Genomic DNA, 144,179 nt, shown 5'->3' with positions numbered 1-144,179 from the left:
TTGCCTTGGTCAAACCCCAGTTTGGAATCAACCTTGAAATATAATTGAAATTGAAATACATATAAACAAAGTAAATGGAACTATTCACCTTGCTTGTATTGAAATCCTTTTGCAGGATTCAAATCCTTGAATCCACAAGTATGGATGCTCCAAATGAATGTAGGATGTCTCAAATCAATGACATTAGATTTTCAACACCAATTTTGAATGGATCTTTGTATAGGAAAAGGCTTGAATGGATGTGGATGGAGAAATCTTCAACAAAAGGGCTCTATAGAGATTGAATCCTTCAATAGCTAATAATAGACCTCCTTGAATGAATTGGATCTTGAATGCTTGATAATGTCTCCTCTTTAAAAGTAGATAATAACTTCGCTCATAGATAATGGATGCACAAGATAATGGTTCATATAAAATGGATTCTCTCATGAAAAGTAGATAATAAATAGATGTCGAAATGAGGGAAGAAGGCTTCCTTATATAGAGATCTAGGACACAAACTTCTAGAGAAGGCCGGCATAGGAGCATTAAATCCTAATTAACCTTAACCCCTATAAATGAACCTAGATTAAATGCAATTCAAGAGTGTACCATTCCAAAACCTAAAATAGTTGACCCGAAAGTAGGAAAATGAAACTTTTTGAAGCTTGATATCCCAAAACTTTGAGAAATTGAAAATTAGATATGGGGCCAGGGACGAGGTTGACCCTACCTTAGGTCAGTGTCAAGGTCATCCTTGACCTAGATCATGGTCAAGGTTGACCTTGACCCTTAAGGTCATCCTTGACCCAAAAATTCAATGTCCTCAGTTTCATTGAGAAAATTATCAGAGAGAGAGAGAGAGAGAGAGAGAGAGAGAGAGAGAGAGAGAGAGAGAGAGAGAGAGAGAGAGCATAGGGAAAACAACCTGATCCATACAAAGACCTATTCAAGGTGCTTGACATGACTCCAAACCACTTACTCCAAGGGTTAAATGCTCTTAACATGGAAGTGCTTCCATTTTAAGATGATACAATATGTGTAAATATGTTGCTTGACAAGGCAATTTTGTTGCATTGAGTTTGATGTTCAAAATAAGTAGCAATAATTTGAGAATAAAAATCATAAAAGTTGATATAGCAATGCCATCAACCAAATTCTAATTTTTAAAAGTTGAATGGTGGTTGTTCTTGATTGTGTAGATATAAATTATGGATAGTGATTGAGCAATGTTATTTCTCAATTAAATTGTGTAACATTTTAGTTTGAATGATCAATACAAATCCACAAAGCCTGAAGAATACCTGCATGTAAAAACCTATCACAGAAGAAAAAGACGAGAGAGCTTAACAATTTTGCTCTAAAAATATGCAAATTGTATTCTTAGAAGTGAAAAAGATGTAAGATAATTACAAATGACCCATCCTTATAGATTGAAACTCGAAAAGGGTAACCTAAAAGATAAGTGCTATTTAATAATTATTAAATGAGAATGCAAAAGGTGTATCAAGTGAAATCTTAAGAAGGGAGAAAAGGTAATAAAATAAAATAAAATAAATTAACCTTTTTCTCTAACAACACCCCCCCACCCACCCCCTCAAGATGAGCAATAATGCAGATACAAATAATGAAGAAAGAGCAAGAAAACTACAGTGCAATGCTGAAATCAAACTGGGGTCCTGACAACAAAGCCTGATGAGGTACCCAATCATAATTGAATCTCTATGAAATGGAGAAATAGAGAAAACCCAGTGGGAAAAACTCTACTCCAAAAAGAGATAGAAAAAGGATAAACAAATGAAACATCACAAGAGAATCTTTCAAGACTATAAGTATAATGAAAGCCTCCATGATAGAAGCTTGAGACTCCATAGCCCTCCCAGAATGGTAGAACTCTTGTGACAATGAAAATACCAATGTGGCTCCAATCTGAAGGAAACAAAAGCAATGGACAAGGATGATAAAACTCGTGTATGTAAGGTGCAACTGGAAGTCCTAGTTGATGCTCAAAAGAGAAAGCATGAGAATCCTGAAATGGAATCTCCAATGGAGGTGGAATAACTGGTGTGTTGAATCTGTCATTTAAGAGGAGATGTGTGTCCTCTTGTATATCCTCAACAACTACAATAGGTGGCTCAATGATTGGAGCTACAATAGTAGGGAATGCTAAAGAGTATTCCTATGCAAGAGATGGAATTTGAACAGGAGGTGGAGGTGTGGAAGTCACAACACTAGTCTCAGGAACAACACATAAGTCCAAGTGACCTAACTTCACCTCAATAGACTCTTGTGAAAAAAAGAGAGTGAGTCTCCGATAGTGGACCAAAATGTGAGAAAGAATATAGGTGGGAGGCATGAACAACAATCCCTATAGCAATAATATTCTGTCTCACTATCTATGATGTGCACTAAATCCTATGCAAACTCAATTATCTTCCCTGTCCCACTATCTGTAATCTGGTAAATAGAGAGAAAGTTAGAGGGCAAAATATGGCATACAAAGTACATCATGAAATGTACCATCATCAATTTCAATAGAACCTTTCTCGCATACAGTCATAATAGTGTTATTCCCTATAAAATGTGTGAAGTAAGAGAAGCCTCAAAAGAAGAGAACAAATCCTGAGAAGATGCCATATGGTACGAAGCACCTGAATCTAGTAGCCAACCAAAAGAATGAGGGATAGTTGTTGCACATAGTGCATGAACCTTTCCCATATCTTTAGCATCTGACTAAAATGATGATGATGAAGAAGGTTTGTGAGAAGTAGAAGGAATATCAATGTTGCTCTTCTAAAGGAGAGTTGTCAAATTTGAAACCTATTCGGCATAGCCATCTAACTTATTCTCATAGCAATGTGACTCTTCATGATTAGGCTTATTACAATAACCATATTTCAGTCTTTCTGGCTTTGATTTCTATAAGCTTGTGAGAGAATCTAATTGAGAGAGCTTAGCTTTTTCTCAAGTCAACCAATCACAAAAAACCTCAAAGGATGGCATGGTAAATCTATCACCCAAAGCATCCTCGGTGGAATAGAAGATAGAAGAAAAAAACTGAAAGTTTCCACAAAGCTTAGAAAGAATCAACTTGATGCACTCAGTGTCAGTCTTTGTTTTCCCACGACTCTACGATAAAGATCTCAATTGCTTGAATTTCATCAAGAAGTCCTCAATAAAGGGAAAAGAATCTAGTATAAGTGAGGTAAGCTCTACCTCAATTTGAAGTGCCCCAAAATCATTCACTGTACCAAACAAGCCTTCAAGCTTGGTCCACATAGCTAGAAGGGTATTGCACCCATCAAAATGAAATTGTAGACTGTCAGAGACCTATAAAGTAATCAATCCCATTGCCTCATCCATCTTGTTCCTATGTTGTATGACCTCAAAAGGCCTCTATAAAACTAGTTGCACTGCATCTAAACAAGACCACAACCCTTTTGATAGGAGATGTCATGTCATTGAGGTTTCCATGTGTGATAATTATGAGGGGTCAAAAGTTATAGACAAGAAGAGGTCTTGGCCATTATTTTAGAAGGTGTTGAATTATTTTTTAATGTAGTTCTGGTTTACATAAGTAACTAATAGAAATAATATGACAAAACATCCCCCACAATGCAAAACATTGAACCCCAGCTGCTAGAAGGAATGCGTAAATGAGAGAAGAGAAAAAAAGTTTCAGATATGAATCACAAATACCTATTTTTTGTAGGCCAAAAATGATCAAATGCTGAAAGTACTATTTTATGCGTGAATATGTGGCCTATGCTAACACACACACTTCAACATGGTCCTTATTTGCGGATTCATCCTGGAATGAACAATGTATTGTTCATCCGAAAATCAGCCAGCAAGGCGACTTGTTGCCTTCTATCTAAAGGGATTTTGCTTGTTAGATATCCTTAGATTTGAGGTGTTAAGAAACCAGACCCTCTACGAACGAAGGATTTAAAAGAAAATGTGACTAATCTATATGAGAATGCAGATTAATCTAGAATGGAGTATGCACGTTTAATCTAAGAACATGTAAAAGAAAACTATGCTAAAATGTATGCATATTATGCTAAATGAGATTAAACTAGAAAATGAATATCTTATGAAAATAATGAGCTCTAATGAATGCACAATCCAATAGCAATTCGATGCAAATTCTCATTCAACCTCCCAAAATGAAGAGATGAAGGTCTCTTAAATAGACTTTCCTGGAATCCATCAACAGTTGAGATCGATTTCAATCAACGGTCAAGATTGAAGATGAAGTTAAGTCTTAAGGGAAGATTCCCAAATTAAAGGGAGTTAACTAACTCATATCTGAGTGTAAGAGTCAGTCAACTCAGATAGACTTTAGTGTAAAAGCAAGTGATCTGGGTCACTTGTAATTTGATCAGCAGTGAACTGGGAATTTCCTTTTTTGAACTGAAGAGAGATTTTGGTGAGATATTTAATTTAATAAAATGAGATATGCTCTCATAATTACCTTTTCTATTTAATTAAATAATTCTATTTAATTAATTAGAGACACTTTTCTTATTTAATTAAATAACTTCATTTAATTAATTAGGAATGGTTTCTCATTTAATTAAATAACTTTGTTTAATTAATTAGAAGTAAGTTCTCCATTTAATTAAATAATTTCATTTAATTAATTAAAATAGGCACATTTATTAAATTAAATAAATTTAATTCTGTAGTACATTAGCCTTAGGATATAATTTAATTTAATTAAAGTATAAATACTTAGTAATTAAATAAAATATTAATCAATAGGTTTAATGTGACTAATATGAGTAAATACTATAGGAATTAAATAATAAACATGATGAATACAAATTAGGGTTTTATGCATCTGACAATTAAGTCAAATAGTGAGTAGCTGAATAAGAATTTTCCTAGTGACATAAGACTTAAGATTGATCAAAAATAGACCAGAATTGGTATCATGACAATGAGCCAACTTTGGGGTATTACATTTTGCCCCTCTTTAAATGAATGTGAGAGCAGCACGTTCAATTCAAAGAAAATCAGAAAGCATGATGCGAAGATGAGATTGGTTCCGAAGTTGATGACATAGAGACCAATTGATAAGCTTTTAAGGACCATCTTAGAACAGAGCTTAATCCCAAGGAATCCAAGTAGAGCACCTAGATACCTAAGATTGGTAGCATTTAAGAGACTATCTCCAGAACGGAGCGTAATCTTTAAGGATCTAGACATAACATCTAGATACCTGAAATTGATAGCATTTAGAAGATTATCTCCAAAACGGAGTTTAATCTTCAGGGATCCAAATAGAAAACCTAGATACCTAAGATTGAAAGCATTTAGAAGACTATCTCCAGAACGGAGCTTAACCTTCAAGGATCTAGATAGAACACCTAGATACTTGAGATTGAAAGCATTTAGAAGATTATCTCCAGAATGAAGCTTAACCTTCAAGGATCCAGATAGAACACTTAGATACCTAAGATTGATAAAAGATAACAAGGTCTAATCATGAGTCGTAAATCATCCCCAGGACGAGGCTTGATCCTTAGGAGTTAGGGTTTAGACTATCCCAATGCCTGTTCATCGAACTCTGAGAAGAGTTGTTATAAGGTTGATCAATTGATGAAAAGATAAGATAGATGGCAAAGATGCCAAATAGAAGGGAACAAGATGCCCCGAGTGATGAGATGCCCCAAGTGATGAGAACATGAGATGGGAACGAGATGCCCCGAGCAATAAGTATTCAATGATGTAATCATCCTACCCCTCGGGAGTGAAATTGAAAGATGACACACCAGAAATAGATGTGAAGCAATATAGCAATAGATACAGAAGAAATATGAGATGTAGCAGAATGTAGAAGAGATTAGAATGATCTAAAGAAAAGGGAAGAGATCAGAATGATCTAAAGAAAATTCAGAGATGTTACGTAATGATTGCAAGGTTGCAAAGATCGAGTTTGACCAAAATTTGATCCGATTTAGCCACGGTTGACTTGAGTTGACTATTTCGAAAATGATTTTTGAAAATATGAAGAATGTAGAGTTGAAAGGATGCCAAGAATCACAAAGTATCAGAAAGATTTGGGCTACACAAGCGTTCAATCGCGTCGTTCAATCGCGTCGGTCCCCAAAATTTTAAAATGTATTTTTGAGGCTCTTAGGTGTGTCAGATTTCGAATTTGATCCTGAAAATGAATTTAGAAAGGTCAAATTAGCCAGGGGTGTGATTTTCACGCAAATTTGAGCACTTTGAAAAATTTGGGTCACCAACTATATAAGGCCCCAAGGGGTCATTTTCAATTCATTTGTGCTTTTTGTCTTCTATTGATTTGAGCTCTAAGAGAGACATGGCAGTTAGCGTGAAACATCATCAATTTGAGCACTCCAAACGTCACAGCAGCCCAACAGACTACGGACCACCGGTGAGTCATCGATTCCCTTCTTTCGTACTTTCACTTTCATGCATTTCAATGTCATTTATTGCACATTTTAACATATTTTTAGGGGGGTCCAATCTCTCTTCACGCGAGACCTATCAAATTTCGCGCGAAGATCTTCTTTCTTCACGCGAAGAAGTAGGGTGCGATGTTTCTTCGCACGCGGCGGGGAAGATCTTCATGCGGGAGACATTATGTTTCATGCGAAGAATTAGATTCTTCACGTGAGGTGATTTGTTTCTCGTGCGAACAGCTCTTTTGTCGCGCAGACAACTCTTTTTTCATGCGATGGCGTGATTCTTTGCATGAAGAAAGAATGTTTTTGCACGAAACTGATAGAATTTCGTGCGAAATTTCGTGACAGTCATGTTTAAAAAATTGATTTTCGCACTCAAAAATTGCATTTTAATTTATTTTGATGCATCGTTTTGACTTGATTACGGATTGGTTCTTTTGTTGTTTCTTGTTGTGCGTGCAGGAGGTCTTTGGTGACGTCGCATTCAAATCACATTACCCACCATATGGGGAGCTATTGCAGAGTCTCAATGATGTTGATCGGGCACACATTGCCTGATTGGGTTTGTCTTCTTTGTGCCGAATTCTAGCTATAATGGTGAATCACGGCCTTCTCACTGCATTGGTTAAGCATTTCCATTCGGAGACAAACACCTTCCACTTGCCAATGGGTGAGATGAGCATCACACCAGAGGATATATGGAGGATTTTATAGATTCCTTTCCACGGCGCCCGAGTTGTCTATGATACAGTGCCCCAAGCAGGGATAGAGGCACTATCTATTATTTTTGGGAGGGAGCTACCGAGAGGCAAGGCCATCAGCTGGGATGAGCTTATGCACACTTATGGACCGACACACAGGTTGGCATCTGTGCTAGCTATATTTCTGAGCTATTTCTTATGTCCTGATAGAGGACATCATGGTTTGGAGTGCAGGTGGGGAGTCATGCTTCGCAGGATGCTAGAGGCACCAGAGATCTTTGGGTAGGGTCAGTGCATGTTGGCTCACCTTTTCCATGAGATGCACAAGGTCATCTTTCATGAGAAGAAGACCATGGTAGCTGGGGTATATGTGTTGCAGATCTAGGCCTGGGAGCATCTTCCCGTATATAGGCCGATTTTTGAGGATGCTAGAGAGCCCATGGAGCCCCATATATGTAGATATCGAGGGCACATTACCCAGGTCCACCTGGGTAAGATAGAGCAGTGGAGGATACGTCTTGATGACCTGGTGTCTGTTGTATGGCAATCCTAGAGAGAGACGGAGGACTGGGATGATGTCCCCAGAGAGCTACCATGGATGTTCAGTTCTCGACTTGTGGTAGGCAGGACTACATCAGTTATTGAGAGATTTGTGATATCACGGGTGTGGCGGCAATATGGCCGACCACAAGACATTTCTCCTGAGTTTTGCGCCTATGCCAGGGTGCAGAAGGACGTGGATCGAGGATGGCCAACATGGATGGATCCAGGAAGGTTCATGATAGATATTTGTAGCCTAGCTGCAGTTCAGTGGGACTACCTACCAACGGTAGTAGATGCCAGGATGATGCCTGCATATCAAGCATTTTTTATCAGCCATCCGTTCTTATATTTTACAGATCCAGTGGGGATGGCAGGGCAAGCAAAGAGATAGGTGCCCTAGCAGTAGCAGGCACTACCACAGCCGCTAGTTCAGCCACAACAGCAGCCATAGGTCCGGCAGCAGGTACAACATATGTCGATTCTCCCACGTTAGATGGGATCAGACCCAGGTGTCGGGGGTAGTGGGACTAGACAAAGTCGATGTCGCAGGCAGAGGACAGAGGAGGAGGCCTCACAGCAGGAGGCTCCATAGCAGCAGGTGCCACCACAACCACAGGTGCCACCATAACAGCAGGCACCACTACAGCGGCAGGCACCTGAGATGCTTGATGAGGACATGCCGAATCAGCCTACAGCTGGGATGCAGGACGTGGTACAGCAGTACCGAGAGTGGATCCGTCAAGCCTCCTGACAGTTGGGGGACCTGCAGATTGCAGTGGCAGTCTGGGATGCATAGCTGGTGGAGCGACAGTGGGATACATATCTTTGGAGAGAGTGTGCCAAGACTGCAGAGCAGAGATTGGAGCTGGCACAGGATGAGATCTGGTTTCAGTCGGCTCGGGCAGCGTATTACTATGCTGCATATACTAGCGTGGTGCCAGATGAGACACTCTAGGTGTAGCACTTTTCTCAGTATGCCTAAGAGTCTGGAGGCACACGACCTCCTGCCAGACCAAATATGCCACCACCGCCTCCACCACCTGCTGCTTCTGTTCCTCCTAGAGGTGAGGGTGTGGGACAGAGTTAGATGCTCTATGCCTGATCTCTAATTTTGATCCCTGGCTATGTACTGACTGGTGTGTCAGCACCACATGTATCATTTTTTATTGATTGCGCTCGAGTAGCACCCATTTTTGTACTAATCCATTCATTTGATATATATATATATATATATATATATATATATATATATATATATATATATATATATATATATATATATATATATATATATATATATATATATATATATATATATATATATATATATGAGATCTTGAACCAAGTATTGCTATGTACATGTCATTGTCTATTTTGCTTTACTTTGATGTACATGAGATGTATGTTGTACTTGGATAGAATGCATATGTATGGACTGACATCTCATGTAGTGTTGTGTGTTTTTGCTTGACAGTGACGGGGATTCCATTGAGAAGCGTGAATCAACGAACCAAACGCTTGTGCAACCGTGGAGGAATCTGATACATGTGGAGATGCCCTCCAATCCTTCATTACAAAGGGTAGGAACAGAATGACTATCGAATTGCGTGCTTATGCAAATGAAGTATGTAATGCAAGACTATGTTAAATGCAACCCTAGGTCTGGTTACCAAGCCTCGATATTTAATCATCACCGGATATAGAACAAAGCTCGTAAGTCATACAATTCCCACTGACATTGCAATCATGGAAATATGAATATAACATATGTTATTGGTTTGTCGGGATTAAATGTAAGCATTCAAGGCACAAGAAGCCAGAATGACCAGAACATTTGTCCTTTTAATATAACAAGTTAACATAAGCATCAGAGCATAAACGCTAGGATGACCTAAATGTTGCTTGCATGATAGGCACACCAAACACATGAGAGTTCCCTCTTATGCTAAGTATTCAGTATTCATTCTGTCCACAATGACTCTTGCATTCGTAACCTGAGACAAAAGTGTGCTAGATATACTCGCAGTGACCCGTATGTTTACTTAATAGGACGAGTGTTAGTATTTACTGTAGCACGAAGAGTTCACTCCAACAAACAAGGAGAAGAAGCAACATTATTGATGTATTCATATAAAAGGAGTCGAGGTACACACGACCATCCAATACGAGATGGAGGCTCTTATAGTGGACACCCCTCTTATAGGAATATGTCAACTAATTGGAACTAAACCGCAAACAGAAAGCAAAGAAAAGATCATGCCCCCCAGTCATTACTTCTCTAGTTGAAGATGACACCATTGAGTTGCTCGAGGAGATATGATAAAGCAAAACAAAGAAAACAAAGAAAATGCTCAGCATATCCAAACAATTATATCATTGTTGAGTTCAATATTTTGGGATTGATGTCAAGTGTCAGTGTCCATAACATGTTTGAAAGAAATCTCTTCGGTAGGGTGATGACAGTAGGCAGACATAGCCAGAACGACTGGTGACTGAGGTCAAAGAGGAATCTTCACTATGAAGAATCTAAGAAGGATTGAACGATAGTAAACAGACACAGCTAGGACGACTGGTGACTGACGCAAGAGATATCTTCCATAAAGGAATTTGGAGACATGACCTAAGCAACAGTAGGCAGACATAGCTGAAACAATTGGTGATTTTTGCGAAAGAGATTCTATGAGGAGAATCTTGAAAAGAGTGTCACTGGCGACAATAGGCAGATGCAGTGAGGACTACTGGTGACTGTCACAAAGGAGATTCTATAAGGAGAATCTTGAAAAGAGTGACGCTAGCGACAATAGGTAGACGTAGTGAGGACCACTGGTGACTGTCGCAAAGGAGATTCTATGAGGAGAATCTCGAAAAGAGTGGCACTAGCGACAGTAGGCAGATGTAGTGAGGACCACTGGTGACTGTCGCGAAGGAGATTCTATGAGGAGAATCTCAAAAAGAGTGACACTAAAGGGGGAATGCCCCCGAGCTGTGAGAAGACTCAATCCATGGATACATGAGCAGGAAAAAGCAAGAAAGTGAAAGCATGGAAACGATTGTACAGAATAGCCAGAAGATGTGTTGCAAGATGGAGCATTGGGAACAAGAGGCGCCTATTTACCAAGTTTTCACCTTCTTGGCAGGATTCTCTTTTTTTGCTACCATGATGCCTATTTCTAGGTTTTCACCAATGGCACTTTTCTGTTTTTTCAATTTTTTTGTATTTTTCTCTTTTTGATTTTTCTATTTTGAATTTTTGAGATTTTTCACTTTTTTTGGTGTTATGAAGGTGCCTATTGCTAGGTTTTCACTAGGGTAACAATTTTTTTCAGGACTTTTTCTGATTTTAATGATTTTTTTCAGGACATATAGATATGTACAGAGAGCTTACTGAGATTAAATCAACTATAAAATTGCTTTAGGTGGAGAGTGTTGACAAGCTCTTTAAGCACTTCTCCTTCGATTGTGGAAATCCGATAGGCGCCAGATCCATATGCTGTAGTAATGATTTAAGGACCTAGCCAGTTTGGTTCAAACTTTCCCTTTTGCACTCGTTGTTGTTGATTCTTAAGGTTCTCTCTCAGGACGAGGTCACCTAGTTGGAAGTCACATGGCCTGGCCCTCCGATTGTAGCTTCTTGCCATTCGTTGTTGATATGATCACATGCCACTTGTCGTCGTTCATCTAGTAACACAAGCTCTTGAAGCCAAGCTATCTTGTAGTCATCATCAGTGATCAGGCCTTTCATAGAGATTCTCAAGGTAGGAATCTCCACCTTTATTGGAAGCACAACATCCACCCCATACACCAACGCAAAGGGAGTTGTGCCTGTTGGAGTTCTAATGCTTGTCCTGTATGCCCACAGAGCTGGATTGATCTAGAGATGCCAGTCTCTCCCTGATTTGCTGACTGTGTGATGAAGAATTTTGAGGATCGCCTTATTGGATGCCTCAGCTTGGCCATTACCCTAGGGGTAATAAATGGAAGACCAATGTTGTGTGATCTTGAATTTCTTGCACAGTTCCTTGAGGTCTTTATTCTTGAATTGTCCTCCATTGTCAGTAATGATTGAGGACGGTACACCATATCTGCAGATGATGTAGTTTGTGATGAAAAGTGCTACAGTTTTGCCATCAACAACTGTGAGAGGTACTGCCTCTACCCATTTCGTGAAATAATTTGTAGCTGTGATAATGAACTTATGTTCATTAGAGGAGGTTGGGTGAATCTGCCCCACCAAGTCAAAGGCCCATTGTTGAAATGGCATGTTGTAGTAGAGGGAATCAGCTCTCTGGCTGGAGTGTGAATGAGATTCCCGTGTAGCTAACACTGCTTGCAAGACCTAGCGTACTTGATAGCTTCTTGCTCCATTTTGGGCTAGTAGTAACCAGCATGAAGGAGTTTGCGAGCTAGTGTCAGGCCATTGGAATGAGATCCACAAATGCCTTCGTAAACATCGATTAGTGCACATTTGGACTCGTCGGGTTCCAAACACCTAAGGAGTGTTTCGTCGAGACCTCTCCTATACAGATCGTCAGCAATAATGACATAATGTGAAACATTACGGATTAGGTAATGTTTCTCATTCTGAGTCAGACCTTCCAAAATGGTTTGATTACGAAGGTAGGAATAGATGTGATGGCAGGGGGATGATTCTTGTCCTATAATAGAATAGATCATCCTGGAATCGAGTGTGTCATAAGCTGGGTAGTGTAACGCTTCCACCAAGAACTCATGTCGGAGATCATTTTCTAGCATTTGTAGCAGGGAGGCTAGAGTGGCCATGGCATTAGCTGCTTTATTATCTGCTTATGGAACTTGCTGGAAGGTGATGTGTGCAAAATACTTCTTCAAGTCATCAACCATGCACTTGTAAGGAATTAGTTTCTCATCCTTTGTTTGATACACATCGTTTACCTGGTTTACAACAAGCTGAGAGTCACCAAAGATGTCTAACTGATCCACTCTCCATCCAGCTGCAATTTTCATGTCATTGATCAAAGCCTCATATTCAACAATGTTATTTGTATAAGAAAAGAGAATCTTGTATGCTTTGGGCAATGAGTACCTCTGTGGTGTAATAAAGAGTAATCCAACACCTAATTCCTGTTGTGTGAAGGAACCATCGAAGAACATAACCCATGTATGGTGCGTGAGTGTTAGAATTGACTCATCTGGGAAATCAGTGTTCATTGGTAGAAGACTCTGTATGGGTGCCTTGGCCAGTTGGTCTGCAATTGCTTGTCCCTTTATAGCCTTGCGTTCAACATATTGGATGTCAAACTCACTAAGTATCATGACCCATTTAGCCAATCTTCCTGTGAGAGCTGCCTTACTGAGCAAGTACTTTAATGGATCTATTTTAGCCACAAGCCGTGTAGTGTGGGCAAGCATGTAGTGTCTCAACTTCTGGGAAGCAAAGACAACTGCCAAGCAAGCTTTGTCAATAATGTTGTAGTTCTTCTCATAAGAGACCAATGTTCGGCTCAAGTAATAAATAGCTCTTTCTTTGTTGTCATTGTCTTCCTGAGCCAACAGGATTCCCAGAGATGTTTTAGTGGCTGAAATGTATAAAAGTAAAGGCTTCCCATGCATAGGAGGCATCAAGATTGGTGGGTTGACAAGATATTGTTTGATTTGTGTTGAGCTTTACTCACAATCCTGGCTCCAATTGAATTTCACACCCTTATGTAAGGTCTTTGTGAAGGGTTGTGATCTATCCACCAATTGTGAAATAAACCTGCGAATAGATTGAAGCCTTCCATGTAGTCCTCTTATCTAACTGATGTTCTGAGGTGGTGGCATGTCCATTATCGCTTGTACTTTCTCTGGATCTACTTCAATTCCTTTTGCAAAAACAATGTATCTCAGCAACTTCCCTGATGTGACACCAAATGCGCATTTCTTAGGATTGAGCCGAAGACTAAATTTTTCCATATGATGTAGGATGGGTCCCAAATCTTGCAAATGAGTATTGTGTTTAGTGCTTTTAACCAAGGTATCATCAACGTAGTCCTCCATGGTTCTATGCATCATATCATGGAAAATTGTAGTAACAGCCCGCTGATATGTAGCACCAGCATTCTTCAAACCAAATGGCATCACATTCCAACAAAAGGTTCCCCATGCACATGTGAAAGTCATTTTCTCTTGGTCTTCTGGCACAATTTTTATCTGATTGTATCCAGAAAAACCATCCATAAGTGAGTACATCTCATAGCCAGCCGTCATGTCCATGATCATATCAATATTAGGAAGTGAAAAGTCATCTTTAGGACATGCCAAGTTAAGATCACGGAAGTCTGTACAACCCCTGATAGATTTATCGTGCTTGGATGCAGGAACAATATTGGATATCCATTCAGCATAATCAATTGCACGGATGAAACCAGCCTTTAGAAGTTTCTCCAATTCTGCTTTGATGAGCAATGCAACATGAGGGTGCATTTCTTGAAGCTTCTGTTTAACTGGTTTGATGCCTGGTGCTATGGACAAGTGATGCATGATAAGATCAAGATCCAATCCTAGCATGTCGGAGTATGTCCAAGAAAAAATTATTTTCTTTTCTTTGAAAAAGGCAATGAATTGTTCCTTCTCTTCAGGCGACAGTGACTACGCCAGATGTATCATATGAGGATGTTCTCAGATTTGCGTAATTAATGTCCTCATATTTGAGGTGTTAAGCAACCAGACCCTCTATGAATGAAGGATTTAAAAGAAATTACGACTAATCTATATGAGAATGCAGATTAATCTAGAATGGAGTATGCACGTTTAATCTAAGAACATGTAAAAGAAAACTATGCTAAAATGTATGCATATTATGCTAAATGAGATTAAACTAGAAAATGAATATCTTATGAAAATAATAAGCTCAAATGAATGCACAATCCAGTAGCAATTCGATGCAAATTCTCATTTAGCCTCTCAAAATGAAGAGATGAAGGTCTCTTAAATAGACTTTCCTGGAATCCATCAACAGTTGAGATTGATTTCAATCAACGGTTAGGATTAAAGATGAAGTTTAGTAATAAATGAAGATTCCCAAATTAAAGGGAGTTAACTAACTCAGATCTGAGTGTAAGAGTCAGTCAACTCAGATAGACTTTAGTGTAAAAGCAAGTGATCTGGGTCACTTGTAATTTGATCAGCAGTGAACTGGGAATTTCTTTTTTTGAACTGAAGAGAGATTTTGGTGAGATATTTAATTTAATAAAATGAGATATGCTCTCATAATTACCTTTTCTATTTAATTAAATAATTCTATTTAATTAATTAGAGACACTTTTCTTATTTAATTAAATAACTTCATTTAATTAATTATGAATGGTTTCCCATTTAATTAAATAACTTTGTTTAATTAATTAGAAGTAAGTTCTCCATTTAATTAAATAATTTCATTTAATTAATTAAATAGGCACATTTATTAAATTAAATAAATTTAATTCCATAGTACATTAGCCTAAGGATATAATTTAATTTAATTAAAGTATAAATACTTAGTAATTAAATAAAATATTAATCAATAGGTTTAATGTGACTAATATGAGTAAATACTATAGGAATTAAATAATAAGCATGATGAATGAAGATTGGGGTTTTCTGCATCTGACAATTAAGTCAAATAGCGAGTAGCCGAATAAGAATTTGCCTAGTGACATAGGACTTAAGATTGATCAGAAATAGACCAGAATTGGTATCATGGCAATGAGCCAATTTTGGGGTATTACAACTATGTCAACTCAATATTATTCCAAACTGATACTAGATCTAGAAAGTAGACAATAAATCGTGCACTTTTTTAAAAAATAGCACTTGAATATGTGTCCATATGAGCCTGAACGAAGCCTTTGAAGTTGCAAAAATTGAGATTTGCAATTCTTAGAAAAATTTCAAAAATAGAGATCACAAACAACTTGCACCAATGTGTAGATCATGAAATTCTACCCCAAATTGCTTGGAAAAAGGAGTTTGTATGAGTGAGATATCGTTGCTTTAAAATCACCTCTGTAATTATTTTTTCTAAATCGTCGTCGTCACACCTCCAAAAATCAAAGAAAATGCCTGAAAAATGTCAAATTTGTTCTGTCAAACCCTTGTTCTCCTTTTTCTCCAAATATTGAACAAACTACAATAGATCTGATTTTGATACCATGAAGGATTTGATCAATACAATCCACAAAGGCCAAAGAATACTTGCATGTAAAAACCTATCACAGAAGAAAAAGACAAGAGAAGGCAAGGGTTTTGCTCTGAAAATATGCAAATTGTATTCTCATAAATGAAAAAGATGTAAGATAATTACAAATGATCTATCCTTATAGAAGGAGATTGAAACCCGAGAAGAGTAACCTAAAAGGTAAATGCTATTTAATAATTACTAAATGATTATTAAATGAGAATGAAAAAGGTGCATTAACTGAAATCTCAAGAAGGAAGAAAAGGAAATTTAATAAATTAAATTAAATTAACCTTTTTCTCTATCATAGTTTGCATGAATATATCAAATTGCACTCAATAATCCAACATTGTGATAAGAATATTAATGATGTGTTCATGAATTGAAGTGTAACAACACTCTTTATATATCTAAGAAGAAGATTTTTGTAATGAACCCAATGGATATATTAGTGTAGTTGTCTCCATTGAGAGTGCATGAGGAATCACATTCAAGAAATGTGGATTATGTTGTGCAAAAGAAAGAGTCTTATAAGGGTGGATGGATAATTGTGCCCTTTATTGTGCGTAATAAACTAGATTTTAACTTTTCCTAATGTGTTGTTCTTTTGATTGTATTCAGATTGAAAATATGTAAAATGAATTTCAAAACCCAAATTAGATCTATATTTATTTCTCAACACATAACCTGGGCATTTATAATTGAAGAGTGGTCATTATGGTGTTGTTATTTGTTAGGAAATGAGAGTTGTGCAAACCTTGTAATGACCTACAAATTGACCGGCCAAAAAGTATGAAATGTCATAAAATATTAAAATGAAAAAGTGAACTTGGCATTTGGAAACAGTAATTGAAATATAAATGTTGCTTTCTCCATTAAGTGTTTCGTGTCATATAGAACACATAGTGTGAGTCCATTATGAAGGGACCAGTGTTTCCCACTATAAAAAAAAATGAAAATAGGCTTAAGTACACGACATATTGTGGTGGCCTCCTTTGCTAATTTGGTCATGTTTTGAAGACAAATCTTTGACCAGACTTTAGGATCCTCTACAATGAAAAAGTGAACTTGGCATTTGGAAATAGTAACTGAAATATAAATGTTACTTGCTTTCTCCATTAAGTGTTTCGTGTCATATAGAACACATAGTGTGAGTCCATTATGAAGGGACCAGTGTTTCCCACTATAAAAATAAATAAAACATAGGCTCAAGTACATGACATATTGTGGTGGCCTCCTTTGCTAATTTGGTCATGTTTTGAAGATAAATCTTTGACGAGACTTTAGGATCCTCTACTTCCTCTATATAATATTATTCAACATATCACCACACTCAAAATAAATAATGAGTATAGTTCATTAATCAATGTATACTTTAGAATGATCTAATGTCATTCGTTTCCACTATTCAAATTCTTCTTCATGTCTCCCAATTTACAACAAAAGTTATCAAATGCAATCAAACATGATTGTAGATAAATAGAAACAATATAATTCCTTAGAGATGAATAATTTGAGGCGATCCCATAGAAATCCATTCTTTCGAATACTTCATACACTACAACTAAATTTCATAAATAAATGAGTTTGACTATAGCATCCTTCTGCATTGCCTGAAACCAAGAGATTCACACAGTTAGTTGTCATGCAATCATAGGTTAATATTGAGCTTCACTTGGTTTCAAGAATAGTTTAATATTCTCTACTAACCAGGGCCACCCACATGAAGGTGGAAGCTCATTTACTCCCGCCATCGCACCCCCTGCCCTGCCCCGAACATCTACATTCCCCGTTAACATCTAAAATTCATTCATTCTATTAATAAAATGTATCATTCATCAACACATTAGTTTCATTATAAAATTTACATTAACATTGAAACATAAGATTCATTGGAACATTCACATGAACATTCAATAAAACAAAAATAAAACATCTATACATAAACACCAACACCAGTCATTATCAAATAAGTTACATAAGTTCACATGAATCATTTTTTATTTTTTTTTGTCCTTTCTTATATTGTTGTAGAGCCATATCCATGTTATCATCGATATTTCTTCTCACTCATGGACATGCACTCGTTGTCCTTTGCAAAGGTTGGCTCTCTGCAATAACTAATAAAAGGGTTGAATTTTTTTAAAATGAGACTTTTAAGATTTTAAAGAACATGTAATGCTCTTTAACTTGCCCAACCACATCATCTTGCCTATCAGCTTGGACCTCAAAACACTCAAACAACTTGTGCATCCCCTGCAACTGCAATACAAGATGATTTCTTAATCCCATCACATATTATAGTTAAATTTGTATTATTGCACCAAATTCAATTAAAAATGTTTACTTGTATAAATAATTTAGAAATAAAAATTTGAATATAAAATATTTACTTGTATATACATTGATATTATTCTTCATCCATCTCATCATCTCGTCATCATCATCATCATCATTATGATTAGTAGAATCATCTGTTAGAAACAATACTCCACCAAGATAATTGAGAGGGGGGGGCGGGAGTGAATTAGTTATCCAAAATTTAAAACATTTATCTTCTTTAAACAAAGTTAAACATTCAACCAAAGTAAATATCAACCACAATAAGATGCACATAGACAATTACATCAAATATGTTAACTAGGGAAACCCTTGATCAGAGGGAAAACCCCAGTGGGAATGATGCCCACAAGATGATGTACTAATATAAATATTCCTTGTTAGAGGATGGACCCTGTTAGGAGTCTATTACAACATTTAGTACATAGAGTCCCTGTTAGGAGACTTTGAATCCCTGTTAGGAGTTGTGGTACAATGTATGCGAGAAGAGCCCACTGCCCAAACATGCAATTTCAACTACAAGAAGAGCTCACTACTCAAACATGCAATTTACTATTATTTTTCATCTTTCCTTTGTTCTGTCAATCGAACCAATCATAGTTAGACCTTGTAGACTAGGTCATGAACCTCAGATCCAAATATCAAACCTCAGATCACTCGGTAAAATCTCGACAATGAAGTTTCCTTCACTTTTGCTCAACTTCACATTCTGCTCTTGCTGCTACTTAACATCAATCATAAAACCATACCATTACATCCTTCATGATAAAGGAAAATGTCCTTCCTTTATACCAAGTCCTCAAAACAATTCCCTAAGTTAGTTGTTAGACCTTCTCAATTAATTATTATAGGACCACACTAAGAACAAATTACACTTAGCAATAGCATTAATCTTCTACCTTGCAACTTGAATAACTTTCCATATACAAAATATTATGATGAGAAAACTTAGCCACATCATCATCACCAACATGTCTTCTTCATGTCCTCAATCTCAATCTTCGAGATAACAACTCTGCTAAGAGATATAACAAGTTTACTAGAACATGCCTCTATAAACTCTATCTTAGAATGGACATCACAAAAACTTACATAATTTCTTCCAAAATTATCATTTCATCTTTTGACATTAATTGCATATACCAAATACTCAGGCATATCTCCCATAACATTGGATAGTTAGAAACTAGTTGTATATACCAACTTGATCTTACCGCTGTTCTTCTACTAGATACCACAGAAAACTACTATGTTGACGTCAATGAAAAACTTAGTCATGAATGTAACATATCATTATAGTAACATATCTACAATACTCCCCCATAGGAATATCATCACTATTCATGCTTGCAACAATATCCCCCTTTGGCATTGATGGCAACATAGATGAAAAACATCTAGTTCCAAGAATACCAACAAAAGAGTGTTCATCTTTTCAAATCCTCTTCATCAATCATTCTCCCCCATTGATATACCTCAATGTACTTTCTATCAAACTATCATTCCATGATGTACTTCTTTCGAACATACTGTACTCATGTCAAACTTCTCCAATGACATAATGTTTTTCATGCAATATTTCTCCCCCATTGACATTAATGTCAAAGGTTTCAGCAACCAACTTTACTATATCAAACTCTAATAACAATTGATTTTTACTAGCTCAAGTGTCCAAAGACACTTTTCAAAACAATATCCAACAAGAGTCCTAGATGGCTCTATCCATCATAGATACTCCCCCATACAGGAAGCATCAACATTTAGTCTAGATAATAATGGTGCTATGTTACATTAGACTGACACATTCTTGCACTACTTGATGTAGGAAGGGGCATAACCCCAAGCATACCTCACAAATACTCAAAAGTCTCTTTGGGAAGAGGCTTAGTGAATGTATTTGCAATTTTCTCTTTAGCGCTCACATACTCCAATCTAATTTCCTTTTCTGCAACTTTCTCTCTCAACATGTGATACTTAATAGAAATATGCTTAGTCCTTGAATGCAATACTAGATTCTTGGACATATTTACTGTGCTTGTGTTGTCACAATGTATAACAATAGTTTCACTAATTTCTATCCTTATATCCTTCAGCATCTGCTTCATCCAAACAACTTGATTACAATTGTTTGTTGCTGCAACATATTTTGCTTTTGCTGTACTTTGTGATGTACAATCCTGCTTCTTGCTTAACCAAGAATCCAATCATCCTCCAAGAAAGAAAGCTCCACCACTGGTGCTCTTTCTATCATCCATATTGCCTACCCAATCAACATCAGTATAAGCACTTAGAGTAAAATCATTAGATCTATCATACCATAGTTTGAACTCAGATGTTCCTTTCAGATATTTAAATATCCTTTTGACTACTACATAATGTGCTTCTCTGGGATAAGCTTGGAATCTTGCAACAATTCCAACTGCATTTTCTATATCCGACCTTGTGTGAGTCATATATTTCAATCCTCCAATCATAGATCTATACTTTTTCTACTCAACAGTAGGTGTATCATCCTTTGTGGATAACTTGTGTCTAGTTGCCATAGGTGTTCCAATGGGTTTTCATGTTTCCAAACCAAACCTTTTTAGTGAATCCTTCAAGTACTTAGTCTGAGAAATAAAGATTCCTTCTTTATTTTGTGCAATTTGCAATCATAGAAAATATTTCATTTCTCATATCATACTCATCTCAAATTATTTCTTCATCTCTTTTGCAAGCTTCTCACTTTCCTCATCATTTCCTCCAAATATGATATCATCAACAAATATTGCCAAAATCGTCAAACCATCATCAATTTCTTTCTAGTATAGATTACTGTCTGCCATACCTTTGCTATATCCAAGCTTTGTCAAATGCTTGTCCAACCTTGCATACCAAGTTTTGGGTGCTTGCTTCAAGCCATATAATGCTTTCCTCAATCTGCATACTATGTCTTTGTCATCTGTCAAAGGACATCCTTCAGGTTGCTTAATGTACACTTCTTCTTAAAGTTCTCCATTCAGAAATGCTGACTTGACATCCATCTGATATACTTTGAATTTATTTTGTGCTGCATAGGCTAAGAATAATCTTATTGCTTCTATTCTAGCCATTGGAGCGTAGGTCTCATCATAGTCTATCCCTTCTTGTTGTGAGTAACCTTTACATACCAATCTTGCTTTGTTCCTTGCAACTTCACCTTGTTCATTCATCTTGCTCCTGAATACCCATTTAGTTCCTATCACATTATTATTTGCTGGTCTAGGGACCAATTCCCATGTCTCATTCTTTACTATATGATCCAATTCCTCTTTCATAGCTTGTTTCCAATAATCATCTTTGCATGCTTTATCTGCATTCTTAGGTTCAGTTTGAGATATCAAGCATAGTTCTTCATTGACACTGCCTCTTGTCATCACACCTTTGTATTTGCTTTCGATGATTTGCTTGGATGGGTGATTCTTTATCATATTCTTTCCTGAAGTAGGAGTTGCTATCTCAACTCTTGGCTCTATTGAAGGTTCTAAGCTTTGTTCTTGCCTTGGTTCTCCTTCATTCTGCAAATCATTGTTAGTCTTAAGAGATACTTCATCATTCCTTGGCTTAGTAACAACGTCATCATCTAAATTGTAATCAACTATTCTCTCTTGTATCCTAAATTTCTCATTAATTCTCACATTTGCACTTTCCATAGTAGTTACCAAAATTATCTCTTCTGATATTTGCTCTTCATTAACTAATCTAGACTCATTTACACTATCTTTCAACCTGATCTTTCCACATTTTCTCTAAATTCTTCAACTGTCTAGCTTTTTCTCAATCTCTTAGGACATTTGGATGAAAAATGACTAGACTCTTTACATGTCCAACAAACAAAAAATTTCATACCTTTTGGTTCTCTCTTTGTAAGTAGATCAATACCTTCCTTTATCTTTATGTCTTCTTATGATCTAGATCTTTCTTCGCTTGTGCTTCTATTCCCTTGTATGCAAAAGAAGGATTTTGGATATAAAAACTCAATACTCTACTCTTTACAAATATGATAACTCACCAACAATTTCTATCATTTGGGTGTCAAAATTTCTTCTCTCAGATGTAGGACTATCTTTCTTGAACATGCTTGCCATGGATCTCCCAAAGTTGTTAAACTTTATCTTCGACGACCTGATGCTCTGATACTAATTGTTAGAAACAATAGTCTACTAAGGTAACTTTTGGGGGGGGGAGTGGGGGGGGGGGGGGTTGTGGGGTGTGAATCAATTATCTAACATTTAAAACATTTATCTTCTTTAAACAAACTTAACCATTCAACCAAAGTAAACAACAACCACAATAAGATGCACATAGACAATTACACCATATATGTTAACTAGGGAAACCATTGATCAGAGGGAAAACTTTGGTGGGAATGATGTCCACAAGATGATGTACTAATATAAATATTCCTTGTTAGAGGATGGATCCTATTAGGAGTCTAAGACTTTGAATCCCTATTAGGAGATTCTAACTCTATTAGGAGTTGTGCCAACCTTGTTAGGAGTTGTGTTACAATGTATGCAAGAAGAGCCCACTACCCAAACATGCAATTTCAACTACAAGAAGAGCTTACTACTCAAACATGCAGTTTACTATTATTTTTCTTCTTTCTTTTATTTTGTCAACTAAACTAATCACTGTCAAACTTTGTAGACTAAGTCATGAACCATGGATCCAAATATCAAACCTCAGATCAATCAACAAAACCTCGACAATGAAGTTTCCTTCACTTCCACTCTACTCTACTCAACTTCACATTCTTCACTTGTTGCTGCTTAACATCAATCATAAAACCATACCATTACATCCTTCATGATAAAGGAAAATGTCCTTCCTATATGCCGAGTCCTCAAAACAATTCCCTAAGTTGGTTGTTAGACCTTCTCAATTAATTATTATGGGACCACACCAAGAACATGTTGCACTTAACAATAACATTAATCTTCTGCCTTGCAACTTGAATAACTTTTCGTACATGCAATATTATGATGAGTGAACTTAGCCATGTCATCACTAACATGTCTTTTTCATGTCCTCAACCTTGATCCTTAGGCTAATAACTCTGCTAAGAGATATAACAAGTTTACCAGAACATGCCTTTGTAAACTCTATCTAAGAACAAACATCACCAAAACTTACATAACTTCTTCCAGAGTTATCATTTCATCTTCTAATGTTAACTACATATACTAGATACTCAAACATATCTCCCATAACCTCAGATAGCTAGAATACTCAACTAGCCATCCATACCAACTTGATCTTACCGATATTCTTCTGTCAGATACCACAGAAAATTGCTATGTTGACATCAATGACAAACTCAATCATAAATGTAACATATCATCATAGTAACATATCTACAATACTCCCCCATAGGAATATCATCAACATTCATGCTTGCATCAACATCATCATTGTGATTAGTAGCAACATCATTTGCATCAAGAGCATCATCGACTAACTCTCGATCATGATCCACTTCTTCCTCTTCCTTCATATCTTCTTCTTCCATCGCATTATACTTTATCGACCTTCCCCTTAGATCATGTCTAACAAAAAATGACCAACCCAATTTATGTGAAACTTCTGAGTAAAATACCTACTCACATTGGCTTGGAAGAACATAGGGCTCATCCCCAACTGGCTCAAACAACCTTGTATTAATAATTAGAAATCCATTTTCATGCTCAATAACAATACTATCAGGATCATTTTGATTGAGTTGTAGTCGGTACCATTTGATGATGAAGAGAACTAATTTGAAGGAACTAAATTCATTATCAAGTATATCAACCACAATGCCATAGTATCGATTTTGAGATTGTTGAGGATGTAAGTCATTTCTAAATGAAATATTGGTCACCTAGAAGACTGCACTTATCCCAGAATCACAAGTTCTCTCCATGTCATCTAAATCTTTGATGTGAAATTTATAACCATTGCATAACATAGTCTTACGGTGTTTCATCTATAATAATTTCAAACATGTATAAATTATTGCATAATGCGTTCAAAAACATACAATTGATTAACAAACTTATAAGTAGCTATAGATCTCTTAAACCATATGCTAAATCTATTTCCTTTTGTGTAACATTGGGATCTCCATTAAAATGAGCTTGTTTAACCAATGAAGACACATTCCCATTTTAATCCATGACCAGAATATTGACATCATTCAATCCATACCATCATCTAATCTTGATTATTTGCAATAAACAAATGTATTGCATCCCACTCTTTAGAAGCTATACAAAAGTAAATAGATGACTTAGAATAGATTTATTTTGAAGATTAAGAATTGATAAACTACAATAACATCTCATAATTTATTACCTTTTACTTTCCTAAATCTACCTTTTCCTACCAAGTAATCCCCTTTGATTTTTTTTAATGGAGTTGAGATCCCAAATGCAATCTATATGGGTCTTTGTTGCAAGATTAGGAAGATATTGAGTAAGGTACACCATCATCTGGTATGCTATATATTCCTCAATTATAGAACCCTTGGGACATGCTCTTTGTCAAACCAAACCAATAAAAAATTTCAAGTGTTTCTCAACCATCCACATTGACCTAGACTGTACAGGTCCACACAATTCAATCTCCTCAACATGGTGTATGAGGTAGTGTTCTTGTGCATTGAAAAAGTTGAAGCTAAACACTTTTTCATTCACATATTAGTAGACATATTCTTTTCTTCTAATATTTTATATCTTATTTATGGATTTCTTTAGATGAAAACCACATACAAGGGATTCAAGACAGAAAAACATATAAATACGAGACTTTAAAATATATTACTTATTTGATATATTGAACAAATATCACTGGTTACCTCATGTATTTTCCAAGATCACATATCACATGTTTGATATTATTGTCGAAGTTGTTTGGGAGCGCTAGGGATAACACATATTAAAACAATTGTCAACTGATCATTTCATTCTTTTCTAATGTAATACAATGAAAATTGAATGCAAATTCACAAATACATTGTAAATACAAAAGATTGTGACTTACCTTGATGAAGGTATGCCAATCATGCATTTTCAGCCTTGGACCAAATTCACTTTTCTTTGATATGAGATTGCTTATATTTGTAGCAAATCCTATAGAAAATATCATTTTTTGTATGACTTCTTTTATGACATTACTTTGTTACTCTGTTAATAACCAAGGAAGGGCACTTGCATTAATTTAGTCTCCATTTCTATTTGATTCAATGATATTTTTCATTGCACGATTGAAATCATGAATGTTACTACAAATTTTGGCAAATTTATCTTCGTCATGTCTTCCATCCAATATTTTCTATAGTGTCTCTATTACATTCTTTCCAATATGCATGGTATCAAACAAATACACAATTTGTAGTTGCTCGTAGTAGGGAAGCCTACCAAATTCTCTAGGATAACATTTTAGTCCCTTTGGAAGTTGGCCAGTACTGATGCCTTGATGACTTTGAATTCTATTATATTCCAACTACCATAGATCAGGTGTCATTCTTCGTGGCTTTGATGTAGTCCCTTCTTTGTTCTTTGACACTTTGACACTTATGTTTTGTGTGGAGGAAGTGTCTATTCTCATCAAATACCTACTTTCTTAAACTTTTGGAATGACTAGATTTCATCTTTGGACCTTGCATTGGACATGTAAATTTTCTCTTTGCTTGAATACCTACAAGATAATGATACAATTGGATTAAATATGTTCATTTTTGGAATTAGTATTATCACGTACAACTAGATTTCAACATAACATACTACAAAAATGTGTCAACCTTGGGGCATCATGAATTGTCCACACAATCATTGTATGAAATTGAAATTATTTTTGTCCAATTGGTCTAGAGATATCATACACAGTGAAACCATTCCATAATACCAACAACTCATCGATAAGAGGTGCAATATATACATTCACATCTTTCACTTGATACTTACCTAGTTGAATGAACAACATCAAATAATTATTGTGGTCATTTCACTCTAAGACTTGTAATTACATGTAGGTAACAATAAAATAATTAAATACCCAAACAATTATTGCCAACATAATGTGCTCCCTCTTTATTGACATCCATGGAGCAAGGTTATTGTTGAAAAACAAAAATAAGTCAGACAAAGTAAATGAATCTCATCTCTCCATATGGATTAACACCGTCAGTTCCCAGAGAAAGCTTGATATTTCGAGGTTTTTCTTTAAAGTGTGGCCACTTTTCCTCTATGTCCTTAAATGTTGAACCATTCGGACATTTGAATAATGTCATCTCAACTTCTATTATGTGCATGGTAATCCATAAGTTGTGTCAAGCTACTACACCTGAATAATCGTTTAAGACACAAAATAATGGGGATGTAACGAAGAACCTTGCGAGGCACCTTTTTTGTCACTTGATCATCTCGATATCTGTTTGTATGGCATTCGAGCATTCTTTTGCATTTTCATGTTCTTTATGATAAATTATATGATGTTGAGGACATGCATCTATTGATTGATACTCCATTCCAATATGTTTCATAGTGACACATAATTCTCGATATGGGTGAGGGAGAACATTTGATGGTGGTAACAAATAGTCACCTATCAATCTATAACAAAAAAATTAGTTGTTAGTATAAACAATCTTAATGGTACATATTTCACCTTTTATAGACTATAATCATGTATATCATGAACCTTAACATGTATGTGACATTGTTATGTTGGATAAACCATTCATAACCTTCAAATTCATCAACAACAATACATCAGAGAGAAGAGTTGATTGGGATCTTTTGTAAAGGGTCATGTTTTGCTTCTCAAGTAGAGGTATATCATGAATGACCTTAATGTCATCCTCATCGTCATCATCATCATCAGCAGTAGTAACAACAACAACACCAATACCAAATGTGTCATGGATCAATGCATTTGTACCATCACCTTCAAATGTGTACAATCATCATCTTCTATGGGATCATGATCTTCTCCTTCAATACTCACACCTCCATGTTCCTCCATATTCACACCTCCATATTTCTTTGAGATGTGTTGGTCCATATCACATACTATCCTAGGGAGATTGACCTATATAAAAATGATGATAATCAAACCCCCGTTTTGTGGTTCATATGTATATTAATTGTGAAAATAGTATAACAAACAACTTACCATTTGATGATAATCATGTTGGATACAATTGATTAATTGTGTATTGTCTTTGATGTTACACAAATGTCATATCATTATCAGTCAGCGTATGTCAAGCTCACTTGAGCAATGGAGACAATTTTCTGTGTCTACTAAGCATTCCTGTAGTTGCCTAGTTCAGAAGGCAATGTCTATTGAGTTCACTCGGGCGTTTAAGGAAAGTCTATGGAAGATGAGTGTTAACCAAGCTCACTTGATTAATAAAGAAAATTTGATGGAACCAATGCTAACTGAGCTCACACAGTTGCTAAAGGATCTTTGCAAGTTTGCAATGTTAATCGAGCCTCTGTTGGTTAACATAGGAAATCACTTCTGAGTTAGTGTCTACTAAGCTGGGCCAGCTAACAAAGGATTTTTCTTATTTTTGCATATTAAGCTTAATTGATTTATCTATTGGTTCCAACCAACTGAGGTGATGAATATTAATTATTCTAAGTTGTATATTAGCTGACTTGACAATATGAAAGATATAAGTATAAGGTCAAGTTAAGAATTTGAAAGTATGCAAGGGGGTGAAGATGTGATGAATATATTTTGAAGATTTAATTATGAAGAAAGGAAGCAAATTTGAAGGATAGGCAGAATATGCTTATGGAGCAGAAAAGCTATATTCGATCAAGAAGGATCAAGTACAAGCCAGAATAGAGATTTGTAATCAGCAATTCAGTTGTATTCAAATTAGGTCATCTCATTGTTACTCTCTAACCATTGTAGTAGTGATCTAAATTTCTCAACAGAGTTGGCTTAACAACTATTTGCAAATCCTCTAACAAGGTGGTTGTTCTATTGAATTGTCTTAAGATCTCTAACAAGGCCACTCCTAATAGGGTGATTAAATCGTTTAACAGAGCCACACCTAATAGTGTGTTTTGTAACCTTTGATAGGGTTGGCTCCTAACAAGGCTCACTTTAGAAGAGTGAAAATAGTAACTAGTTGCGATTGGTGGTTTTTTCCAAATTGGATTTCCATGTTAAATCCTAGTGTCAAATGTGTTCATGCTATTTTCTTTTATGTGTTTGTAACTAAGTTAAAGTAATGGGTAATCACAGTTAACATCTAAAGTTTGCATGTTAAGCATTTACCAAGCATAATCAGTAATTATTGAGTTACAACATTTTATGTGTTTACCGAGCATTAGTAGTATTCAATTTTCAAATTGTATTTTGTACTGACATCTAAGGGATCTGAGATTTATTTATTAGCAATTGATTCATCCCTCCCTTCTCAATTACTCCTCTTATATTTCCAACAAATCAAACCCCCGTTTAGTGTGACCATTCTCCCTACAATGTCTCTTAACTGTTTTCATTTTGATTCTTCTTGTCTTTAAGTCGTTACAACGCTCGCAAGGACAATAACATTTGTCATCGCATGCTCTTTGAAAGTTAGACAACAATATAGCGATTGTCTCCCTACTTTGATCAAACTCCCTTGTATTATGTGACATGATCCTTCTTCACGGGAATAACTTATTCATGCACCCTTTTTGAGTTGCTTGTACTTAATGTTTATATCTGCACATATGGTTTTGAAAGATATATTTGGTATAATTAATGTGTATATCTATAAAAATATTGAACATGTTGTACTTAATGTTTATATCTACCCATATGGTTTTGAAAGAAACATTTGGTGTAACTAATGTTTATATCTACAAAAATATTGGACATGTTGTACTTTATGTTTATATCTACACATATGGTTTTGAAAGAAACATTTGGTGTAATTAATGTGTATATTTGCAAAAATATTGGACATGTTGTACTTAATGTTTATATCTGCACATATGGTTTTGAAAGAAACATTTTGTGTAATTAATGTGTATATCTGCAAAAATATTGGACATGTGCTTAATGTTCATATCTGCACATATGGTTTTAAAAGAAATATTTGGTGTAATTAATTTGTATATCTGCAAAAATATTGGACATGTTGTACTTAATGTTTATATCTGCACATATGGTTTTGAAAGAAACATTTGGTGTATTTATGCCTCTTTATTTTGATTTTGTTCAAGAAAAGCCCGTCAATGGTAATAGAAAACAAGAATGCATTTTCTAAGAGTTTATAATTGTTCAACAAAATTAATTTTTTACAAGAAGATGCACCTGAAGAATTGTTAGCTCTAAAGAAAGAACATGGTGTTGATATTAGATCTACCTTACTAACTCCTAATGGGTTGGGCTATTATTATTTATCCCCATCACATTCACTTTGATAGCCATGTAAAGGAGGTGATCTCACCTAGTTCATCCTCATGACTTTGAAGTCCTTAATCACGAACTTGGGTGCTCAATTAATGTCCAATACATTTGTGCCTTAGGGCCCTATTTGATCATCATTTGAAAGGGCCTCAATGTCGACCAAAAAATGTCTCTCAATATGTTTAGAGGTAATGTCATTGTGGTAGATTATTCTACAAGGGAATGAGCCTCATGATTATGACATTTACACGGAAGCAAAACTTGCTTATTCAACTCCTTTCACTCAATTCTTCACTAAAGTTATTCTTCGACATCCTTGGCTTCTATTGTTGGGCCAACATATCTTAGAAACTGAAGCCATGTGGTTTCAACCATATATAGTGAATAAGTTGTAAATAGGAAATTAATCATATTACTATCCAAATACTTTATCTTAGAAAATAATATTATATACAGAAAAATCTGCAGATGTAAGGAGAGGTATCCGATGAAAATCAAGAGTTTCTATAGGAACAAGTCTATATTAACCCCAGGTGTCTGATGCCTAATATGGACATCAGTTCTTTATTAACCCCAGGTGTCTATTGCAGGATCATCTTGGGTCTTTGAGCAGTCTTGTATCAACCAAAAATATTTCTTATTTTTTGTACCAGTTTGTTGTTTGTGACGTAGTTGTTGTTGCTATTAGTTTCATGTTGTGTGTGATTACCATGATGATGGGGACCTATCCTTGATCCTACTCCTAGGAGCGCAAGCCTTGATTGTTTGTATTTCTTGAGTTATGAATCGTTCTTTGTGGTCTGTATTCCTACATTTTCCTTCTAACACGTAATGTTATTTCTTTTGGTGCAATTTCTTATGTTAACATGGCATGTTGCAAAGTTAGGATATAACTCCTATGACACGTATGGATCCATCATTGAGTACTCAATTCTTTATGTTTCATTTAGCATTAGTTTTGGTCTACTCTTCCTAGGCTCGACCTATAGTATAATTAAATGCTTGACTAGCCGACTTGTGGTTTGGATGGCTATATAAGAAGCTTGGTTAGAGATAGAAAGAAATAGAGGATGATATAAAATATATGGAGAAGAAGGATAGGATGCAAATTTGGATTCTAACTTCATGAATTCCTTGCATATGATTGAAACCAGGAAGACCTCACAGTCAGGAATGTTGATAAACTTCTTTTAATTATTACATCAGTGTGCCTACCAATTGCCTAGTCTTATATGGATCTTGTTTCCATTGTTTCATGTGATATTTATACTGCTTCTATGTGTAACTCTAAGCAAGGCTTGTTGTATGTTTAAATTTGAGTTTTCAGTTTCAATATACACTGCCCTTGCATTATTTTCTAAATTGCCTAAATACACATTCTAAAAAATTATCGTGCATAAAATTTTTATGATGTATTTTTTTCTCCCACCAAATAGACCATTATAACAAACATTGATGCAATGTCAAAAATAACTCTTTATTTGTCAAGATTAAAAATGAACTCCTTTCCTAGTTTTTGATAAACTACTCTAAGGACCAAAAAATGCGTAGACAACAACATTCCTTGATTATGATTTATACTATACGCCCATCAAATACTATTTCATAAGTAGGACAATGAAGCTTAATGATGATTTCCATAATTGGACCTAATTTAAATTGATCCTATATTATATTGATATATCGATTGTATGTTATACAAATATCTTGTCCAAAATGGAAAAAAATGTGAAACAAAACCCAAAGAATTGAAAAGTTGAAAGTAACCAAGGATTAATTTGTTTAAAGTATATAAGATAGTCCAAACTAACTTTTAAATAAAGTAAAATCATTTCCTAGAAATATGGATGGTTATCTAAGAATCTTAATACACACAATACCTTCATATCTAATGTAGGACATAAAGATAAATAATCTCTATGTGAGAAGTATATTGAAGGACAAGAAGCATTCCCTTTATAGTGTATATTGAAGGTCTTCACACTCACAATAGACCAAAAAAAGGGGAAGGTTTCTAGTCTAGGATGCAAAAATCCCTATGTACTATCCAAATTGATCTATTATGAATATTGATCTTTTTATCATTCGATCAATATGGTCCATGATGAAGAAAGGACAAAACTTAAAGAATAGATTCTATATGATTAAAATAATAATAGAAAACTATCATATAGCTCTAAAAAAATCAAACATCAAAGAGACTAGACTTAAAATCTATACCAGAAGATAAGCTAGAAACATAGAAAAATTGACTCTTAGTGAGAGAGAATACATTGAGATATAATGAGAAATATCCAAGGGCAATCATTTCCGGGGAGATAGTTATGTTTGGGAGTACTAGTCTCAAACATATTACATCAATAAAAATAATTACCCCTAACTATAATGCACAAGATTATGTTGTTTCTTCTAAATGAAGAAAAGATAATGCTTATCTTAGAAACCGAAGCCATGTAGTTTCAACTATATATAGTGAATATGATGTAAATAGAAAATTAATCATATTACTATCCAATTCCTTTATCTTAGAAAATAATATTGTATACAGAAAAATCTGCAGATGTAAGGAGATGTATCCGATGAAAATCAAGAGTTTCTATAGGGACAAGTTGTGAAGATAAGATTCCTAATCTTATATGAAGTTTTCTCTGTCAATAATAGTATTAATCCTTTGAATTGAGAGTTTCAAATGAGAAATAATTATTTTCCAACCTAAATTAGAATAGAACCTACCAAAAATTAGATTATGTGTTAAAAAACTATAATACACATGATCTGAATTATGCCCTTTATTGTTCGTTTTATTGTACCTAATTTGATGATAGTTCTACAATAATTTGTAATCAACCTAGCTAAGCAACAACTAGACCAACTTAACTAGGTTATGGCTTGTTTCTTTCTAAAAATATCTACTATGATATTTTTTGTAAAATTTCTTGCGAACTCTGCCCATTTTTTGTGGTCTGTATTATTTTTGTGCAGGATCTTGAAGTAAGTCACCTAGCATGGCTTGAGTGAGTTTTATTGTTTTATTATTTGGATTCTGGAATATGTATACAAGTGGATCATTTTTGGTAAAGCTGATTGTTTGTTTTATTGTACCTAATCTAATGACAATTCTACATGAATTTGTAATCAACCTAGCTAAGCAACAGCTAGACCAACTTAACTAGGTTATGGCTTGTTTCTTCTAAAAATATCTACTATGATATTTTTTGTAAAATTTCTTGCGAACTCTGCCCATTTTTTGTGGTCTGCATTATTTTTGTGTAGGATCTTGAAGTAAGTCACCTAGCATGACTTGAGTGAGTTTTATTGTTTTATTATTTGGATTCTGGAATATGTATACAAGTGGATCATTTTTGGTAAAGTTGATTGTTTGTTTTATTGTACCTAATCTAATGACAATTCTACATGAATTTGTAATCAACCTAGCTAATCAACTAGATCAATTTAACTGAGTTATGGCTTGTTTCTTCCTAAAAATATATGCTATGATATGTTTTTGTAAAATTTCTTGCAAACTCTACCCATTTTTTGTGGTTTGCATTATTTTTGTGCATGATCTTGAGGTAAGCCACTTAGCATAGGTTGAGTGAGTTTTATTGTTTTATTATTTGGATTTTGGAATATGTATGTAGCTGGATAATTTTTTTTGCAATGAGATAATATGTAATAAGCACCTTAAAAGAGATCTCTCTGACTATACAAAGAGATACATGTTTAGAAGGAAATATAAAGACATGCATGTTTACAAGGAAAATAAAATAATATTTTGATGTAGGAGCATCTTGGGTGCAAGGGCAATCTTGAATCACCCAAAAATATTTTATTTTCAGTATTTTCTATTTTAATAAGGACTAGTAGACTGGGTGGTTACTATTTATGGGAACTTACTATTTCAGCAAGTTTGTCATACAAGCTCAGAATGTCCTCATTTTCTATAGGAAGGTTCATTTTAGAGTTGTAAGCCTATAATAAAAATTTCATTGCTCAAGCACTGGTATCAGAGAAGTTATTGCGGATTTTTAGTGAAAACATTTGCAGAAAAATATTCAAGCTCACCATTGGAGGCCTTGGAGTGCCTGGATAAGGTCCAAAAACTTGATGAAAGGGCGCTGGCACAATTTTAAGCCTGCAGATCAGAAGCTGGTGTTTCCAAAAAGTGGTTATAATAGCCCATTGGAGCAACAATTCATGAGTTATGGCCTTTGGAAGTTGGGCTAACAAAATTTCTAAAATAATTTGTCAAAGATGTATTTGGCCAACTCTATGTGTATTGTTAAGGTTTGTCGGCCTAGGTATTAAGTTTGAGCATCTAGAACCTTCCTGGGCGGCATAAAACTGCCTATTTAAGAAAGGCCCAAACATTGTCTAGGACAGCTCTGGGTGATAGTTCGCAGCTTGTCTTGCAAATTATTATACTGAAGGCACCTATGTGGGTTAACATGATGTACTTATGAATTATGTAATTCCACATTTGTGGTGCAAATAAGAAGTCCATATTTTGTTCTCACATTTTCTGTTGTTTCTATGTTTCTATTATGAGTTTATGGTATCAAGGGGAGCTCCCTACATCATATTTACATAGGAACCTCTTCTCATCCTTGAAAAAAATCATAGAGCAAGGGCACGTAGATCACAAGGGCATGACACAACAATGAAATCGTAGAGCAAGGGAATTATACGATAATGAAATCGCAGAGCAAGGGCACACCATGACAATGAAATTGTAGAGAAAAGGCACAACATGACAATGAAATCGTAGAGCAAGGGCACGGCACAACAATGAAATCACAGAGCAAGGGCACACCATGACAATGAAATCTTAGAGAAAAGGCACAACATGACAATGAAAATGCAGAGCAAGGGCACGCCAACGAAATGTAGAGATCATGAGGGCACAACAACCAAATGCACTGATCACAAGGGCACGACAATGTTCATAGCTCTCCACCCTCATTTGAAGCTCTCCACCTCTTTCATGCATAACTCTTCGCAATCAAAACAAATGAAAAATTATTTATGTCTTGTTTTCTTTTTTCTTTATTTATACTCATGGGGGCGTCACAATTACAACTCAAACGTCGGTATTGTGACAACATCGGGGAGAATTGCAAAAAACAACATGAAAATCACCACAAATAACACCAGCATCACAAATTATCATCGCAATTTGACCTCAAATTTTGTACTGTGTTCTATGTGACCTACATTTTGTACCAAACACTCTTGGGATGAACCTTAGTGTATTTTGTTGTTGATGTGACCAACTTGTAATGTGCTTGTAATTTACTTTTGGTATGGACAACCTTGTTGTAATTCTAATGAACTATCTTATATATCAAGACAATATGTGCTTTGGAAAAAAATAAGAGAGCAATGTGCAAGAAGTAGAGATCTATAACTAAAGTTTTAGAAAAAAAACATAGTTTTATGTTATGAGATGGTTATTTCATGATTGTGGTATAGAAGTAAAGGCAAGGACAATGTGATGCTAAGGTTGATAGAGTTGTGTAGGAAAATTGCATTATCAAGAGATTTTATTTGTAGATATAGTAAGAAGATTTATATGTACCTCGTCCTCGGGATAATGAGTCTTGGATGCACAAGTTTTTTTTGCATTTTGCTACTTTAGCAATGAGTCTTTGTGTGCAAGTCTAGAGCAATGAGATCTTATCTATATTCAATGTTGTATGAGCAGTGAGCCTTTGGTTTCAAGTTCAAAGTAGAGGGCTCCTATTTATATGTATATGCACATGTGTATATCTGTATATGTATATGCTTGCATGTACACGTGCACACATGTGTGTATGTATGTACACAAAAATAAATATATACAAGTATGCATGTGTGTATGCATATGTGTCTGTGTGGTGCACACACACAAGATAAAGGTTAGGACAATACATAAAAATATAGAGATGCATACAAGGAGGTATAAATAAAGCATATATGTGTACAAATGAGTTAGGGAGAGGAGCTCAATAGAGAGATATAAAAAGTTGGATTGATCGGAGAAAGAGGGAGAGATAGAGATATAAAGAGGTAAAATATGGATATAAAGGAGAGATGGAGTAGATATATCTTACAAGATGTATACTTGGGTAAGAGAGAAAAACAAAGGGGCAAGTAGATAGAAAATGTACAAAATGAGAGAGGGGGATGAAGGTATAGAATAATAAAGATATATGAAGTTACATGTATAGAGAGAGGTAAAGAGTGAGAGGGAGAGGGAGAGGGAGAGAGAGCAAGAGAGTTGAAGGATTCAAGTATACGAGAGAGATAAAGATATGGTTAGAGAATTAGGGAGTGCATGTCTATCCAAGGGAGAGATATACAAAGTTTGAGACATAGGCATGCGAATGAGAGGAACATGAAGATTGACACAAAGAAGGACATAATATGTATAAATAGAGAGACAATGAAAGAGTAATCAAATGACATATTGCACCATGCATTCATCCCTAAGGACACATGTTATCCTTTAATTATTGTCATGTAACAAATACTAAAAAGTTAGTCTCTTCATCTCTCTTACTTGTAATTTGGTTTTTTAAGTTGAAATTTATTCTATTAATAAATAATTTTTAATATATTTATAATTTTTTTAAAAGAAGACAACAAATAATAAATTAAGTAAATTCTCATATTTCTTAATTATTATTTATCGTTTCTTAAGAAGACATAAATAATTGAAATAAATTTATATTAATGACCGTTAATGGTTAAGAGAAGAAGAAGAATAAATCTAATAAAAAAAAAAATACAATAAAAAACATCTTAATACAAACTAATAAAATGAGGTAAGATATTTTTATCAAAAAAATAAAATAATAGAAGATAAATTTTAACTCAAAATATTGTAGATACTTCAAATTTTTCTCTAATACTTAAATAAATATTATATATTTTTAATTTTTTAAAAAATTATTTGAATACTACATTATTTATTTATTTAATTTATTCACTTGTTTCTTTCTCTATCATTTAAATAAATATCTTTAAATAATCTATCTTAATTTATGATCTGTGTTTAATAATTCTCACCAATCATTTTTACTTACACTTACTTACACGGATCAACATTCAATTTGTAAGCATGTATTTAAGAAAAGTTAATATCTCCTTCCTACCATTTAATCTTATCCCTCCATTTAAATTGATGGCTTAATCTTATACATCCTTTGAAAAAATTAATCTTAGCCATCCATTCTACCACCTCTTAATCTCTACCATTGATTTTCACTTGGACATCTATAAAACAACATCTTCTCTTCTTATTGAAGACGAGAGCTTTTGCAAACTTATTATTTTTGAAAGGATTTAATATCACCATTATTGTCTCGTTATTATCATCATTATCATCTTCATGTCCTCATAATTTTGCATCAAGCAAGCACATTACAATCTTTTATATGCCTTTTTATGCATGTGCTTCAAGGTCCTGAGAGCAACCCACCTTCATACAAGATCTTGCAGGATGGGAGGACAATGGAAACAAATGACTCTTGAATGTGAGTATTATTTATTTGTTTTCATGATTTGAAGAAGTGTTACATTGGTATGTTGCTGCATTAATATGTAAATTTAAGTTTTTGGTTGAATTCTATTGATTTAACATATTTTTTTTTAATGGATAAAAGACCTAAGTTATATTATTTATTAATTTAAAAACTTATATACAACTCAACTCATTGAAGACACCGGTAAGAAATAATACTTTTTAACTACTGGTTGTATATATATATATATATAGACACACACACTTTTTGTCTTCAACAATCTTTGTAATTTTTTCAGATATATTTTTTAATTTATTGTTGTTACTATCATTGTTCTCTAAATTTATTGTTTTTATCATCCTTTTTCCCTAATTACTGCTTCAAAAAGATTGATTATTACATACCCTTCACAAATATATACAAGAATTGTATACAATTGATATGCAGATTAATGCTTTGTCTGCAACAATCTTTTATTTTTGAAATATTTGCATTTAATTTACTGCTACTATATAGAAATATAATATGCATTATATAAAAGTAATAAAAAATTTGATATTGAAACTTTATAATTGAAATCTCCTTGACCAATGCAGCGCTTCTCCATTTATTTTGGGAAAAAACACAGAAAATCAGCCAAAATATAAGTTGTTTCCTCGTTGGGAAACTGGCATTTCTTCCCACGCTCCCTATTTTCCTTCGTCTGATACGCCCGTCACGGAAATATGACGCCATTAATTTCCCAAATATGCCGTTTATACCGTCATTAACGCAGCGCAAACGTTGACTTTACCGTCAGGTGGGCGTTCTCCGTCGCGGTGCCCCCGTCACGAACATCCCGAACTTTATCTCGCCAACACTTGCGAACCGCTGATCTCCGTATCATTCCGAGAGGCCGTCGAGCGAGAGGCGCTTAACTCTCGGACGCCTGGCTTACGGAACATGACGCCTCGCCAACGGAACATGACATAACAGCGTGTAAGAAACCAGCAATTGATAAACGGTGGCTTATAAATACCCCCGTTAGAAGCTGATCGTACTTTTAGCTTTCGAGGGTTTGCGGATTTTTTTAACCCTAATCAGTTCGTTTTCTTTTACGGTGCTCGAATTCGCGCAGTATTTGTGATGGATTTGGACGGATGTCGGTGAATTCTAGCGAAGATTCAGGCTGAGATTCCATGGGATCTTTTTTCTCCGCTTCGTTTGAGCTCCTGAGTAAGGAATTTGAACCGTTCTGTTAAGCGTTCGGTTTTTTGGTTTCTTGTTTGGGATAAGTTGAGCAATGTTGTGGCGGTAATTGCAGTGTGCGTTTTAGGGGTTTGGGGGATTTGTGTGGCAGGCCTTGGCTTGAATTGTATGCTGTGAAATTTGTTGTATTCTATTTGTGTCGTATTCCACGGAGTTGAGTTGTGTTGCTTAAGCCGAAGTAACCCGAGTTGGCTGTTTTCCAGCGTCAATTTGTGTAGATTGATTGCCTTTGCCGTCCAATTTTCTCCTCTTAAGATGGCTATGCGCTGAGGTGCGTCTCTTGCGGCGCTGTTTTCGTTTTTGATTTAAAGGTTTCGATGCCGTGACCTGCAGCTGTGTTTTTTCTTGTAATATTCATTCTTGAGGCTCTCTCCGTGGGACACCCTAACCTGTAATTTATTTCAAGAAAAGGGATTTGACCTGCGTACTCTGAATTCGTAAACTGCATTTCTGGCATAAAATTCAGTTTTAAATAGGTGCAGCTTGAGTCCATTCTGTTGCGTCCGGTGGGAACAGAGGCATTCACTAAATTTAGCCCATGGGCGATTTCTAGAGGGGTCCTCTGCACGCCACGGTGGAGGATCCCGTACTTTCCATCTTAGTACTCCTCCAAACTTGTGGAGCTTTGGAAGTTCTGTATGATTGCCCATAACGCTGAGAGTTTCCAACAGGACTGGTTTGGCGTGTTGGTTCGTTTCATTTAGCTGATAAGGGTACATAAAAATGATATAGGAACCTGATAGTGTTGGAAGATCTGGTAGCTGGGCTTTGATTTGTTTGCTCGCTCTAGTTTATCGGGAAGGAGAACAATGTTTCCGACAGAAAATGAACTGGCTCAATCATCCGGAAGCATACCGTCAGTCATGGTACCTACACGGTTTGTCTGGCCCCATGGAGGACGTCGTGTGTATCTTGTTGGTTCCTTCACAAGGTTGGTTCTTTTTATTTGATATGCGTTTTGATTAATCATTGAATAAGTTGCACATTATTCTCTCTGCTCTTGCACGACGACAACTTTGTGCTTTACAATTATTACCATGTTTTGAAACATTAGTGGCTTTCAGAACCAGCCGTTGATTTGTGTACAGTTTAAAAAAATGCAGTTTTTGAATGGAGATGATTTGTACAACGCAGGTAACTTTAACATTTGTTGAACAACCTTGTCTTGAGGAGTTGAACATCGATAACAGAAAAAACTACATGTTACTTGAGAAGTAGCTAAGCAAAAGCAACCACGCCAGTTAATCTAGATTTACACATTGGTTTTTAACAATGTTAAAGTAGTTATAGAATGGAGTCAAATATTTTCTCACGTTGTCTGCAAAAACAATAACAAAATAGCAATTCAAATCTCTCTTAGGGCAAATGTTTTCTTCTCTGTTCAGTAGATTCAAAACTGTTGGAATTGGTGCGAGGCTACCCTTGTCTTTTTTCTGTACACAGGGACAACCCCAGTGACTTCCTTTGTAAACATTTCAAATTCAGAGAAACCTCTACATTTTTACTGTTGACTCTATTGGGGATACAAAGGGTCTCTCATCCTCTTTTAAGTTGCACCAACTTACCATGAAATTTCAAACTACCAGTCAAATAGTTTCCAAAATATGGTAAACACAATAATCTAATGTTTAGAACATACATGCAGTTTTACCAACAAAACTTGAATTCATAAAATGAAAGGAGCAAACACCACCAACCTTCTGTTAGCTCTTCATTCACTTATCTTTTCTATAAAAAATTATGCAGTGTACCATGATATCCCCAGAGAATAAATCCTGTTATTTATCTAGATTTAAAATCAAAATTGTGGGGATTTACAGCAAACTCCCCAAGGTTTTCTGAAAAATTTGATTTACGGAAGGTTATTTATTAATGCAACAGTCTCTACAAGCTTTGATGGAGCCATTAGATTTCTGTGAATGAGTTTACTCTAGATAATTTCAACTTTTCACTTTAATCAATCTCCACACCAGTCTACAGAGTGCTAGCTACAACTTAACCAGTTAGGATTAAGCAAAAAACAGTGAATATAATCATAGTGACACATAACAGTACTTATCTCGTGGAAACTGAACTAGGTTAAAAACCATGGCGTGTGAGTCGATCCTCACGAAGCTTGCACTCTCCTGAAGTGTGCCTGATCAAGAGCTTGTCTCTGTTAAAATATTACAAAGACAGTGTTAGGAGCCACCTGGCTAAGCGATTTGAATAAGACCTGTGATGGTCTTGACCTGTTAGGAGCAGCCTAGTTAAAGGACTTCAGAACACAAGTTGATGTGTCACCCTGTTAGGGGATTTAGTACAAAGAACCTGTTAGGCTCCACCCTCGATGGGATTTGCTGTTGTAGAGTTTAGTAAAGAACAGAGGATTGATCTAATGAAATAGCTACTAAACTTAGCTTGAGCATAGATCCCTTTACTGCTCCTTGGACCTGTTTGCAATTGTCCTCTGCCCTATTCTTTGGCTCTGCAACTTTAGACAAGATCACTTACGCACTTGGCACTGCATGCTTTTCCACGCTTTTTGACTTGTGTTGTTTGGGCTCACTGGCTTCTCCTCAACACTAGCTTCTTCACACTATTCACTACTTCTCATTGTCACTCCTTACTTCAAGATTACACTTAGCTTAGTTCTCTTGGCTCTCCTGCTAATCAATCTGTAATCTAACCTTATCTCTCAAAGCATCAATCTCTTTTATAGTTTTTACTCATTCTGCTTTGTAACCCTAATCTGCGAATTCAAAATTTGAAGTCTTAAGCCTATTCCTTGCTTGTCCTCCTGTCACTGTTATGCGCCGCTCTCGTCAGATGTAGCATGTATGAACAGAAGTCACGAACATTCTTTGACCTCAATGTCTTGCATCGCTGGAAGAATTCATATTTGAATTCTTTTGATTGTTCTTCGATGTGACAAAACTTATCACCATCAAAGGCAACGATGAGTGCACTTCTACCTACTTTTTGACATGGCAGTCACGGGTATCCTACTACATGCTTCCTCTTGCTGACTCGGCTGATCCCTCTTTCATGACTACTGGTTGTTGTGTCTTCCTTGCACACTTGTCATCCTTCTTCACATTCTTACTTCACTTAGCATTACTCCATCTAAGTGATGGTCCTTTGTCATTGCCTCTGCTGGTTTGGTCATTCCTTTCTCCGATCACCCTTGTGTACTAGAGTTTCACATACGAGTTATATCTGCTTCACCGGCCATAGTTCCATACCGGTCACCGTTCCTTCTTCGCCCTGACATCAATGACAACATAGTTATAACTGAGTGCACCGGTCACTCCACCGGTCTGTCCTTGGGCTTTTAATCAGTTATGCCAACAAGATGCACAAAAATAATGCATTCGCATAGGGACTGTTAATTTTTATTTCTGGTATCATTGGATACAGATTTTTTTTCTGTGCAGCTGAATAAGTATGCATCTGAAACAGCATTAACAGTTTTTCGTGAGCGATTCGGTAGGGAATCTGTGAACTGTATCTCTACCCATTTTTGGTACAGGAGCATACCAGACGAGCGATGGTGCTATATCTGAACTTTGCTTGCTTGTTTGACCAGCTGAATGAAACCAACAGATCTGGAGCAGCCACTTCAATCATCATCAAATAGTTCAGCTTCCTTGGCACCTTGCCCTTCAATGTCATTTTTCAATCAAATAACTTGATGGATCTTTTGAAGCATTTGAAATTTGAATAGTATCTTTATTAATTTTTAGTTTTGCTCGAGTATTATCAAAAGCAACATGGCAGCTGTTATTATTTTAAATTTTAATTTTGAACATTGAATATATCATGGCATTGACAAATACATACATACATACATTGAATATATTATATATCATGGCATTGACAAATACATACATACATACATTGAATATATCATGGCATTGACAAATATATCATGGCATTGAATATATCACGGCATTGACAAATTAATATTGAAGTATTTCTTATAGTCTTTTTCTTATTATTTTCATGTTATGTGGCTATCTGAACTTTTTTCCCATTTTAAAGCTAAAATACATACATACTTATCCAATCTCCCTATTTTCTTGCTGTATTGGCATACTTGAATCCTCAAACTGAAATATGAACCAGTACCTGAGTAACTCAATTACTTTCCAGGGGGAGTGTCTCATGCATGAGCTGGGCCCTTCTTATATATTAAAATTATGTTGTTATGTATTTTATTGAAATGTGTTATCTATGTTATCATCCTAAGAGCTTCTATGATATGTAGCAGGTGGGTGGACACCTTTCCAATGTCTCCAGTAGAGGGATGCCCATCTGTTTTCCAAATTATATGCAACTTGGCACCAGGCTTACACCAGGTAAGAATGTGTAAGCAAGAATTTTAGGAAATGTGGATTGGTGTTTCTTCCATTTCCACAATTTTCTTATCAAAATCATATTCTTTACTTATGCTACAAAACCAGGTCGATCAAATTCTGCCTAGGAACAGGGGCATCTTATTTTAGGTTACAGATTTATATGTTTGTTGTACAGGGCCTGTTTATATTTCTTTAGTAGATTTTCTTTTTTGATATTAAATTTCAAGTTCGTTTATTTTGATAAACCCCTATTGCCATTGTCTGTATGGTGTCCGTGGGGTGCTGAGTGCCGGAGATTGGCCTTTGTGAAGTAAAAAACAATTATACACAGCAATGACATTGTGCTAGACGGTCAAGCATAAATGCGAATACAGTTATCAGTGAGATTTCCTGTATGCTGGGACAAATTAATGAATAATATATATATGTATGTCATTGAAACATGCTTTCTTCGTGATATTTAGATCTTTAAGTCTTTTATTGTCGGGACTGACAAAATTGTTTATCATTGCTGAAACCAACTGGTTAGGGTTAAGTCCATGGCCGAAGCTTTACTGACAATATTGTTGATCATTGCTGACAACTAGCTGTTAGATTCAAGCTAGTGACAGATGCTTAAATCCAAGGCTGAGCACTTGTAGTACGAGTACTGTTTCTACGAATCTACAGTGAAAGTTGATATAATTTTTAGTTTTGCATGGTTTTTAGTACTGTTTAATTTTTCTTCCATTACTTCAGTCTTGGTCTTGAAAAAACATGTATGTTATTGCTAGCTTTTCTCTTTATTGGTCAAACACAATAGTTTGTGCCAAATGTGTAATACGCCTACATGCATTAGGATTCTATACTAGGATAGAAATAGATAGTTTTAGAAAGAAATTAGTTAGCAGGAAAATAAATCTACTTCAGACAATAGACTTGAGTAGAAGCTAAATTTGAGGAATCTAGTTTGAAATTTAGAAAAAGCAGCAAAGACTGAAACATCTTGTAAGAACTTTGGTAATGCATATTCATTAAGGTCACTGAATAATTAAGATGCAGGCACTCTTTTTATGAAGGGTTGAGAATGATAAGTTAAAGGGTTGAAAAGTTGATATTTAGAAATAAATCTGTAGCAATTTGCCCTGAAGATTGATTGTATGCACCAGTTTAGAGTGTTATGCCTTAGAGCTTTTGTTGTTCTAGTGATCCTACAACAAATTTAATCCTTTCAAAGTTTTCATTTTCAACTTTTGTCAAGTGATAATGTTCCAATGATTGATAATCTTCTTGAGATGCATGTATTGTAAAGGTTTTTGTCTGTTTCAGTTGTATAAAGGATAAATACGATAAGGTTGTAGAGTATGTATGCACTGAATAATATAAGACGTTTAATTTTTGTTCCGATTTCATAAAATTGTGCTTCTATGCATGCCTGGAGAAATTAATTGATCAAGTGCATAAGTAAAATAAAGGACAATGGCAAGGTTTGCTTCAGTTTTCAGGAATGAATTCTTACAGTGACCTTTTCTGATTTTTATGAGAAATATTTGTTCCCTATTGCTAGTATGCACCATTGCAGTGTGTGATGATTAAAACGTCATGATAGTTTAGTTGAAATAAGACTATTTTCTTACATTGTAGGATATTGAAAATTTGACAGATGCTAGGCCAACTAACTTGCAAGTGAACTTTAAGAAGTGTTAAGGCAATGATGTATGCTTCTTTTAACAGATTTCTACCCCAATGGTTGCTTTAGTGAACCTCGTTGACTCTCGAATCCAATTTAGGAAATTTCAAATAAGAAATGGGAAGATAGTTGAAGACCTTTAGGGCCCGTTTGGTTGCTGGAATAGGACTGGAATAGGAAGAGAAAATTAGAATATGTTTTATATTTGCTGTTTGGTACGCTCAATCAGAATTGGGAATAGGAAGACATATTCCAATTTTGCCCCTAAAATGAGCATATGTCTATGCCAAAAAATAGTTGGAACTGGAATAGCCATTCCTATTCCCAATCTGTTTTTTTATTAATTTTAAAAAAAAAAATTCCATTCCCATTCCATTTTTCTATTCTAATTTTCAATTCCAATGCCAGCAACCAAACGGACCCTTATTGAACAAGCTATGCATATTGAAATGTAATTATAATGTAGCACCTGCATGCCTACTAATAAAAGAAAAATGCACACTATATAACTTCAATATGAATCAAACTTAGACTTTTCCCGACAGATGTGTTTGATATAAACTTTTTATCATTCTGAAGCATCATAGAAGTATTCAAGGTCTAATTTTGGAACATAAAAGTAGTTAACTGGTTTTAAGTAAGCTAGACCTACTTTCCACTTATGTTAATGTGTATGGATTCTTGAATTAAGTGATCTATCTGGAATGTTGGAGCTTCATGTTTCTCAGAAGAATAATCTTATTGAAATTTTAATAATTTTCAGGTTTATAAAATCTATCGCACTGCAAAAAATGTCTTGGTTGATCAATGCCCATGTCAGATGGTCAATTGTCTCTTTGTTGCAATTTGTAATTTCGCTAACAGTGTTTGAATCTCAAAACAGCAAACATGAATTGTTTAAAGCTCAAAACAGTAAACAGAAATTTTTTCGATTGAATTTCTCTATTGTAGATGGTCTGTAGTTTCCATTGATACCAGTGGTAATTGGAGAGCTTGGTGTTTCTTCAGATTTTCTAAGTCATTCCATTTGGTTCAGGATAGTTGTTTCATCAAAAAATGCTCAGAAGGGTTCGAAAAATAAAATAATACAAAATGCCTCTGAAATCATAACTTTTTGCAGATGCTGAAATAATTTTTTTGAGGAAGACATCTTTCACATGGCTGAATTGTTTTTTGAGACGAGTAAACTCATTTTTCTGAAATGATATTTTGGAGTCTGCATGGGAGTCACTTCATATAGCGTATTGCCTCATGACTACACTTTCAGTTGCATGTAACAGAGAGCAGAGCAAAGCACATGGGCAAGCCTACTTCATTTGGTTTGTTAGTATTAGAGGAAGCCAAAAGTACTGTTGTTAGATTTGCCTTTTTGTTATAATCATTCTAATCACTTACATCTCTTCTTAAAGAGATTGGGCTCAACAATAACTCTGCCAACCCATTTTTTTTCCATTCAGGGAAAATCTCAGCAATAAGCAATTTGTTTTCCAATTAGGGGTAATCCTAGCCCTAGCAATGATTCAAAAACATTTCTAACTAACAAATGATTTTGTATTCAACTAGATTCAACAAACACTAAATAGAATTAAAAAAAAAGAAAAGAAACAAAATCAGAAATTTACTTGAGAATGTGATTTCTCTTAAAAATTGCTTGAAATCCGCCTGAATCCACTTCAAATCAATTAAAATCAGCCACCAAGGGCTTCAAAGCCCCTTTTCTTCTCTCACCGCCAAATAGAAATCCCCAAAACGCAAAAGTGAATATGGTGAAAGATTTAGCGTAACTTATAAAAAATAAAGTTAAATCTTGTTCTAATGATTCAAAAACATTTCTAACTAAGGAATGATTATTCGACTAGATCCAAGAAAAAATAAATAGAACGTTTTTAAAGAATGCGATTTCTCTTCAAAAAACTGCTTGAAAAATCTGTGTGAGATCTGTTTGAATCCACTTCTAATTGATTGCAATTAGCCACCAAGAGCTTGGAAGTCTCTTTTCTTCCCTCACTGCTAAATAGAAATCCCCAAAACATTAAAATGAATCAAATTGTGATGATTTTTTTGCTTAAAGTGGCCATTGTCTAGCTGCAGTCGAGTTCTTATCATGGACTTGCTGAGTTGTGGAGGAAAACTCGTGAGTCAAGTTAGCAAGTTAAAGTGGCAAGAATTCGCCACTCTAAAACGTGCTGCAAGTTTTAAATACTCTGTAATGACCCTGCTCAAATCTGACCTCAAAATGCTGATTGAAGTTTCAAGGAATTTCATTAGACACTTTGCATACAAGGGTCATATGACTGATATAACATTTTAGTTTGCATTTAATGGCTCTTTCCTTCATTTAACATCAATAAGAATGCTTGCAAGAAGACTCTAAATTGACTAAACAATGTTCTAACATGAATGTGCAACTGACTTTGCATATATGAGTTCTAACCATGAAAAATGATCACCTACTGCCAACTGGTAATTTTAACAAATAGTTGGTATGCAACCTGTATGCTGATAAGAACATCTACAGCCACTGACATTATGTCAAACAGTTGGCATGCATCCCTTTTAAACTTTCAAATAGACAATAACTCAAATAGAGAATTTCCAACTTCAGATATATTCTTGACAATACAACAATTCTACAATGGCAATGAGATGAGACGCCAAGACTCTTGGCTTACATACATATGCATCAAATCTGATATGAGCTTTCATCTACAGCAGTACCTCCTAAAATGCAACTAGATTACATATAATAGCATGAATTGAACAAAGGAACCTGGTTCTTGAAGTTGCCGTGATTCTCCAATGAAGATGCAAGCAATGTCTGAAAGAGTGATGGCCTCAAATGCCCAATGTAAATGTTTGAAGGAGCCAACACAAAATCTGATCTGCAAGTAATAACCTTTAAACCCTTTATTTAGAAAGTACAATAATACATCAACTATTGTACTCAAATATTTTTCTCAATGTAGCACCAATAGAAGACTGAAGTATCTTCCTCTCAGCTGCAATAATTCAAGTGATATTTCACACCCTCAAAATTGCTATCAATAGGAAGTTTTCGTTTCCCATGACAAAGAAGTAATTTGCAGAAACCCTAGGCTCCACAAGATGAAACAACAACAACAACATCAAATCTGCCTGTCGAGAATGAAGCCCAGGATGCCTATTTATTCTTTTTTCTCCACTTTCTCTAGAAACTTCGAGAACGTTATTTTATTTATTAAGTGACTTTATAAAATATTTTATAATTCAAGTCACTTTATTAAATTAATTAAATATAAAGTTACCTTTTAATATTTATTTATTTGATAACTTTATAAATAATTAACTTAATACCGCTTATTTATTTAATTAAAATAATTAATTAGTCATCCTCATAAAATATTCATTATTTTGGACAACTTAATTAATTAAATTAATTAAATCAAATTACCTCCAAAACGGGGACATTACATACTCAGCGACTTTTCGTCGAGTATGCCAACTATGCTCTCAACAACACTCTCAATGCAAGTTAAAGTGGCAAGAATTCGCCACTCTAAAACGTGCTGCAAGTTTTAAATACTCAGCAACTTTTCGTTGAGTATGCCAACTATGCTCTCAACAACACTCTCAATGGAGTGGACATGCTTTGAATTCTACTGATCCATAAGGTAGGGAGTATAGTCCTCTCATGTAGTCTTCTCTTTTCAGAATATGGATAGAGTTCAATTATAAGAGCATAATTAACTGAATTACTTGTAATGGAGATCACAAAAGCCAAGGATATTACCATAAACAATGGAGATCAAAAGAATTAATGTTGGGAAATCGCCGGTGGGCCAAAACTCCACCAAAGTGTGAGATATGCACACTCAGGCTCTCCAAAAAGACTGTAGTAAAATGAGCTCAGTCCTTAGGACTCCTCACAAGCAATTGAAACCTCTCCCTAAAACCAAAATTGAATTCTCCAATGAATTCCCTGCCTCAATATATTCAAACAAGAGTGCCCTAACAATAGCTTCCAACACTTGAGTTGCAATTCTCTACAAGCCTCATTTATTTTCAATTCTGCCTCTAACATGTAATCTATAGATTCCGAAGCATGCAGGAAGCCAAAACAATCGCTAAGAAGAAGGTGGGACTCCCAAATCAAGAATTGATCCAAAAGTTGCTCACATCTGGAAAGAATAAGTTCATAAGTTGCTCACATCTGGATACAATAAGTTCATTGCTTTTGACATTCTGGTGACTGGTGTTTGCTGCTTTTTGAAGTGAATCATGTGTTCACCACTTTGTTAGTCTTCTTTGATTGAATAGTTTTAAAAGCCATAACTTTTTCAATTTGACTCCAAATAAGATTTCTCTTTATAAATTTCTTGCCTTTTAAGAGGAATCCAAATATGCAATCATACTCAACTTTTGATTATATCTAAACACTGTTTTTACCTTTACAAGACAAACATTATCTATATAATGCGCCAATATATACTTAGACCTTGCCACAAGTTCAATTAAAATAAGAGATACATTTCATTAAAATACAAACTTACCAATTAACAATTTTTTTTTGCCAACATAAATTCCAGTTTACTGTTAAATTCTGCAATAATGTTTACCTTCTAAAACTCTTAATCCTTAATAACCTTTCACCCTCTTGCTTACTGATCTCGGTTTGCATGCATAATTATAACAGCATTTGCTGATTAAAGTAAACGAATCTAATAGCTATAACAGTAAACACATAACACACATCCATCAACAAATTTGATACAATGATATGGTCACACAGAAACACTTGGTTGGAGGGAAAACTGCAGTGAGGATGATACCCACAAATCCTTCAGTACTATAGCATAAAGGGTGCCCGATTAGAGCTTACAAAGATATCACTTCTGGTAATATACCTTTGTTAGGAGTAATACATTAAGACCTGCTAAAGTCCACCTTGTCAAAGGATTTTGCAACAATCATTAAGTGTGCATTCTGTTAGGAGTTTTTATAATAAAAGGCTTTAAATGACCTAGAAGATGGCATCTACCTTTATGCATGTTCAGATCCTTGATGCTCTGTATAGATCTATCACTTTGCTATGATTGGTTTCACCCTATTTGCTCTCAATCTCTGCTTCGTACTGCTTTGCTATAACTTAGCAATATCTTCAAATTGTCATACTCTCAACAACTTCAAATCTGTTCTTGATCCATCCTTATATAGAATTCTCGCAACTTCCTCAATTCGCGACCTAATTGGGGTTTCATATCCTTCAGGAATGCTTAGAAAATAGATCAATGATCTTCATTCATTCTCCTTTACCAATAAACAATACTTTATTTCCATTGGCTTACACTTTGCCTAGGGATTCATGAAATCATGTACCAATCCCAATACATCGTATCCAAACATCTTCTCGATCTTTGTACAATGTAAACCATTTCCTAGCTCGATAGGATTCAACCACATAGAATTTTGGGCATTTTCAAACTTTGATATTCATCCCGTGTTGCTCGATAAGCACTAATTGATATGCTCGGTAATATCTTGTCCCCAAGTAATATTCATGCTAGGTAACATACTTCACTTGGTAATTTGATATGCTCGGTAATCTCTATGCTTGGTATTCATACACTGCTTGTTAACTATACCTCACTTGGTATTTGCCTCTTCGTTTGGTAACTATGTATCTATTTGATGTCAAGGTTCACTGATCTACCTCTTCAACATAATTTTGCACTAATGAGAACACTTAAATGAATTTAGGAGTAATAGTCAGTCCATGGACATAGACTTTATGGACTAGAGATGTAAATTTGCTTTGGAAATGTGTTACATTTTCCATTGCTATGCTGTTGTTTAAGATAGTTCATAGATTTTGGCAACTTTTAAAATTAAATTGACAAATAATAATGATTTTTTGACTTATATTTTACTCGTCTGACCCTAATTAATCTTCTAATATTAAAGTCCTATGTCAAGTAAGGGGAAGCTATTGGCAAGGTAAAAGGGAAAGGTTTCCTCCAAGTCACCTTTGTGCAGTACTTGTTACTCTTGTTTGCCTTCTAATGTTTTGGTACATTTCCACACACTCATTAACCTAGTGAATGGTTAAATCACCATGCAACATCAATTATTTCTAAGGTATTGTACCTAAGGTACACCATTATATCTACAAAGGTAGCCATTATATGTAAAAATATTACATCTTGTAAGGTTAAATGGTCAGACATGCGTCATCTTGCATTATAGTAAATGAAGGCTGTATCGCCAAACCATAATTCACACACCTTTTACATATTTTTGGAAATCAAAGGCATGAACATTAATGTTTGAAATAAGTGGTTTCAACCAAAGTTGAAAAACTTGGACTCGACAACATCTCTATAGGTCCAAATTTTTGAAAATTTCGGAATTGCCAAAAACTCAACAAATAATTCAGCAATAAATCTGACACTTTTGTCGAACATTTGAAAATATACAATCTCTTAAAATATTTTAGAAAACACACACTTCATACACCAAATTTGTAGAAGAAATGTTGATTTGAAATATCCATCATATATTAATCAAAGTTTTGAGTTTATTAATAGATAAGTAGCAATTAAAACTTAGTAGATTAACATAGAATCACATAACAGAAAACAAGTACAATATTTGATTAAAAATAATTTTGATACATATAGAAGTCAAACTCCATGAAACTACAACTTTTGAATACATATTAAGTTCAAATTTTTGTGTATCAATGAAAGCTAGAAGTAGAAATCAATTTTTTTTGTCTATGATTAAAACTCAGAAAAGATCGCTGGTGCTTTGGGGTGGTGCTGAAGTATTTGCAGGCATAACATCCTCAATCGGTGCCTTAGGGTCAACATAAGCCTCTAAGGGATGACCAAGCTCATGTTCCATCTTAGATTCACTTAGTTGCTGATTAGTCAATAAAGTATATCTACATTTGCATTGACGTCATCACCATGAAGAGGAGCAATCTAATTTGTTGAATATGGATCAATCTCATACAAGTCAAGTGCTATATATGAAGCTTAACTATTGTGCTTCTTTGTGTGTATGTTCACAAAAGTACTCCAGTTTTTCTCACGACCAGAAGCACTACATGGCTGTAATAATATTTAGATGGCAAGCTTTTGAAGATTAGGCGTTGTGACATCGTAATCTTCCTACCATAGATCTACAAGGATAAAAGAAGCCATTTATAATGTGGTGAAGATTCTAATGAACTTAATGAGCAAAAAAAATGGTCTAATAAAACTAAACGCATGTTCTTTTTTACTTGGCTGTAAGGTGTGTCGCCTACATTTGCCATCAGAAGAAGAAAACAATGGCCCCTCTTTCGTCTTGCAGCTTTTTAACTCATGTATGAGGTTTTGAAGGTCCAAATAAACAATCAATCTAGGAATAAATGTCCTGCAAGGATAAAATAAGCCATTTATAATGTGGTGAAGATTCTAATGAACTTAATGAGCAAAATAAATGGTCTAATAAAACTAAACACATTTTCTTTTTACCTGGCTGTAATGCTCCCATCTTTTTAGCATCTTAGTGGAGTTCTTAGCCTTGACATTCTCTAAAGGCTAAGTGGAGAAATAAGGAGAAATTGATTAAATTAATTTCTTATAAAGTCATTAAATAAATTAAAATAAAAAGGTGATTTTATATTTAATTAATTTAATTAATTGAGAGTGAATTAATTATTGGAAGGAGGAAATTTCTAGTAATTTAATTTTCTAGAAGCACAATTAATTATTGTATTGCAAGAGAGAAGCTTCTAGTGAGTGCATTAATTATTGGAAGGGGGAAATTTCTAGTAATTTAATTTCCTAAAAGCACATTAATTATTGGAAAGGGAGAAATTTCTAGAGAATGCAATTATTAAATATTTTATTTCTTTCTAGAAGGGTGAAGGAAAAGTATAAATAGAGGAGAGAGCTTTGTTGTTTATCATCCGATTATTGTAAATTGCGTTTGATACTAAGTTGGAAGAAGAAACTAAGGTTTTCGATTTCAGTCAGCCATTGGAGATCGTCAACTCTTCAATGTTGCAACCATTTGAGGTGGTGAAATATCCACTGAATTCGGTATTCAAGAGAGCTTCAATTCAGGAGTTCTATTTGTGCTTAAATTGGAGAATAGATTTTGGCTGCTACATTACGCATGCACGATGCTGTGCTACAATATTTATGTTTGATTCATTTCCATTCTTGGGCATCACTATTATCAGATTCCTCTTGCGACTATTAGTAGTTATCATTGTACTTTATAAGCATATGATTTTGTTGTGATAATTCAGAATCAGATTTTGGCATTATTGTAGTCATTAATGTATGTCAATTGGCTGTAGGTATGCATTTTATATCTAGTTTCTATGTACATGCATTGAAAATACCAAAAGAATTGCACTTACATATTAGTTCATTGTAAGAGGTTATTTCATTGTTATCAGAGCTTGCTTGCAAAGTGTTTGACGAAATGTGAACAACTGAAATATAAAAGATTTTGGTTTTTGAAGAAGTTATAACCTGTTGGAGTTATTACATTGGCTGCAAGGTGTATCTCCTACAATGGCCCCTCTTTCCTCTTGCAGCTTTGTGACTCATGTGTGAGGTTTTGAAGGTCCAAATCAACAATCAATCTAGGAATACATGTCCATGCCAATTCGAATTTTTGCATCTTCTCTAAAAGTGGCAAAGAAATAGAATTGGGGTTCAAGTAGTAGGTAGTTGCATGAATATGTTGGTGGTGTTGTCAGTTACACCTATGATCGATTATGTTCCATATGGGTCTATATTTGGACTTATGTGACAAACAAGTGCTGAATGGTCTCTTTGGCCCTATCCATGGCCTTATATAGATGCCCCATGGGTTTTTAATCCCCATCGACCAGTCATCAATGGTTCTGACACCTGGACATAAAAAATTATACAAAAATTAGTGAATTGCAATGTTTGAAAATTAAATAATATATCATCAATCAAGACTTGAAAACTTATGTTGATGATCTCTTCCATTAGCTTGCCAAATGTAACATCAAACACAACTTTCACAATCTTTCTCGCTTCAGTCCTTCTTGCCATAAGGACCTTACAAATGTTTCTCACTCGCAAACGTCGACCTATCCCCATCGACCATTCATCAACAGTTCTGACATCTAGACAAAAAATGATAAAAAAACCGGTGAATTGCAGTATTTGAAAATTGAATAATATATCATCAATCAAGACTTGAAAACTTATGTTGATAATCTCTTCCATTAGCTTGCCAAATCTAACATCAAACACAACTTTCAAAACCTTTTCGCTTCAGTCCTTCTTGGCATAAGGACTTCACAAACGTTTCTCACTCGCAAGCATCCACATAAAGTTGGACAATCTAGCTAATGTGCTTTGCAAGATGAGAAAATTGTAGCAAAGCATGTGACCCCTTGATTATACAAGATCCTTACCATCAGTGTGCTTTCTCACAAGGCTTAGATCCCATGTGTGGTTGTAGGCGTTCCTTGTGATATTCCTTCCATCTTCAACCACCTTATCCACCCAACTCAGTTTCCTAAGGCCCTTAAGGAGCAAATCAAGGCAATGCCTATCAATTAGAAGTCTACTGGCTGCCACATATGCAGCTGCATTATCAGTCATAATTTGGATGACATTACTACCACCCACTCCCATCACCACCTCATCCAACATCTTGCACAAATGCTTTGCATTGTTCACTTGATTAGAGGCATCAACTGATTATAGAAATACTAACTGCCCCCCTAAAGCAATTAGAAAGTTGAGGAGCGTCCTATTCTTGCCATTTGTCCACCCATTAGATATATTAGTGTAGCTTCCCTGTTCCCAAACTCTTCTTTGCACTTCCACAAGATGACGAATGCTTTGCATCTTATCTTGTAACAAGGGTCTAGTGACCTCATAGCGACTTGGGGGCTTACAAAAAAGTCACACTAACCAATTGATCTCAAGATGCATTGCATAAAGAAATGAAAGGAATATTGTTGTAGTCACAAAATTTTGCAATTCCCACCCTTGTCTTTGCATGCATCTCTTTGTTCCATGCAGTGCCTAGTGATTCGGATTGAGCACTAGGAGTGTTACATGGAACCCAAAAGTCTAATATATAACTACCCACATTTCTCGATCCTTTTATTTGTGCCCCAATGGAAGAAGAAGCCTTTGCACCTATTTGTGGCCTTGTAAATTTAAACACCCCACTGAGGCTGCCATGGCCTTTGATGTCCTCTTTTTTGCTGCCTTCTTTTGTGACCGTGCTTCAAGGCTTGCTAAAGCCTCTCTTGTAGCCTCTTTTGGACATTTGTCAGACAATGTAATATCATTACATGAAATTTTTGCAAGATGATATTTCAGTCGACTTATGCCCAAAATCATATGTGCAAGACAATGGATACATTGGACATCTCATTGATTTGGCTTGGATCCCATGTTTCCATAAAGGGTCCCTCTTTTTGCCACCAACCATTTTCTACATTGGAAGTCTGCTGCTAGTCTAAAGGATAAATCATTAGATATCAGATAATTCTGAGATCAAATATTAGCTCCTTTTTATTTATATTTTCAATATTTTTGTAAATATATTTTAAATATGAGCAAACTATGTAAATTTATGTAATATTGGTAAAAAAATTATCTTTTTTGGTAAAATATGCATTAATAGTAAATACTGGTAAATTTTTTTAAAACTCTTCCCGCAATAAAACATTAAGTATATTATAAAGTTATAAACTCTTTGTTTTATTGCATAGTGTGTAATCATTAATGTATATAATTTATTTTTCCATACCAAGGAACAAACAGTTTGGTCGCAGTATACCAAGGAACAAACAAAAATGTCTAGACTTTTATCACAAAGATATCCAGGTGCAGTATGCTTTGGCATCTCCCTCCAAATGAAATGTAATGTTGGGAAGACTAAATTGTGGGCACACCCAATGGCAGACACTAAATCCGGCAGGAGATTGGGGTCAAATCGCACCTGAGCGTTTCCAAGGTAGTGTGTACTGTGGAGGATTTCCCTGAGAACCCATAAATGCTGTTGTCAAGGATTTCTTTTAGAACACACAAAGGCTGTAGTCGAGGATACCTTGAAGAAATGACAGCAAAGGAATTCGAATCCCAAACACGTCCCATGAATGAATGAATTCTAAGCCAAACCCGTGAATGAACAAAGACATAAATGATGGCCCGCTGTAATATTCCCATCCCTAGGAAATAATTTAATAATAAATATTAGAAATAAACAAAAAAAAAAAATAATAATACCGAACACATAATAATTAATACAAAAAATTAAATGATCAAAAGTTAATATTATTACGAGATATAATGATAGTAATAAATGCAAACTACGTTATTATAAATATAAAAATAATAACAAGAAAAATATTGATATTTAAATATCATATTATAAATACATATTTAAATAAATTAAATAATTAAGAAATAACAATATCTAAGACTTACGCAGCAGTTTATAAACATGAACAACTTATCAAAACAATCAAATCATGGAGGAAGTCCAAGAAGAGATCCATGCAAATAGAAGGCGACCAATACATGTCGATATGAATGCAATTAGAACTCACTGTCGGACTACACCACAATTGTAATCTGTATGTGTTGAACCTGAAATATATAATTTCTTGTTCGGGAGGAACAAAGTTTATCAACAAACAATGCATCACTTTTGCAGAGAGAATTATCACTCGAACATGTAACAATCAGAAACGTGCTGACTTATTAGAAAGGGGGAAACATTGTATATATCATTCCCTTGAACAATATTTTTACCGCCGCAATTATTCTTCAGTACCCATGTAATATTGTATATAATCAATGCAAGAAGGTTTGATTGCAGACTACAATATGACCTCATACCTCATGGTAATACTATTGACATAACTCTTGTATTGGCAGAATCTCCTTGGAGGGACCATGGGTACAAAGCACGATGAATGTTAGAGACTTCCTTCACATTATGATCAATTGAAACATAACAGTAGTTATTATCGCTAATAGCACAAAGTACATAATCAGTGTTCTCTATGTGGAGAAGGTGATTATGATCATTAAAGGGATTGTTATCAAAGAAGAAATTAATTAATGAATTAAATCATAAACAGAGAAGCGACTCTTTCAATAGACACGACTCCGACAAGGGTCAAGATCCTTTGTCCTCCCAAGGAACAATAAGTGAGTAAGATGCATTAGGAAGAATATAATATATATAAGGATAATAACCTTAATGGCATAAGGGGGTTGAAGAACTTTTACAGGCGTTCCTAATTGAAGCTACAGAGAGGAAGTATTGAAAAGATTGAAGAGTTTATGAACACAGATTGGAATTTATATTTACCTGATTGCAGATTTAAATCATTATACTAGACAGGCGATTAGAAATCAGTTACAAAATAACAGCCATTATATTAACACAAAATCAATCAGCATATCAATAAAGATTAGATACTGCGAATCTGAATGTTACTCTCATATCGGAAGACATCATTTACACTGAACAACTGTTTCATTGTCAATATTGGATCAAAATAATCCCTTCATACTGCAGATTACAAGGCCCATAGGGATAGGATAATGTACCAACATTTTCACCTGACAACTAATGCAATTATAATATATATCAATATATTTGGGATCTATATTATGTATAAATTTAATTTTGTATAGTTACATCCCATGCGCATATCAGACCCACGAGTCAAGGTTTATAGTCTTTACCATCTAATTGTGAATAATACCAAAATAACTATTAATAATAAGGATCTTAATAGGAAAAAACCTCTTAAAATAGCAGTGGAAAGAACGTTGTCCCGATATTACAAACTTGATCTGACAAGGGACATTACACTTGCGTGGACAAAAAGATGGATACCTGTTGTGACCGCCAGTCACCATCGCCCCAGCCGGGGGCCCCCTTTCTATTTTTAAAAAAAAACTTTTGCCAGCTGTCCCTAAAATTCCGGAGCGCAATTTTCAAGAAATGAAGGAAAGAAACGAAGGATTTTATCCTTCATTCCTTAAAAAGATCGCTCTTTCAAATGAGAATTGGTAAAATTGGCCAGATGTGAAAAGTGTTGTCCATGTGGCTCTGAGAATGGAAATTATTTGCTTGTTTGAGAATTGAATGTCTTGACTTACTATTTTTAGAAAGTCTATTTTTAGTGAGTCTATTTTTAGTAAATTTCACTGCCTCTCAGATTGGCCTTATTTTGACTTTGGGACAACTTACTATTTTTAGAAACTCTATTTTTAGTGAGTCTATTTTTAGTAAATTTCACTGCCTCTCAGATTGGCCTTATTTTGACTTTGGGACAACTTACTACTTTTAGAAAGTCTATTTTTAGTGAGTCTATTTTTAGTAAATTTCACTGCCTCTCAAATTGGCCTTATTTTGACTTTGGGACAACTTACTATTTTTAGAATGTCTATTTTTGGCAGGTCTATTTCTGCAACAAGTGAGCTATGGTTGATAAAGAGCCAAAAGGGTACATGTGTCTATATCCAAAAGAATGAGCAAGCATGGCAGTCAATCAAAAAAAAAAATGCTTAAGTCTGGAATCACCCATGAAATATCCAAAAGTAGAAAGGCATGAAGATAATAGGAAAAATGGTGGTTGTGGAATTCTTCCATCATGGACAAAATCCACGATCTCTCAAAAAATTCAGCCTTGGAGAAAAATGGTGGTTGCGGAATTCTTCCATCATGGACAAAATCCACGATCTCTCAAAAAATCCAGCCTTGGAGAAAAATGGTGGTTGCGGAATTCTTCCATCATGGACAAAATCCATGATCACTCAAAAAGTCTAGCCTTGGAGAAAAATGGTTTTTGCGGAATTCTTCCATCATAGACAAAATCCATGATCTCTCAAAAAATCCAGCCTTGGAGAAAAATGGTTGTTGCGGAATTCTTCCATCATGGACAAAATCCATGACCACTCAAAATTTCCACGAGCAAGAGAATTAGAAATCATGAAAGCAAATATGGCTAAGTGTTGGAGATTTGTCCTTCATAGAAGCAAAAACAACGAAGTGCTAGAAATTCCTCCTTGATGGAAGAAAAAAATGCTAGTGTTGGACGTTTCTCCTTCATGGAAGAAAAATTGGCTAAATGTTAGAAACTTTCTCCTTCATGGAAGAAAAAATGGCTAAGTGTTGGAAACTTTCTCCTTCATGGAAGAAAAACTGGCTAAGTGTTGGCAATTCCTCCTTGACGGAAGAAAAAATGCTAGTGTTGGAAGTTTCTCCTTCATGGAAGAAAAATTGGCTAAGTGTTGGAAACTTTCTCCTTCATGGAAGAAAAAATGGCTAAGTGTTGGAGATTTCTCCTTCATGGAAGAATAAATGGCTAAGTGTTGGAAACTTTCTCCTTCATGGAAAAATGAAAAAGGATTAAGTGCTAGAAATTTCACCTCCAGATCTTGAATTTCACCCTCTTCAAGTGTGTACCCAAGACTGGAAAAATGATTGATGATGATTAAAAAAAAAAGGGGGAATTCTTCAAAATGTAAGAAAAGGCATAATAGTGAATTGAAAGCATTTGAAGAAAAAGGAGGAGAAAGCTCTAGTTCTAGAAATTCAAGAAAGACGCTCAAATCCAAAATTGTAGTACCAAGATCAAAGTACTAAGTGATCCGGTCCCAGACATTCAAGGTTCAAAGATCAAAGTTCAAATCCAAAAATCCAAGAACATGGCTAAGGAAATGTTTGAAAGCTTTACCAGGGAATCCAGTCGATGGAAAAAGATTGTTGATAACATCAAGCAAGGAATATCAAATGCAGTTGCATCCTTGTTATCACAAAGATTAAGGGAAGAGGAAATGTCAACTGATAATCTGAAAGTCAAGTTAGAGGAATTCTTTCAGCTAAACGTATATGGAAGAGATGATTTTGAGAACTTCTCCATCTTCTCAAATACAATGCACACTACTAAGGACTTACTACCAGATTGGGATGAAAGCTTGGGAAAAGCAGAAAGAGCAATTGCAGTTCTAGAATTCAAGCAAGAATCTGCACCAAGCATCAGTATAGAGGAGTTGGAAATAGTATTAGATCGATTTCGATCTTTCAGGCAAAGAAATCAAGGATAGATGCATTAAACGCAGAGTGGGTGTGCATAGGGATCATTTATTACACCCCACTCTTTCTTAAATTAGCATGCATGATGGGCATTTATTACCCACTACAGTAGCGGATTCCTTATGGCATTAATGTAGATTCTTTTCCATTGCCCTAACCCTAATTAGGGCTGATGTGGCATGATCTCGGCCATCGGTTATTGTGATCATCCGGGCCACCCATTGTAATCGAGGACCTATATAAAGGCCTCATTTTCTCATTTGTAAGGGAGATTTTTATGAGATTGTTGCTATGAGTTACTGAGATAATAAAGTTTTCATTGGAGTTTGGTGAATACTTGACGTGTCTTAGTGCTTGCTTGTTCTCCTAAAATTTCTTCAAGTAGATTAAGTTTAGCATAGTCAATGTGTGGTGATTACAATGGAGAATATGATGGTGTATTGATGAATTCCTTTGGTTCATACTTTTGACGTTTTAGTGATTCTAAGTTGTTGTGTAAAGTTGGCCTGAACCTCTTTCATGCATATGCTCAACTTCTATCTTGTGTATACATTGTTCTTTATGATGGTGTATGCGGTGATATGAAAATCTTTGGCATAACCCTTGAAGATTGCACTGGTTCATGCTTAGTTGTAGTATAACTTGGCGAAGCTGAATTCAGTAAATTGAGGAATTTGTCCACTAGAATACTATTTGTTGTTATCACTACCCTTAGGATTAGAATAGAATTCCTGAACCCCATCCTATTTAATTTTTGCATATTCTGTGAAAAATCCAAAAAAGTGCTTCATTGCAAAACCTTAAGATAGCTCCCACATCCAGTATGGCTTGAAATGAATATGAATAAACACGTAAGGCCCCTTGTGATCATCAGCAAATCACATCAACTACCGATCTTATCCACAGTCAAGACTTGGCATTAAAGGAACCTTGAAGTCATTGTATGATCTTCTAGCAATCTTAGCATACACAAGACTTCATTCAAGAGAGGATAAGATATTTCGGTATTTTGTTCTATTGTTTGGTGAGTCATAAAACACACATCAATAAAATGAAAAAGACAATTTTAAAGGTGACGACTTTTTCCAATGGTAACATGTGACATATTCCAAAAATCTCGCCATGGTTTTTTAATTTAAATTGTTGCTAGATTTTTAGCGATATATCCGTTCACCATAATTCTTGGCGATGTACTGTGCGGTTAGCGAATGTGCAACCATGGTTTCAACAGAGTTCATGTTAGTTATCAGGAAGACAGGCGGAGACTGGGTGAACTAATTTTTTATCAGGTTATCCTTCTTCCGGAGAAATATAAATAAATTTATTCAATCAGAAAATATTTTTGCAGAGAACAAATATTCATAAGCACGAGCCAGCAAATGCACATTGAATATTAAAGCTTGAGCCATAATCATGATAAATTTAAAACTGTAACATCTTGGGAAATTTGCATAAGATTGTGTGTTGTTAATGAACAGTAACCAGAATTAACATAAATTATTAAATTCATATTTTGTAAAGTTGCATTCAAGTCAATGCGTAAAATATGTTTGGGGGAACTTCTTCTTATTGCTGATGCAGTGTTTGGAAGTCCATGAGAAGAGTTCATGAGACTGACCTGGAGAGGAAGGATTTTGATTCGATGCTTCCAATTATGAGTTGTGATACTTTTATTTTGCGTAGACTATACAAACATGATCTGAAGCACACCAGTGTTTCTTGTTGTGTTTATTTAAATATTTTTTGTTCTTATACAGCATTTTTAAAATAACTTTTCATAGGTATCTTATTTGAACCATCCTGCTTATAGTATTATGTGTACTCCTATTTTGCAGTACAAGTTTATTGTTGACGGGGACTGCAGGCACGATGATCAACAGCCTGTAATGACTCCCACCTTTGGGACTGTCAATAATTTCCTATACGTTACAGCTCCAGAACTTCCAACAGTGATAGCAACTCCAGAGTCACCAGGAATGGAATCCCAAATGGAAGTAGATCGTGCCTTTCAACATGTAAGTTGGAAAAGATATGTAATGCATTTTCTTTGTTGAGGGCTTGCTGTTGAATTTTGAAATGAAAACCAAATTTGATTGTTTTGAAAGTTATGCCCAGACAATGAAGTTAGAAAATGGCTGTAACATATTGTGGGGTGAAGTTAGATAATGGCTGTAACATATTGTGGGTAGAATACTTGCAAAAGCTTCACGTGCCTGCTATTTTGTTTTTATACCGGTGAATGTGTTGTTGGAAGTGAAATCTATGTACATTTTCAAATGCTCTGCTTATTACACGTGGTATTGTGTCAAAAAAAACACCCTGAATTAATGAGTTTATGTTGCTAGAGCCATAGGAAATCTATTCACCATGACCAGAATTTGAGTTAAACATTAACCCTGATAATTGTTAAAATCTAATCAATCGGTGAGATTGGTAACTGTACGTATGATATTGGTATTCATTTTGTAGTGCATGATTCATTATTGCAATCCCAAACAGGTCACATTATCAGATGATGCTCTGCAGGAGCAAGTCCAGAGGATTTCACAAGCAGAGGTAGAAGTTTCAAGGCGCCGAATCATAGACTTCTTATCATCACACACTGCCTATGAGTTACTTCCTGACTCAGGCAAGGTATATGCATGATTCTGAATAGTGTTTGATTTACATGTGATTTTTTGAGGAGTGCACTGTCATCTTCCCTGCCTTCATGTTGCTTTGACTATACAGTGATTTTATTACTCATAAATTTGCAGGTTTTTGTTTTGGACGTTAGTGTGCCTGTGAAACAAGCGTTTCATATACTTTATGAACAGGTATGCAATTGCCTTATCTTATCTATGCCTTTCCTGTTAAGTATTCCTTTCATTTGCATGTTGCCCATTATTAGAATTGCTCATGCCAATATGCTTAATTCACCAGAGCAGATTTAATGATGGATGGCTGAATTCAGTTAATTGATAGAGAGTTCCAAGTATTTTGATAGGGTTGTATGATTTCCAACTGTGCCTCAAAAGAAATAACTATGAAGGAATTGCCCTTAATATGACAAGAGAGAGACAAATAAACATATACATTGTGATGAACACAAGTTTACTTGAAGAAATCCTTTGTGGATGTGAATTCTAGAAAAACATCTTTGACTCCTTTGTATTCAATTTATATATTACAAGTGGGCTGAAATTTAGAGCATTGCTAGACCATTATGAGATGATAACATGCTTGTACTTTGAGCCACTTCTGAGTATATTGCTGCATGTTACCATCAAATTAAGACATTTTTGCTAATTGCAAGCAGACTTGTTAATGCATACACAGATTCAAACCAAATAAATAAAGCAATAAAAAAAAGGAAGCTAACCCAAAAGGGGTAGTCTGTAAGTAATGAGTATCATTATACATATAACTGGAGGGTCTCTGCAAAGCAGCAGAAGCAGATGAGGACCGCATTGGAAACCAAAATTATTAGGTCCTGTATTCTAGGACCCATTGAAGGAACACATTTATTTAATAATGGTCAAAAATTTACTTTAGCTAGATTAGATTCTATCTAATTTTGTCTTCAGATATCGATTGTTTCATAAGGAAACAATGACATTGTAATTGACAATTGCTATAAAATATGCATACTCTTTCATTTTGTAACACAAGCAATTACCATTAAATTAACATGGTACCAGAGCGGGAAGATTTTTTGTCACTAAATTTTTTTTTTGGAAGAACTTTTTAGTAAAAAATTTCAAAGATATTTTTGTTTCAATAAGCTCTGCGAGAAATACAACTTTCTTCTGTATGTACCCATCTGAACGGTCTGGGTTTCGCTCCCAACTAGTGCTTTGCATCTCAGTACATCACATCCTTCATGCTAGCATATAGATGATGTAAGAGCTCATGTAAAACTTTCTTGTGTGCTCTAGATTCATCAATTGTTCATTCAAGTTATCACTTATGAGTCCGACCCAATCTATCCTATTACCTTCTTTTGCCACCTGCTCAATGAAGTACCGCATCCAAGATTCAAATTTATAAGAATGAGGCATGCCAAAAATGCGTCTAAGCCTCATGATCATGTCGCTATACTCCCACTCCAAGTCAAGTCATGCTAGTTCCTTAGGAATCTTGGAATGATGTGATCTATTATTTTTTATTCGTTTCTTGTTGATGATTTCTTCACAGAACTGAATTCCAACAATGTAGACTTTGAGAGCCCGCTCTAGTGTTTTTGTCACCATTCACTGATTTGAAGGGATCCCAAATGCTTCAGATGTGGATGCCAGAGAAAAATCCTCTTGATATTTCGGTCTGAATCCTTAATTGTTCTGTCCTTGGGACTATTGTGTTTGGCACATTCCATGATCAACTTTGGATGCTGAAAGGCAGGAGGGAAACCAGCTGCAACGACAATTCCAGTTCTCATGATCCTATTGGTCAAGTGTGTAGGCTGATGATTCTTGTAATTGAACATTCTCTTATTGAACTCATTCAAATCGAGGCCACCAAAACTCGTATCTCCAATTTCTGCCCACTTCGACATAATTTTGGATTCAGAGTAGAATCCGCTTCTTCATTCTTCATTAACTGTCATTGTGTTTCTCCTGTTCCTTGGGGTTCTGCCATTCTTCCTTTCTAGAAAATAGAAAATGTTCATACGTAAGAATATGCAAAATGCATAAAAAAGGATAATTCCTCCAAAAGACGAAGATTTTGGAAATTTTTCAAGATTTCAACTTCTCTTCAGAATTTACTTTTCAAGATTTTCTCAAGAGACTTGCAAATTTCTCCAACTCACTGAAAAATTTCTTTTCCGATGAAGTTCATAATCCTCCATTTGCAATTTGCAAGAATTTTTTTTCTCTCTCCTTAAGGATTCTTGAATACCTTCACGCTTTCTTGGGGAAATTACATTAAGTTTTTCCTCACAAGCCCTTTGAATTCCAATATTGCTCTCCCAATGTGCTTTTCAAGCTCTTGTGTGAGAGGAAGAATGAAATGGTTTGATTATATAAGTCATCCTTCTAAAAAGGTTGCCATTAAAGTTGTAGGCTAAAATTAGGCATATGCTTTACTTAGTCACCAAGATTCCAATTTTGTGCCATTTGTCGCTTTTTCTCCTACTTTTCTAAAATGTTGCCATTTTGATGCTTTTAGGTTCATGAGGAAGCTATTCATGATTTATCCAATTTCAATTGTTTCAGATTCTTTTGAATTAAATATTAATAAAAATCAATATTTAATTAATTTTCTTGATTTAAATGTGGAAAATCATTTTCTTTTCAATTTTCCCAATTTAAATTATTTTTTGGGATTATTTTTCAAAAATTATCAATTAAATATTAATAAAATTAATATTCAATTTTATGTAAATCCAACTAAAAATATTTTCAAAAGCCATTTTGAAAATCGTTTTAAAATCCAACAAATAAATATCTTCAAAAGCCATCTTGAAAATCATTTTTAAATCCAACTTTTTCATCCTTGATGAATTTTCTCCAATATTACATATTTTCCAATTTATTCTCCACCGTTTCATTTTTTTTCAAAATTTCCAAAATTTCTAATCTTTCACAAGATTAATGTTTTCAAAATTTTCAATTTTTTGCCCATTTTGATTTTGCAATTTTTTACTCTCCAAAATTCTTACATTTGGGATTCTCAAATTTCTTTACTATTCGGGTCTTTTCCTCAAATTTTCCATTTTTGGGATCTTTTCCAAATTTCCAAAAAAATCCAACTTTTCATGATTTGGATATGGAAACTTTCCGGTTTTTGGAAATTTCACACTATTTTGGATTTTCCATTTCTTCACTATCTAAGATTTAAAATTTTTTTTTCCAAGTTTTGGGATTTTCCCAAAATTTCCAAAATTTTATGGGATTTAAGTTTTCAAAATCTTCAATTTTTTTTTTTCAATAGTGAATTCAGAGACATGTGAAATATTTATCCTTATAGAATCCTTTCCATGATAGGGTGAAATATTGCCCAAAAAAACTTGTGGGAAGGATTTACATCCGCATGGAAAAATCCATAACATATGTACAATTGCACTCTGGATTTCGAGGAATTCACGGTTTTAGTTGTGTTGCAAATTTTATTTGAGGCAAATGAAATCCTTGACCCATATTTGGAAAACTCGGACTCGGCAACAACTTGCCAAGCCCCCTAAAAGTTTATTTAGAAAAAATCGGCCATTTAGAAAAAAACTCGGGAAAACTCGTGAACCTAAAAAAATCGCTAAAATTTAATTCAAAATACATTTTCATTTGCAAATTTCAATGAGAAGATGTGTCTAGCGAGTTAATTAAAGAGAACACAAAAGAAACAAGTAGATAGACACACACACACATGCATAGTGGGCACAAAATCACATTCTCATGCAAAATGTTGATGGTGGGAAGCATAATAGTAAATAGTTTGTGTCAAACTAGAAGTAAATACATCATTAAAATCACATCTTCCTCTTCCCAGCTCTACTAGCATACTCTAATTCTTTATTTTACATAATATATATAGGCTTTTTGCCTTTTGTTTTTAATAAAAATATTAAAAAATAATAAATATTTTTTCTTAAAAAAAAGAGTTTTTTTGAAAAGCTCGCCAATTTTTTGCAAAAAAACTCGACGATTAATTGGTGATATTTTTACAAAAACTTGGTGAATTTTTCTTTAGTTGAGTCGCGATTAAATCTAGGAAAATCTTGTTGGTCCCAAAAACTCGGCGATTAGTAGAAACTCGTCGATTTTTCAGCGATTATGCCAACTATGCCTTGATCCTAGCAAAAATGTGCTCCAAGGAATATGGAGAGTTTAACTTGGAGGGGTCGAGGATTATGGAATGTGTTGACTATCCTTTTCAAGCGCTAAATGACATTCCATGCATGGTGGGGCTTCTACGGTGGACTCAATTTTTACATTTTCCTTTCTCTTGGGCACAAACAGGGAGGGGCCCCATGAATCGTGGGCAAAGGCGTGACAGATAGTCACAACATCATGTTCTAGGTATGGACTCAAACTACTCCTTGCAAAATTTATTTTATGAGACACTCCTCTTGGTTTGATGTAGTATTTAGTTTGCACAAATGCAAGTTTTTTGATTAGAAGACTCGCTCTACAATTGTTGTAGCTATTGAGGATCATGGTCTTTACAAACTTGTTGACACTAGTGATTCTTAGGAGCATGTCATGGTAGCCAAAACTTCTCCTCTTAACAATCTTTGGCAACAATGATATGGGTATTTGAACATACTCTATCTCTCCTAGCAAGTTCGAGATGATGTTTGTTAGCTTACCTGAGATTTAGACTCAAAATGGAGTTTATAGAGCTTGTAAGGCTTGAAAATAACATTAGACTCCATTTTTGGATGGTGATCCTTGGTGAGCTTCCAAGGTATTATAATTGGTTCATGCTAGTGCTTGTGGGGCTAATGAACACTTTAATTATTGGGTCTAGGTATTTTTTTGTTATTTGACGATTTTAGTAGAAAATGTGGGGTGTACATTTTTAACAAGAAACGAAGGTGTGCTTATAAGGTTAGATAACGAGGTTCTTATAATGTCTCTAAGGTTAGATAGTGGGGTTCTTATGAGTACTCCAACTTTTGTGCACATCATGGCATCAAGCATCAACTTACCACACCATGCACCCTTAGCAGAATGGTGTGATTGAGCGGCGGAATTGGACAACATTGAGATGGCTCATTCTATGCTGGAACATAGAAGTGTTCCAAAGAAATTATGGGCAAAAGTGGCCATATTGCTAGCTATCTTCTAAACCGGTCTCCAACACAAATTGTTAAAAAGCAAACTGCTAAGGAAGGCTGGTCTAGCAACGAGCCCAAAGTCACTCACTAGAAAGTCTTCGGCTCCATAGATTATGTTTGGATTCTAGATGCCGAGCACTCAAGGTTGGATTCTATGAGTCAGAAGGCCATGTTCGCATAATCGATTAATTGATGTAAACACTAATTGTCTCATATTTTGAACACCCACGATCAACCTTTGGGTGTTCGTCTTCCTTTATGTCCAACTAATGGGAGGGATTTAACAAACTCTGATTCTGAAGTTGTGGAGTCTCTTGTGCATGTCATTTTACCACCCAACTTTCCTTAGGTGATCTTCATGTTGAACTTGAAGATCTAAATCATGTTGAACTTGCTATTTCCAAGACTATAGGTGATCTTCATGATGATAAGCTTATGAGGATAAATTAGCTAAAAAAGAGCAAGTAGTGTAATGCAATTAATTTTCCTCTCATGGTTAATATTCACAGTGTTTATGAGTCGCAGTCTTATTTAGAGGCTGAAGGAATACTTGAGCAGGAACATGCTATGGAAGCTAAATAACATAGTCTTCTAAAGAACGACACTTGTGTTCTGTCTCATCTTCCACTCCAATTGGCTACAAATGGGAGTATATAGTTAAGTACAAGGCCTGGTGGAGCCCTTGATAAGTACAAAGCTTGACTATTTGCTTGAGGGTTCTAACAAAAAGTGAGCTTTGATTATGAGGAGACTTTTGTTCCCATAGCCAAAATGAGTACCATTTGGCTTGTTCTCATCATTTAGCCCACGTTGGATGTAAAGTTTATCACATAGATGTGAAGAGTGCACTCCTCAATGGTGAGGTGTAGGTAGAAGTCTATATAATGTAGCACCCATGTTTCAAGGTTACCAATAAAGTACACTAGGTATCTAAGGAGCACTGTATGGCTTGAAACAAGCTCCTTAGTCTCGGTATGTAAAGATTGATAAGTACCTCTATGATCAAGGCTTTCAGAGGAGTGCTTTTGATATTCTTCTACTTGTCATCTATGTTGATAATTTAATTGTCACTAGTAGTTCTGCTCTTTTGATTGATCAAATCAAATAGAATTTGTGCTATTCCTTTGACATGATAGTTTTGGGACTTTTGCATTGCTGCTTAGGTGTTGAGGTTTGGTAGACAAAAGGGAGCATCTTTATCTCCAAGTCAAATTATGTAAGGAGTCCAGTAACTTGCACCCACACCTATAGAAAAAGGGCTGAAGTTGTTAGCCAAATCGTAGTCACCTATGGTGTATGAATGTGTTCAAGACAACTAGTGGACAGGCTCATCTATCTCACTGTTACTAGACTTGACCTCAGTTTTGCTGTGAGCTACATCTCTCGGTTCATGAGAAGCTGCTAGAGCTGAATACTGGGTTGTAGCGTAGCATGTGCTGAGATATGTGATGTTCACTTTTGACTTTGTCATTCTGTATGGCAGAAGCAAATATTCTAGACTCATTGGTTTTGGAGACTTGGACTAGGCAGGCTTTGTTGACAACAAGATGTCTACATCTCAGTATGTCTTCAATGTGGGCAAGAAGCATTGGGCAGTAGCGCTTTCCTCAATTAAAGCAAAGGAACTATTAAAGCAATTTGTGAGGCAGTTTGGACCATGTATGCTGAGCTTAATTGTCATTTCATCCACAAGCTTGTTGAAGATGGACTGAATCAATTGCAGTATGTTCCAACTGAGGATCAGACTGCAGACATCCTCACCAAGTCTATGAGCTTGGAAAAGGTTGTAAAATTTAGAGGGCAACTTTGTGTAGTTGACAGATTGACCACTAAGAGAGTATTGAGTAAAATATTTTATCAATTAATGGTCAATAATTTCCATTTAGCTAGATTATATTCTTTCTAATTTAGACTTCAGATGTCATTTTTTCTTTCTTAATGAAACATCAACATTGTAATTGCTATAAAATGTACATGCTCTTTCATTTTTTACTACAAGCAATTACCATCAAATTAATGTCTGCGACTTAGTCCACTCTTATGGACACAAATGGAGGAAAACTCCTTTGAGATGCTATTGCAGATTGGTGGACACATCTTCTGGGGAGGACGGTACACACATTATTTTTCATTCTAGATTTCTGTTTCAGTTCTGATGTCTCTGTTTCAAATATCTAAAGCTGCTACCAGGTTCTTGCTTAACCAAACATTTTCCATTTGGAATGCCTACACTTGTCTTGAGGTTCCCGAGGATCTGAACATTGTCCAATTTTAGGATCCAGAGCTGCCATGAGGTTCTGTACTGATTCATTTTATTTTAAAGCTCTGAGAAACACATTGCCTTTTTCTGGAGCTTTCCCCTCAAATTGATCTGCCAATGCTCCTACAGTCCTCATCGAGTTCTTACTATCTTTAAAATACAATACCTTTCTCCAGTTCCTGCATGATTAGCATAGAAAATTGAAAGCTGCCATCAGGTTCTAGAACAATTCATTTTATTTCACACCTCTCCTTTTGTCTCCAAATCTTAATTTCTTCAGACACAATTGCATAATTTTCTCATCTAATCTTCTGTGAACAACTTTGCCTTGTTTGGGGACAGGCCCGGCAGATTGATCTGCTTATGATCAACACCCTTATCTAGTTCACTTAACTGTTTTTTGAGATTCATCTCCAGTTGCTGTATTTTCAGTATAGAAACTTAAAATGAATGCTATTTTTTAATATTTACATCTGACTATATCTTTGGATAAATAGACTTAATGATTCTGAAACATTATTGCTTCTTGGATCTACAATCCCAAACGTACTGTACTACAGTGTCTTAAGATCCTTTTGCTTAGTTTAGAAGTATCTTTGCATGAGTAGAGTTGTACTTTATCCCCAATTCAGATTTTGTGTACATCTCCAATCTGGTTATGGAAGGCTTTTAATTTGTCTTGAGATTCGTTTAGTCAGTTATATATATGAAGCACGAGTTCAAATTAGAATGTAGAATTGTAGCATAAAAACATTTAAATAACAAAAACACCATAAACATGTAATCATAGTGATCAAGTTCAACATCAAAGATTCAAAACATTAAAAATAAATCATAGCGTCAAGTTCAAGTATCATTGTTTCAGGTTCATTGTTCAAGTAATGGAATAAAAATCTATTAATATTCTAATTTCTTCAATCGTCATCTTCTTCTTCTCCGGTGTTGGTTAACTCATCGATAGAGCTAAGGCCAATGGGATTAGCAGTAGCAGCAACAAAGTTATTGGCATCAAACTCTTCAAAATCATCTAGTGTAAGCCGAGCAGTGGAAGCATCCAAGTCTGCAATTTCTATACCTACATCCCATTTCTTTGTCTCCCCTTCTTTGTATTCTTTACTCTTGTGCAAAAGAAGGCGCAAGTTGAATGCCGAAATACCAGGTTCTCTGCTTTTTTTGATTGCAACCTATTGTGCTACACCTAGTGGATGAAAGAATATGTGCTCCTATTTCTTTATGATGCAGAAGAACTAGCAACCTATGAAGACAACACACGGTAAACAATTGAAAAAGAATTAATTCAATCTTATAAAAAATTTAAAATTTATTTCTAGTCAAGATTCTTTTGAAGATAAAATGAGCTAATTTTTTTAAAATAAAGCTTACATCACAACTTTGATTTTAAGCAGCTGCAATGTTCAAAATCTTTGGCCATGGAGGTACCACCAACTATGAGCATCCTTCTTGAATCAACGACAAAGAGCATTGTTACTTAGACCTCTAGTATTCACAAATTTTATATACTCATCCGTGATTACATCTCTCATTTCATCAAAGGAAAGAGTATTCTACATGCTGCCTAGTATCCATTAGACACTTCTATATCTCTATAGGGTGGCAACCTTTTTGGTAGATCACAATATTTAGAGCTATGGTATTTCGGTGTCAAGGAATAGGCAAGCAAATGTGGTGGAGTGGTCATTTTGTTCCATCTTTCAACAATAATTGCTTGCAATTGTTTGAAGAAGGTCTCTTGCAGATCTTGCACCTTGTCATTTATAATTTGCTTGATTTTCTCAAGCATTGAGTTTATGCCATCATATATCTCTGGTCTATCCATGTAAGTGTACCTAAGCATGCTCATAATGGGCTCAGTGAACTTAAGGAGATATTCCACACGTTTCCACCATGAGTCATCCAATACCCTTTGCTTTATTTTGTTTGTCCTATCAGTGTCACATTGTTCTTTTCTTACTTTTATTCCTAGTGAGTTCGGTTGCCTTGCGTCCTCTCTCTTTTGCTGCCCATACTCTTCAATATATTTTAACACGGTTTCATTTGGTATAGGGGCACCTTTTTTGCTAGGGCATTTCTTGACTCCTCTTCTAGGGTATCCACAAAAATGACCTACCACACGATAATAAGAACTATTTCTTTCTACTCCACAACCTCAATATCTCCAACAGAATGCACCCCTTCCTGGATGGGGTTTTATAATATCTACATACTTCCATAGAAGAGAGTTAGAGTGGGGTTCTATTCTTTGTTCGGTATTGCCTATTGATGAAAAGGTAGATGCCATTGCGGTGCCTTTTCCTATGGCGAGAAATTACATACATGTTCATTTTATAATTTATAAATTGAAAAATTCTGAAAAAAATGGAATGATCTTATAAATAATGAAAGAGAAATGGAAAAATAAAAAAAATTAGAACTAAAACAAAAGCAAATGGTAGAAGAGCTTATCTTTTCCAGCCATTGTAAGCTTGCAAATGTGCAGGAATGAGGCACAAACACATGAAGAACACCTACAAATCAATCTTTGCACTCCTTGTACAACTAAATTCTTGCTCAACCACCTGTTTGCTCTTGCTTAAGACAGAATAACCTATTTGGAAACAAGAAGTGACAATGAGAGGCCACCAAAAGCATTTCAACCATCTTTTAGGTCATGTATGCAAAGACCTCATTAAATTTTGCAAACAAAACACTTTATTGCCTTCCGTGGGGCCCAGAAATGATGTGGCTCGAACCAGCATGGAAATTTTCACACCCTGCCGGGACCAGACATTGAACTGGACCCAAACTTTGAAACAGTTCAAACATCTGCTGGTCCAGGGGGTGCAGGGACAAACCATGGTAACTTAGATTACAATGAAAATAGTGCAGCTGCATCTTTTGATTTTGTTGGTCTTGCTAATGGCACATAAGAGACAACTTTGCACAGACAATTATGTCAACACTTGGATGCACTAATGTCAACCAGATCCTTTAATCACTTGGCTATACCAATGCTAAATTCTTGAAAGCAGGTTTTGACTATAAATTAGTTTTGAAATTAATTTACTGTGCTGCTCCTTCAAGGGAACTGGATAATGAGCATGAAATGAAGAGAGTTTGTTCACCACCAATAACAAATCTCCTTTGAGATTGAACAAAAACAGAAAAAACAAATTTCCCTTGAGAAATCTACCGTGGGTGCAATTACATGCAAAGATTGACCCGTGCATTCTTTTCAATTGCTAATTATTAAGGATACAACGTCCAAGCTATGACACAACAATGGAATTAACAAGAACTTAGTAAGATGACAGAATATTAATGTAATAATGTTACACTTGATTTGCAATGAATTTACTACTAGACATCTAAATGCACTTCCTACACTGGAGTAGCTGGCAATCAATTCTATTATTGTAAATATCATGCACTTCCTCCACTACAGTAAATCACAACCAATTCTATTTTTGTAAACATCAAGAATGTAACAAGGAGGTTACAATGCTTAGAGACGTGTTGGAGAAGATGGATCGCACTAATAACATATGAGCTGACTTATTTTCCTTTTCAGTCAGTCTATTCATTTTATGTCATACTTGAGGAGTTTGGCAGAGGCAAAAGTTTTTTGTATGCGTGCTGATGAATTTGGCCTGTAAACTCATCATGTTTTCTGAACATAGGGTGACAAGATACACAGACTTCAAGGTTGCTTTAATGTTTTCCACTTTGAACATCTGAATCTGGCATGTCATTACCAGGCCTCTGGATAATCCCTGGCTCTATTTGTATATCTGCATTATACTGACTTGTTCATGCCCTGTCTTTCTGCTTTTGTCGGAACTTGTCAATCATGAGAGTTTTTTCCGTTAGTATTTAAAGAGAGATGCATATGAAAGATAACTAGAACTGAAGAAATTATTAATTTGTGCATTCTGTGTGTGATATATTCTTCGCTCAAGGGAAATGCATGGTTGGCAGTATTCCACTAGATACTTATATGCATCTCTGTATATAGTGCTACTGAACATAACAGAATTAATACATGCATTTTAAGGAACGTACAGAGTACAGAACAGAATTCCCAGCAGTTTGCCATAAGTTCTGTGCATTATTATCAATTCTCCTGATAACTGAACAAAAGGAGTTCAAGACTGGCAGTACGCTACATTCTTACCCTCTTTTTTATCATTTCCTAGAGGTGTTTTCTTTGCTACAATATTCAAGGAGTTTTTCCCATAAGTTGGTTTCAGAAGTACCAATGTAGAGAATGTTTGTAGTTTAGGTATGAAAACCATGCTAATCTTATAGTGACAATTTCAAGTTTTTTTAATAAGTCATTTACATGCACGAAGAATATGGTCGATATGTTTGTACAAGATTAAGAATTGAATATGGGATTGCTAACAATTCAATCTTGTTTCCTTCTTGGAAAGGAAAGCTTTTTATTCTAATATAGAATGGCTGTCTACAAGAAATGAGAGATGCTTCTCAAATATATTTTTAGATAGCAAAACAACCATTAGATTTATAAAAGAATAGCTCAGAATTAAGTAATTTGTAATGTTATTTTCTCGTTAGAGATACAAAACAATAGCCAGTGATAATTGAATAAAAGCCTGGCCATCAGTGAACGGAAACTGTAATAACACACTTCAACAATTACAAATAGGTTAATAACCATAACAGTAACTTGCATCCCAGTGTCTTGTGATAAAGATCACGTTGTGCATTGGACTGCAGTCAAGAAATAAGGCCATGCAGTGTCGGCAGTATTATTGCTGCAGATCTTCTAAAGCATTGACATTGAAAACGTACTTATTATATAACCCCATACAGGTGTTAAGCCTTATGATAGTTGTTTGGAAGCTTTTATGAACACTATTTCCACAAGATTCAATGCTGTTTGCTGCATGAATTTGTTGTGTAATTGGTGGTGCATGTGCTATCTCATGCCTTCTGTGATAGAGCTTTGGTTAGCATGTGGCTGACATCCAGTGAGTTAGAGGTGATCCTCTTTACAATCAAGGTTAAATTATTAAGATTATTGGTTGCTAACTCAATTCAGCTATGCAATTTGGTACAAGAGAGTTCTCATTGCTAGTGATTGTAAAACTGTTAATCTATTGGAATACTGTGTGATCTGCAACACATGCATTGTCATCTATACAGCAATATGCCTATAAGGAGTAACATATCATTCATATATCTATACCTTTTAAGCATAGCAGTAATATGGCAAAAATCTCAGATCAGTGCGAAGCAAATAAGGCTCACTGTTTACTTGGCACAATAGCTAGATAATTAATGTTAAATGCTTAATGAAGATAACTAATGTTGAAGATGACTTTTTCACAGTTCTCTTGAAAATTATCAGTTTTAAATTTTGAGAGTAAGAAATAGCAATAGTTCTTTTTTGTAGTTGACTAAAATTGTTGGGAATCCTGTCAATACATGGGCGCCTTTTGAAGTCCAAAGTCAATGTTGGTCAAATCTATTATAAGGAAAGAGCATTTGAAATTTTGTTAGCTATGAACACATTTGTCTGCTTCTTTTTGACCAACAACTGCTTTTTGCTATTACATAGTAAGTTACCATTACCATGGCCCTTAAATGAGAACTTAAAGACAAAATTATGTCTATGTTTTTAATAAATTTTTGATCTTTTCTTTAAGCCTTTGCTCAGTTTGAGCATTAATTGATTGAGGGTTTTCAGAGTAGTGCAGTTCTGCTAAATGTGATATCGTATCACTGAACTCCGCTTGCAGTCAAGACCCAAGTGCCCAGTCAAAGGAAGACAATGTCTTGTAGCCATCAACAATTTAACAATACATACTGAGTGCTGCACCCACTTCGTAATTGCCAATGGCCGGCCCTAATGCATTCTAAACCTGAATTATAACAGCTGGAATAGTTGGTGCTAAAGTAAATGAAGATGCAACTGCTTATTCCCTGTTTATTTAACGTTTAACTATCTGCTTCACTACTTGGAATCTGCCAAAGTCAATGCATGATTGCCACATCCCTTATTAATTTCATTAATTCTAAACAACTGTGGCCTGCTTCAAATGGCCAAATGGAATGTGTGGAGTCTCTCAGATTTGTTGGAAAATTACTTAGAACTTCAAGAAATCAAAATTCTAAGACACTTCTATGTGAAATTTTAATATGGCGGCGTTACATAATTTTTTTGGAGTATTGTTATATTCAATGGTGGAATATGAATTTGAAATTGGAATCTCTTATAGACATATTGTGCTTTATGCAGTCCTACATCTGGACTATATCGTAATTTCTCCTAAGATTCTACTGTTGGCAGGGAATTCCAGTGGCTCCTTTATGGGATGACAGGAAGGGAGAGTTTGTAGGCATGCTAAGTGCGTCAGACTTCATAACAATCTTGAGAGAGGTACTTTAAATTGTTACCAACTTAAGAAGATCTTTACAATTTTGTACGGGTGATTGTACTTTTTATGATATGATCTAATAATATAGTTATATTTGATTGAATTTTATTTCAGTTTTTTTTAATCATGTTTGAACTGTGGAATGATACACGCTTGTATTTGTTTCTTCTGTATTCCCTGCCCTCAAACCCTTTTCCTTGTGCCTAATGCTGTAGTGGGTTCAGTGGGATGGCACGGCCATTCCATAATATCCTCACATTATTGATGCGTTGCAGTAATAGGAAATGACACAGCAACATTTGTCCATCCCTGAGATGGCTGAGACATCCCTCAACAATCCCAGGTATGGCCAGATGTCCCTCATGAGAAGGCAAGTCTTATAATGTTTGAAAAAGTCATTCATGACATTAAAAAAGGAATGTTAAATATATCATGACAGCATTGTAACAGCAGCAGAACACTACAAGCAATAAATACAATGACAGCAGAATAACAACAATAAAATTCATCATGACAGCATCAACATCAGTGACTAGTATATAACAGCAACACATATATCATGATTGAGGTATGGCATTAATGATACAAGTTTTTGACAGTTACAGCAATAATTTGAATTTATCTCTCATGGTTCAAACATCAACTAAGCATCTCAAATTTCAAAGTTTTTGATATGGCATTAGATTCAGTTATTATTTCTGGTTGCAATAAAGATTAAGGGTGCATTGGCCATGGTCAGACACTGTGTGGTATTGAGTAAGATTAACATTGAGAAATTTGAGTATGTGCCTGTCTCTGTTTCTATATAGATAGATATACAGACAGATATATTGCTGTCCCCCAAGAATGGCCCTCTATTGTCCCTGAAACACAACCCCTACTGTCCCTAAAAATGATCCTCAGACATCTGTCCCTGAAACTTAACCCTTGCCATCCAGCATTTCATGTCTGTTTCCGTATTCTATAATGACGTTTATCAGATACCCAGCATGACAAGTGTTCAAGAATGCCTCTAAATTGTGCATCGGGATTTGAAACATAAAGCAGAATTTGATTCCTTTTTTATTCATATAAAAGCAACTAAGTTCATACACCACTACGCTAACATTAAAGCAACATAGAAAAATTCACCATCGCACATATTAAAGAAAGTTTAGTGATGGAGGGAATTTTTTTTCCTTCATCAGTGTACAAATGACATAAAGCAACCATTTTGTATGTTCTGTCATTTTATAATATAGTTATATTTGATTTAATTTTATTCCAGTTTTTTAAATCATATTTGAACTGTGGAACGAGACATGCTTTAATTTGTTTCTATCTGTGTTCCTAGCCCTCAAACCCTTTTCCCCTTTGCCCAATGCTGTTTTGGGTTCAGTGGGATGGTGCAGCCATTCCATAATATCCCTAAATCATTGAAATGCGCTGCAGTAATAGGAAATGGCACAGGAATATTTGGCCATCCCTGAGGTAGCTGTGGATGTCTGAGATGTCCCTCATGACAAAGTGAGTTTTATAATTTTAACAAATATCATTCATGACATTAAAAAAGGACTGTTAAATATACCATGACAGCATTGTAACAGCAGTAGAACACGACAGTATTGTAACAGAAGCAATAAATATAATGACAGCAGTATGATAGAAATAAATTTAATCATGACAGCACCAACAGCAGTGACTAGTATATAACAGAGACACATATATCATGATTGAGGTATGATATTCATGATACAAGTTTTTAACAGGTAGAGCAATAATTTGAATTCATCTCTCATGGTTCAAACTTCAACTGGAAGTTTCAAACTTCAAGGATTTTGATATGGCATTAGATTTTGTTATTATTGTTGGTTGTAAAAGAGATTAAGGGTGCATTGGCGATAGTAAGACCATGTGTGGTATTTAGTGAGAATCAAAGGTAAACCATTTTTAACAGTTTCAAGTCATATTGCCGTCCATTAACGTTGAGAAATTTGAGTAGGTGTCTGTCTCCATCTCTATACAGATAAATAATAAATATGGGTTCAGCTATATCTATCAGGGCCTTAGATCTGGCATGGTGCTGATATTTGTATTGAAAATATAATTTTTTTAAATAAGTAAATTGAACCAAAAACAAAAAAATATAATCACTGTTGTAACCTGTGTATTCTTATATGAATTTGGTAGAGTAGAATGAAGTGAGGACAGGACATCAATTTTCAGCTTAAAACCAAAATTAGGGTTTTTATTAAAATAAAAGGGGGTTTTTGAAATAGAAATAAAAAGAAAGTGAGATTCAGTGTTTGCTACCTATAGCATTGTCGACAGCCATTGAATCCTTTCACTAGCTATGCTGCCCAGGCAATGAGCATTTCTGTTATATGTTACATTGAAAATGTGAAGTTCTCTTATTTGTTTATAAATGCTGCTAATCCTTTCTGTAATTTTGTCACTTTGATCTCCAACAGTGCTTTGGATTACCTTAATTTCTGCTATATGCTTCTGTATCTTTTGAAACACATTTGTTACTGATCTTTAATTTGACATGTCATTTCCTCCCTGTAGTTTATGATCTCTTTGATTATGACAAATGTAGTCTATGATGAACATGTTGTTTTTCTAGGACCGTTTCTGCAAATGTAGTAACATTGCCAATGTGATTGATGTTTTTCAAATGCAGATTTGGATCTCATATAAATATGAGAAGAGGAGACATGTCTCTCCAAGAGACATGTTCCTATAGTTAATCATCTATAGTACTATATGTATAACTCACCTTTAAGCATACATGTAATATTAATATATTAACCATGTATGTAATATATTATTATGTAATGTATAATATATATAATATATTATATTACACACACACACACACACACACACACACACACACACACACACACACACACACACACACACATATATATATATATATTACACACACACACACACACACACACACACACACATATATTATTCTTATCAATAATATAAGACATAAAACAACGTTCATATAAATCATGAATACATATACTCAATGTAATGAGTATATAACTTCGACTAATGCTATACTTCAACACTCTCTCTTAGCAAGGGAGAAGTGACAAAAAGATTTTATGAGATATCAGTATCAAGGATATCTACACAACATATTATCAGACTTTAACACTCTGAAATAGTGACTTGTCAAATAACTACAATCACAATGTTATGGACACTATCATAACATATGTTATGATCTCTAATTGTCCGAAACAATATTTAGAGTAATCATAATGCTTTCATTATCAATGACTTCCCGCGTAGCCGGAACAAAAAAATGGCATAATAATAGGCCTATCATTTGCAAGATCGTCATCTTACAAAGATTACCTTCTATGTGTTCGTTATCATGGTGTCCAGCAAAATCCGGCCCAAAGAACCATGATAACAGGTCTATCATTTATAAGATCATAATCTTATAATGGTTACCTTCTATTTATATATGTCAATAAAAGATCGTCGCCTTTCATTACACATCATATGTGAAATAGTAACCACCATGAACCTAGCGAAAGAGTGGTACAAAGTCTTTAACCTCATTATCTCACAAAAAAATGCATTACAAGGAATTTCACTTAGAACTTCTCCTCATAGAGAAGATATCATTAACAAAGGATTGCACCTTAGGGTCTTTGGAGCTACTATCATTAGATTGAGTTTGCACAATATTTGTTAGCACGTGTAAAGTACCAACTTTCTTTTCCTGTAAGAACATCTTCAAAACATAAAGGAAAAGATCAAAACAAATAACCCTTATAGTATGTATAGAATTACAAATAAATGAATGGATAAATGTAAAAGATACAAGTACTTATCTGTCCATGAGGGTCATGGAATATCTCATTTTCTAAGGATGGTTCAAGTGGGAATGAAATATTGCCTGTTATTCCCCTTCACAATGTAAAATTCCCATTCTTATATGATTGAACACTTTTACATCACATCAAATTTGACGACTTCTTTCTAAATTCCAACTTTCTCTTTTCATCCATTGAAGCTTCAAACATTCATTAAGCTTAATAGTATATGCTAACACAAGCTCGTCCACAATACACCAATATCTTGATTGAGATATGATTGTGCCACTTGAATGACTCTACAACTCATACGTCAAGTTTCATTTATCAAAGAGAGACTCGTAGATAGTTTAATTTAAAGTGACAACTTTTTAATTATGTACACAAGGTGTAGGTCCATTCACATAGTTGCATGAATTACAGCCCTCTTGACTGTTACAATTTATCGATCACTGAGGATTCCATCACAACATTAGTTTACTCCCTTTGAATCAATATGATTGATATCATTGAGGGTTGACAAAACTATACCCTTTATTTACTCCCTCTGACGGATGTGGTAGAATCCTTCTGAATCTCAATCTCCTCTTTTTTCTTTTTTATTTTTATTTTATTCTTTCTTGCAATAACATTCTTAGAGGAAAAGATCAAGGCCAATGGCTCTTATCGTACATACAAATAACGTAATAAGAGATTGTTAACATTAATAGTGTTAGTAATTTAACTCCTGCATATTACTAAAAATAACATTAACTCTTCATTTTATGACATTGATTTTTATTCCAACTTTAAATTGACATATAATCATACATAGTACATACAAAAATATGCATGGTCCCTATACTGGCACTAAGAACTTGATTCATTATTTCTAAAAGAACATTTAATATTAAATTATAATCATTTATCCAAATAATATTCTTGAATAATAATTTGCTCTTATTTATATAATGTAATCAATTTAATATTCATATGTTCATACTATTTCCATTTTCATACAAACCAATGATATATTATACTTACCTTTAATGTAGAGCTAGCCTAGTTGTTTGTGGGTGTGTGGACTAAACAGAAAGGGTGTGATTGTATTTCTTTTATGTAGGAACCGTAATAATTTTTTCCTTATTAAACCATAGGATATTGGTTTGTATCCTTTCTTCCCTCGACATGAGGTCTGATGACCCTTATTCACCTATTGATCCATTGGTGCTTGTGCTTTCAGTCCATTAAATATGTATAGAGACTTCTATGTTAGTGATCACAAATATTATTCCTTTAGAAGCGATCTCGATAATGATATATTAACTTCAATACGTGTATTATCACTCCACCAACCATCACTATCGCTTTGTGTACAAGGGCGAATTTGTGTTCCATATATTCTTCCCTTCGTATTAGTTTATGTGGTATTTGTTTTTATCATTAGGACAGATGAATATAAATTGGGAAAACTTCCAGACAAATTACTAGGAAATGTAACTTCACGTGTGTGCAACTTCCTGCTTATGGATGCCTTACTTATCACAATCGTGTCCCTTCATTCTAACTTTAATATGTATGTGAGGGATCTGATGCTTCTTATGACAGATAGGACCCGCTTCTCTTTTAACTAACTTCTTATCTTCTTAATATTATCGTATATCCTCTTCATGCCCATTTTTAGGTTGTGTGATATATTGATACGTATGATACTTCTCTAACCAAACAATCAAGAGTTTGTAGTTTTTATTGAATTGACTTTCCACAGTCTATTTTTTTTGTTTTGTTTTACCACATATGACACGTAAGTCAAGTGGAATTGATTATTCTTCAAGTGTGGGCGGCGCCAATTTCTTATTAACACCTATGAATTCCCAAAAATGATTTCTCTTCTTCTGACACTACTCCTAACTTGGTTAATATTTGCAGGCTAAAGTGTTCCATAGTGGTTCATGAATTGCACCAATTGACATCAAGTGATGAATGCGAGAGTTGTAGCGGCTTGGCAACTTGGAGCCCACTCATACTCTCTCAATCTCTAGTGGCATCCTAGAAAAGATCCCATGCCCGATCAGACATCACCAGATCAAGACACTCTAGTCGCATTGACATTATTTTCCCAAATAACTTTAATGACATTGATACAGGCTCTCATAGAGCTAGTCTACCACAGTTCATCGGCTTCTGACCTATCTTGATGAGTGTGCTTTCCACCCTGGTGATCAAGTATTCACCTTATCCAACTTTAGTGTGAACACATTTCTCAGCCCATGAGTCCTGCGCTTGGCTTGAACATTTGACTTGGCAGGAGGAATGTGTCTTCTATGTTGACTTGAATCCTTTGCAAGATATCAATACTCTTCCTTATGTGACTGATGGTACTTTTAATTTAAAGAAGTCGATGTGAATGACAGAAGACACAGTCAACCAGTAACCATTGACATTGAAACTCCCTTGTATTATGTTAAACGCTGAAAATTATATTTCAAACCTCCAGCGTAAATCTCAGATACATAAATCCTCGATTACCTTTCTTCTGCTACCTGTCACTTCAGAGGTCTAATTGAGTGCCATTTCCAAATTCTCAGTCCAAGACTCACCCGACTAGCACAATCTCTTCTTGCCTCTCTCAACAATGCGGATGATACATTATTTACAAACTTCAATATAAAATCTGAAGAAGCCAATTTTACTAACTTAATTTTTATACACTTGCTCCATTTAACATTTCCAATATTCCTCTTACTTGTTCCTTCAATACATTTGCAGTTTGTCTCTCATACCATGTTGTTTTTCTAGGATCATTTCTGCAAATGTAGTAACATTGCCAATGTGATTGATGTTTTTCAAATGCAGATTTGGATCTCATATAAATATGAGAAGAGGAGACATGTCTCTCCAAGAGACATGTTCCTATAGTTAATCATCTTTAGTTAACTATATGTATAACTCACCTTTACGCATATATTTAATATTAATATATTAACCATATATGTGATATATTATTATATAATGTATAATATATATTATATCATATATAATATATATGTAAATATATTATTCTTATCAATAATATAAGACATAAAACAATGTTCATATAAATCATGAATACAAATACTCAATGTAACGAGTATATCACTTCAATTGATGCTATACTTCAACAGAACATTCTCTTATCTGATACAACAGACAAATACAAAATAGTGAAATTCCTGTTCACCTTATGATAGAAGCTTTGTTAGTGGGTAGAGTAGGTCATGTCCAATGTTTTATCCTTTATTGTAGTTACATCTTTTAAATGTTCTTTGTTTTCCAATAAACCACTCTGATTAATATTTCTAATAACTTCTATGAGCTAATCAATTTTTAATTCTCATGGGACAAAATATCACTGGTCATTTGGAACTGGGTGTCTCTAGTTTTGATTAATCTCTTGAGTTTTCAGTGGAAAAGGTTTAGTGCTTTTTCCGTCTACTGAGAATTTAATACTCCGGAGTGCGTTATGGCATTTAATCCATATAGACTTGTGATGGTTGAATTTCACAAATCTTTGCATAACTTTGGTATAATATAATGATGCAGAATTTTGAAGCATAATATGATCAAGCTAAGGTTTTATGCCAGCTAGAAATCCTGTTTCCTTACATTGTGCATACACATTCAGACCTTTTTGAATTATTCTGCATTTGTTTTTTCTTACAGTAAACTTCATGATCTTTGTCACCTTTTCTTGCTGGTTTAACTCTGTACCTTATGCTTTTATGAATATGAATATTTATTGAATTAGAAATGCTGAATCTTTTGTAGCTGGTTTAATGTGTTATAGATTGGAAATTATGGCGCAATGCTATCAGAGGAAGAACTTGAAACACATACAATTGCTGCTTGGAAGGATCGAAAGATGTTCATTAACAGACAAATGGACCCATCAACTTTACCGTACTGGAGACCTCTTGTGTATGTGAGTAGATGATGTACATCTTCTTACTCAAAATTAGCATTTCCTGCAGTTCCCCTCTTCTTTGATCTGTCTGTTTATGATAATCTGATGAGTGACATTGTGGATTGCCTACTATTACTCATATAAGTAACTTGTCATTTTACTTCACAGATCCACATCTTTCGAAATCTTTTATCTTTCTGTAGTTTTATTTATATAACAGATTTTATTTCAATTGTTTTAATCGAGAATTGTTACAGGTACTTCTAACATGCTAATATTGGTATCTTGATCAGTATGCTAATTAATGCAGTTTGACTCTTTTAGTTAGTTTGTATTGGTTTCGAGAATGATAACTTTGGATTAGGTTACCTTGTCTTTTTAATGGACTGAATTCATTTTATGCAACTTTTGCCTTGTGAACAATAAAAAGCATTATGCAGTTATAAGTATATGCATGTAGACTGCACTTTTTAAAGAGAATAATTGCTTAATGTTTTCATGTTGATTGCTAGTAAACATTTGTTGTACTCTAGAAGATGTTAAATTCAACAAACTCATAGGATCTTTCTAATTATAGTTATCTTTGTGGCAAGATGTTAAATGGAACAATCTCAATAGATCTTTCTAATAATAGTTATCTTTATGGCATTAGAAAATTAATTTTTAAATAAATTGCCTTATAATCTTCTTCCTGGGCTCTTGCAGGTAAGTCCTCTTGATTCTTTGAAGGATGTTGCTCAAAAGATCTTGCAGAATGAGGTTGCTACGGTGCCTGTAATATACTCTTCATCACTGGATGGTTCATCTCAACAGATACTGCACCTTGCTTCACTTTCTGGAATCTTGAAGTGTAAGATTAGCTGCTTATTGAGACTGGTCTTTTAAATTATCAACCATGATTAAATTTCATTGTAGATATGTCTGGTACAACCAAGTCGAAAGAAAATATTCTCATTAAAAGTATGGCTTTTTAATATGATTTCTTTAATCCCCTATAACGTTCTCATGCTGTTGTGTTTAATGTCATTATTATTAAGGTAGGCATGCAAATAATTGTTTAATATTGCATTTAGATTGTTTTGTTGTTAACAGAAAATTGTTTTGGTGCTTGTAAAATTTGCAGGTATATGCAGGCATTTCAGACACGCTTCCAGTTTACTGCCACTTATGCAGCAGCCTATTTCTCAAGTTCCTGCTGGTACATGGATTCCAGAAATTGGAGAAGTTGGTGGTCGCCCATTGCAAATGCTTCGGCCTAATGCATCTCTAAATTCTGCTCTTTCTCTGTTACTTTCAGGTCAGCTTTTTTTGATTCCGAATAAGCTATTTAATCTGTTTTGTCTTTAATTTGTAACCCACTAAGTGAAATGAAATATAGAGATGTTTTTAATTGACAATTGCATGACAAGTATTTTTATAGAAGAGGCAAAAGTGTATCTTGCCTGGTAAGCTTCATCTGGATCACTTTTCTGAAGAGCTCCATGCACTGGAAATTTTCATGGGATAATAAAATTTCAAAATGATGAATGCAATTTTGGTAAACTATGAACTTAACTGCATTGGAAAATCTATATGCTGAAGTTGGTGAGTATTGATTCTTAGGCTAAGTAATTATATATTTTACTGTGAGATTTTAATAGGAGCTTGAGCTTTACAATGCTGGGTTTCTTTTTTTTGTACGTGATCCAGTCATTCAATGATTTATTTTATTGTGTCAAATATCTTGACTATGATTCTCATTTCTTCTTATTCTTCTTGATTATGATACATCTTTTTTGAATTTTATTTTTGAAATTTCTTTACTGTCAGGAGTCTGGTTTATTATCATTGAATATATTATTCATCTTAATGTAGGCGATGACATAATGCATTATTTGTAGTATGTGTTTTTTCAGATGGAACTGTTTGCAAGTTGCTATCATATGTTCATAATTCTCATGCACTATAGGTGTCTTAATTCTGTTAAAAAATATATTTAACAGTTTGGGGCTTAATCAGCTGTAGAGATAGGTTGTTTGGATCCATTTAAAATCCAACAATGAGTCTCAAGTATGAATTTGTGAAAATAAAGTGGAGATGAAATCCTTATTGAAGGATCATGATCAAGGGACACAATTTGTTGCTAAGTACTTTGGAATATGCAAACTTTGATTGGTCTCATGCAAAAGTCTGACTATGGCCTCTGCTATCCTAGATGAAACTTTCAAATACAAGTGCAATGCTCTTAGATGATGACAGTTTTCCTAAAATCTAACAACTTCTCTACTACTGCAGCTCAAGTAAGTGCAATCCCAATTGTCGACGAAAATTTTTCACTAGTGGATATCTATTCCAGAAGGTAATCTATTGTGCAAAAGTATTGTCCTAGTGAAGTTGTATCCATTCATTGGAATCATTTTTACAAATGAGATTCCATCAGTGTTTACACTTATTGCACAGTACACTTTTTACTTATTAATATTTTAATTATTAGTGATTGATTTGGAAATGCATGACAAAGTGGTGTTAGCTGTGCCAGTGTGTTAGGAGCAGAGTACTTAAATGATTTGTTCTTATTGTTTTTATTTTGCAAAATTTTGCATTTTTGACTAAAAACCTTGCATGCACATGTTACAGTGACATTACTGCTTTGGCAAAAGATAGAGCATATGCACAGGTGCAGATCGACAAGATCAGTATTCAGCAGGTAAATGGGACTTATTTATTTTGTTTTTTCCAATGTTATTTTTCAAATTACACATGGAACATGCACATTATTCACTTAAGCTGCACACTACCTAAAACATGCACTCAGAAACACATCTTAGAAGTAGTTTTCTAAAGAAGGATCCTGGATAATAGATAGCAACCTTGTTTACATCAACACTTGTATTTTCTTTTATCACATCAGCAGCTTAATGTACATCATTACCTTAAACAAATAATTTTTAAACTATTATTGCTATTGAATTACTGATTTTAGCTCTCTGAAGATCCCTCACAGTGCGAGTGCAGGATTTTTGTGTGGCCTTAAATTGCAGTATTCTATATACATTTTCTATAGTCCATTCATATGACTTGGCTGTTTTGGTGGCTGCATAGCCGCTGCCCTAAATCACACCCTAATAAAGGCATACATCTCTTAAATTTTTATGATATTCTTCTGAATAAATGCAAAAATCCACAAAATTGCATACCATGTCAAGAAGGCTACCTCCAATAATTGGAAAATAAATAGACACTTGGTATTTTCTTTTATCACATCAACAGCTTGATGTCCATCATTATCTTTAACAATTTAACTAGTGCGTTTGAATTCCCGAGTGTAGCTGTGTGAAGATCCTTCACGGCATGAGTGCGGGAGTTTGGGGTAGCCCTAAATTGCACCCTAATACTGACATACATAGCTTAAATTGCTATGATATTTCTTCTAAACATATTAAAAATCAGTTAAATTGCAAACCACGTCAAGAAGGCAACCTCCAATAATTGGAAAATATATAGGCTTTAAGGGAGTAATGTAAACTAATTTTAAGGTTAAGCATGTGACAAGTGCTTCAGCTTTTTATATATAGAAGGATAGAATAACAGGGTCCTAATATCTCCATCGCCTTGGGAAAAGCATTGTCCTTATCAAGCAATTTTTGATGTTTCTTTATTAATTGTTAATCTATTCATGTTGCATCTTCAATTGGCAAATTCTTTCCCTTGATTAGGAATTTTGAGATTGCTTACTCCAAATCAAACTTGCCTTCATCTAATATATCAATTCTAATTGGATTCCAATATTGTTGCTGAGTCAAGAGCCTACAACACAATGGTAATTTGCGTACCTCTCATTTGGGAGGTCTTGGGCTCAAGTCTACTGGAATTTAACACACAATAATAAATACACAACAAAATTAATCTCAGTAAATAATAATAATTAATCTAGGCTTCAACCCATTACCTATCCAAAAAAAGAAGAATGTTGCTACTTTCTTTAAACAATAGAGATGTCAGAAGATAGGACAAATATTGAAAGATGGAGGTTGTTCTAAGTTATAAGCTACACATCAGATTCAATATAGAGAATGAAATTTGCATGCAAGTTTAATGATGTTATGTTGCTTAAGTGACTTTTGTTTATAAGTTTGTGATTCTAGAAATAGCCAATCTACCTCTGCATAATGCATCTCTGTGATTATTTTTGACTTTTGTTGTTGGTGATGAATATGACCCTCTCGTATGTGCAAGAATTTTGTGAAATAATACAATCTCCAAATTCTCCATTGCAATCTCAAAATTCCTCTCCTAGGTTTTAACTATTGAGGCCTTTTGTTGTTGATGTTGAATATGATCCTCTGCTATGTGGATTGTTAACTTGTCGCTGAGAAGGCACATCAGCCATATGGTGTTTTTCTTCATTTTTTGTAAATAATCTTTGAGTCATGCTTTACCATCTTGGTAACTTGTTTTGTGTTGCTCTTTTGTATAAGACAATCATTTTGGTAATCCATATTTAATTGTCACCATTGATTAAAAATTCAGTCTAGCAGTTGCAATTCCATATCGTGATTTGCAAAAAGATTGTGTAGAGGCCAATTCCATAGGACATTGGATAGACATGGGTTGCTTAAAGGGGGGAATATTTCTTATGGAAGATTGAAATTGGAGGTATCATCACCAGTCAACGTGGGCCTTTGAAGTGCTCATTTGAGGATGTAACCATAATTTGCCACCAACTTGAAACATGTTGTAGTGCTCTTCGTATTTTGTTTGAATGTGAGAATTTGGCAAGTATCATGAGACAAGGATTCTTCTAGCACCACAAGATTAGTTTTAATGTGGGGAGTTTCTAACATATACGTTGCTTATATTTAGATGGACCAAGATAAACTATGAAGTGGTAAAATTATAATCTAATACACCACTTCTATTTTGTAAAGTGTACATTCCAAATGTTAATACAAGTAGGCTGTCAAGTGGGCTCCACAAATATGTTGACACATGTCACATCTATGGTGCATTGTCTATGTAATTGAGATGAAAATGTCAAAATTATGTGGTGCCAGTTGTTATGCAGTGACATGTTGCAAATATGGCCAAGTGTCGGATGGAGATGGTACCACTTGTATGATTATGAGCCATATATGGTGTAGATTTGGTGGTATAATCTATATGTGCTCGAGCAAGAATTTGAAATATGGAAACCTAATCAGGGATAAATGGTGTATAGATATACTTGGGACATTGATTTAGAGGTTGAAATGCTATTTTCCAATGTGTATCATCCACTTCTGTGGTTCGGAAATGTCATTCCAGTCACACACATGGTATACCAAGTAATATATTGTAGACATAGAGGTGCAATGCCATAGTGGATGACACTAACATAGATTGGTTGCATATCTGAAATTTTTTCTATCGTGAATGTCAATGTTGTGCTGCAACCTCAAGTCATGTGTGGTGATGTTTGTTCGACTTCTACTTTCATTCCTTTAAAGCATAACTGTTCATTCTAGTAACGTTGAGTCTTTCTGCCTCTTGGTTAGTATCCTTGAAGTCAAGATCTAATGTGGCTTGTGTGAATGGTCGTTTTTGTGCATGGTTGGTATAGGAAGGCAAGTTATCATGTATAATTTATCATTGTAAATCTTGTCTGGTTATCATTTGGTCATAGATCTAATGGGGTACATTTTGTGTGCTTTTTTTGCTCTAGAAGGAAGTCTTCTTTCATGGGGGCATTGTACTACAGCAATGTAGTATGGTGTATTATGAGTCTGATAGCTGTTGAGATACATCTGGATTTCTATTGGTTATACTCCTGTAAGAAGCTTGCTTTGCAACTATATTGTAACCTGTTGTTGTATTATGAATTCAGAATAATATATTGGGCAGCTTTTGGATTCTAGGGTTTTTCTCCTTAAAGGGTTTGCCCCACATAAATCACAGGGTTGTGTATGCATACTGTTTATGTTTGGCTATTTAAGTTTCTGCAATTGTTATAAAGGTCTGAAAAGTTTTGCATAACCCTCCTCTTGAGGTTAGTATAGGAAGCTTTTCTGCTATCGTATCTTCTTCTCAATCCATGTTGTGTTGTGGATGTTTGTTGAATTGGACGATATGATGGGCATTTTCAACTGAAACATTTATCTTCTTGGCATTAATGGGTTGTTGACAAATGAACGGATTTGTTGGATCCAGATATCTAGCTTTTGAGGTATTGATTTTTCTTTAAAATGTAAAAATACCTAGTTTGAGATGTGCAAGGTTTTGGTGTTAATGTGATGGTTCAAGACAATTTATGAAATTATGGAATTGGCTAAAGTTTTCTTGGCATTGCATCCCTTAAGTAGCACCAAGCATTTGTTGAATGTCAACTGAGACTTAGATGGTCAAAGGCATATAACTGGATAGCCACAAATATTTCCGTACTTGCAGAATGTTGCCTGGCATATAGGTCTAGCTTTTATTGTTTATCTGTGAACTCCATTGCTAGTCTGTTGAATGAGGCCTCTTCAGTTTTGGTTTAGAGGCCATCCATCATCATTGTTACAGTTGTTTTGCGATTTTCCTATCAGTATTTCTTGTAAAGATTTTGCCTGTTGTAATGATCAACCCAAGCAAATAACTGAACATCTGTATGCATGTGTCCCCAATAGCAAGGAAATGGAAAAACATCAATATGTTTCTTCAAGGATCATTTCAGTCTGACCTGGCTTTAAGGTTACTTTAAATGGTATCAAGTTTAAGAAGGAATGAAATTTGCTTCTCTTTTTGTTGGTTTAGTCAGTCCTGCCTTGTAAGCTGTGTACTTATCATCCTCATGTTGCTATCCACTTGACTAAGACTAGGATAATGTTTTCCTTTTGAATAGGCATTTAATTTACTAATTGTCATAACCATCTCTTTTAAGAGCCTTGCTAAGATCTACTACTACTACATTAATATGTTAACGCACCCCAAATTCTAAAGGTTCTTGCAGCTAGTGTTGAGGAAAACAACCTAATGCAATCTATGAAGATGGTAATTAGAGTGTTAAGTATTATTCAGTATGTGTCTTATTTCTATATACTTGTCAAGTTAATGATACATGATGTCTGTTTTTGACAAGAACATCAAGGAATGATAAGGGACCATTGTTCTTCATGGCCAGGTAAGATAATTTCCCTGTAATGTTTCTTCATCCGTAAGATCCCTTATCTTTCAAGGTAGTTGTATCTGAAGCCTGAACTAAAATATTTGTATTATTAAATATGGTCAATAGTTTATCTTGAAACCAATTGGAAACAATAATGCACGGCAGAGATCTTAAGTCACTGACCATTGTGTATTTTATATTATTACCTACTAGATTCAGATTTCAGACTTTAGTCTTGATCTTCGTTAGTATATAATTTTGATCAAACATTTTCAGAAACTCTATGCAATGTTTCACGATGTTTTGATGAAATTGAATGAGAGGATCTGTGAGGGACATGGAAAAATCTCCTTAATTTGAGGGGATGGTGCATTGCCCAATCCTCAAAGTGGATGTAAAAGTAGTTGTTTTATAAAAAAACGTTTAAGCATTTTAAAAACATAGGATATGCCATGGGATCATATGATTATTTAAGTAGCCACAGTCCAAATGAAGGAATAAAATTCAGATGCAGTTACCCCTAATGCAATTTAAATGTAAAATAATCGTTGTTTTATTAATTAGCTGATGTCTATAACCAAAAAATGTATTTTCACTGATTTCGTTGAACTGCAAAACAATTTGTAGTCTAATGAATCCACCAATTGGACAGTGAAAAATGTACTAAAAATCTTAAACTACTAAATTAGCTGTGTCACAATGCAATATAATTCTGCATAGTATAAAACTTATATAAATTTATCTATATATGCTGTCAGTCAAAGATGAATAAGATCACATTTATACCAATATTTTTTAATGTATCCCAGTAGACTTAAATTTTCATTCAAATTACAGTTTGTGAGCCCTTCTTTAAACTGCAGGCATTGCAATTGGGCCAAGATATAAATACTTCTGCTGGTTCTTTTGGTGGACGGAGATGCCACATGTGCTTACGCTCTGACACACTTCAGAAAGTAATGGAGTGCTTGGCTAATCCAGGTAATACATTATAATAAATACTTCTGTCAGAATTTGTAATTGTAAAGGTACCTATTGTGATGAGATACATCTAGGTACTGACAATGTTCTGTTGGTTGTGGGGTTTGGATCTCAGGTGTCCGGAGAGTCATATGTGTGGAAGCTGGTAGCAACCGTGTGCAGGGTATTATCTCCTTGAGTGACATCTTCAAATTTCTTCTTGGCTAGTTTCAGGCCTCATTCTTTGAATCCTGTTAGTTAAAATGTAATGTCATTTTTGGCTTACAAATTTGAAAGGCTGGTTTTAGTTGCCCCATTGGGAAGGCCTGCTTTGTAATTCAGGTCACACTCGGCCTTTCCTGGTTTTCTCTGCTTGAGAAGGCTACGGTGCCCTTTTGCTGATCTCAGTTTCATTTCTTAACTGCATTTTGCGCTTTGCTCAAATTGTGAATCTTTGTGGAAAATTTACTGCTGCAAGGCATTGTAAACCATGGAGCAAGTTCCTTTGTCCGTGTCATTTTGATAAAAAAGAAATTGTTTAGAATATCCAGTAATTTTTTAATTTGAAAAATATGTTGGCTTTCCATTGTTTCACCAATGGCGAGCAATACACATTCATTAAAGAATTGCTTGCTTGAGCTGAGATGTCCCCTGCCTATTTTGAGTTCTATAATCTAAATGTCCGACAGACGATCAGTAGCTGTAATTAGCATGGATCAGCTTGCTCTCAAATGAGGGGTAAGGTTTGCCTACCTGCAGATGCTTTTCGTCATCTGCTTTGGTGGGAAACAACAAAAGCAAAATTATAATGATGTCTTTTTCTAGTTGATGGATTGTGAACTTAATTTTTATCAGATACCTTTCTTTTAATGAAAACACTTACGTTTCTGTAAAATCTTATTAATGTTGATTCTCCATAGGCATGAAGAGTTTTCTATTTCTGACCCTGCTTAATATTCACCAAACTCAAGCATGACATAGTTATCAGTATCAAGATTCATTCAAAATGCACTCCTTTAATCACAATTGGCACATTAATGTGATTTATTTGTAGGGAAAGGATAAACTGAAATAGCTTTGGCCTTTTACAAAGGCAATTCGTAGAAATTTTGCATTGATAATTTCAATACAAAGGAGCACACCAATTGTGTTAAGTTCTCTGAGCTGATAATTTTAAACTTGTTTGCTTACTTCATCTCTTTTGGGAGTAAGCATTCAATTTTATGTCATTTTGTCATGCATTATCCGGGCTTCGCCTAGGGTCCATTTGGTTCGTGGAATTGTAGAAATCAATTCTCGATTTAGCCAAATCACGGTTTTGCAAATCTTCATTTCTATTTTTGGGATTTTATTTGAATTGTTTGTCTCACTCGGAAGATGAGTAGGAAGACACAATTTTATGGGTAAGTTTGGAATTGCAGGCAGACTACAAAAAGTAGTCCAATCTATTATTTTTACACTCCTCAAATCGCATAACCAGTTTTTGATTTTTAATTCTTAGTCACTAGTGGGACGTCCTCAAATCGCTTAACCAGTTTTTGATTTTTAATTCTTAGTCACTAGTGGGACGTCTGAAAACCTGGTTTGGGACAAAATTAGAAGTCTGGTATTTTAATTCTATTTTGTCAATTTTGAAATAAATGCAATTTTGTTTGAATCTGGATTATGAAAAAGTCAATTTCCATCATCTTCCACGAACCAAACAAATCCTTAGAGTTGACTCTTGCAGATCATTTATTCCAATTATACGTAATGCTAAAGCTTGTGAAATGTATTGTTTATCCCAACTTGGCAATATGGAACTCTTGAATTTTACTTGCCAAGTTCATGTTATGAGCGGAATTTGATTAGGAGACAGGCTTTGCCTTTAGAACTATGTAGTGATGACCTGTAATGACAAAAAAATGACTGTTTTTATATTCTTTGAAATACCTATTTAAATCTATGGGAGGATGTTGAGGCTGCCATCCAACATTTCATGTCTGTTGCCGTACTCTGTAATGACATTTATCAGATACACAACATGAGAAGTGTTCAAGAATGCCTTTACATTGTGAATCTGAAAGTGAAGTAGAATCTGATTCCTTTTTATCAAATAATTAAAGAACTTGGTTTGGATTTTGGTACGGATACAGATTGGAGATTTGGGTTCGAAATTCTATGCTAAAGTAACTAAGTTCATACACCCCTATGCTAACATTGAAGTAACTCAGTTCATACACCACTACACTAACATGAAAGCGATATAGCAAAATACGCTACACAAATTAGAGTTAAGTGATGACAGAAAACGTTTTCATTTCCTTCCACAAGTGCACAAATGACATACAAAACAACCTTTCTGGTCTTTGTATTTTGCTCAGTTTTTCGGTTGGAGGGTTGAATAGACCTAAGTTAGCCCAAAAAACAAGAAAAGGAAAGAAAGAAAAAGTCAATGATAATGACGTTTTCATTCAACTTTGCTACAAGTTTGTTTTGGGTTCTTCCGTCCAAATCAAGTCTTTCAAATTCTTCGAAAATAATTACCGAGTACCTTTTGAGATAATTTTGAGTTAGTTACCTCATTGGGGCACAATTTTGAGTGAATTCAAACCAAATTAGATTTTCCATATTGAACTCTAGCAAGGAGTACTGAATGTGTTTTATGAATAGTTTTACAAAATTTGGTTTTAAATAGACAAAGTATGGTTCATGTAGCAAAATGTGAACTTTTGGAGTACCTTGTTTAGCTTATATGTTTAATAACTTGAAAAGTAGTAAAAAATTATAATAGTGAGTGTTTAGTTTGGATAATTTTTAATGCGGCTACTCCTTTTTGTGGATGATCTCATTTTGATTGTCAAATTTGGTTGTGGTTTGCAAGAACATTTGCTTACTCTTGAGCACTCTTGTATTATGGTGGGAAAGCAAGTTAATAATAGTGAGAAGAAACTCATGATTTTCTAATGTAACATAATAAAATTGACAATACAAATATCTCAACATTGACCAGCTAAGATGGGAAGGTAGCAAAAGATGAGAATTTTAGAAGGTTGGAATACATTTTGTACTCCTCGAAATAAACATAGCGAGAGTTTTGGGATTGGGGAATTGCTCAAAATCTTTTTTGGTGTTTTAGTTTTGCCGATGGTTCTTTATGGGAGGGAAATCCAAAATGTCAAGCATGTTCAAAACTGAAATTAATGTTCCATATGATTTAATGTTATGTGAAATGCGGTCAGTCTTTATTGAACCAATGGTTATAGTGGCTCTCAGAAGCTATCTTAAAAGAATTGAACAAATGGAAGAAGGTAGATGGCTTATGATTGTCTTCAACAATATATTGTGCGAAAGGAGAGACATTGATGCAACAAAATATCAAGTGGATGCACAAAATTAAATATTCATTTTAATATATGACCCATAAACAACAAAAGTATAAATGTTTTCATTATGAATAAGTTCTACAAAAGAAATTGGGGGTATTGGGATAAGAAGCAATAAAAATGCTATATCAATGAGTTTAATCTCATATGTGAAACAACTTTAAAAAGCTAACATTGGCCTCTATTTGTGGAGAATACATTTTTTTATGACTGATTTCTCATCAATTTTGTTGCGAGTTCATTTTTTTATAATTAAATAATCATCGATTTTGTTGTGAGATGAGGATTGAAAAAGTTAAAAGAGGTGCGGGAAGAGAGAGTTTGTTCTTTTGAGTAATTTTAGAAATGTGGAAGTTGAATACCATTAAATTTATGGATATTTTAAAAGCTAGGTCTCAACATAACTATCCAACTCATCATCAACTTCTATAACTGATTTGCTGAATTAAATATTATGAATGTCTAGCATCTTGATTTTTAAAATGTTAGTCAGATTTATGAGATTTCCACAATCCATGAACATGAGTTTTAGTTTCTGGATTCGATTGTGTGTAGTTTTTTATCATCAACGTTTCAAATCATACTACATGATCCATCATCAGGATGCCAGAGAACATGAAGAACAAAAAATGATGGATCATGTAGTATGATCCGAAATGTTGATGATAAAAAACTACACAGTTGAATCCAGAAACTAAAACTCATGTTAAAATGTTATTATTTTTCTTCTTCAATTAGATTGGATGTGGTGCATCTATTAAGAATCTTTGATACTATGAATTTAAGCAACTTATAATAGTACAATTTATAAACTATTTGGTCAATTTTTGAAGTTATGATATATCAACAAGAGTTTAGCATTTTAGTAAGCAATAATATGAAGTTTTGGGTTCAAGATGGTCCCAATAGATTCACATGACTAGGAGAAATTGTTTGCAAGACAATTCGAAACAAGTACATTGAAATTCTGTAATGTTCAAATGTTATGATCAAATCATGAAAGAAATCAAAATAATATTAATTTTCTAATCTATATTGTCAGGTAGTTTGAAATCATCATGGCCATTACTCTTGGTTAACCCTACATGTCTAATTTGTCACTCGAAACTGAAATAAACTGAGCTACATTCGAACATGTGTTGTAACATAAGTGATTGTTGCATATGTGACAACCTATGTTTGAATTGCTAGCAATATAAGTTAAGTTCAATTGTATGTGTCAATGCGTTTTAGTTTGAAATAATAACTAGGTGTAGATGTGCCCATTTTCATGTGTGTGTGTGTTGTTAATCATTAATTAGTTTGTTGTCAGTTAATTTAGTTGATTTATAGGAAAGCGAGCTGTCTCTATGATTGTATAAATAAGGATCATTTGATCAATATAAGATAGCATATTAATTCTTCGTTCTATCTTCTTTGATTCTTTTGTTTTGAATTTTCTAATATGGTATCAAAGCCATCTTCCTGTTAGATTGTTTGTGTTAGAGAAGAAACTATCAAGGAAATGAGGCATGGAGAAAAACCATCAGATCTTGATGGTGATGATGATTTCATTAAAAATGAAGAACTTGCTTTTTTTGAATTGTCAATGCTTTGAAAATAGTATGAGGTGCTAATGGATTAGTGAAACTATACATCATCATGGTTATGAGAGACGTGTGGATTGGTGTCCAATAGTTCAGGGAGATTTGAGAATCTAGAAGCTTGATATCACACGTTTACAAGGGTTACGAGGCATTTCATGTGCAAATGGTGTCTAATGGTGTTTCAAAGATTGGATGATAGCTACATGAGTACACTAACATTTGAGAGCAACTTGACGAAGTCTTACTGGTCTATGAACTATTTTCAAAGAATAATTTCTAAATAATGTTTTTTTTAGTTGTCACATTAAGTGGGGGTGTTGGAGTTAATGTTCCAACTATCATAAGTGGTTGTTGCAAATGTGGCAACCTATATTTGAGTTGTTGGTAATATACATTGAGTTCAATTGTATTTGTTATAGAGTTTAAGTTTGAAACAATAACTAGTTGTAGATGTGTCCATTTTCATGTGTGTGCGTTGTCAATTACTTTAGCTGATTTATAAGTGTGGTTTGTCTCTATGATTGTATAAATAAGAATCACTTGATCAAATATAAGATAGCATATTATTTATTTATTCTATCTTCTTTGTTTACATTGTTTTGAATTTCTAATATCATTACCATTGTGTATCCCTAAAACACTTGAAATCTTCACACAAAAAAGGTGTGATATTTATTTTTGTTCTATAATGTTTGAATTACCAATTAATCAATAAATGTGTTACTACAGTTGAGTAGGACATTGAACTTATTTTTAAGTTTTCATATACATATATGTACATATATACATATATGTATATATAGATATTTGTATGTGTGTATGTACATATGTGTGTGTGTGTAAAGGATAAAATGAGATTTGAATTTAGTTCAAATCTAAGATTTGAATAATTTTACGTTTCTTGAAGATATCTTAAAGCTAACTTTGTAACTAATCAAATACTTTGTTTTGGATACACCATATATTAGACAAGATTTTTATTGTAAAAGAAATGGACCATTGGTAGACAAGTAAATCAAGCTTCTCATCATGCTCCTACCTAATATTTCATTAAGTATATATACAAGGCTTATTTTCCTACTTAGTTTTTTTAGAGATACTTTCATGATACATATTCTAGTTATAATATTGATATATCATTTTTTTGAAGTTTAATCTTATGATTAAATAATGATTAGTCTATATATATATATATATATAGTCTTTGAATGCTGAATGTGATCTTATTATTAGTATTTCAATTTCAAATTAACATAGAAATGAACATTTCTATGTATGCAAAAATATATTACATTATTAGTATTCTAGTTTCAAATTAACATATCTATCTAAGCAAAAAGTATTAATTATTGATTATAATTTACTTTTATCATATATTCAATTATAATATTAGAAATTTTAAAAATATTAAAAGTAAAAAGCTCCTATTAAAAAAATTTAAATAATAGATTTATTTTTAATTATTAAAAGAAAATAAATTTTAAAGAATTCTCAATATATAATAAATTATTAATTAAAATAATATATATTTTACAATGTTAAGCTAATAATTAAGTAATTTTTGATTTATTTTTTGTTCCTACTTTGTTTGTTATAACTTCTGATTTATTAGATTGTCTCCTTAGGGATAACCTATTGTCTCCTAAAGTTAGATGACCCATTCTTCCTAATAATGATAAGATCTTTGATGTATAGTTTGCATATGACATGATAATCCTATTTGTTGTGGAAGAAGATGATATGAATTACTTAATGGTAAAACTAGATCTCTTTTGCTTTGCTTTAGGTTAATGTTAATGATACGTGGCTTTGGATTAAGAAGAGATCAATATTAAACTCAACAAATGTAACTCTTGCTATCTTACTATGGACGCACCTATCCTCCCTACAAGCTGTATAGTTGATCAATTTTCTAGAAAATTGAAAACATCATGGATTGATCCAAAAATTTTAGCATTTGATCTTCATGATTTGCATAGTTTGTAGTAAAAAACAACAAAAAAATTGGAAAAAAAATCACTACATTTTCATGAATCTGGAATTTATTTTTGACTTTGTTTTGTCTTTAGTGCATTTTTTCTAGAGATTAGCCTGTCCGTCTTACTATAACTGGTAGAATCCAAGCTTGTTAGAAAATTCTTTCCTCATATTCATTTTACTTTTATTCTACTTGACTGTTTAATGTGAATCAATTTGGCTTCATTCAGAAAGTCATTATAGAGTTCTTGCAGTTTAATGGAAAAGGTGGTAAAAAGGCACATGAAGTTAGGTGGGATTGTTGTGCCAAGAGTAAGGATCTTGTGGGACTAGGGTTGAAAGACTTGAGAACTCAAGGGATTGGTTTTCCAGTTAAATGGATTGCCAAAGGTGTCCATGGTATTGAGCCATTGAAGGTTTTGATAAGAATTAATCTCTATAGAGACTATCTTTTCCGAGCTCTAAAGAGGGATGGACATGTTGAACTTTCTCACTCTGGAGGTTAACACTACTGTAGGAGGCTTTAATGTGTTCAAGTAATTGTGGAAAAGCTAGGGATTTATTAGCCCTTTATTTGGGGATTAGTTGAGGAAAGAACAAGGGAATATTTGGTGTGTTCAATTTCCATTTGGTCGAATATGAAGAGTGGTGACAAACCACTTGCCCTTGTGCAATGGTGCACGACAAAGAAATGGACCAAAGCTAGTATCTATGTGTTCAAAGATATATTTAGTAATGTGGCTCTTATTCATTGGTTAGTGATAAGAGAAAAATATGATCTTCCAACTTCTCATTGGAGGACATGTTTCTTGATAATAGAGGCTTTGGAATATCTGACTGTTAAACCTCATTGCTGCTCCCTAGGCTCTTGCTCCTTCCAACTTTGTTGGTCTGATTCTTCCCCTCTCCACCTTGTCAAATTTAAACTTGTATACACTGCTTTGACTTTGTTTCCAAGTTTTAGTCTTACCCCTTTAAAGGTTTAAGTCTTTGATATTAAAGTGAGTGTGTGTCCAAGATAGATGTGTCTAAGTTTGATTTAGGTCACTTACTTCTCATCTTGCCAAGTCTCCCTTGCATTATCTTTACCTAAGTGGGTTTTCTGTTTTTTTGGTGTGTACGGGGTTTAGGTGATCTAGGCATGATTGGGGTGTGTTTTGGCATCCTCCCGATGAGAAGTGTTCCACATTTCATTCCCTTCTATCTTGCCCCAACATTCCATATCCTATGATTTTCAAGGTTTCGAGCTGTGTTTCCCATGAGTGAACTTTATCAAGTGCGTATTTGAAGCATGAAGTCGTGACAATGATTAATAGGCTATGAAAATGATTATCTCATGCCCAAAGGCTTATGAAGTTGTGAATCAAAACCATGATGAATCTCATTCATATTCATGGAGGAAAGATCAAGTGAACATGAGTCTATGGAGTATCTACTGCATATTCATGGAAGTGAAACTGTTTTGCCCTGCTCTGATGTTGTATAAACCTGAGCCAAATCTTAGTCCCAATGATCAAGTAGTGTGAGAACGAGGTCGAATGAATGATTTTTGGGCTTATAATCAGTAAGTCATGCTCGAGATCTAGTTTTAAATCCATCAGATTAAAGTAAAGAGATAAACTACTATTTGCTATGCCCTAGTCTAGAAAATGTTGCCTAGAAAGGAGTTTTTCGCCCCAAGGCAATGAAAAGGGCTACAGGTCTGGGGGCTTTGAGAATAGAAAGTCAAGTTAGTCTATAGTGCAAATATCCTTCGAAGATGCTCAAAGATACTTCTAGAGAAGTTATTGTTGGAGATGCCAACCCATTATGAAGGAGATGCAATGTTAAAAGCTTTAAGCAAAAAGTAGAAGAATGAGGTGCACAAGCAATTTGAGGATAACTCCTCGTGTTGCGATTCTAGATAGAAGGAAATTGAGTTTGCAGAAAAGCTAAGTCTCTCTCTCTCTCTCTCTCTCTCTCTCTCTCTCCTGCATGTGTTAAACTTATTAAGTATATTTGTATTCTAGACTCTGAAGCAAAGTAAGGCACTTCCCGTAAAACTAAAGCATTTGTGTTGTTTAGTGATTCTTAGTCATCTCATATTACTTTAAGTAAAGTAATAAAGCTTTTGGGAATTTAAGATGTTACATGCAAATGAACATAAAGTTTAAATAGCTGTTACTCATGTAGTTAAATGCAAATCCTACTGTTATAATTGTTAGCTGAATTTAATTTTGTTCGTGTGGCGCCAACATTCTAATTGCTAAAGCTATTTCATTGGAATTGGATGTAATTGGTTTCTTCAAGTATATTTAAACAACTATTTATCAAGAACTACATCTTGTAGAATCATAGTGAATGACAATAAGAGCTATTGGTTACGATAAGATAATTGGTCTGGAGAGTGAGTTAAAAGAGCTTACAAATATATCCTTCAAATTCTACAATCTGGGAGATCTTCATAGAGGACTTAATCCTCAACCCTTTCACCCAATCACTTGATTTTTGGGCTTATAATTAGTAAGGCATGCTCGAGATCTATCCATCGGATTAAAGTAAAGAGATAAAGTGCTATTTGATGTGCCCTAGTCTGGAAAATGTTGCTGAGAAAATAATTTTCCACCCCAAGGCAATGAAAAGGGCTACTTCTCTGGGGGCTTTGAGAATAGAAATTCAAGTTAGTCTATAGTGCAAATATCCTTCGAAGATGCTCAAAAGATACTTCTATGGAAGTTAGTGTTGGAGATGCGAACCCATTATGAAGGAGACGTAGTGTTAAAAGCTTCAAGTAGAAAGTGGAAGAACGAGGTGCATAAGCCATTTGAGGATAACTCCTCGTGCTGCGATTCCAGATAGAAGGAAAATGAATTTGTGAAAAAGAAACTCTCTCTCTCTCTCTCTCTCTCTCTCTCTCTCTCTCTCTCTCTCTCTCTCTCTCTCTCTCTCTCTCTCTCTCTCTCTTTGGCATGTGTTAAACTTATTAAGTATATTTGTATTCCAGACTTTGAAGCAAAGTAAGGCACTTCCTGTAGAACTAAATAATTTGTGTTGTTTAGTGATTCTTAGTCATCTCATATTACTTTAAGTAAAGTAATAAAGCTTTTGGGAATTTAAGATGTTACATGCAAATGAATAGAAAGTTTAAATAGCCATTACTCATGGAGTTAAATGCAAATCCTACCGTTATACTTGTTGGCCAAACTTAATTTTGTTTGTGTGGCACCAACATTCTAATTCCTAAAGCTATTTCATCAGAATTGGATGCAAATGGTTTCTTCAAGTATATTTAAACAACTATTTATCAAGAACTACATCCTGTGCAATCATAGCGAATGACAATTAGAGCCGTTGGTTACAATAAGATAATTGGTTTGGAGTGTGAGTTAAAAGAGCTTATAGATACATCCTTCAAATTCTATGATTTGGGTGATCTTCATAGAAGACTTTATTTTCAACCCTTTCACCCAATCACTCAAAAACTTAAAGAGAGAAAACTGGTAGAAGCAACCGATTTTCCAATGGTGGTTCATGCACCTAAGTTAGTAAAGGAATGCATAGAGAGATGCAACTCAAAAAAAAAGTAGATTTTGTTTCCTGACCAATCCATTCTCATATCAATTAACAAGGCACTACCGCAATTTGCATTTGGCATCCCTATGAAGGAGCAATATTGTGATGTTAATTTCACATCTTCTGCATCCATGTTTAATGAGAAGAAGACCCTTAGGAGGGAAGACATGCAGATTCTAGACTACTTTCTCAAAGAAGAGTAAAATGCCAAAGATTCTTTTTGGCACAAATATGAAAAGAGAAATAATGGATATCCTCACACTCCTCCAACTAAAAGGAAAAGAGAAGATTTTGGAGTTCATCAAGCAACATTTATTCCTAGTGCAAGAAATCTCTGCTGAAGATATGCAGATTGATTGGGCATAGATCATTTGTGATGAGCTTGCCTTGTGGTTGAATTTTGCCAGAGGATTCAAACAATTCTCATGTCCTCTTAACTGATCTATGCTTTGGCAACTCACCACTTATGGCTTGAACTCCCTAGCATCCCAAAATATGATGAGTGCACCAAGGTCTATGAATTTTACCCACATCTACAACTACAAAGAAGCTATGAGGAGTACGTAGCTATTAATGATGCTTTTACAATGAGGCTTTCCCAGGAATTACAAGGATACCCTAAAAGGAGATTCTCACTAGAGGCAATTTCGACCATAAGCCAATTTGGATACTCATTCATCTAGTTTTTGAGTTTCTCCTATTTGTGAATAGGAGTTTATGATGGATTTCCTAAGAGGTTACCAAGATATTCAGAAGATAAGGTGGTTCTAGTTGAGTTGTGTAGACAGATCCTTGAAGTGAACACCTCGTGTTCTAATGTAAAGAAGATTGCTGGGATTCTATTCGCTATAGTGGTTGGCCCATATTCATGTGCCTCTAGATTAGATGCTCAAAATTTGGTAAAGAGATTTGAGAGTAAGATTAAATTATTATATTATGAGGTACTCAAGCCTCAATATGATCTAGTTAACTTTGTAAATGCCTACAGGCATGTCCTAAATATTGAGGATTTTTGGTTTGAGTGTCTCAATGAGTACCAAACTTGGGAGAGATTTTGGTCATGGCTAACCATTGGTGAAATTAAATTATATAACAGTTTCGTTGATGTTATTGACCTTGTAGATGATGAAGCCTACATACACCCCACATCTTACGAAAAGATCAAGGGCATCCCAATTTTTTCTACCCCACCTGCAGATCCAATCATTGACTCTATGGAGGTCCTCATATAGGGTATAATCTAGAGGAAAAAAAAAGGGTGGAGTGGACTCGAGCAAGGAGGAAAAGGACTGGGAGTACTGGTTCTATGAGTGGAGTGTCAATTGGAGCTGATCAATCAACTTTAACAACAACCACCACAACCACTACATCAACATCTGAAGGGCCATTATAGTCCATTGGCCAAGGTGGAGAACATCCTTCAAAAAAGAATGTGCCACTCACTCCTACCTGTAGAGCTGGCTCTCTTCCAAACATCGGGAAGACTAGAGAGAAGAAGGATGGCAAGGATAAGAGGAAAGAACAAGAAAAATTAGTAGCCAAGCCATCTTACCCTTGTTCAAGTCATCAATTTGGATGGTGACACTAACCCCGTGGATGGCCAAGACCAAGATGCATCTCAATAGGGGGATAATTTATCCCTTTTGGTAACTAAGGTCACTACCTTCCCTGTAGCTTCTTAGAGCAAGCCAATTCCATTGATCCCAAGGAAGCTGTTTGACCCCACTGCATTGCAATTCCCTATCCATGTGTTCTCTAAAGAGTTATGGCTCAAAGAGACCATTGATAGGAAGAAGAGGAGATATGAGGATGCAACCCCATCAAAGGACTTGATAATATAAGTCACCTCCTCATAGCCATGAAAGAAGATAAAGAAGTAGAAGACAATCACTGCATTGGCTATGGATTCAACAACTGGCCATATGCTACTTGAGATTGTTGAGCCACAGAAAGAAGAAAGATTCCATGAGCTCTCAAAGGATGACTTCTAGATTAGGATAGTGGATCTTTGCATTCTAGTTCATGACTCCATGGTGAACATGTGGAAGTCTACCAATGAGAAAATTGAGGACAAACTGGAAGAGCTTAGAGCAGAGAAGGAAATACTAAAGGCTTCGAACAAAGAATTGGTGGAATATATAAGGTATGGACTTGGGAGAACTTCCAGTCAATTTGATCCGAATGTAGAGGATAACATGAACTTACTCTTAAAGCTACAACAAGAGAGACAATACATGCAGGTAGGCCAAGCATGGGTAGATCAAATAAAGGCTCAAGCTCTCCCACTAGTTGAAAACTTGGGAAGCCTAGTGCTAGATGCTCACAAGCTCAGAGAAGCAACCTCCAATCACTAGACAACCATATAGAAGGCCGTAGACAAGTTGATAGAGAAATTGCCTTCTACAAGAAGTGATAGACATGAAGACAAATGTGGCCATTGCTCACAGGATTCTGAAGACTGGAAAGAGTCATTGTATCACTGGAAATAATCCTTCGAGTTTGTTATAGAAAGCTTTATGAGATCTACAAATGAGCTTAAGGATGTGCACGAGCTAGTGAAAAAGGTCATTGAAAAGCTGTTTCAATATTTGAAGACCATGTACATAGAATCCTTTGTGTTCACTCATGGAAAGTTTATGGACATTGAGAGAATGAAATCCAAGTTCCAAGCATTCATCGACGAAGCCGTTGACCCGCTCAATGTACAAGTGTCCAAGATTCAGGAAATCTCAATAGTAGATAAAATCATAAGGTGAGAAATGGATAAATTCTAATCAAGGGTGGCCATAATAGATGAGCTAATAGAGATGCATGACTCATGGATGGTATGAGCTAACAATATCATCATTCCAAATGTCAAAGAGCTAGACAAAGTAACTGAAGCTATGAAAGCTTATAGAGATAAGTCAGTTACTTCTAAAAGGCATGATGATTCTAATGCTTTTCCAGACATTTGTCATTATCCCTCTTCTCTTTCCTAAATATAGTCTTTCTTGGAATTTTTTCAGTCTTTGTAATAGACAATGATTTAAGCTTATCCTATTCTTAGTCTTTCTATTCAAAGATGCTCTATGAAGCAGTCATCCAATGTAATTGTTAGTCATATTTTCCCTCCCACCAAAATTTGAGTTTTACCTATCAAACATGTCCAATGATCATCTTTTTCAAATATTCAAAATGGTCCAATATACATTTAAAACCTTGGGTTATATTTTATTTCCTAAGTCTTTAAGTGGTTGCATGTTATAAAATCCTTATGGGCCCGCATCTTCTCGTTTGTTTGATCTTCCAGGATCTATGACCGTTGCTTTGTTGTTATCAAAAGTTGCACAACCAAAAGTCACAATGACATAGCAACAATATGACATGCATCTGGGTGGGGCCTTTTCCTTTTATTCATGCATAGTAATCAGTAAAGAACAAGGTGGATCATCAGTCAGATCTGAATCTACAACTATCGTTATGTCACTAGAAGAAAGTGCATGAAGAATATTCATGGTGACATAGCGAAAATGTCCTACGTATCCTAGGTGGGCCTTCTTCCTTGTGGCTGGTGGAGTTGTCAGACGAGGTACAAATGGTGAGATTTTATTTGTTACTCTTTGAAGTGAGCTGATTTCTTGACGTGCCTTTGTTCACCATTAATTCGAGGATGATCAACGGTTATTGCTTTGTCACTATCAAGAGTTTCATGTTGAATATGCATTGTGAGATAATGATGTTGTGACACATGGATATGTGGGTCCTATTTTAGCTATGGGCCGCAAGAAAAAAAGAATGTTAGACGAGTTGGCACATGGTCATGTTTTCATTGGTCAAGGTTTAGGCCACATTGATGTGAATGGTATGTTGGTAGTTAGGTCCCCATGGTTCACAAGGTTGGTGACTTTAATGTTTGTCAAGAAAATTGTGGCAATGATGCAGAGGCTTAGAATCATGCAGTCACAACAATTTGTAAAAATGTTGGTGACAAGCTACAAAGCTGTGATAACAGTTAGTTTGATTGAGTTCATAGTTTTGCAAGGCAAAGCAGTTAAGATAAAAGGTGGTAAAGCTGTGACTAAGGTAAAGACACGAGCCAACATAGGTTTGAATGCTGGCAGGGTGAAAAAGTCGACATGGTGAGTCCTGAAGATTGACTCTAGTTGTTTGATGAAATGGTTGACTTGGCATGCTGATAATAAAGAAAGATGATATTTAATGGAAAACTTGATCTTCTTGATCATTTGTAACCACGTTCATCATTCTCCATACCTGATAAATGCAAAGGACATTCCCTTCATAGCCTGGTTATCCATCTATCTAGTCAGAATGATAATGGCCACCGTTTCCATCTTCTCAAGGTTTTGTTTGGTATATTTTCCTACATTTGGATGTGTACCATGATCATATCTTTCCTAGATTTGCAGTGATTTTTCTCTGCAACCTTAAATACAATTGTTGTGCTTTTCCTTAGGGTAGAAGCTATCTGAGTTATGCTTGAACTATAAGAGAAGATTTTGTAACCCTTCTTAGGGTCAATCATTTTTCTTTAATTCTATAGTAGTTGTATTCTATACTCTGTTACTCTAATTTCCTTTTACCTATGAGTGAATGTAATTTATGCTTTACCTCATTCTCCATGAATATCGGTGCAAAATCTTCTTGCCTTTGTTGGTGTTTTGTTTTCATTCTTCAATCTAGATGACAATATCCACTCTTGCCTTTGAATGCTATAGAGTGAAATTCCTTCCTTGCGAAATTTCATTTGGTTTCTGATCTATGTGTAACTGTTGAATTGAGATAAAGGTTGAATCAATGTATTTTGATGTTATATTGATGCATAGTGCATTGTTAGGAAAATATATGAATGAAAAAACTATTTTGGTGTATCACCCCATTTAGATTAGATTAGGTAGTTTTCCTTCATGCATTCCTTCTCCCTTTTTCTTTCAAAGAGTAGTTTGGTGCACCCTAATAGTAAGGAAGCCGACCTTCTCTAGAGGCTCAATCTCATAGTTCAAGTCCCATAGCTTGAAGACTATTTCTATGTTTCACAAGGTTTCCTTTAGGTAAAAATTTTAGTCAAGGGTGCAAGATTTTGTGACAATAGTTTTTGGCACACTCGGTGGGATCCAAATTTGAAGCATTCTAATTTCACCAGTGTTAAGAAGAAAAGAACTTCAAATACATGCTGAGAAGATAGTGTTGCTCTTAGTATTTTCAAGTCTTAAGAGGGTTATTTTCAAGTCCTTGGCGACTCGATTCTATCAATACATCTAGTTTCAGACCAAGGTGTTTTAATTCATGCCCAAAGCTCACACAAGGGCATCTTCTAGAGGTAATTTTCAATATGATGAGCTCTCATTTTCAAACCCTAGAAGAAAGAGGAATAGATTATCTCTATCACCAGTTAGGAGTGAAACAATAGCACATACACCTATGAGATCTCTTTCCACTCCTATTATTATATCACAACTTAGTTGCCATCTTTTCATTTAAATAAATCATTATTCCATATGGTACAACCTAGAGCACACACATTTTCCACCTTCAATGGTGGAAGTCCTCTCCTATTGACTCAAAGACATGATATCCTAGTGTCAGCTCTCAAAAGTATACCTAGTTTCATTGGTGAAACTTCCATCTCCCTTATAGAACATACTCAAGAGATTTCAAATTTCTATAATATACATGGTATTAAAAAAGATGATGTTGCTGTTAGGCTTCTAGCTTCATCTTTAAAAGAAAAAGTATTACAATGGTATAGAGGTTTGCCTCATAAATCTATTACTGATTGGGATGGGTTAGGAGTAGGAATTTGCAAACACTTTGAGGACAGAAGTGATCACCTATCACTTTTAGAGTAACTGACAACTATTAGAAGGGCACCACATGAAAACATGACTAATTTTAATTACAGATTTTAGAAGACATGGGATAGAACACCTATTGTAGTAAATCATTCCCATGGTAATGCTTTCTTACAATATCTCACAACCTTTAATAGTGTTATAGCTACCACAATGCAAACTATGGGAGGGGATACTTTACTTGATTCTTATGAGATCGCTATAAGGGTAGAAAATATATTGATACAAGGAGGGAAGTTAGTTCCAAGGCCTCCAATGTCTTTCTTTCTTGATATGCCTAATAATCAACTTGCAATAGCTCCTATGCCTACCACATCTACAAGTTAGCCTCTTGCTATTATCCCTTTAGCCTCCACATCTTCAAATGGAATAGATGAAATTAAAGATATGATGTAGTCCATGATGTAAAATATAGATGAGAAGTCATAGGGTCAAGAGAAGAAGCTAGAGGATAGCTTCTCAGTGATACAAAAGATGAGTAATAAGGTTGTGACCCTATAAAGGCAACAAGCTCAAAAAAATAATTCTCCACCACTTTAGTATCAGGGTCTTATGCATAATAGACCCCCAAATCAAAATTAGAGTCATGTTCCCTACAATTAGAACAAACCCACTGGTAATGTCCCTACTGCAGATATAAACCCAAACAGGGCCTTAGTCCTTGAAAATAATCTTGCTCAAGATCAAGATTTCTCTAGGTAGAGTCTTACTTAGCCTTGACTAGATAAGAGCAAGCAATAGGGAAATAATATAATGTTAGTCAACCTACTGATGCTTCACATCTACAACAATAAGGTGATTGTTCTTTCATGAACAATCAACCAGAGGAGCATTATCATACCAATCATGATGATATAGCCCAAAATACCAAAAGTAAGAGGAGAGCTATTGAAGATGCTACATCTCCCTCACCTAATTAGGCTTCAACTTCAGATGCTTCTCCTCATGTTCCAGTGATGAATGCACAATCCAATATTGCTCCTCAAAAGAAACAAGACATGAGCACCAAGAAGCCTACTAAAACTCAAACTTCTCAAATTCAACCACATATCCATGTAGCTCCCAAGGCTTCAATCAAAGTAGATAATACTCCTTTCAATGTGGTAGATAAAATGAAAAAGACTAATTTCAATATCTCTATATGGGATGTTGTTGCTACTATACCATTACAAAAGAAGCTACTGCAACAAGAATTAGAGAGCATGGAGGTGAAGGATACACCACCTAGAGAAGATGATGCAACAAGCCTAGTGCAACCAATAAAAGGTGGAGAAAAAATTAAGAAAATAAGACCTCCTCCCTTTTATGTTTCCTTGATAATAGGAGACAAACTAGTCCATAAATATATGATTGATTTAGGGGCTAGTAGTTTTGTAATGCCTAGAAGTGTAGCTGATCTACTTGGCATCAAATATGAGCCTATAGTTAGGGATGTCCTCTAATTAGATGGTAGTTCTGTCAAGATTGTAGGGGTCTTAAATAATGTAGAGATGACATTGCATGCATGCCCTGGTTGTACTGTGACAAAAGTTATATTAGTAGCCGAGGTCAAGCCACATTTTGCAATCTGTCTTTCTAGAGATTTTATAACACAAATAGGTGACTATATTTCATCTGATTGGTCTTACATGTTTTTTAGAATAAGGTATGGAACAAAATATTCCATAAGAGTAGAGCCTCTAGCCCCCAATCATATAGAGACCTAAATTCCAAGTCCCATAAACATGAATTGCACTATTTTTGAAGAAGAAGATGGAGACATAGAAAACAAGCCTACTACTTTTTTGGTAGAGGTGCCTGATTATCTCTTGGATGAATGGGCCACTTCTTATCAATTTGATCTAGTACAAGAAGCCCTAGAGAAAAGCCTTAGCACATATTGTATATCAGAAAAGGATGCTCCTATTCCTAGTCTCATGAAGACACAAGAAGATATTGATGGATTGTGGAGCATGTTCTTTGTGTAGGAGTTGATGAAATCCAACTCCGCAGTCGCCAAGGTCACCTACATGCAAATAGCTTGCTGAAGAGAAACTAAAGGAGCAAGAGCTTGAAGCAAACAATGCAAGAGAAAATATTTCACAATAGGAAAATGAAATTTATATGTGAATGGATGAATTTACAATGAGAGAGAGACCACTTATAAAGGCCTCAAGGAAGCTTGTAGAACAAGCTGGAAGGAGGTAGAAGATAAGCTTGACAACCAAGCATCCACAAAAAAGTGGAACATGCTAGAAGGGAACAAACTCCCGTGTTGTCAACAACTCATCACTACATGCATTAAATACTAAATATTAAATAAATGCATTAACCTAAGTAAGCTTAAGTAAATAGAATAAATAAATAATAATTAATTATTTACTCTCACACTTTGATGGCTGAAGGAATAAGAATGGCTTAGGGGCTGGTGTCATGCTCATTTCCCCTCAATTGGAGAAATACTATTTCTCTTATAGGCTCCAATTCAATTGCACCAATAATATAGCATGGTATGAAGCTCTGATCCACGGTCTCCAACTGGAACAAAAGAGAGGAATCAAGAATCTAAGGGTATTTGGAGACAATGAACTAGTTCTTAATCAAGTTAGAAGTCAAAATATCACAAAGAAAAACCTCTTCACATCATACAAACATAGAGTTTGGGATCTGCTTGAAGGTTTTCAAGCAGTCAACATTCAAAGTATTCCTAGGAGAGAAAATAAACATGCTAGTAGGCTTGCAACCATTGGTGCTTCTTATGATTTACCAAAGCATGTTAAAGATGAAAAGAAGCAACACATCAGGGTGGTTGTAAGACCTTCAATCCTAGACAACAATACCAATTAGCAAGTCTTTGACTTTAATTTACAAATTGTCAAGTTCCTACAAAATGAAGCAGAATCCTTTGAGAGGAACCAGTCCAAATTTGAAGGCCAGTATGGTGATCAAATCATGAACCTCAGTTCAAACAAGTTACCCAAAGGCCTAATCACTTTGGAGAGTAGTTTTAACCATGATGATCAAGCAAGGAGCATAGGTTTGAATCTAGTTGCAAATAAAGATGATCACACACCAGTTACAATTGCTGATGGAATGACTCTCAATTTGGGAAAGGTATGCTCTGAAGTTGAACAATAAATTTTTGTTCATTTATGTCAAGAATTCAATGATGTATTTGCATGGACATATGATAATTTAAAGGATTTTGACCCAAGTTTGTTTCAACATACTATACACTTGCATGACAATGTCAAACCTGTTGGACAAAAGTAAAGGCAAGTTAATCCTAAGATTTAGCCTATAATGAGAAAGGAGTTATCCAAGCTAATAGAGGCTAATATAATTTTTCCTATTAAGCATTCTTCTTGGGTAGCCAAACTTGTTCCTATTAGGAAGAAGAATGGGGAAATTAGATTATGTGTAGATTTTAGAGACCTTAGTAAGGCTTCTCTTAAAGATCACCATCCTCTCCCTTCCATGGAGAAAATCTTGTCCAAGGTTAGTGGTTTAGAGAGATTTTCCTTCCTAGATGGGTTTTTTGGTTATAATAAAATGTTAGTCCAAGAGTTTGATAGATACAAGAAAACCTTTACTACTAAATGGGGCACTTATGCTTATAACACGATGCCTTTTGGATTAACTAATACATGTGCTACTTTTCAAAAGGCAATGGAGATAGCCTTCAAGAACATGATTGAGAAATTTGTCCTAGTCTACCTTGATGATATAACAGTCTACTCTAAGAAGGTGGCAGATCGTTTTGGTCATCTGAGGCAAGTGTTCATCAAATGCAGGGAATACAGTGTGTCACTAAATCCAAGCAAATGTGTGTTTTCCACTAATCAAGGAAAATTGCTTGGACATATTGTGTCTAAAGAGGGTTTGACTATTGATCCAGAAAGAACAAAGTCAATTCTTGCTCTCCCACTTCCTACTCATAAGAAATAGCTACAAAGCTTCCTTGGTAGAATCAACTTTGTAAGGAGATTTATCCCTAATCTTGCTACCGTGGTTACACCTCTTACAACTATGCTAAAAAAGAACATGGTGTTTACCTAGAAAAAGGGAGGGAGAACCATTTTTGAAGAGATTAAGGTAGAAATAGCATAAACTCCTACCCTTTTAAATCCCAATTTTGATAAGGATTTCATTCTCTATACCCTTGGAGGTGAGTCAAATATATCGACTATCTTGATATAGTGAAATAATACAAATGAAGAACAACTTATAGCCTTTTTCAGCGAAGGGGTAAAGGATTATGAAGATAAGTACATTTATGTAGAAAAATAGGTCCTCTCTATCATAAGAGCTCTAAAGAAATTCATGCATCTTTTGTCTCACAATAGGATCCAACTCCTGGTTCCTCATAAAAGTATGAAAGACTTTCTTTTAAATAGCGATGTCAATGAGAAGAGGGTTGGATGGATCACTAAAGTCATGGAGTATGACATAGACATCAAGATCACCAAGTTGGTAAGAGGTAAAAAGTTATGTGAACAGATGATTTCATCTCAAGAGACAACGAGGGAGGTTGCTGTACTTATAAAAAATGCGCAATCAACAAGTGATGAAAACTTGAACAACTGGACACAAGACATGACAACTTTCTTGTTGGGAGAAGAATATCAACCAGGATTAGACATAGCTAAAATGAGGCAATACGGATTTTAGTCTATCCCCTTTGTCCTAGTGGATGTGATTCTTTTTAAAAAAGATTTCAATGGAGCCCTATTGAGATGCATCAACACTAATCAAATAGATAGGATGGTGAATAAATTTCATGATGGTCTTGACGATGGCCATTTCTTAGCTAGAACAACAACTATGAAGATCATGAGAGCTAGTTATTATTGGCCAAATTTGTTCCATGATTGTTATAAACATGTAAGGAGATGTGAAACATGTGCCTTCTTCTTAGGAAAATAGAGATTAGTAGCCCTTCCCCTACATCCTATTCAGGTTGATCAACCATTTGCTCAATGGGGGCAAGATTTTATTGGTCCAATCAATTTTCCTTCTAGCTCTGGTCACAAGTGGATCATAGCCACAATTGATTATTTTACAAGGTGGATAGGGGCAATAGCTTTGAAGGATGTCATAGAGACTTCAGTGGTTGAGTTCCTTGATGTAATTGTAACTAGATTTGGCACCCTTTCAACAATAATATATGATAATACTAAGTCTTTTTTTGGGGCCCATATTTTTTCTTGGGCACTTGCTCATGGTATTTATTTGATTACCTCTTTAAATTACTACCCACAAGGCAATGGCTTGGCTGAGTCCTCCAATAAGAACCTAATTAGAATCATGAAGAGGACTATTAAAGATAACTAGAGGTATTGACAATCAAAATTAAAGACTGCCCTTTGGGCTGATAGAATTACACCTAGGAGAGTAGTAGGGAATTCACCTTTCATGTTGGTATATGGAAGGGAGGCCAGACTTCCTATTTCCCTTGAGTTCCCTTCTCTAGAGTTAGCTCATTAATTGGAGCTAATTGAAGATGATACCATGATAGTTAGGATGGAAGAATCAATGGAACTAGAAGAAAAGGGGCAACAGGTTATGCATACACTTGAGATTCATCAACAACAAGTCAAAAAGAGCTTTGACATGAGGGCCAAAGCTAGGGTTTTCAAAGAAGGAGACCTTGTTCTCAAGTGGGATGCAAATAGAGCCAAACTAAGTAGGAACTCCAAATTTGATGCTATCTAGAATGGGTGTTAAGTTATCACTAGTTGGAAGCAGGCCAATGCTTTCCAACTATCCAGACCCAATGGTGATGTCCTGCTAATTCTAGTCAATAAAATTTACCTCAAACTCTACTTCTATAGAGGGTTAGGGATTTTTGTACATATTAAGTTAGTTTTTAGTTTTCCAAGAAGTGCCAAGCATAGGCGGTCTCTCTATTCTTCTAGAGATAGCCAAGTATTTTTGAAAGTTTTGAGGTAGTAGAGAAGATGGTGGTGAAGTTTCAAAGTTTTGGGATTGCAAATGTTGTAGTTCTTTAGTGTTTCTAGTTTTTCAAAGAGTAGATTTCATGTTTTTTACAACTCCATAGCCCAACGGGTACTTAAGGTCACTGGTTATATACTTAGCAGGCTAGTATCCCCTAAGTCACAAGAATTGTTAGTCATATTTTCCCTCCTGCCAAAAATTGAGTTTTACCTATCAAACATGTCCAATGGTCATATTTTTGAAATATTCAAAATGGTCCAACATACATTTAAAACCTTAGGTTATATTTTATTTCCTAATTCTTTAAGTGGTCACGCGTTATAGAAATCTCGATGAGCTCATATCTTCTCACCCATCTGATCTTCTAGGATCTACGATCATTGCTTTGTCATTATCAAAAGTTGCACGACCAAAAGTCACAATGAGATAGTGACAATATGACACGCATCTAGGTGGGGCCTTTTACTTTTAGTCATGCAAGTAATTAGTAAAGAAGAAGTGGACCATCGATCAGATCTGGATCTACGACTATCATTATGTCGCTAGTAGAAAGTGCACAAAGAATATTCATGGTGACATAGAAATAGCATGCCATGTATCCTAGGTGGGCCTTCTTCCTTGTAGTTGGAGTGATGAGACAAGTTACAAATAGCGAGCTTTTATTTGTTATCCTTTGAAGTGGGCTAGTTTCTCGACATGCCTTTGTTCACCATCAATTCAGGAATGATCGAAGGTTGTCAGTTTGTTGCTATCAAGAGTTGTATGTTGAATATTCATAGTGAGATAGAAACGGTGTGACACATGGATACATGGGTCTTTTTTTAGCTATGGGCCATAAGAAAAAAATATTGTTAGATGAGTTGGCACAAGGCAATGTTTTTATTGGTCAAGGTTCAGGTTGCGACAATGTGAGTGGTATGTTGGTAGTTAGGTCCCCATGGTTATTAGGGTCATTGACTTTTGATGTTAGCCAAGAAAAACATGGTGATGATGCAAAGGCTTAGAATCATGCAATTTTTGGGTTGTTGCAGTTAGTAAAAAATATTGGAGACAAGCTACGAAGTAGCGATAACAATTACTTTGACTAAGTTCATGATTTTGCAAGGAAAAGTAGTTAGTTAAGATAAAAGGTGGTGAAGCTAAAAATAAGGTAAAGATGTGAGTCAACATAGCTTTGAATGATGGTAGGGTGGTAGAATGATAAAATATGACTGGTCCATGTGGCGAGTCTTGAAGATTGACTCTAGTTGATCAATGACATGGTTGACTTGGTGTGTTGATAAAAAAGAAACACAATCTTTAATGGTGAATCTGATCTTCTCGATCATCTACAACCACTTTCATCATTCTCCATGCTCGATAAATGAAAAGGACATTTCCTTCATAGCTTGGTTATCCATCTACCTAGTCATAATGATAATTGCCACCATTCTTGTCTTCTCAAGGTTATGTTCGGAATGATTTTCCTACATCTAGATGTGTACCATGATCATATCTTTCCCAGATTTGCAATGATTATTTATTGCAACCTTAAATGCAACTGTTGTGCTTTGCCTTAGGGTAGAAGCTATCTGAGTTATGCTTGAACTATAAGAGAATATTTTGTAACCCTTCTTAGGGTCGGTCATTTATCTCTAATTCTATAGAAATTGTATTCTATACTCTGTTACTGTAGTTTTCTTTTTCCTATGAGTGAGTATAATTTCTGCTTTATGTCATTTTGCATAACTATTAGTGCAAAATCTTCTTGCCTTTGTTGGTATTTTGTTTTAATTCTTCAATTTGCATAACAATATCTACTCTTTCCTTTGAATGCTATCGAAGGAAATTCCTTCCTTTTTGCATTTCATTTCATTTATGATCTATGTGTAATTGTTGAATTGAGATTAAGGTTGAATCAATGTATTTTGAACTTATATTGATGAATAGTGCATTGTTAGGTAGAGATACGACTAAAAAACTATTTTGGTGTATCACCCCCTTTAGATTAGATTAGGTAGTTTTCCTTCATGCATTCCTTCTCCATTTTCCTCTCAAAGAGTAGTTAGGTACACCTTGATAGTAAGAAAGCCAACCTTCTCTAGAAACTCAATCTCATAGTTCAAGTCCCACAACTTAGAGATTGTTTCCAAGTTTCACAAGGTTTCCTTTAGGTAGAAACTTTAGTCAAGGTTGCAAGCTTTTGTGACAATAGTAATTGACCATTTTGATAAGGCCTATAAATGTAACCTTTTATGAAGTTAGATAAAAAAATTTACTTTGGGAAAACCCCTATAGTTGGGACTACTGTGTGTGACTTTGAGTTCATTTTAAGTTTTGATGTTCACTTAGTTTAAAGTTGAGTATGTGGAATGGATGTGTTAAGATTGAATGAATGTGAATGAACTTGGTTTTGTTTCCTTTGTTCAATAGATTGTATGTCTTACTCTCTTCAACATAAGCATGTTTTCTATCCTCTTTGCTATTTTCTGTAGTTCATGTGTTTAGAGTAGTTAGTTGCATAAGGAAGCTAGAAAATGGTATGTGGAGTAGCTAAAAAAAAGACAATCTGGGTATTGTCAAAATATTAGCTCACCGTGTAATCTGAGAAGTATTTATTTCACCATCTCTGTTGAATAGTTTTCATTATGCAACTTAATTCCCCTTCATTTTCCTAGGTTGTTTAAAGTGTTGAGCAACTTTGTTTTTGCCTCTTCTTCTCTCTAGTTAAGAACATTACCCCAAAACCTGAAAGACAAATTCATTGCATATGTTGCATTCATAGGGAGTTGTACCTTTCAATTCAGGGTTCTTTGATAGATTATTGCACTCATCCATTCTGTTGTTAACTTCTTTGTTTTCCATAAGCCATTGAGCAAGTCAAGAGTCAAGGTATAAACCAAAATATCAAGGAAGAAAAATTGTTAACCAACAAACCTCTAGTTATGTTATTTTAGACCATCTGAAATCTAAATGGAACCTAAACTTTGAGCCACCCGTATGGAATAAGCTTCTTGTCAGCTCTAGTCCAAACCTATTGAGCCTAATATATATCTTGTTTCTTATGAGGACTTTTTTACATAAATTATCCTTTATGAAATTGGGGGTGAGTACAATGTCTTCTTGGTGTGTAAGAAATTTGTGTCTCTTCATCATATATTTCTAAATTATATTTATGCTTGGGAAGTATGGAGTCTATTTGGATTGAATCTTGACAACCCTTTTAATATTAAAAACATTATTTTTTATACCTTTATTTGGGGATTAGTTGATGAAACAAAAAAGGAATATTTGGTGTGTTCAGGTTCCATTTGGTCGAATATGAAGAGTAGTGACAAACCTCTTGTCCTTGTGCAAGGGTTCTCAATAAAGAAATGGGCCAAAGCTAGTATCTGTGTGTTCAAAGATATATTTAGTAATGGGGTTCTTATTCATTGGTCAGTGATAAGAGAAAAATATGATCTTATAGCTTCTCATTGGAGGACATGTTGTTTGATAAAAGAGACTTTGGAATATCTAACTGTTAAACCTCATTGCTTCTCCCCAAGCTCCTACTCCTTCCAGCTTCGTTGGTCTAATTCTTCCCCTCTCTACCTTGTCAAATTTAAACTTGTATACACTTCTTTGACCTCAAGTTATGCTATTTTAGACCATTTGAAATCTAAATGGAACTTGAACTTTGAGCCACCCATATGAAATAAGCTTCTTGTCAACTCTAGTCCAAACCTATTGAGCCTAAGATATATCTTGTTTATTAGGAAGATTTCTTTTACATCAATTATCCTTTAAGAAATTGGGGGTGAGTACAATGTTTGATTCTTGTGTAAGCAGTTTGAGTTTGTTCATCATTTTTTTTAGAATTGTATTTATGCTTGGAAAGTATGGAGTTTGTTTATATTGAATCTTGACAACCCTTTCACTATTAAAAGCATTATCTTTGATAATATTGCTAAAGGCAGTAAATGGTGCAATGTTTTTTGGTCTATACTATCTTCTATCTTTCTCTAGTTGATTTGGAAGTATAGGAATAATGATGTATTTCAAGGTAAAGATAGTCAAATTAATTTGTCTTTGAGGAGACTCTTATATTTTGATGTTTCTCTATAGGTAACAAAAACCTTCAAACTAAAAGAAAGTAATTTCCTCCAAATTATGAAAGAAGGTAAAGGCATTGTGGAGAGGAAAGAGATTGCACATGGTTAGACATCATTTTGGGATATAGATGAGTTTGATCTTACCCTAGACCAGTTAATCTAAAAACTTAAGGAGGATGGACATTAGAGGAAGAGTGCTCAAGAGAGGGATGTATCTATTGATTTTTTTATGCTACCTTCTCTTGTGAAACATGCTACTTCTAGTTCCTATTAGAAATATATAATACTAAGAGGGGGAGGGGGGTTGAATCAATATTCTACAATCTTTTACCCACAATTGAATATTGTTAATTACTTTATAACTTACATATGGAAGTAAACAAATGATGCTGAACAATAAATATAACCATACACATAGAGAAATCATAATACCATTATTTGTTAACTAGGGAAACCCTGGCCACGAGAAAACCTTAGTGGGGATGATACCCACAAGATGATTCACTAAACAAAAGGATCTTGTTAAGGATATTGACCTTGTTAGGAGTCAATAAAGTACATATAGTGTCTAGAGTCCTCGTTAGAGGACCAAGCCTTGTTAGAATCCTCAACCCTATTAGGAGTTGCTTCAATCCTATTAGGAGTTGGTAGAATAAATACAATGTATGCAAGAAGAGCCCACTACCCTAACATGCATTTATACAATAAAGATCTTCACAAGAATAGATATAAATACAATACTTTCTGATGACTGTAATTCACACTTGCTCTAATCATACATCAGATCTCACATCACATAAGGCTTATATATCTTTCAAGTTATGTGTACAATTTTTCACATATCATACAACTTCCACACATAGCACACTTATTTGTACAAGATAAGATCTTTACTTATAGTTCTCAAATTAGCAATTCTCTACTCAGTCGACCTTCATGTGTTCACACACTTGGTATAATATAAAATAAATTATGGAATAGTATCCACACAGTTGACTCATCATGGCTTAGTAATTATTTTTTTACCAAAATAATTCCTTAAGTTGTACAACTCAATTCTCTGTTATGCTTTGTTCTACTCTGTCAAATACATGTACTGGTATTTTAATTAAAATGTACTATCTGTACACATTTGTGCACTTAACCAACCATCAGGGCATTGCCATAAAGTTATCCTCAACTAAGCATAAGCTAATTTGCAGTGTGTCATTTGTACACATCATATCTTTTTTTATGCTGCTGTAAACTATCTAACACTTAAGAGAATTTTCTAACTCTAAATGCATAAATGAGATGCTGAATATATGTTTCCATAAATGACAACACTCAAGACATATTACTAACCATATTGCCAACAATTCCAACAGTGAATAATGTGTTTATGTTTAGTTATGTTGTCATAATGTAATTGACTATAAACTCTCTCGCTAATAGTCACAGTGACTATTTTTTCTATTGTAGGTGGGACTTTTAAATATTGCTCAATGGTTGAGCTAGGTAGTTTATAATTATTTTGTGGACTTCTCTTAATGTTTTCTTCTTGATATGCAATATAAACTAAGTATTTGATTTATTTGTTATATTTTAGTGAAAACATCTTATATAAAATCTTTCAATAATATTATAATTTTTATATAAATTAAAAATTATTAATACCAATGAGGAATATGAAAGGAATATTTGTAAAATAATGCAGTACAAAAAAGGAACCTTCCCATGCAAATATCTTAGTATACAATTAGATAAATGTTTTAGATAAGGTAAACAATAGAATTCAATTTTAGAAAAAATGGATAAAAAATGGAAAGTTGGAAAGGGAAATGGTTAACTGAAGTAGGTAGGGTAACTATGATTAAAGCATTACTTTCGATTACCCCTATATATTAGATGTCTTGTAGTGCCTCTCCAATTTGACTTCTGCAAGTCATCCTGATGGATGCAACCTTGTTGATCTCTCCTTGAGAAGGGATCATGATTGTGACAATGAGTGGTCTACACCATTGAGGTGATTGGATTTATGTTTTGTAATAGTTGCTTTGATTATGCTTTGGCCAATTTTTGAGATTATGATGTGATTTATGGTTCACTAAGGTTTGTACCAGTGGTTACCAGGATTGATGTGGTATCATGATGTTATTCCATGATTACCCTAAGATGGGTGCAAAGATTGCACTATGTACTATTACTTGCTACATTGGACTAGGTTCTTGTAGCAACGGTTAGTCATTTTTATGACTGTGTTTGCTTATGTGTTTTAAGTGCCCTTTTCATGTTGTTTAAACAATCATTCTTAAATGCTTAAGTAATTAGAAATAGATTGTCCATGTTGGATTCATTGGTTATGTGCTGCGGATATTTACCTTGTTATATTTTAATTTGAGAGATACCTGTTACTCATGTTATGTTTACTTTTGAGATGACTCGAGGGTCAGATGTCATACTTTGATTTCAATATCATAGATGTTAGACTACTATGTTGTTGAGTTGATTATATTGCATGATGATGCCATTTTGAGATGACAATGTGTTTTATGATGATATCTAGTTATTCAGTATTTGGATATATCTTTGATTATGTTATGTGATGAATTTAATGCTATGGTTATTTACTTCATTTCTATGTTGATATTCTTTATGTGAACACGAGTGATGTAAATGGATTATTTTAGTATTATTAACTAAATGGTTAAATTAGGTGATTTAATCCATTTATTTCTTCAGCTATGTTATTATATGCAATTGCACTTGAATGTGTTGTTTAGTGTGCAGGATTTATATCTTTGGCAGTGGCACATGGAGTTAGTGATTTAGCCCTTCATATTTTACCAATGTCATCCCTATGTGTTTGACATATCCTTATTTTAATTGTTTAATTAATCCTTTCGGTGATTATTAAATCAAAATTGATTTGCATTATGTGATTAGACTAGTGAGCATGTCTGTGCATTTAGAGGTTTGCATTGTCGCGAAAGTTGTTAAGGAAATTTTTGTGTTTTTATGTTTTTGGTATTTTTAATTGATTTATTTAATTTTTGGAAACTTTTCCATACATGAATTCTTATTTCTAGGAATAGCCTATTTTTGTTTGGGTTGATTTGGGGTTTAACTAGGTTGGCTAGTTATTTGCCCTAATCAATTATTCACTCGAAAAGTGAATAAGTATCCAAAAAGGAATTTAATTCCCCACTTCTCACTTTTGAATTAGAAAGTTGGAGAGTAAAATCCAAAATCCTCTTCATGAGGATTTACTGTTTTGTTCGTTGTGGGAGCTACAAGCATGGGATCATCATGAGATTGGGCTCATTGGATCCAGCTCGGGGAGACCTTGGATTGCCATGACTTTTGACTAGTTTTGCAGGGTTTTTATCTTATGGTTTAGATTTCCATTTTTCTCCTTTTGGCTATGAGGTAGGGCTCTCCCGTTTCATTATTTTTGCTCTATTTCAACTTTTTTTTTGGTAGCCATTTGTTAGGAGGTTGAGAACTAGTGTTCCCCTCTCTTTCTATTTGCTAGTTTAACCCGGTTGGTCAAGTATGAACATTTTCCCTATTTTTGGGAAGGGGGTTTGGAGTTTTGCATCGTTATGCTGGCCATTTTTGCATACAGTGTCCAAACTCAAATTTTATTGGAAATTTGAGGTCTTTTTTCCCAAAGATCAAATGGGTTTTAATTTTGAAGTTTTCCCATTTTTTGGGTTTTTTACGTCATTTTGCATGCTGCCTAGTTTTCTTGAGTTTTCTTGGCATAATGCTTGTTGTGGACTTGGATTATCCATAGGATTTTAGTCAGACCATTTTTTCACTTTTATGTTTGCATTGGGATGCGTACCTCATCTGTACTTCTAACATCATGTTTAGTTGAGTGATTTTATACTTTTTATGGTTTCTTTTGGACCTTTGTTATTGTTTCATGGGCACTAGGTTTGCATAGAACCCATACTCTCGGATTGAGACTGGTTGAGTGAGTTCATGATGTTTGGTCTTGTTGCATCATTAGGATTCACGTAGAATCTATACTCCTAGATTGAGGCTGGTCAAGTGATTTCATGATGTATGGTTTTATTGTTCATTGGGATATGTGTATAATTTTTCCTCCTGAGTTGGTTTTGGTTGAGTGATATTTTGCTTGTGTTCTCATCTAGACTTTGTGTTATGATCTTTACGATGGTGGTGCACCACACACGAGTATGTGCATGTACATTTTTCGGGTGACTTGCAAGGTGCGATCTTCCATGGTACTTCTAAAAGTTATGATCATTGGGGTTGGGTTGGGAATTTGGATGCCTATGGGCACTCATCGTTGGATGAGCATGGGTACAATAGGGTAGCATATGGAGGGGGCTTCTATCTTGTAGTCTAGAAATCATGACACCATAGGTTGGTAGAGGGAGCTTTAATTAAGTGATAACTAAATAAAATGTCTGTATGGTAATAAAACTTAAGATAATAAAATGTGTGAGTACCCGATTAAGTTTGAGGACACAATGTGTGAGTGCTTGTTTAATTTTGAAGACACACAACCTAAGCTTGGGTTTGTTGATGACAAGTGACTCTCCATGATGCCAACCCTTACTTAGTAGCCCACTAAATATCTCACCAGGACCTGTAGTTTATGCATTGTCTATGCTCTTGGTTTCAATCATCATATTGTCTGGCATGAGTGTTAGCCATGGATGTTGTGCTTTATGTGTGTTTGTGGTTGGATCATTATCTCCTTCAGCACAACATGGGGGGTCCTACAGTTTTCACGTGGTTGGGAGGCATAGCTACCTATACCACTACTGGGGATTGGTGTATAGAGATAGTTTATTGTCCTAGTACAACTGTTGTTGGATATTTTCACTTGGTACTTCAAGTTCTAGAGTATGCTTTCTTGTGATTTATGCTTTCATTGGAATGCTTGTATATCATGTTAGATGATGTTAGTTATTGTTGCATTTCCTTATTTTGATGATTAGCATATGATGGTTGATGTTACTTGTATTTGTAGGATTATCTTATGCTTTACTTCTAGCATGTTAGATTTCTTTATGCTTATGTTGTAGCATGTTTTAGTTGTGATGTCCCTTATATGATAGTACCAATGATTTGATCGATAGCTTGGGATGTTACACATGGGGGATGGCTAGGGCCCACGATGGTCTTATGATGCTACTATGATTAGGAGAAACTGTGTACTTAGTTTGGTTATACTGTTCTTTGTGATGTTATTTCTATTCATTGCAATGTTATTTTTGGTAATTGTAATGTTGTTTTCATACGCTATGATGTTTCCTTCTATACTTTCCCTTCATTGATTGTTAGATGGTTAGAATGTGTTTTCTCCTTTCAGTATTGTGCTTGAGTGTTCATTCCTCGACCTATGTGGATTTGGTACTCCTCGGTGTGGAGGTTTTGAACTTGGTTTGCCTCTTTTTTTTGTCATTAAGAGTTTTTCTTATTTTCTTGGGTGACCATGTGTCAGCATGAGGTGGTACGCATGTCCATTAGAGTTCTATCATGTGATATTGGTAAGTCTCACACCCCTTAGGAGGAAATGTCATGCAATACTGGAAAGTATCACACCCTCAATGTAGAAGTGTCGTACGATACTAGGAAAGTATCATACACCCTTGAGAGAGGTGATGCCTAAACTCTAAAAGTGTTGCACCCCTTCTTGAGAAAGGTTGCATGATATTGGAAAGTATTGCCTAGTGTTGATTTTAAGTATCACTTGGTTATTGCAAAAACCTATCTGGGTGGATAGCAGGCACTTTTTAGTTTGACCAAAAGTTTTTTGGAGGTGTTTTGGATACCCTTTATGGTGTTCTCAAATACCTTGGAATTAGATTTTAAATTCAGAATGTTTCAGATTTAGAATCATTTGTGTTCTTCTATGGTTTGTCTTTTTGTTTGGTAGTGGCATTTGGAGATTCATTGGTTGCTTAGATTGTTGGTATAGTCCTTTTTTTTGATATTTGTGATTCTTGTATGATGTCACAATGTGCATTCATGCTTGTAAAAAAGAAAAATCTCGGCTTGAATTGAATCCTTGTGTAGACACCCAAAAATGGGCAAAGACCTGAATTACACAATTCCAATCAATCAACACAAATTAAGGAGGAAATCAAAAGAACACAATAGACTTTCAAATCAAAATCACATTAGGTCATTAATTATCTATCAAATTGACAAGACCTAAATCAACTTTAAAAGAGGAGAAAAACAATTCAAATTCATAAAATGAAATTCAAAGAGGGAGGAAGAAAAAGACAAAGTGTTGAAAATAAATAAGATATTTATTTATTTAATAAAGTCATTTATCCTCACAAAAGAAAAAATCTCCCTTTTTTTATTTAAAAGAATTAGAAATATCCCCTTTTATCCTCAAAACCAAGTCCCTTGGATTCTTCCTCCTGGTCTCTTATGAGATATTTTCAGTTTCAGTTTCATCCACCATTTAAAGGTGAAAAACTTGATTCTTACCCCAACCTCTTTCTTACCCCAACCCCTTTCAAAATCTTATAAATTGGAGGGAAATCCAAGAGCCAAAGAACCCAAGTCTTAGGCATCTGCACTATAGACACACTCTGAGTTATCATTTTGGCATTACCATTCTAGCAAATTCATAACATTTTAGCCTTTTTTTTTAATGTTATTTAGCATCATTTATTACATGTTATCTCATTGTATGTCCATGGTCATAGCATTCTAAGAGTCATTATCTTCATATAATCGGCATTATAGTCATTGATCTTGCATGCATTCTTGTAGATTTGCATTCTAAGCATACTCCCATTCTAGAACTGTCACTGAGATGTTGGTCTAAGAGCTTTCTTAGCAGTTGTAGTTAGGGAAACATGAGACACTCATAGAATTAATTTTTTGATAATGATTTCTTGGGTTTAGTTTGGTTCATTGTCAGTCTATCTGCATTCTGCATTAAAGTTTCATGAATACATGATTATACCGTGTAGAAATTGGCCCATAAAGGATTTCCATAAGGCATTGTACCAAACCCCCTTAGCATTGGTGGGAAGCTCTGTGTCACAAGAGAGGTAAATCCGAACATAGTTGTTTAAACACTAAGACTCGCTAGTCACCGGCTTTAGATAACCTTTTTAGGAAGCTCTTTCTTTTTATTTTCTAGGTGTGTGTAGTTTAATGTTTTACTTTGGTTTCTATTGTTGTTTTGCTTGGATGTGTCTTAAAAACTTAATAGGAAAAATCAGTGTAGATCACTGTCCTTCTGAAAGATGCAACTTCAAACTAGTATTGAAAAACCAAGTCCAAAATAAGAACATTGCTGAACAACCCTGAAGTAGTGCATATATTGCATAAAAAAATGCTTTTAAATATTCTTGTGATGCTCTTGATCTCTGTTATAATGCATATTCCTGTAAAACAATACATCTGAGCCTTTAAAAAATGCATTTTCCAAGCCAAATAATGCATCTGAATCATTAAACAATGCATATGAAAATTAGAAAATTAGAATAGTGCATCTGAGCATTTAAAAAGTGCATATGATCAGTTAAACAATGCATTTAATCAATCCTATGACACATATGAGAAAAGACATAAAACAAAGGCCATCTACATGCATGATGATTGTGAACAAATGACAAATTTGGATACCCTTTTCTTCGCTGGTATTTTACAAGTCTGAGAGATTCCATAATTGATTGCAAACATCTTTTTGAAATAAGTAGAGCTACAAACATCATTATCAACCCAATAGTTATTATTGCTTCATTTCACACATTAAGTCAGAAACGTTCAGAGATATGTATCCATCCCCTACTTGACTTCGTGAAAGTGAACTCATCTCATCAATATTGTCAAACACCTTGTCCAACCTATCTTGTTACTCTAGATGAATTGCAGTCAACGAAAACCCTCACATGTTGAAAATGCATAAGAACTAAAAGAATCCAACTCACGTTTCATGCCACCACATAGAACTAGTATAGCTACAAAACCGAAATGATCACCTATATGAATGAGTGCTAGAATAGCTAGTAGAACCATCAAATGCACAAAACCTCTAAATCTCCTTGAACCTACTATACCAACAGATTGCTCACCAAATATAGTTATTCATGAGTCACCCTTGTTCAATCAAAATTTGGAATCCTTAGCCACAATGGGTTCATCTACCACATGGGATGACAAGAGTATTGAAACTAAAATTGAATATTTTCAACAAAATCCCAAACTTGTCGACATCATGGACAAGATACTCGAGAAATACAAGGAGCATTATATACAAACATTAGCACAACAAGGTTCAAAATTTCCATCCAATTTTGATGTAACTAACTTGAGATGAGATGAAGAAGAGTCACCCCTAGATGTCATCACACAAAAATTACAAAACCTACAAATAGAAATGGAAAGGATGAAGTAAGGAAAGACACAACCTACAGAATTCAGCCTCGAAAAGGTCTATCCTCTTCCTTTCGATAAGAACATTACCTTCACACCTTTCCCACAAAATGTACAAGAACCAAAATATGATAAATATTTTGGCACATCAGATCCATAAGATCACCTCAAACAATTCTATACCTTGAGTATGAAACTTGTCCATGACATGACATACTTGATGCATCTTTTTCCTAGGAGTCTTGGAGGGCAAGCCATGGAGTAATTCTCCAAGATACCCTCCAATATAAAAACCTTTGACCAATTGGATTTCATGTTCATCTCCCAATATTTGTACAATATCGAAAGGGAAGTTACAATGATCGAATTATGCAACACGAAACAACTTCTCGACAAGTCATTCAAGACCTTACTACAATGGGGGAGATACACATTTGCCAAGTATCATAGAGACATACTAGACAAAGAGAAGACTGACATCTTCATTAATAGTCTCTCCAAACTGATAAGTTACTATATCCAACTCCAAGGGCCTAAAGATTTCAGAACTACTTTAGCGAATGCCGCTAAGGTAGAAGAGACCCTACTAAATAATGACATTATTATACTATCAAAAGATGGTAAGGGATTTTTAAAAAACTCCACACAGACTCATAATTTCTTTGATCAGGCAACCGATAAAAAAAAGTCATGGTGGAGAAACAACAAAAAGAACACCATTAATGACAGGATGGTTGAAGCTAACCATGTCAAACCTCAAACCAATCTAAGTTAGTCATATCCCATTGTCAAGAACACCAACTCAAACACACCTCAATAAGATAATGCTCATCCATTCTATCTACATAACGTGACAACTCCATCAACGTTTGATCAACAAGTTGCATATAATCAAGCTCCTCCTCCCCATAGATATCAATCCTTTGATATATCCAAGGAGTATACTCCTATTGGGTTGTCTTACGAAAGTTCCTTGCAAACCCTCTTGGATAATGAGCTCACTATAATTCTTAAGGCCAAATTGTATGAACCCTAAGTTAAGCCAAAGTGGTGGAATGACAAGCACATTTGTACCTACCATCAAAATAGGAGGCATCTAACAAACAATTGTTTTTACCTTAAGGGGGCAATACAAAAAATAATCAATGATGAAACCATCGAGGTAAATAATCTTACCAATAATGAAGACCATACTACTTTCAAGAACACTTTCATGAGCCATGAAAAGGGGGAATCCTCCAAAGCTAATTATACTAAGGTTAATTATGTGCATTATTACGACAACACCATCAATATGATCTGTAGCTTTGATGATACCATGAATGTTATCATAGTTAAAGGAAAAAATAAGAAATAGTCATCAAATACCATCACTTGAGGCTAGGCCTCTAAATTTGTTCTACCAAGACTTGTGAAAAATCTTGATCATGCAACTGTAAGTTCCTCATTGCCCAAGTATAACCTGGTCAACCAATTACTTAAGAATTTGGCCCATATCTCCATTTTAAACTATTACAGATCTCCCCAGAGCATAAAGAAATACTCACCAAAGCCTTAGTGCCAAATGAACTAGATGTGAGTAGATTTTAGAACATGGTCAGCAATCTGGTTGCCCTTCACTGTGTAAATTTTTCATCCCAAGATGACATGTCTGTCATCTAGCCACAAAATTCTCCTTTGCATATTGAAGTCTTTATCCATAGAGTTAAGAGAGCATTAATTGATGGTGGGGTAGGCATCAATATTTACACACTCAATTTAGTAAAGCCCTAGGGTATTTAGAGGATGCTGTTGACCCAAGAAAGAAAATCACCATCAAAGACTATGATAATGAGAAGAGATCCTCCAAAGGTATGGTTATTTTGCCGATCATAGTAGGACTAGTTGTGAAAGAAACTGTTTGTCAGGTGTTAGACCTACAATTAACTTATAACATCCTATTGGGAAGACCATGGATTCATGACATGCAGGTCATTCCCTCCACTTACCATTAGTGTCTTAAATTTTCTTACATGGGTCAAGAGGTGACCATACCTAGAGATCAACATTTTGTCCAATATTATAATTCCCTTGTACCTCATAATAGGGAAGAAACTAACACATTGATAGATGACATCAGCTAGCCCACATCAACATATGCTTCATGCTCTACTGGTCAAAATGATAACCACTCATCAACATCAACTAAGGGTAAAGAGAAACTTAGTTGTTCAAGCCCTTCCCTTCCATCACCATCATCATCCAAAGACCTTAAACAATCAAATTATGAAGAAATGGATAGATTGATGAAAGAATTTGATAGAAAGTGTAAATTTCAATGCAAAGGAGTGGGTGAGTACTCAGTCTCCTTATTTTTTCCCCCACTTTCTCTGAATTCTCATTCGAAACCATCATCCACCACTAAGCCTTATCACACACATTTTATCAAAGCAAGTGGAGCACCTCAGAGTTTAGTAGAAGAAATCAATCAAAGAAATGTTAACATCTCCCCCCATCTACATAGAAAAGGTTTTGATCTCATGAAAAAGATAGGATATACGAGAGATAGTCCCTAAGGGAAAGGGACAAGCATCATCAAACCTCTGATAGCACAATTTAGGTCTAACAAGTCCAAAAAAGGGGTAGGGTATGGTGAAAAAGACAAGACACAAACCTCTTCTAAGGCTCATCCTAAGCATAGTGATTCCTCCTCTTCCACCCTGGTGTGGGTACCTAAACAAAGGGATGCTAATAGATAGAAAACATTTGACATCATAAATGTAAATCTATCCCTCTCAGGTTCACATCTCATGGAAGAATCACCCATAAATACTTGTAATAACAAAGATGATGAAATTCCACTAAATGGGAATTTGAATAATTATCTGAGGAGTCTCTTCATGACAAAGAATGTGATGTTGTTCACATACCCACATCTAACAGTTTGGCTATACAAGGAACAACCTCTTGTTTGGGGCCAACTTCACTGAGAGTCAGGGTACAACAAAGTAGCTTAGAAGATGATGAACATGTTGAAGGGTTTTGGTTTCAAACCCTATTTCTTGACTTCTTTTTGATAAAAGTTGAAGATGACTACTACGAGCCTCTCGCAAGCTCTACTCTTCCTAATACTCTATAAGAAGCTCATGTCATAGATCTAATGGATACAACATATGGGCCATCCAATGAAATCATGTCTTTAAACCCCGTTGAACCCTTTCCATGTTATGAATCACTCTCCCTAGCCCATCCTAAACTTATTAGCTAGGATACAACTGAGCCTCACCACAGTCCTCATTTTGGCACTGACCATCATGTTTTTGTCTATCTTAACGTAGTTGAACTATCTTGTCAATGAATAATAGAAGAGATGCATATAGTTGGGTCTGATATCGATCACCACAATCACACTAGAACAGGTCAAGCATTTCATAGCCTTAATGATCACTACCAAGTTGTAGTTGATCTTGAGAAAAAAATAGAAACAAATAGAAGTGATGCATCCCAAGGTAAAAACCCAACTATGGCACCCACGGATGGGGTGATTGATACCTTACCCAAACACTCTGATCAAAAATATTCTATCTTGATTGAACCAATAGAACTAGTAAACATCTGCATAGAGCAAGAACTGAGGGTCATTTATTTAGCACAATCCTTAAGCATCAAGGAAAGAGATGCATTCATTCACTTATTTGAAAAAATATAGATAAACTTTGCATTGGCTTATGTAGACATGCTCGGATTAGACCCAACATTATCATCTCAACATTTCTTCGGAGGTCAAGCCAATAAAAAAAAAGCTTAGAAAGATGCATCCCCATATAGCTCTACTAGTCAAAGTGGAGTTAGAGAAGTTAATCAACACCAATTTCATCTGGCCCTTGGCATATGCATCATGGATATCCAACATTGTTCCCATATCAAAGAAGAATGGTAGCATACACATTTGCATTGATTTCCAAGATTTAAACAAAGCATGTCCCAAAGATGATTTCCCTCTTCCCAACATTGACACCATTGTAGACTTGACAATAGGGCATTCCGTGTTTTCACTTGTGGATGGGTTTTTAGGGTATAATTAGATCAGGATCACACTAGAAGATCAAGAGAAAATAGCCTTTACTTGTGTGTGGGGCACATTCTATTGGAATGTGATGCCCTTTGGGCTAAAGAACGCTGGGACCACCTATCAATGGGCCATGACCACTAGCTTTCATGATATGATGCATATCTTTATGGAAGATTATGTGGATGAAATTCTCACCAAATCCCATAGTCAAGAAGTAAATCTCCCCATACTGGCCAAGATATTCACCCGCTTAGAAGTATTCAAAGTTAGGCTCAATCCCAAGAAATGCACTTTTGGTGTCAAATCAAGTAAGCTTCTGGGATACATTGTCTCAGCCAAAGGGATAAAAGTTGACCCTGAAAAGGTACAAGCCATAATCAGTATGCAACCTCCAAAGAACCTGAGTTAATTACACTCTCTTCAAGATAGGCTTCAATCCATTCATTAGTTCATTTATTAGTTGGTAGAAACATGTGTACCTTTCACCCACTTACTACACCCACTTACTACACAAAGATATAATTTTTCAGTGGGATGATCAGTGTTAGATGGTTTTTGACTTACTCAAAACCTACTTGATGAATCTACCTGTGTTGGTACCTCCAGTATCATACAAACCTTTGTTATTGTACATTTCTCTAATGGATAAATCAATCAGAGCCCTCCTAGCACAAGAAAAACACCAAGGAAAAGAACAAGCCATCTATTTTATCAGTCATACCCTGGTCAACTATGAGCTCAATTAATATTTTATTGAAAAGGCTTTTCTAGCCATAGCTTTTGCTTCCTAAAAGCTATGTCTTTATCTTCTAACACACAAGGTCAAGCTCATCTCCAAAATTTATACCCTCAAATATCTTTTTAGCAAAAAAACATTAATAGGTAGATTGGCCAAATGGGTGATGATCCTAAGTGAATTGACATTGAATATATTGATAAGAAGGTGATAAAAGGACATGCCATTGCCAATCAATTAGCAGATGCACCTATAGAGAGTTCAAATCCTATCCTAGCTGATTGCCCAGATATGCACATTCTTTAGATAGAGCTAGTAATATGGAAATTCTACTTTGATGGTTCCTACGCACACCATGGATCAGGTGCCGGTGTTTTTTTCATCACGCCACTAGGTGTTACCATCCCTAGGTCTTACAAACTTCTTTTCCCCTCACCAACAATATGACAGAATATGAAGCTTTATTCTTGGGTCTCAAACTAGCTTTAGAGTGGAGACTAACATCACTAGAGGTATATGGAGACTCCCAATTGATCATCGATCAAGTCACTAATACTTATCAAACCAAAGATGAAAAGTTATTGCCTTACAAAAATATGGTTGACACTCTCAAGGCATGTTTTGTTCATATTACTTTTGAAAAAATCCCCAGAGAAAATAATAGAGCAGTAGATGCTATGACGACTTTGGCCTCCTTACTCCAACTACCGGAGTAACATGAGTCGTTTGAGTTCTTAGTAGAAGAAGTAGTTCAACTCATGTTTATTCAACCCGATTCCCTTATCACTTGCCACTTAGACACTTCCGATTCCCTTAGGTATAACCCCATCATTACTTACCTCTATGATAATACCATTTTGTTTGACCTCTTACATAACCAAAAATGAAATTTCATTTGACAAATGTCACATTACACTTTGGTGGCCAATATGCTATATAGGAAGGGTCTTGATGGTACTTTGTTTAGATGTCTTGAAAATGATGGGTCTAGAGTCACTCTATAGGAAGTCCATGTAGGGATTTGTGGGTCACACTTTAGTGGGTTAACACTAGCAAAGAAGATTCTTTGGATGGGCTATTTTTGGCCAACCATGGAAAAGGATTCTATTGACTATGTTGAAACTTGCAAAAAAAGCCAAATCCATGGTAACCTTGTTCATGCACCAACCCAAGAGCTCAACCCTTTGGCCACACCATGGCCTTTTTATCAGTGGGGCTTTGATTTGATTGGAGCCATTCATCCACCTTCCTCTGATAGACATAAATGGATTATCACCACCATAGAATACTTCACCAAGTGGGTCAAAGCAGTGCCACTTGTTGACTCTATGGAAAAATAAATCTCTTCCTTCATTCTAAACCATCTCATTTTTCAATTTGGCATACCCCATGCCATTCTCACAGACAATGCCCTGTAATTAAAAAATCAAATAATTGACAAATTACGTGAAAAAATTCACATTATACACCACTCCTCATCAATTTATTATCCTCAAGGCAATGGCCAAGCAGAGGCAACCAAAAAAACCATTATCAACATCCTCAAAAGAACCGTCAATGATATTGGTAGGGATTGGCATTTACAGCTGAACCCTACCCTCTGGGCATACAAGACGAGTGTTAGGACACCTATAGGCATGACACCCTTCTCCTTGGTTTATGGCTATAAGCTATTCTTCCTTTAGAGGTTGAGATCCCATCCTTGAGAGTTACTCTTCGGGATGTCCTATCAGATGAGGATTACAGAGTGGCCTGTCTCAGCTAGAGTTATTAGAAGAACATCAGCATACAAAACATGAACACCTCAAAGTGTATCAAAATAGGTTATCAAGACATTACAACGAAAAGGACAAACCCTGTGTTTTTCATATTGGTGACCTAGTGCTTTGAGAAAACCCTAAGAACCAAGTGGCTAGGGAAAAGAAAGAAAAGTGGGAGGCCAATTGGATTGGTCCTTACATTATCACATAGTCCTTTGGGACTGGTACTTGTAGACTTTTAGATTGTGATGGTTTAGACCTAGCAGAACCCATCAATAGCATCCATCTCAAACAGTTCTATGTCTAGAGCTTTGTGAAACACATCAAAAATACCAAAAAATAAAAAACACCAAAAAATTTCAAAAAAAAAAATGGTACAAAAGAAGTGAGAATGCCACCTTTGGTTTAAGGAGCGAGAGATAACACCTTTGGACTTCCCTAAACAATAGAAGTCCTTCAACGCTGAAAAAAATCAAGACAATGCTCGACCAATTGTCTCTGTGAAATTTTTTTCTTGTTTAAGGCCTACTAGCACAGTCAAGTAAATTTCACACATACTCAATTAAGAAACACTTGTGAGTTACAATTCACTTATTCTTTGGCATCAGATGTAGTTCACCGTAGTAGAGATAGTTAGTCTAACAACAACAAAGGGAAGAACAACAAATTGGGAGAAACAGGGAGTTAGATTATGTATTGAGATACCATAGACATGAATTGTAGGCAAATCAATGCACACCTCAGCTATCCACCTTTATCAATGATCCCCAATGTTTATTTTAGCCCTTAGTTGATCAATTTGGTGTCCCAAACTCCTTTCATTGCCTCCCATGTCCCAAATATAGCTATCCATGCCCACTTTTTGCCTTTTTGCCCACTCTTGGTCTCCTTGCCTCTTTAGCTACCTCACATGGTCTTGGTTACCCCCGTATTCCAACAAGTCTCACTCACATCCTCATTCCACTCCCAAAAATTCAAAAATCATCAAAAATTATCAAAAAAATTCAAAAAACCATCAAAAATTATCAAAAAATTCAAAAATATCAAATTTTTAAAAAGAAAATCAAAAGTCATCAAATATTATAAAAAAATTCAAAAATTGTCAAAAATTATCAAAAAAATTCAAAAATTCATTAAAAATTATCAATTTTTTTTTTTCAAAAAATGGTCAAAAATTATAAAAAAGATTAAAAAATCATCAAATTATCAAAAAAATTCAAAAATTATCAAAATTCAAAAATTGTCAAAAAATATCAAAAAAATTCAAAAAATCATAAAAAATTATCAATTTTTTTTCAAAAAATGGTCAAAAATTATAAAAAAGATTAAAAAATGATCAAATTATCAAAAAAAATTCAAAAATTATCAAAAAGTATCCCAAAAATTCAAAAATTGTCAAAAAATAATCAAAACCATTCCAATATTGTCAAAAATGACCAATAACATTCAAAACGGGATAATAATTGCCAAACATAGCCGCAAAATCTTAGGAATTTAACAACACCCCAAAATTCTTGTCAAACATGGCTCACTTAAGCTCAAATCGGCCTTAAAACATTTTATAAAATATTTAAATACGAAGTGCCTCAATGGTATTAAGAAGCATCGTAGTTATGTCCTGAAACATCTTGTTGGGCTTTGGAAAATCTGGCACAATGCGAATAACACGAGAAGCGTCAATAGAGACCCTTTTTCCTTCCTCTTGTCAAGAACAAAAATTCCCAATGGATCATTACTCTTATTTATGTTGCAATGGCTATGAATGGTCTGGCCCCCTTCAACAAATATGTCAGTACTATCCCGAAAGCCCAAATATCTGTCAAACTCTTTCATCCTCACTTAACTAGGGACATAGAATAAGTAAGCGTAAGCATGGGAGCTTGGCCACCCTGCAACACCTTTTTCAGCCCCAACGCCTTTTTCAGGCCCCCTTAAGTGCCTCTTTAGGCCCAAACATGTTTTTTAGGCCCCTCAAGCACCTTCCTTTTTTAGGCCCCTCAAGCACATTTTTAGGCCCAAATGCCTTTTTTAGGCCCCCCCTCAAGCGCCTCTTTAGAACCAAATGCCTTTTTTAGGCCCCTCAAGCGCCTTTTTGGGCCCAAACGCCTTTTTTAGGCCCCCTCAAGCGCATTTTAAGTCCGAAATGCCTTTTTCAGGCCCCCCAAAACATCTTTTTGGGTCAAAGCACCTTTTTCAAGGCCCCGTTTTTCCTTTCTTGAGGCCCAGGTGTCCTTTTGGGCCCCCATATGCCTATTCATAGGCCTTGAGAGTGTCCATCTCAGCACACACCTACAGAAACATCCCAATGTTAGCCTTTTAATAGTTTGTAAAGGCTATTAATATACACACAATTTCGTCTCAACACACACCTACAGAAACATCCCAATGTTAGCCTTGTAATATTTTGTAAAGGCTATTAATATACATAGAAGTATACCTTACACATCACAACTCTCCAAATGTTATGAAAATCTCTACTCATGTTTCATTACAATCCCACACAGACATTCAGTTCCCTGCATATAAGTAAAGGTTTTCCTTCCTCTACGGATTGTATTGTCCCCACTTTTACGGAGGTTAAAACCTTTCCAACATTTTCCAAAAATCACAAAAATATTCAAATATCTATCAAAAATCCCAAAAACATTCACATGTTCCTCAAAACACTAAAAACATCCAAATATATTCCAAAATAACCCAAAACAAACATGATTATATATTGCAATCAACATTACTTGTCCCTTTGCTTGCCACAACAACAAACACAAACTTTTATTCTACTATGATGACAATGACAACATTACATTTAGTAATCATTTGGCAGATTACTTATTCTGGCCTCCCAGGAGGAGGTGGCAAGATGGGGTGTCCAACCAATGGTGTTTGTTTTGAACCAGCTCCAGAAGAGGAAGCTCCTAGTGTCAGTCCTCTATGTACCCACACTACATCCACGAGAATTGGAAACTTCCCACCATGTAATTGCATTTTTAATAATTGTGTGAATTCTCTATCCATAAACTATGTCTCTCACCACTCCTCATTTGGGAATGCTTGATGATAATGTCCCATATAATAAGCAGCTTCTCAATGTACCTTTTTCATCTAGTGCATTTCCATGAACACATTCTCAAACAACTTGTTTACTCTTGGTGTTGTGATCGCTCATTGGGCCACATCTTGCTCTTGCTACATTTCATTAGTTGCCATTCATTAGCACTCCATGTCTACTTTTGCCTTGCCCAAACGCTGCTGCAACTGTCTAACCTTCCCCTCACTTAATGCTAATCACTCCTACAACTTTAATGATAGGGAATTTTCTTTTTGCAATTACCTCCCTAAATGACTTAGACTATGGCTGCAACAACACCAACTCATTTTGAGCACTCTCTAAACCCACTTGCACCATCTTTAGAGATTTCTAAAACCTTTGAGCCTGTGACCACTCCGCTCACATTCCTACATCATTTCCATCTGCTTGTGATTGCTTCGCATGCAATTCCACTTCTAGTGATTACACCCACACCTGCTCTACATCCACCACCACTTGCAGCCATATTGCCTCCATTTGCACTCCATCTTCCTATGCCTTCTCCATCAATCCCATCAAAAACACAACTTCCTATTCTGTATTCTCTACTCAGACTCTCCCTACGGCCAACATTCTTTGTAATTCTTCCACATCACTTGATGCTTGTTTTCCACCCCCCACTTCTAGCCATGGCTCCTCCACATTTACACATCTTACTTCCCCTTTTGTTGACCCTTGTCCCAAAATCTTGAGGCTAAGTAACCGACATGATCCACTCATCATCCCACTAATGCCTCCCACATCCTTTAGAGTTTCTTCCATGGACTTTTCAGGAGATTTTATTTCCCCCACCTCCTCCTCCACTCCTGATATATTCTTTGTCATCCCAGGTAGACTATTCTCCACCTTTGTCATCTACCACTTGCAACTCCTGTTGCGCTGCAGTACCTGAAAACATTATTAACACTTTCAAGGGTGTTTCTTCTACCCTAATCCCCTTCTCTTCAAGTTGCACTGACCCTTGTCTCGCATGACTTTCTTCACTTGGATTTGGAATTGAAACTTGTAGTTCTAACTGGTACATCAATACCTTAGAGGTTAACCGAACGCGCTTCACTCTTCGCCCTTGCCTCATCCACCTTCCCTGGCTAGCATCACCCTCTTGCTATGACTAATTTGGTGAGCCCAACATACTTTCACTTGAATTCTCCCTACAAATCCTCAATATATCCATTAGCCACGTTCCACTCTTCACCTCACCTTGTTCCATTTCCATGATATTCGCTTACTTATAGTTGTCAATCACTTGAGACTTATTCTTTACTGATCTTACCATGTATCCAATCTCTGCATCCTGCCACACTGGTACTAAGTACACTTGACCATTGGCTCTAACACTCAGACATCCTAATTCCTATTGATGCACATCACTTGACCGAATCCACTGTTAAATTGCTGCTGACACATCCCACACTTTCTTATCTAACTAGTACAATAGTTACTCCGTGGAAAAATTGAACAAACTCAACGCTATTACCCACAACTGGGAGCATGCCTGGTTTGCAAATAATGATTTTTTGCACTATTATGTACTTCTAGTGCCTCGATGATGTGTTTGACTAGAGGTACCAAGATGAAGTCATGATATTTTATTGGTTTTTCATCTGACATGTGACTATTTGCGTGCCTATTTTTATTCTTCTGCAGATATAACTTTGTTTTCTAATAATTGTCATATTTTTCATGTATATTGTTCATGTTTGCTAGTACTCCTCAGCATGACATAGTATTCATATCATCATAGCCGAGCTAGTGGTGATTGTATTTAGTCACTTTTTATTAAATGCTCTATGATGACAATTAATTTTGCAGCTCTTTACAAAGTGAAGTTAGTTGCATTCATTTAGTTTGCATTTTCATCTTGGGTTATTTAAAAAAAAATGGTTGGTACATAAATCAGGATTTCACAAGAAGGCCTTCACATCATCATTCAACAAATTCATGACTAGTTATCCAATAACAGACAACAACATCAACATGAAGGTGAGCTTTTAGCACTCAACCATATACATCACACTTAATTGTTTCACATAATCATCTTATATTTTCATTCAACTTATTGCATTATGTGGCTTTTGAATCTCAAACAATTCTAGTCTCTATTTCCTTGTATCAAATTTCATTCTTCATCACAGCCCATCGTCTAGTGCATTACATGGATTTTGAATCCCAAACAACTTCCTGTCATCACATTCCATTCCATTTCCTTTTCATTTCACATAATTCATTATATCACATATCATTCCCTCCCATTTCATTTCCTTACATATAACAATTTTTTTCATTTTATTATATTTCACTTTCCCTATTTTGCTACATTTGTGACTTGCATTTCATGTCCTTCATCACATTACCTTTAATTCATGCATGTCATCTATTTCATTTTGTGGCTTTTAAATCTCAAAAGTTGACATCCCATCCCATAGCTTTTAAATATCAAACCATATCATTTCCTTCCATTTTTCATTTTCTTTCACATTCCATTTGTCACATTATATTTCATCACATTTTATTTCATTACATTCCCACTACATGTCATCACATTACATTTTCTCCCATTTTCATTTCTCATTCCATGTCATTACATTCCATCTTCACATTTTCTTTTTTTAATTCTCATTTTATCTTTTTTCCTTCCATGACACTTTGTCACACATCTGTTCATTTCCATTTTTCTTTTCATTCACACATCCTTTTCATTTCACATCACATCACATCACAAAAAATCCCATTTCACTACATATCACACATTATTGCATTACACTATGTTGCTTTACATTAAATTTCATTCCATTACATACAATCCTATTTCATCATACCACATATCATATTTCCTCTCATCACATTATATTAATTCCTTTTACATTTCATCACACTTCTGATTTGCATTTCATTTCATTGCATTACATCTTATAGCATTGCAAAATTTCATTTCATTACCTCACATTTCATTTCATTCTATCCATGTCATTTTATCTATGTTCATTCCATTACATTACATTATCACATAATTCATTCCATTATGTTTCATTTATCATAATCCATTTTTTCACAATTCATTTCCTTACATCACATTACATTAAAATTCATTTTACTATGCCACATCACATCTCATGCCATTACATTACACCCATTTTGATCTCAATATATTTCATTTACCACATTGCATTACATCAAATTCCATTTTTTCTACATTTCATTTCATTTCATTACATTCACACCATCACATCACATTTTCATCCATTATATCATTATTTCCATTTCATTTATTTTCATTAATTACCATCACATGCATCCATGAGTCCATGATATATCAAATACACATGTCTCAAAATCAACCAGCTCAGATATTTCATAAAGCAAAAGATCAAACAATATGTCAAGAGGATAAAACTGTTAGGATAAAACCATAGATAGAAATAAAAACTACATGCAAATATAACCAATAATAGAAAATAATAGATCACACATAAATGAACACAAGGCACCAAGATTTAACGTGGTTCACCCAATCCCTGGGCTATGTCCACCAAACTGCAAGTCCAATATTATTATAATCCAATGATTACAACCTGATTACAATCCGTAATCCCTTACAAGCTCAATACTGCCGCAGGAAGAAATTTCACATGACAACATAATGAAAATACCTAACCGTAGACCCTTTTATACAAGTATTTTATGCTATTTTAGGGTTACAACATGTCGACCATATGTTGGCTAGAACGTCGGCCACGGTCGAAACCCCAAAATTTTTATGAAGTATGTATAGTACTTTCCTGATCAGTCACCAGAAACTAACAATCTCCCACTTGGGGACTGATCAAGATCCACACTAAACAACAATCTCCCACTTAGAGACTGATCCTATAGCAATATCACTACCACATGGGGATCCCACTGGATCAAACCACCCTGGACTTTGCTGTTCTTTTATTTATGTTCATTCTAGAAGACTAACCGAAGCTGAAGAGGAGTTCAACTTCTCCCTTGTTACAACCTTTGTCAACATATCTGTTGGATTGTCATTTGTATGTATCTTCTCCAGCTTTAACTGTCCATCCTCCAAAACTGACAGAATGAAATGGTACCACAACTATATGTGTTTGGTCTTAGAATGCAGAGCTCAATTCTTTGTAAAATGAATGCCACTCCGACTATCTATGAAAAATAAGTATCCTTCTAAGGATGTCCCAATTCTTCCAAGAAAAACTAAAGCCATATCATCTCCTTGGCTACCTCTGTAGTAGCAACATACTTTGCCTTTGTAGTGGATAGAGCACTAATCTTCTGTAACCTAGAAACCTAGCTCACGGCTACCCCACCAACAGTAAAGACATAACTTGTAGTACTCTGCCTGGTATCAATACCCCCTGCCAAATCTGAGTCAACAAAGCCCTGTAAATTAGTAGTAGAGCCCCCAAAGTGTAAACACTTATTGGATGTTCCTCTCAAATATCTAAGAATCCACTTGACAACATTCCAATGCTCAAATCCTGGATGACTCATATACCTGCTAACGACCCCCACTGCATGTGCAATATTTGGCCTAGTGCATACCATAGCATACATCAAGCTTCATATAGCTGAAGCATAGGGTACCTTGGACATCTTATCCTCCTCTTCTTGTGTCTTGGGACACATCTCCTTAGTCAACTTCAAATGACCAGGTAAAGGTGTGCTGACAGCTTTAACATTCTCCATAGAGAAGCGTTGCAACACCTTCTCAACATAATCAGCCTGAGATAGCGTCAATGTTCTATTCTTCCTATCTCTACAAATCTTCATACCAAGGATTTTTTTTGCTGCCCCCAAATCCTTCATAGCAAATGCATGTGCCCCTTAATATGATCCATGTTAGACCCAGCTACAAGCATATCATCAACATATAAACATAAAATAATATAGCTATCATCATCCAACCTCTTAAAATAAACACAATAATCTGAATGACACCTGTTATAGCCATGCTCATGCATAAACCTGTCAAATTTCAGATACCATTGACGAGGTGCTTGCTTCAAACCATATAAATTTTTCTTCAATTTGCACACTAAGTTCTCCTTACCTTTGACCTCAAATCCCTGTGGCTGAGCCATATATATTTCTTCATCCAAATCACATGAAGGAAAGCTATTTTAACATCCAACTGCTCTAAATGCAAATATTCAGTAGCCACAAGACTTAAAATAGTATAGATAGAAGTCGTTTTAACAACAAGAGAAAATATCTCATCAAAATCAATTTCTTTTTTCTATGCAAATCATTTTACAACTAACCTGGCCTTAAATCTTTTCTTACCTCCTTCCTCTTCTTTCAACCTATAAACCCACTTATTTTGTAAAGCCTTTTTACCTGCAGGCAACTTGCACAAATCCCATGTCTTATTCTTCAACAAAGAGTCCATTTCATCTTTCATTGCAGACTCCCACCGAATCTTAGTATCCACCTACACAACTTCATCATAACTTTCAGGTTCACCAGCATCAGTAAGTAAAATAGAATACAAAGAGGGAGAAAATCTTTGTGGAGGTCTAATTTGCCCCGTTGACTGTCTAACATTCACCAGTGTGTGTGGTATTTGTTGTTGTGGTTGTTGCACATCATGAGGAATGGCTAAAACATCAAATTTTGGAGTATCATCTAGCACTACATAATCATCTTCTTTCATCTCATGTTGCTGCAATAGATCTTTGTACAACACTTTCTCATTGAATATGACATCCCAACTTCTTACAATTTTATTATTTTCAAAATCCCAATGCCTATAACCAAATTCATTAATGCCATATTGAACAAAGACACATTTTTTTGATATAGCTTCTAGCTTGGTTCTATTTTCAGAGTCTATATGAGCAAAAGCTTCACAACTGAAGCTCTTGAGAAAAGAATAACTCACCTTCTTACTAGTCCATGCCTCCTTTGGAATACCACAACACAAAGGAGTAGAGGGACCATTATCAGATCTGAGACATTTTAATTTCTTACCATTCTCATTTTCAACCAAGAATTTCCATTTCTTAAAAGTTTGAAATACATTAGATTTTTGTCTAAGGAAATAAACCCATACTTTTCTTATTGGTTCATCAATAAATGTAACATAAAAATGAGAGCCACCAAGGGAAGATACCTGAGCCGGTCCCCATACATCTGTATGCACAAGCTCTAATTTCTCCTTTTTGTTTTCCTTCCCATTCTTTACAAAACTCACTCTCTTTTGTTTTCCATACACACAACTTTCACAGAAATCCATAGTAACACATTTCAGACCTGGTAAAATTTTCTTTGAATGAAGTACTTTCATACCTTTCTCACTCATGTGCCCAAGTCTGTTGTACCACAGTGCTATATCAAAATCTACAACAACTATTTGTTCTCCTTGCTCAACTGCAACAATTGTTCCCGAACATTCATTTTTCTCTGAAACAATCAAAGTAGAAGGAACAATATGACCTATACAAAGATATAAGGTGCCTACTTTTACACCTTTTTCTACTACAAGGGAACCTTTTGAAAGCTTTCAATTTTTATCATTAAAAGTAACTACACAACCCTCATCACCGAGTTGCCCTGCTGAAATTAAATTCCTACTCAACCTTGGAACATGTCTTACCTCATGTAGTAGGCAATGATTCCCATTCTACAACTTAATCTTAATTTTTCCCTTTCCAATGATCTAACAAGGTTTATTATCCCCCAAATAAACAAGCCCAAAATCCCCTTGGACATAATCAATGAAATAACCTCTATGAGGTGTAGCATGAAATGAAGCACCAGAATCTAAAACCCATGAATCATCAACACTTTCTAAGGAAAAAAGAAAATCATCCTCTTCTGATTTGTTACTTACCACATTTTCCTCCTTGTCTCCATCTGATTTATCTCCTTCATTTTTCTTTCAATTCCAACAATCTTTCTTTTTATGACCTGGTTTCCCATAGTACCAATAGTCATTCAGTCCTCTTGATTAAGACCTCTTCCCCTTTGACTTTCCTCTTGATTTCCCATGATTTCTAGAGTTACTTCCTCTCTCAATCATTCTACCCTTGCTTTGTGCATTCAAAGCACTTCCTGATGTAGACCCACCTAAGGATTGCCTACGAGTTTCCTCACTCAAAACAACACTGACCACATCATCATATTTTACGGTACTAGATCCAGGAACATAAATACTCACTTCCATTACCAAGCTATTCCAGCTTTCAGGCAAAGAACACAAAATCAAGAGAGCCCTAATTTCTTCATAAAAAATGATACCCACAGAAGATAACTAACTAGTAATAGTATTAAACTCATTTAAATGATCTGCAACAGATCCACCTTCTGCCATTTTCATATTAAATAAATGATTCATGAGAAATACCTTGTTTGAAGCGGATGGCTTTTCATATAGTATCACTAGGGTTTTCATCAACTCTTCTATCGTCTTTGCTTTTGTAATATTAAATGTCACTGATGGTGCCAAGCATAACTGAATGCTTCCAAGTGCCTTTCTGTGCAAAAGATCCCATTCATCATTTGACATAGATCCTTGATTTTTGGATTTGCCTTCCAACGGCTTCCATAAATCCTTCTGATAAAGATAGTCTTCCATTTGCATCTTCCATAACTAGAAGTTCTTCCCATTAAACCTATCAACCCTTAGCTTACCCTCATTTGCCATCGCTCCCACTCAACTGTGAGATTCCCAATTAATTGTGAGACTTTCTTGCAGAGGATAACTGAAAGACAACCTCACTCTGATACCACTTGTTAGGATAAAACCACAAACATAAGTAAAACCTACATGCAAATATAACCAATAATAGAAAATAATAGATCACACAAAAATGAACACAAGGCATCAAGATTTAATGTGGTTCATCCAATCCCTAGGCTAGGTGCACCAAACTGCAATTCCAATGTTATTGCAATCCACTGATTACAACCTGATTACAATCTGTAATCCCTTATAGCTCAATACCACCGCAAGAAGCAATTTTTCATCACAACATAATGAAAATAACTAACCCTAAACCCTTTTATACAAGTATTTTATGCCATTTTATGGTTACAACATGTTGGCCATATGTCAGCTACAACATTGGCCACGACCCAAAAATTTATGAAGTATGTATAGTACTTTCCTAATCAATCACCACAAACTAACAAAAAC

At 35.0% G+C, this 144,179-nt stretch overlaps 1 protein-coding gene across 4 annotated transcripts; it reads left to right on the top strand.

Annotated features, from left to right (window-relative positions):
* The first annotated feature begins 38,143 nt into the window (after positions 1–38,143).
* On the top strand, positions 38,144–92,323 carry SNF4 (sucrose nonfermenting-like protein). 4 transcript variants are annotated; one of them, XM_089801926.1, is made up of 13 exons: positions 38,144–39,278; positions 42,600–42,687; positions 61,291–61,470; positions 61,982–62,089; positions 62,212–62,271; positions 75,785–75,874; positions 83,502–83,636; positions 84,324–84,468; positions 84,742–84,915; positions 85,893–85,956; positions 86,235–86,304; positions 91,584–91,701; positions 91,817–92,323. In XM_089801926.1, exons 1-13 carry the CDS (start codon positions 39,157–39,159, stop codon positions 91,906–91,908), a joined length of 1,446 nt encoding a protein of 481 aa, XP_089658052.1. In that variant the 5' UTR covers positions 38,144–39,156; the 3' UTR covers positions 91,909–92,323. The 4 variants fall into 4 exon arrangements, with proteins under 4 accessions (XP_089658052.1, XP_089658050.1, XP_089658051.1 ...); XM_089801924.1 differs by having other exon boundaries at positions 61,955–62,089; XM_089801925.1 differs by having other exon boundaries at positions 42,597–42,687.
* Positions 92,324–144,179: the final 51,856 nt, after the last annotated feature.

This window comes from Cupressus sempervirens, chromosome 9 (genome assembly GCF_028749045.1).
Source record: "Cupressus sempervirens isolate cs-2001-9-10 chromosome 9, ASM2874904v1, whole genome shotgun sequence".
Taxonomy (NCBI): Eukaryota; Viridiplantae; Streptophyta; class Pinopsida; order Cupressales; family Cupressaceae; genus Cupressus; species Cupressus sempervirens.
The sequence above is the reverse complement of the archived record's forward strand: the minus strand, read 5'-3'. Positions and strand labels throughout refer to the sequence as shown.

Bases quoted from the DNA above. Each gene is read 5' to 3' on its own strand.
- SNF4 (XM_089801923.1), top strand. From the start codon at position 39,157: ATGTTTCCGACAGAAAATGAACTGGCTCAATCATCCGGAAGCATACCG. The intron at 61,471-61,954 runs GTAAGTTGGAAA...AATCCCAAACAG, and splicing joins TAGATCGTGCCTTTCAACAT to GTCACATTATCAGATGATGC. The intron at 84,916-85,892 runs GTCAGCTTTTTT...CTACTACTGCAG, and splicing joins TCTTTCTCTGTTACTTTCAG to CTCAAGTAAGTGCAATCCCA.